This window comes from Equus przewalskii, chromosome 22 (genome assembly GCF_037783145.1).
Source record: "Equus przewalskii isolate Varuska chromosome 22, EquPr2, whole genome shotgun sequence".
Lineage (NCBI taxonomy): Eukaryota > Metazoa > Chordata > Mammalia > Perissodactyla > Equidae > Equus > Equus przewalskii.
The window spans coordinates 8979038-9089901 of NC_091852.1; the positions used below are offsets into that span (position 1 = coordinate 8979038).

The following is a 110864-nucleotide window of genomic DNA, read 5'->3' on the forward strand; positions in this document are numbered from 1 at the left end:
AATGCTTTCATTTTGACCTTACTACTGCTGAAAGTCAACCAAACTCATTCATCACTGTCCCTCCCCCCAATCTCCATTAACATTATCCTGTTATCCAGGTTTTTAACATACACTCAAGAGATTGTCAACAAAAATGGACTAAACCTTTGCATGGAACTTCTCTACCCCCACATGGGACATTTTCAAGAATAGGAGCTTTCAGATGAATTAACAATGTAGATAAATTTGTTACCAACACTAGAATCTCATTCTAAAATATTTTCTACAGCTCAAAACATGGCATAAGGCAGATTCCTATTTAAGAGAAAGGGCCTTCTTTTAAGTTGTCTTGAAGATTCTGAGACTGTCCTTAAGAGCAGTGCTATGAGAGGATATGAGGCACAATCTCAGTCACCCCAAGAGTTAATTTAAATGGAGAAAGTGAGATGGTTTCCCAAAGCACTGGAATTGATTTTTCCCTGAGTCTCTCCATAGTTGTAGATTCTGATAATCACAGAATATAGAGAAGGAAGAAACTTGGTGTTCCTTCTAACTGCCTCATTTCACAAACCAAGAAATTGAGGATCAGAGACATGAGGTCATTAAAGTCATCCAGTTACTTAGTTGCTTACTTCGACTAGGGTGGTTTCAGAAAGGATGCAGAAAAGTACAAGTATTTGAGAGCTACTTAGGGACTGTATTAATCAACACCGATTGACTGGTTGGTTGTGGGATGAGAGATTGGGTACCGAGGGAGAGGGAAGATTCAAAGATGTTACTTGAGTTTTTAGCTTTAGCATCCATGCAGATGGGAGGCACTCATTTTGAAGGAGGACTAGGAGGAAAAGTACCTGCAGAGAAAGGTTACGTGTTCAGTTTGGGAGTGCTGAGTTTTGGTTGCCTTTGTAAAACCCAAGACAATGTATTAAAATTGAGTATACACAGGAGGAAAACCACGAGTCTACTGAGTTATGAAAGTTTAGTAAAGAGTTTCCAAGAGGAAGTTATGATCATCCATAGCTGCTGTGAGGCCAAGTGAGACAAAGATGGAAAAGTGTGCATTTAGGTCTAGCTGTAAGGAAGTCACTGGCGACCTTGACAAGCGATGTTTCAGTGGAGCAGTGGGGCGAGAAGCCAGACTGCAGTGGACTGAGAAGTGAGCGGGAGGTGAGGAAGTAGAAAAAGTGAATATAAATCGGTATGAAGAACAGTCAAGGGGAGGGAGGAGTAGGGCAGCACCTGCAGGGGAAGATGGGGAGGGAGGGATTTGTGTGGTGTGGGAGAGAGCTGGGCAAGTTTCAGTGCTGCCGGTAGGAGGGCTATTTTCCTACTGAAGAAATTTTTCTCTTCTCTGGCTCCTACCTTATGTCTAAAGGTCTGTGTGGTTCCTGCAAATCTCAGAGCAGATCTCTTAGGAGCATCAGAATTCTCTCTCGCTACTCCATTATCAACTACCTCTCAACAGCCAGCTTTTGCTATCAACTCACAAGCCCACATTCCCCTCTGATGACTTTCTGGATACTCACACTCACATTGGATCAAAATGTCTCTCAGATTTGATAATGGGGGTAAAGAGAGCAAAACTAATCTTCCCACATCTCAAAATGGCCTGTATATGAGCTCAAACTGAGAAATTAATGTTTTAGACCAATTTTTAAAGATTTGAAGAAATCAATATTCCTAATATAAATCATACATTTCATTTCTGTCTTTCTTTATATTTACTTCACTATTATTTATTGATTGCCTAATATATAGCAAGTGTTTGGCATGAAATACCTAAAGATGACCTGAAGGTCTTGATTTTTAAGTATTTTACATTTTGAAGAGAAATTTCTGGGGTGTATGATGATATTCTACATTTTTGACACAATGGTCCTTGTTATATCAAAAGTGTTCCTTAAGGCATAGCTGAAACTTTGTTTTGGATACATCCAAATCCCTCCCTACTTCTAAAATAGGCCCTGCTGTGTGAATCTTACTAGGAAAAAGGGCCCCACTTCTTACTCAGGAAGTTGAAGAGGCCAAATACCTTCTCCCGATGACCACTGAAAGCTGAGATGTGGACGACTGAGCTGGAATCAGCCAGTGGGTCCTCTCACCCAGGGTGTTCCATCCTGAGGGCGTGGTAGAAAATCCGAGGATAGTGAGAGTCACTCTTGGTGTTGGCAGCGGTGCTGAGTGTCCAGTGATGTCCACGGTTTTGACCTGACCAGACTGCTCCTGGGAGCTGGCCCTGGCGTGTCCTCAGCTGCCCGGCCTCTCTTGGTTCCCATCTCTGCTCTAAGCCGGCTCCCTGTGGAGTCGCTGAGCTCTCTGAGACCCTTCTATGAACCCTCTCTTCTGCTTAGGTTAGCCAGGCAGTTTCTGTTGTTTGCCATCAAGAACCCTGACTGATCCAGAGGGTCACATGGAGTATAATGCAGCAACAAAACCATTTAGAGTCAGCTAACATTTATGGACTGCAGACATTGTGCTAAATGCTTTAGATAAACGATGTCACCAAGTCCTCCAGACGACAGGGTGAGGCAGGCGTGTGAGTCTGTTCTTTCAAGTATCATCTTAAGGGCCTCCTCTTCTGTGAGGGCTTTTCTGACCTCTGCTGCCTCTTGCAAGTGGACTTAATTCCTCCTTTGTGCCCGTTCTATGTCCTATAAGGAGGAACGAATGTACATATATATATACATTCTCTCGTCTTTATATATATATATATATATACATAAAATATTACACATATAAAGTATATAATATCATGTAATATAATGTATTCTATATAATAGGTAATATATATATTTATTTCCCTACCACTTACTATGTTCTTACTATGTGTTGTCAAATACTGGGCTTCGCAGTTCACTCACATTATCTCAGGCCATTCCCACCAGCACTTTATGAGTTGGATTTATCTTCTATTTTACAGGAGAGAAAATGAGAACAGGGAAGGTTAGGTAACTTTTCAAGGTGTTACCTGTGAGTCGCGCTGTAGAGATGTGCACTTGGTCCATTTGATCTGTTCTGAATCCTGACCTTCTGCTCTTATGGATGGCCCACACAGCCTCAAGTGCATCCTAGGGGTGGTGCTCCCTCCTGCTCTGGACTGAGGCACAGTCTGCATGTCACTCATCTTTTTTTCTCACTGGTCTGGGAGGAAAGGCAGATCTCTGTTCCTTATGGCATGTCACCCATTCCTCTGTCGGTGACAGACACCATGAGCCCAGGACTGTACTCCGTCCCAGTGAGCCATCTCAAGAATCTGTCTACCCTTTCTACAAGAAGTCACTCCCAGGTGGTTAGAGATGGATCCTATTTGCCAGTCCTGGCTTAGATCAATGCCAGATGTGCTTAGCAAATTGTTGTTAGCATGTTGTTGTTTTCTTTATTTTACAGATGAAGAAATAATAATTAGAGAATTAATAAGCCATTCACCTGGGGATATTCGTTCCCACCTCATTGGGTTTTTGTGAGGATTAATTGAATTAATGCACACAAAACTCTTCAAACTATGTCTTGACACAAGATGAGTTAGTAATTAGCGCTACTCCTCAAAGGCACCCAGGTTGTATCCAGAATAGGTCAATCTATAGAGAGAGAGAAACTGTTGGTGGTTGCAGGGGCTGGGGGGAGGGAAGAAGGGAGTGTGACTACTTAATGGGTATGAGGTTTCCTTTCTGGGGTGATAGAAATGTTTGGAACTAGATGGAGGTGGTGGTTGCATGGCATTGTGACTATACTAAGTGCCACTGAATTGTACACATCAAAATGGTTAATTTTATGGTTTATGAATGTGCCTTCAATTAAAAAAAAAAAGAAGTCACAGGGGCTGGCCCCGTGGCTGAGTGGTTAAGTTCGCGCGCGCCGCTGCAGGCGGCCCAGTGTTTCGTTAGTTCGAATCCTGGGCGCGGACATGGCACTGCTCATCAGACCACGCTGAGGCAGCGTCCCACAGGCCACAACTAGAAGAACCCACAACGAAGAATACACAACTATGTACCAGGGGGCTTTGGGGAGAAAAAGGAAAAAATAAAATCTTTAAAAAAAAAAAAAAAAGAAGAAGTCACAGGTTGTAATGGATGGGGCAGGACCAGGGAGACCCTGGGCGTGAGTGCTGCCCTACATTGTGCCCCCTTGGCCCCTAACTCACCTCGCCTAGTCCCAGCCCTGGTGATGTAGCCAGAATTTGGGCCCAAGCCTTTAGTTCTCCAAACAAAGTGCTCTTTCCACTTCAATACATAGCGTTAGACATCAGGGGAAGTCCATCCTCACTGGTGGATTGCTATGATGTCTGTGCTGATAACTGCAGCTGGAGGAGGAGAGTCCCCACCTCAGGCAGGAAAACAAATGAATTTCTAGGCCCTTTATAGTTTATGAAGCAGCTTCAGAGAACAATGGGTTGCAAATAATAGGAACCTCCTGCCTCTGAGTAACCCACCGAATATGCACAGTAAACGGGACTCAAGGATACGGATAGGCCGGAGGAACTCCTGCAAGTTCATAGTCAGTAACTTCTCTTCCTGCACTTGGGTCTGTCTGACTGACTGCAAAGGAAACTCAAGGACTTCAGAACTGTGTCCATTAAAAGCAAAGTGACATCATTCTCCTCCCTGGTCTGTAAGCAGCTCCACTGAGCCTGCTGCGGCTTTAATGGGGCTGGTGACGGCCGCTGAGTCTAGGCTAACTAGACCTTGGGGTACAGTCATGACTTTGCCATTAAGTGTGAAGCGACCGGGAGAGTCCTCGTGAAAACAAATAAAATCTCAAATCTTCCATTGCTAATCTCCTTGCAGTTTGCTTTATTTATAACTGTGTAAATGTGTTGTGGCAACAACTCACTTCGTAAACACAGCCACCTCACTGCTCATTAATAACCAGGAAGATGTTAATAAACAGCCACCTCTCATTTTAAGGCAACTTGACCTATAGAACTTGGCTAAGAATTAAGTGGCAGAAAAACAGAACAAAATCATTCCATTTGCAATAACATGGATGGACCTTGAGAGAATTATGTTAAGCGAAATAAGCCAGCGAGAGAAGGATAATCTATGTATGACTCCACTCATATGAGGAATTTAAAATTATGGACTAAGAACAGTTTAGTGGATACCAGGGGAAAGGTGGGGTGGGGGGTGGGCACAAAGGGTGAAGTGGTGCACCTACAACATGACTGACAAACATTAATGTACAACTGAAATTTCACAAGATTGTAACCTATCAATAACTCAATAAAAAAAAAAAGTTGGACAACCCAACCAAAAAAAAAAAAAAAGAATTAAGTGGCAGAAGGATGTTTTCATTTATTACATGTTGTTCTTGTATTTGTTTTAAAGGGATTCTGAGGTGACTTTGACCTTATTTCTGGGTCAAGTGAGAAGTCACTGTCCAAGTGGGCAGCCCAGATGTCTGCCATCTATCTCCTTGTGGCCTGGCCCCGATGTACCAGTGGAGCAGAGGGGAGGGCGTGGGGGTTACTTCTATTGCTTTTAAAACCTTTAAGACATCTTGAAAACCTCTTCAGATATTTTTTTTCTTTCTTTCTGCATAATTTATGAATCTTCTCCATCTGCCACTGGAGATACAGAGATAAATGGCACCATTTCCGCCTCCAAGATCTAACAATCTAATGAGAAGATGTTCACTGGAAAAGCTAACTGTAACATAGGGGATGAGGACCATTCTAAAGGTTGGGGACTGAGTACCAGGTGAGTAGAGGAGCGGGGATATTTAATTATACTGGCCAGACTAGGGGTAGCAGATGTAGTATGGGCAAGAATAGTGAGGGGCTGAGAGAAGAGATGACATTTACACTGACCTTGAAGGATTTCCTTGGACAATGAAGGGTGTGGGAGTGTGTGCATGTGTGTGTGGGAGGGGGGTGTGGTGGGGAAAGGGAAGAAAGTTTTCCAGAGCAATGGGGGAAACACAGAACTCTGTGCTGAGTTGAATTTAGAAAGAGACCGAGACTTAGATGATTGGAATGTGGGAACCAACTAGGGGGCAGGTTGGGGACAGAGCTGAACAAATCTCACTTCCCTATCTCATCAGTGAGAAAGAGCAAAGACGTGGGAAGTTTAAGTGGCCCATTTTAAGTTCACAAAATACAAATACAGAGAGTAATGGGAAAATGATGCAAAGAGGAAAAAGGATCCTTTTAGATGCTAAGAAGGACCAAGCTTTCTGTTTTCCCAGGAGTACACATGATTGTGTCATGATTTTAGAAAGTGTGAGAAAATGCACCATTGAGGGCCCATCTTGGCAAAGATGTGAAAAGAGCTGGTACTTTAATGGTCTGTGCACACGTGTCCATGTGGGTGAGGTGGGCTGAGGCTGTGGCCTCCATTCGTGAGCTCACATGGGATCACTGTGTCTTCAGCTTTCATTTTCAGCATTTTTATTTCCAGATTTGTTTTGGTGATTAAGTTTTACCATATGATTCTCTATCTTCATTTTAGGTGAATAATATTTGTGTGTAAATACATTTTTTATCCTCTTAAGGCTGATTTCATTGGCCTGAGGTTAATTTTTTCTCCTTGAGGAATATAATTACATTTTTGCCAGGAGACTCAATGGGGAAATTCTACTTTATCATCAGTCTTATGTAATTTGAGTCATCTATATATCAATTACAATTACATTTGTCAGAATTTAGAAATTGAAATATATTATATGTGCTGAACATCTGCCAGTTGCCAACCCCAGTGAGCTTTTCACCCGTCTCCATCCTGCTCTGTGCCCAGCACCTTCCTTGCCGCTGATGTCCGAGGTGCCAGCAGATCAGAGGGAAGCTCAGCCCCATCCCTCTCTGGCTCGGGCAGCCACTCCCTCCCCTGTCTCTCTGCAGGCCTAGGGGTGCTAAGGGCTCCCAGTTGTTGCTAGCTCAACTGGTTCCCTACCCCTTAGCCCCGCCCACATCTGTGTAAACTCCTCAGTCACTCTCTTTGAACATTCCCTGTTTCCTGCAGAACAGGACCGATGCGTTATTTATGTATGTTCACAGAAAGTATATTGAAGACATACATGATGCTTTGCATTCGTATAGTAAGTTTGTTAAATGAACTGAATTCAATGGGGGTACAATTAGGAAACAGCTTTTTTCTTTACATTAAAATTTAATGTAAAACTTTAAAAAATGTTCCCACAACTAACAGTGTTCTTTGGGACTCTGTCTTCCTCACCTCGGCTCAGGCAGAGTCATGTTCGGCTATTGTTGAAAAGTTATATTTTCAGGTATTAGAAAACCTAGTTCAACCTAAAAAAAAAAGTCCAAACTTTCCATTGTGTATATAATTTAAAAGTCTCCCCCAGCTCTCCACCCGCTCCTCAGCTCAGTTCTGACTCAAGGCTTGGGGTTTGGCAGAGGGAAGGATGGGCAATATCTGTTCTCTCACTCTTTCTTTTCCTCCTCTGTGCCCACAAACTCCAATATTGGGGATTTTCATAAATCTCCAGCTTGGGAGTGACAGCAGCCTCCCCTCTGACAGGCACAGCCCTCTCTGAGTGATCCACCTGAAAGGCTTCCTCAGCTGGCTCCAGGCCAGTGAGAATGTCCCTCTCTCATCTCTACACATAAATTCACCTTCGAAGAACTTTCTTTCTAACGGACCTCTAGTTTCCTCTTTCATAGGCTGCTGCTTAAAAGTTGGGCCCCTTTGAATAATTCCTGGGAGGCTGTGTCTAGTGCCTCCCTAGGAGGACGCTGTCACCTGTTTCAAAGGCTTTGAGTCTTTAGCTAAAATTGTGAGATGTCAGGAAATGTCTAATCTCATATCCTGTTGTGTTTGCATATATTAAAAGGCATATTAAGAAAGGAAAAAGAGGACTATAGATGGAAGGAAAGAAGTGAGAAAAAGGGAAAGTTAGCAAGAAAATAGAGGGAGAGAAAAATAAGGGAAAGTGGCGAGAAAGAGAAAGAAGAAACAAGACCGATGACCTGAGTGTCCTGAAATTCTTGCTAGTGTCTTGTCCTGTGTTAGATGACTCGCAGCCAATCATTGCCCTTGGATGCTAAAGTATGTTGCATTTGGAAAGAGTTCAATGTAGTGAAATAAGTGATAATTTCAAAAAGAAAAATAGGCATTTAGGAACACTGTACTAAATTTAAATTGCTAAAAAATATTGTTTACTTGTAGCAGATGCTGAAATTGTTCTGTAACTTCCATTTCAGCTTCCTTGAGTGACAACCATGAAGTTTAGGAAGGATGAAACTTATCTTCAGATCCAGAGGAGGGCCCTGCTTGCCACTCAGAATAATCCCATTTTCTTGTCATAGTGATTGACACGGTATAAGCCAATCAGAGCATAGCATGCCCCTAGCTACAGAGATTGTATCCGGGTGGTCCAATCAGAGTGAAGCTTGGGACTTTTGTATGATGGTCCTAAAAGCTGGCCTTGGCCTTTGCTCTGCCCTTGGATGTGAATGCAGAGCGACCATGAATGCTGCTGGCAGTCATTTTATGAGGCCAGCCCAAGAACAAAGCCAACATCTGAAGGCAGACAGAATTGAGAGAACTGCAGAAAAATTGAGCCAGAGCCTGGACCAAACCATGCCTGGACCAAGCCATGAAAATGCTCAGTTACTGGAGGTACAGGAGTTACAGGAGTAAATTCCCTTAATTGTTTAAGCCAGTCAAATAGCTTTTCTGTTATTTGCCACAGAAATAATCTCAACTGATGACACTTTTGTTGAGTTTGAGTAATTTAAACTGAATTAAAGCAAACAGTCTTCATCAAAAGATAATACTTTTACAGCTTCTGAATATGAATACATTTATAGTTTCTGTTATATACACATTGTAAAGGATCAAAACTAAAATGCCCACAGCTGAACCTCATTGCCTCATTCACAGAATAAGGGCTATGGAAATTCAAGGAAAACAAACATTTACTATTAAAGTTGCTTGAAGATAAAGGAAAAACTTTAGGTGAGCAGAGCTGAAATAGTCTCAAAGAACAGTGGCTATTCTGACATAAACTTCTGCCAAGCTGGCAGAATAGAGATGAAGGAAAACTGACACCAGTTTAAGGTCTATTATGTATTTGCCAGTTACTCTCACACACATTATCACACTGAATTCTTATAATAATCCTTTGAGATTGTTATTATCCCTTCCCCACCACCCCTCATTTTACATTTGTGGAATCAGGCTCAGAAAGGAGAAGTACTTTGTTCAAGATCATACAGTTATCTAGTATCAGAGGCAGGATTTGAGTCCAGATTACACTCTTCTACAGCCTCACTGTTTCTTTATAGGATATAGCTGGAAACAACAGGGTCTGTGATGCCAGCCAAAGTTGGAGCAACTTAGCTGAAACCATCATACGCTGGTGTCAGAATGCAGTTAGCAGTTGCTTCATAGGCTGGTGGTCTGTTATATTGCAGGCCCTAAGCTTTACCTTTTCGTTTTTGGGGGGGTTTTTTGAGGCACATTAGCCCTGAGCTAACATCTGCCACCAATCCTCCTCTTTTTGCTGAGGAAGATTGGCCCTGGGCTAACATCCTGAGCTAACACACCCATCTTCCTCCATTTTATATGTGGGACACCTGCCAAAGTATGGCTTGCTAAGCAGTGCATAGGTCCACACCTGGGATCCCAACCAGAGAACCCCGGGATGCCAAAGCGGACGTGCCAACTTACGTGCTGCGCCACCGGGCCAACCCTGGTATTACTTAATTTACAAACAAGCCTGGCCCTCTGCCTTGGGAACAGCAAACACAGGGGAAGCATTGGACTCAGTAGTGTTTGCTTCCACAGAACCTAACCAAACATAGGACGCCTTACTCTGACACACTGCTCCCTTCTCGTTTTCCTAAAAAGATTCACGAACCCTCTGCCAAAATGATAAGTGTTGGAGGAAATGAGTATCTGAATTGTCATTCTAGGAATTGCCTTTTGCAGCTGAAACTTCACCACTTAGTCACGCCCTCCCCTGCCATCTGCTCGGCTCCGAAACTGCTGCCGAGGCTGAGAGGAGCTGCTTTAATTATGGAGAACTGAATTGGTGATGGAAATGCCACGCCGCGAAATCTCCTCTCATTTTCCCAGCTGTCAAGCACTGGCTCCAGAGGACCACGCCTTTGGGCTCTCCAGGTACTATCGCAAGGTACCAGGTCTTCAAAGGCAGCCGTTCCATCACAGATCACTGTTCACAAAAGTTCATCTGAACCAACCTCATAATCCATGCTTGCTACTCATCCCCTCCCCAGCGCTGGGCCAATCGAGTCTGAGAGAATTTAGGGAAACCTCTATCAGTTTTGATGGCTTAATATCATCTTAGTTTGTTGGTGTATGTGACAGTGACTTGCTGGCACACAGTAGGCATTGTTCTTCAGGTCTAACTGTTAGACTCTTCCCCAGTTTTTGTGAGCAAACCCACTCTCTGGTGCTGCTGTTCCAGAATGACATCCCTATCCTTTCTCTCTGTGCTTAAACCTCTAGTGTATCAAGGACTGAAGTTCTTTTGTTATCAGTTCAGCCCTTTAAAGGCCTGAGTAAGTCTTTGATACTTGCTTCCACGTCCTCTAACATTTACTCCTTCATTTGTTCATTCATTCATTCAATATGTTTGGATATTAGAGAATTTTTGCCAGGTATTACTGCTAGCCATGGGGATTCACAGTCTTAGGTCATGCTCCCTAGAAGCAGACACTGAGGTGGGAATTCTCATGCAAGTGGTCTACTGAGGAACGCCCTAAAGGCGGTGGGGGGAACAGAACAGAGCAGGGGAAGAAGCTGGGCAATGGAGTGATTTCAGGGGCCACCTGGAAAGTGAACTGTATGTGCAGGTTATTCCCGCATCACAGAGGGGCTGGGCTCTCAGACCCCTGGAGCAGTCACTGATGGCTATGGACCCCCCTGGGGGTGGGATGGGTGGAGGCTAATTTAAATCCCCAAGCACCCTAGATGCTCCTGTCAGGCAAGGACAGGTCCTCTGGAGACTTGAGGTATGTGCCAGTAGCAGCCAACCCCCTGATAGCTGGGGGATGAGTGCACTCCCCTGACAATGGATCTGAGTGGGGCATCACGAGCATCTGCTGCACAAAGATCCCTGCTATTTAGTCTCCGAGTGACTCCATAGAAATAGGTGGTAATAGAGCTCTGCACGTGAGGAGCAGATAAACCAAGCTGAGTGTGAGTACCTGGGGGGAGGGAGTGGTGGGGACAGGAGGGCGGTTATCAAGGAATGCTTCCCCAAGGCAGTGACTCGTACATTGAGTCCTGAAAGGTGAGACAGATGACGGGAGGGGAGGAAGTTTCAAGCAGAGAGTGTGAGTGTGAACATCAGTGCACAGGGCTGTGTCATGACTTCTGTGAGCCCTGGGCACTTTGGCCTCTCCTGGGCCCCCTCCTCCAAAAAACATATGTTAAAAATTGTATTTTATGACTGACTTGATATAAGTATGAATATAATCCAGGTTGGATTTTCTTTAGATTTTAATGGTGATGGAAACATTTTCCTGGGTCCCTGAAAGTACCTTGGTCCTGTACCTCTTGTGCCTGATGGATACGTGGGCCCCGTTAGTGGAGGCAGGAATGTGTGGGAAGGCAACCCTGAGTGGTTCCGTGCTGCTGGAGGCTAAGTGTGCCTCTTTCTGTCTCCCTGCCTTTCCTCCCTTCTCCTGCTTGCACCTCAGCTAACCCTCATCACCTTCTCCTCCTAAGACAAGCTCTACTGAGACTGGACTGGGTTGGATAGTGTCTCCTCCACATTCATATCCACTCGGAACCTCGGAATGTCGTTATTTAGGAACAGGGTCTTTGCAGATGTAATTAGTCAAATTTAGGTGAAAGTCCTGGAGTAGAATGAGCCCTTAATCCCAGGATTGGTGTCCTTATAAGAAATGACACAGAGAGAAGAAGGCCATGTGATGTTGGAGGCAGAGATTGGAGTGATGCAACCTCAAGCCAAGGAGTGACAAGAATTGCTGGCATCCACCAGAAGCTGGAGAGAGGCAAGGAACAGATTCTTCCCGAGAGCCTTTAGGGGGAGCTCGGCCTGCCAACACCTTGCTGTTGAATTTCCAGCCTCCAGAACTGCAAAAGAACCAATGTCTGTTGTTTCAGCCACCCAGTGTGTGGAACTCCGTTATGGCAGCCCTAGGAACCCAGTCCAGACTGTCTCTGCAAAGCGTCTCCTCTGCATCTCAGGTGTTCCTGGTTAGGACTCTCTGGGCACTGCTGGGCCCAGACTCATAAACTCTGCACCTTACTTTCTGAAACGGCTATCCGCTTCCCAGCACTGATAGCTAGCCCCTCAGTGCTGAAGAGCAATCAGAGGAGGGTACAGACCGGGGAGGCGGTGAGGTAGCTTTTATCTCACCAGAGTGGCTTCCTTCCTTCCTGCATTGCATCCCACTTATTATCAGCAGTGCTCGATGCTAGAAGGAACTGGAGCAATGACTTCAAAGATCCAAAGAAAATGTTTGCTTTTGGGGTCAGGAGGAGGAGAGGAAGCTATGTGCATTTATTGCTTAATATCTTTCTTTTATCCCTGATTCGGGAAGAATAGCCCTAAATACCCTGTCCATAAAACCAGGCTTTTCCAGTTTTCTAGCCATCTAACAAAACAAATGGTCAATGTGTAAATAATGTGTGAAACAATTGGCTGCGTGTGTTCTACATGCAAATGTGAAGATGATACAATGCAATGTCTCATAAACTATGTGCTACTGGAGGGGAAGAACCATATCTTTTTCTCCTTAATGTTCAGGATCTGGTACAGTGCTTGGAACATTATAATCTTCCAGGAAATGTTTGCTGAGTGACTTAATCTGCCATTGCATTGATCACCAAGGTGATTTAGTTCATCAGGGTCACTGGGCAGATGTCCCCCAACCCCCAGATCACATGCCCAAGTTATGAAGGCGCATCTTTTGGATGAGACCACGATTTCATTGGTGGGAGTGTACAAATGAATGGCTATGTTCTCCAAGTAGTACCTCCAAACAAATTCTCAAGATCAAATACTCTCCACTTACATGTCAATATGCTTGACAAAGGCACTGTCCTTTATATACAGTAACAGCAGTAAAAAATTATAATTTTACAATTAAAAATTTTTGTGATTGAAAATACATCATTTCTAGTAGGTTTACTGGATATGGAGAGTAGTTTTAACATTTGCTGAGTGATTACTATGAACCAGGACTATACTGAGCACTATATATGCTTTATCCTATTCGATCATCACAACCCACCTGTGAGGTTATTATTATCACCACCTCGCTGATGAGTAAACTGACATTAGACAGATTGATTAACTTGCCCATAAGTGGCAGAGCTGGGATTCACATAGTTGTTTTCCTAAATGCAAAACATTCTGCTGGTTAATCTCCAACTTTAGTGTACTAAAAGCGATCTATAGGAGTTTGATAAAAATACAGATTCTTAGGTCATTCTCCTAGAGAATCAGCAAGTCTAAGGCAGGCTCAGGAACCTGTATCTGTAAGTATCGCCCAGGTGACTTGGATGCAAGTGGTCCAGGGACTGCACTTTGAGAAGCGCTGCTCCAGACTGTGAGACGTCAGATACGCAGTGTGAACACTTCTGATTTAACATCTTTGATTCAACATATTTTCTTCGTTGTGGATATCCAGTTGTTTCAGCACTATTTATTGTAATGACCATTCTTTCCCCACTTCTTGTGGTAACATTTTTGTCATAAATCAAGTGTCCACATATACGTGGGTTCTGAACATGACCCTCCCATTTTATTTTTTCTATATAATACCTATCATCATCCATTGTAAACACTCTTTGAGAAATTCTACTGTGGACCAAAGGGAAAGAAACCTTGGAAAATCCCAGGGATCATTTTGTGATGGGACATAATATCCGCTAAATTTAGAGATGACCATCGACAAAGCAATGCCCAGCATTTCCTGGGATCCTCATTTAAATACATCTATTTGACCTACCAAGTGTAATTTCTGATATTTTTTAAAAATCTGTCTACAGCTCAGTAACACACAGGAATTACTCTACTTCCCTCTCCATTTTCATAGCTCTCCTTTCCCAGAACCTCTTTTATCAAATCAGCAGTACAACATTTTGGAAAACAAGTCATATTTTTTTAAGAACATCTTATCTTACACTCAAAATTCGTTAGGAAAGAGAGAGAAGATACAGACATAGTAGTATTTACCTCTTAGGTGTTCTGCTTTTGAACAAACGTTTTCCCTCCAAGCAGTTTGCTATTGCCTCCAATAGGGTGCCTATGGTAAATTTAGCCTCATTCAATCCCATGTAAAAAATGAGAAAAACAATAGATTATACATATTTGCCCACTGGAACAAAAAACTTCCGTTTAAATATAGTTTGATGCCAACATGTAATTTGAGTATCCTGTCAAGCAAGCTCTTAAAAACATCTTTTACTTTTGTAGTATTATATGATACAGCTTAAAAAGGTAGCATGCATGATGAATCACAGGTGAGGAAACTGAGGCACAGAGATATGAAGGAAACCATGAAGGAAACTGTACATGAACAACCCAAGTTTCCACTGCACTGCTTTCCAATGAGTTCTGAGGGTGGAGGCAGTTACCCAGCTGGATTCCCAAGAAAGGCAAAACTTTCCCTTAGCAATGGTTCAGGCTCCTGACACCAAGATTCCATTTATATCTGCATCGTGAATAGTCGAGCGGTGACCCCTCTGGTTACAGGAAGTATGTGGGCTTTAGGGTTGCTATCCGAATGATTACAGAATGGCCAACTCAAAGTCTGAACACTAATTTCTCAATAGCACAGAAAGTGTTTCTCCAGTACACGGGGTGAGACAAACTCAGACTGGCTGTGTGATGTGTATACATCCTTTCTGCATTCTCTGTCAGTGAAAAGCCCGACCACTAAGTGCTGAAGGAATTTCACTTGTTCTGTAGTCGGCCACACAGCTCTTGGGACCTCAACTGGTGATTTAATTGATAGCTAGTCACCTGGGGAGAAGCAAATAGATTTGGAGGCCAAGGAAATCACCCATAGCCTCTGCATGCATGGAAGAAGTTCACAGGCATTCTTCCCTCTGCAGAGTCCAGTTTCTTTATCTTTCGAGCATAATTGGCTGAAATTTTCCTCCAGTAACATGTGCAATCCTCCCAAAGATATGCTGTCTACCCCTTATTTTCCCTGTGGTAGCACAGTTGTATTTGGTCATTATATTAGGGGAAAAGGTCATTATGTTAGTTGTTAATGGAAGTTGATGTTTTCTTGGCCAGCCGCATCCCTGACAGGCCAACAGACAGAGCTGGGAAAGGATGCTGAGCTCACCTGAGGGAGGAATGGGAGTTCCCTTCGAAAATGTTTCTCCAGCTTCCCTGATACTAAGAGTTACCTGGGGTGTTGGTTAAACACTGGATTTCCAGGCTGCTTCTTTGGGGATGCTGATTCGGGGGGTTGGGATATGTCCCTGGAATATGCATTTTAACAGCCATGTGACTGTTGTCCTTAGGGAAGTGTGGGAAACACTGTCCTGTGAAGTATGATTTTGAAAAGGTGACCAGAGACGGGAGTCCCTGATTCCCACGCATCCCCCACCATTCCCGTGAAGGCATTTCTCTCTTTCTGATCACCTTCCCCAACCTTTACCTGTATGTCCCACTAACTGCCTTTCAGTCCCACTTGGGTGTGTTGTTCTAACCTCAGATTTGTCGTGTCCTCGTCTCTTCACCTCAGCCCACAGTTTCCATCCCATCTCAAGTCATTCCCTTCCCACAGACTCTCGGGCACAGTGGTGCCTCACTGTCTGCTCTTCCAGGATATACCAAGCTCTTCAAAACTGTTGACTTTTTCACATTCCATCTTCTGCATGGAACAGCTTCTCTCACTAGCTTGCCTATTGCACTTCCATTTCTTCTTCAAGAGCTCAAAGGCCACCTCCTTAGGAGTCTGTCTTCTGCTGCTTCCTGAGGCAGAGTTAATTCTTGCCTCTGTGCTCTCATGGTGCTCTGGATTTCTCTCACCTACAATGTGTGTCGTGTTGTAATTATTTGTTTACTCATCTGTCTCTCTCAGGGGGCAGCAAGGAAAGGGACAGTGTCTTCATCTCTACATTACAGCGCCAGCAGAGTGCTGGGTACATGGTAGGGACTTTATAAAAATTTGCTGAGTGAACTTTAGACTTTTAATAACTATATATTAAATGATTATTATCAAATAAAAAAGATATGGATTAACTTATTTCTATAAGTCCACATATTCATTCATTCACCTGGTTATTCAGACAAATATCTATTGAGGCCCTATTATATGCTAAGCATTAGTGATTTGGTGACAAGCAAACAATAGACATGATCCTTGCCTCATGGAGCTTTGAGTAGAGAGAAATATAGTAATTAAATAGTTATGTAATGAGTAAAGGATTTGCTACAGTGAAAAATACCAGGAAGGATAGACATATGAGGGCAATGAAAGCATATAATGGGGGTGGGAGGTGACAACTGATCTGAGTTTTGATTATGAAAAGGAATTCTCTAGAGAGAAAGGGGAATGAAGAGCCTTCTAGGCTCAGGAAAAGGCCTGTTCAAAGGCCCCGGGGTGGGAGGGCATGTGGAAAAAAAAGGGACTGAATGATGGACAGTGTGTCTGGAGCAGAGAAAGCAAGTGAATTTACAGCATGGAACAGGCTGTCATGTAGGGCATACAGGTCTTTATAGCCCTGTGAAGAAGTTTTGTCTTTATTCTAAACGGAGTGAAAAACTAGAAGAACAGAGTGATTCTGGTGAGTGTGCTACTGAAATTTTGTGGGGATTTATTCTGGCCACATGATGATTTGCTTTACTATTTGATTTTTGTTTTGACCATGCAAACTCCTTCAGGACAGGAACCGTGTCTTATTGTCTTATATTTCTTAGTGTTCCCAGCATCTAGCACCATACAATGAATAAAGTGGACAACCAAGAGATGTGTGTGTCTCCTTTCATTTCATATTCTCGAAAGTGAGGTTTTATGTAAACTCACTTAGAAGAAACTTGTTAACCAAATCCACTAGATAAGCATATAATGACATAACAATTTGTGTTAAAATGGTGAGAAACATGTTCAATTTGGTGAATACACAGCCAGTAAGCCACTACTACCTCAGTCCACAAAGACTGTTTCTTAAGTGCGTGGGAAGCTAATAGTCAGCGTTAGTTTCAGAAGAACCTGCTTCTCTTGTCCAATAAAGTTATTTTATCATTCACGATGCTTGAAGTTTTACTATTACAGAATCATTACAGGGCCTTAAAGACCTTTTGGTTGAAGAGTCCTCTTCGAAATTGTAAATACCTAACTGAGGGTAAGAGATATACTAATATTTATCAACTGATGTCTTTGGGATATTTTTATGGGGATTCAAATATAAAGGCAATGTATGTATCGGGGACAGAGCAGGGGCATTGGTGATGTGGAAGTGAAGTTTGCCAGGTGGTCAGTTCCTCAGTTTTGCTTCTGTTGTCGCCTCTGGAAATTAAAGTCATTTTGAGAATGCTGGCAATGGTTGTGCTACTGACTGTAACTGAATCTGTCTGGACTTTGGTTTCACAACGAAACAGAGAGTACTTTTCTCCCTAACCTCTAGGACACTGAAGTTTAATGTCATCATGAGCGACAGTGCAGTGACCTCTGGGAGATAAGTTGCTCTGTCGTACAAGCTGAGCTGATGGCACTATGAACCCAAAGCCTTTGTGTTTTAATGGACTTCTCAAATCAACTTTTCAGAAACAAGTTCTTTTTGTAAGGCCAGAATTTCATTAGAACATCATTGTAATATTAGCTAATATTAAATAGATTATTACCCAATTTAAATTAAATATTACCTAATATTAAAATAGAGCTTTCTGGTCTTCCATCCAATTTTCCAGACTTCTTCATTTGCCCCACTGCTCAATAAATTTTAAGTTGCTAGAGGGGACATGAACAAGAATGAGAGCCTTTGTTGAGGTTTTGGGGAGAGGGTGGTTTTCCAGAATATTCCATGATGATTTTAAAATTAAGAACTCTGGGCATGACAGGGGCACATTTGCACTCCACACGTTCTATGGGACTTTTCTTATTTCCCTCTAGGGCTTTCTCCACTCTGCCCTGTGGATTTCTACAACATGGTTTTCATATTTGGCAATTGTTCCTCATTGAATGAATTATGACTATGCCAAATCTTGTACTAAAATTATTTTTAAATGAATAAAGCCATTTTGTTATTAAATGTAACTGCTTTATTTCTTCACATACTCACAAGAGATGCTATAGATCTTATTTGAAGTTCTGATAAATTTAAAAAATCTCCACCAAGGAATAAGCTTCTGATTATCCAAGTGACCACACTAACCAAAGACTGATCCACCCATTCTTTTCCCTCTTCCTCTGAGAGATGCTCATCTCAGGTCTTCATTTGTCTAATAGGATCTAAAACAGGGATCAGGAAACTCTAGGCCAAATCTGGCCAGCAGCCTTTCTCTGTAAATAATCCCTATTGGACACAGCCCTGCCATCCGTGTCAGCACCGTCCCTGCTGCGTTTGTGCTACAACAGTGCAGTGGAGCAGTCGCCACAGAGAACAAACGGCCTGCAGAGTGGAAGACTTTTACTCTCTGGCCTTTCATGGAAAAAGTTTGCCAACCCTGCGCTGCGATATGTTTCCAAATATTCTTTGACTATCAGTTAAGCTCTGAGCTCCTTGAAAGCACAGACCAAATAGGATTTCTCCTTGTATCTTCGTTGCCCATCATACTGTCTTATTGGAAAGAAATGCCCAAGTTCAGAAAGAATGAAAGTAACCAAATCTGTCTGTATAAATAATCATACTCCCCTCACCCGCGACCTTAGAGACTATGGGAAAGAACCACTGAAAACCAGGGATAGGGTGATTTCCTATCAGGACAATTTGGGGTTGATTTTCAGGAAAATCTGTATCAAGAGGGCAAACTGACGTTGGTGGCGGCAACTGGTTGCTTCTGTTCTCGTTCCAGCAATCCAGGGTTGGGAAGGCAGGGATGTGAGGGAAGGACCCATGCAGCCTTTCTGCCCCAAGAGCATCTTCATACCTGTGATTTCCCACAAGTCTTTGTAAGGACATCGCCGTGTCAGGTGCTGGGCAGCTTGGTGGAGGACTGGCTCAGTGGCATGCTGGGGATGTCTGTGTTCCCCACTCACTCATCCCAGCAGGCAGAGTCTGTTTGACATTTGGTAATACATGAAGAGGGGGTTCTGGGGAAGCACATGGAGCCTGTTCTCTCTTCTCCTTCTGCCTTGGTTTGGATGCTCTTGGTTGACTTTCTCTACATATGTAAATCTGGGAAATGACTGGAATGTAAATTCATTTTTATAAAGGTTCATGGATCTAATACTTGGTTTGAGTAGGCATTGGAAAGGCCTCAGGCAAATACTCTTGGCTTGTTTCCTTAATAAGCAAGCCAGGTGTGGCAAATCTGTATGAAGTTCATTACTACTCCAACCTCTTATTGCCCTTCTGCTGTCAGACATCACTAATAGATCACTGTGCTCTGTCAGACAAAGCCTCAGAATCCTTCTTAACATGTTCCAAGTAGCCATCACCAGTTGGTCAGAATTGACACATGAGATGAAACCTGACTTTCCAAAGCTGGTTTTACATATTTCTAAATATGAGAATCTTTTTGTGTGTGTGAGGAAGATTGGCTCTGAGCTAACATCTGTTGCCAATCTTCCTCTATTTTATGTGGGATGCCGCCACAGCATGGCTTGACAAGCCACGTGTATGTCTGTGTCCAGGATCCGAACCTGCGAACCCTGGGCCACCAGCGTGGAGCCCATGAACTTAACCATTATGCCACCAGCCTGGCCCCAAAATGTGACAATCTTATTCCATCCTTTATTTTTTCCTTAGCTTTTCATGTGGTAATTGATCCATGCCTGAAGGCAGGAACTGGGGAGGCCTGGCAAACCAAGGCATTCTCATCAGAGTGCAGAGCACAGACAAGGTGTGAGGTGACCAGATGTAGTGAAGCAGAGTGTGCACTGGAAAGTCACATGCAGGCGACCTGGAATAGGAGGGAGGAGCCAGGTTAATGTGGGCATTGGATCCAGGCCAAGACATTTGAATGTGATTTGGAAAGTCAGTGTTCCTAAAGGCTGGTAAGCGTGTCAGGGTTCTCCAGAGAAACAGAACCAATAGGAGAGGATGTGTATACACACACACACACACACGTAGAAAGTGAGACAGAGATAGACAGTGGAGTGGTGGTGATTTATTTTAAGGAATTGGCTCATGTGATTGTGGAAGCTGGCAAGTTCAAAATCTGCCATCAGGCCAGCAGGCTAGAAATTCTGGCAGGAGTCGAGGCTGCAGTCTTCGATCTGAAGGCCGTCTGGAGGCAGAGCTTCTTCCTCTTCAGGGGACCTCAGTCTTTTCTCGCGAGTCCTTCAACTGATTGGATGAGGCCCACACACATTGTGGAGGGCCATCTGCTTTACTCACAGCCTACTGATATAAATGTTGACCCCATCTAGAAAACACCACTAAAGAAGATGTGGTATATATACACAATGGAATACTACTCAGTCATAAAAAAAGACAAAATTGGCCCATTCACAACAACGTGGATGGACCTCGAGGGTATTATGTTAAGCGAAATAAGCCAGTCAGAGAAAACACCAGAACTGCAACATTGACTGGTGTTTGACCAAACAACGCAGCACCGTAGCCCAGCCACGTTGACACATTAAAATTAACCATCACAGTCAGTATAGGTGATTTTCAGCAGCAGATTCATGGTTTTAAATTTGCATTATATATTTTAATTTCATTAACATGAAACTTCTGATTTCACAGAAATTATTGGTTAGAACATAGGCAAATTTATTTAAGTAAAACAGAGTTGATTTAAAAAAAATAATTAAATGAATACTAGGCAAAGATGGTATCTGGAATTTGGTGTGTATATGAAGGTCATAGTGTAAGGAATGAGATTAGAGAATGGTAAGCAACAGAGAATTGCTATACTCCTGTAACAAGGAAATGTCATAAGGAAATGGGGTTTTAGGAAGATTAATTCTGCTGCCCTGAACAAAGGCCACAGACAGAAAAAAATTCATCAACAAATAATAAATGTGAAAATGTTTTCTCATTATGGTGATAAAAATAATGTATTTTCTAAAGATACTAACTTTTTGCCCTATTTTCTGAATGTAATTTTCCCAGTCTGTTGTTGCTTTTTAAAAAATTGCTTATAGTACTTTTTAACAAACAGAAGTTTTAAATTTTATGTAATCTGAGTAGTTAGTCTTTTGCTTTATGATTTCTTAAAAGGATTTTAAGCTTAGGAAGTCATCCTTGGTTTTAAATTCAGATATCTAATACCTTGTTTGAGTGGGCATTTGGAAAAGGAATTTTTTTTTTCCTGAGGAAGATTAGCCCTGAGCTAACATCTTTTGCCAAACTTCCTCATCTTTTTGCTTGAGGAAGATTGCCCCTGAGCTACCATCTGTACCCATCTTCCTCTGTTTTGTATGTGGGACACCACCACAGCATAGCCAATGAGTGGTGTAGGTCTGCACCCAGGACCCGAACCTGCAAACTTGGGCCACTGAAGCAAAGCACAGCAAACTTAACCAATAGGCTACGGCACCAGCCCCTTGGAAAAGTATTTTTAAAAAATATTTAACTTTCAGGTGGTAGTTAACATATAGACAAAGAGAACTGATCAGTGGTTACCAGGGGAAAGTGGGGGTTGGGGAAGGGCACTAGGGGTGAAGTGGCGTACCTACAACATGACTAATAATGATGTACAACTGTAATTTCACAAGGTTGTTAACTATCATAATCTTAATAAAAAAATATTTAACTTTCAAAATTTAAATGGGATTGATTTTGTTATACACTATGAGGGATGAGTCTAAATTAATTTTATTTCCCTTAAATTCCTACCCAGTTATTCCTGCACAAGTTAATGAGTACTTCTTCCTTTCTGGTGATGTCACTTTAGTTTCTAGCAAATTCTTATATGGACCAAAATCAATTTCTGGACTATCTGTTCTGTGTTCTATACCTATGTATTTTTTCTTCTTTCAGTAGTAACTTATTTAAATTATCATAGCCTTACAAAATATTTGAATATCTAGTGTGGCTAGTCCCATCTCACATTCTTAATTCAAAATTTTCTTTGATAAACTTACTCACGTTTTCTTCCTGAGAACGTCAAAATCTAGACTGCATAGTGAAACATTTTGCCTTTTCCTTCCCAATATTATACTCTTTTCTTATTCTTACCTAAAAGCTTCAGCTAGGACCTGCATTATAATTTTGAGTGGGAGTAGGGATAACAGGCCTTCTTGTCTCGCTCCTGCTTTCCACGGTATGCTTCATTTTATCATAACATTTTGTACTTGCTGTAGATTTCTGGTAGATACCCTCTACCAAGCAATGAGGTTTCCTTCCCTGACTAGCCTACAAGTCATTTTGTTTTGCTTGCTTTAATCACAAATAGGTGTTGACTTACATGTTTTTTTTAGCACTATTGGGATGAACCAATGGTTTTTCTTCTAACTTATTAATGTAATAAACTACATTAATAGATTTCCTAGTGTTCAACCATTATTGCATTCCTGGGATTAACGCTACTTGGTAACAATGAATTCAATCTGCTACTATTTCACTTGGAGTTCTACATTTATGTTCATAATGCAGATTGGTCTATAGTGGCCAATTTGTGTGTGTGCAGTCAGCGTCAGTTTGGGTACCTCAAATATACAGAATGATAGCTGAGTTGGGATGATTTCCTCCTATTTATCTACAGTAGGGATTAACTAGTTCTTAAGCCTTTGAAGATTTAACGTCCACAAAATAGTCCAGGCCTTGTATATTTTGGGGCGTAGATTTTTTATTACCTTGTCCATTTCTTCTATGATTATAATTCTCTTTCGGTTTTCTACCACCCCTTGAAATGATATTGGTGATTTTTATTTACCTAGAAAAAAATGTCCCTTTTCAAATAGATTTTCAATTTGTCATTTCAAGGTCAAAGACATTATGCTTTTGTAAATTTTTTCAATTTCCTCTGAACATGAAGCTAAGTCCTCTCCCTTATTTCTAAAGTGTATTTGCATCTTTTCTCTTTTTTCTTGACCAGACTTACCAAAGGTTTTGTCTACTTTATACACCACTTCAAAGTAGCAGCCTTGGATTTCAAAGACAAAGCCCATTGCTTTGTTTTTGCTTTTTGTATGTCATTAATTTATTATCTCCATTCTTGTCTATTTTACTGCTTCTTTTCTCCATTACTGAGTTTATTAATCCTTCTTATTTTCTAATAAGTGAATTGAGGCTATAATATTTCTTCTAAATGTGGCTTTAGCCATAATCAACAAATGTTGATTGTTAGAATTTTCATTTTTATTTCTTTTTAAATGGTTAATAGTTTTTGTCCTTATTTCCTCTTTAAACCAAGAGTTATTTAGAAGAGTTTATCTTTTATTTGAAATGGGTATCAGGCTAGAGGATTCTTTTGTCGTTACTATTTAATTTTAGTATATTTTGTTCAGAGAATATGGACTATGATTTCTGCTCTTTAGAATTTATGGAGGTTTTCCTAGTGGACTAAACAGGATCAAACTTTGTAAATGTTCCATAGATATTTGAAAATAGTGTAAATTCCCTATTGATGAATATAAAGTTTATAAATATTTTAAATGCTTATATTACAAATATTATATCAGGACTATTAAACGTGTTTTATAATTCTGTCTCCTGGATTTATTCATATTTGAGAAAGTTGCATTAAATTCTCACACTATGACTGTGGACTTATCCATTTCTCTTTGTAGTTCCATCATTTTTTTCTTTATATTTTATACCTTTGTTCCTCCATACAGTTTCACGTCTAATTGAATGTTCTTGTCAAACTTTTTGTATTTGTTTGCTTTGGGGACATCACATGTTTTAACAGCGTAAAGTTGGATTCTTTTTCTTTATCTAGTCAGACAATCTGTTTCTTAAAGGGAGAATTTAAGCCATTTATGTTTAGTGGGACTACCATGTGTTTGAGTTACTTCTGACCACCTGTTTTAACGTTTTTCCATTTATCATTCTTTTGCCTTCAGTCTCTTTGTGTTCTCTGCCTTTTACTGGATTAATCTAGTTGTTCCATTTTTTTCCTCTTTTTTAAATGTTTAAAAATATATGTGTCCTTTTCCTATTCTTCTGAGGGATTGCCTTGACATTTTAATATTCAAATTTAAATGTATATATCTTATCAATGTCTAGAAATAATCAAGGCAAGAATTTTAAGACATCTTTAATTCTGGCCCCACCTTTGTTTTCTATTCTCTAATCTCTATATTCCCACATTTCCTATTACAGGTTGGGATTTTAGTTCCACATTATTAACAATTGTTTCTATATTATGTGGCATAGTTCTTTAGACTCAGCTATAACTTTAATGTTTTCTGGCCTACATCTTTCTCACTGATGTATTCATTTTGTATTTCTTATTGTTTTATAGCAATATGTTTAAGGATTACTTTCAAAGAGGGTCTGTGACTATGTCCAAAAATGTCTTTATTTTGTCCTCTCACTGGAACACAAATTTGGCTGGGTATAGAATGTGAGGGACAAAATTGTTTGCTTTCAGAAATGGATAATCTTTAGTATTTTGGCCTTATGTACTAGTCACTGGTTTTTAAAAAAAATGAAAGGAAAAATGTATGTTCTTCTGCTTGGAAAAAAGTTACTGAAGTTGATGTTTAACACATTTAGGATTTGTCTTTTTTCTTCTTCTAATTTTGCATGCGTTGAAGAAGCGAAGAAACTGAAACTGAAAATGGTATTCATTCTTATAAACTCTTATGTAAAATGAGTTCTAGTACCATTGCTAAAGTGAAGAGATTAACAACAGAAAGGAGACTTCAAGAACTTTGTATGCTAGTCTGATCACTTTCTAAAAGCCTTGGAACTATATTCACTTTAGAATGGGTCTGATTCAAGGTATGGTAAAAATTGTTTTCTAGGGGCTGGCCCGGTGGCACAGCAGTTAAGTGTGCATGTTCTACTTTGGCGGCCCGGGGTTTGCCGGTTGGGATCCTTGGTGTGGACATGGCACCACTTGGCAAAAGTCATGCTGTGGTAGGCGTCCCACATATAAAGTAGAGGAAGATGGGCATGGATGTTAGCTCAGGGCCAGTCTTCCTCAGCAAAAAGAGGAGGATTGGCAGCAGATGTTAGCTCAGGGCTAACCTTCCTACACACACAAAAAAAATTGTTTTCTACAATAGTACTGTTGCTCAAATAATTTGCTCTTGATAATAGGTAATGCCAGTAACAAGGAACCTAGAACATACTGATGCATTTGGATTTCTTTAAATTTTGCTCTAAAGTACTCTATTGTTAATACCATAATTTTCCACTAGAGATCATCACATTTTCGGATTTTAAAGAGAGCATTCTTTTAGAGAAACATCTATTTATGTAGAATTTTACTACAATCTATGTTTTTAGTTACTCTAGTCAATGGAAAGCTTAGTCACTGGAGTCACAAAACTTAACCTAAAAAATATCATTCACCACAGAAGCTTCACGGGCTATTGTAAAGAAGGAAATAAAATCTCCGAATGACTAGTTTTACAAACTGAAATCTGTAATATGACAGAGAACATTTTTTTCCTCCTCCCTCTACTCTTCTCGCCACCATCTCCTTCTTCAAATTTCCCTCAGATTTCCTTAAATTTCCTTCTCATTGGAAAGGGAAAGAACTAACTTTACAGAATCTTATTCAAACCATCGAGAACAAGTCATTATTCATATTTCAAATCTTCTGCTGAAAACTTGTGCCTTTTAGAGCACCCACACCATTCCTCACCAGCACAGCCTCCTGAACGACTAACAGTGTCCAAAAGAGAATGTACAAATCACAGCTGCTTTAAGGTCACAAAGAAGCAACTTTGGATGACAAAATTTTATTAGACAAATCAATCAAGGAATGTTAATGTGAGTAGTTATCTTTGGCTATAAAAGGGGGTGAGTGGGAGGGGTAGTGAAGTTAAGGGAACTCTACAGCCATTTTCTCTGTATTTATGTACTATTTAAAACTTTTACAGTGAGAATATAATCATACATAATTTTGTAATATTACAAAAATAAGGCAAATATCACAAACAGAACAGAATATTAAGAATGAAAGGACCATTAGAAATGACCTAGTCCAAAATCCCTCAGTTGGGATGAAACGGAGACAAGAGAACATAACTAGTATACCCCATGTCACAGAGTAACCCAGTTTCTATCTCCTAAACTCCATTTAAAGGAGGGAGGTGGGGAACAGCACAGAGCTGCTCTGACAATAGGCATCCTCCCTTCAGAAAACAAGAGATGCCAGGGCTTGAGTTAATCTAGAAGCCATAAAAGAAAGCTTTTGTTCAAATACTGGAGGAAGTAAGAAACTATGCCAAAACCAGGGGATTGAGGTTGGGGAAAGGTAAGGATTCAAGTCATAGAGTCAATGGAAAGATGTGGAATCTAGGCTATAGGAACCAGTCAAGACGTCAGCATCAAATGGGACCAACTGGTTGCATCCACCAGCTCCAGAGATTTATTTTTTCCTTTGTGAGTTTATTTAGTGGTTCAGTTAGGGTGGCAGCTGATGGCAGAGAGCTGGCTAGAATACAAGAACTACATGTTGAATTCTAGTTTAAAGGTCTTTGTACTACTCCATCATATGTTAAATACCAGTGGTAAGAATTTCTCATGCCTAGCTGCGAGTGATGCAAAAGCAGATATAAAAAATTACAGACCCATGGGTAAAAAGAGCTAAAATCCTTCAACAGGAGCTAAAAGCAATCACTAAAGGCTATATTTTCCTACAGTCCTGTAACCTAGCAATATTATTTTCATGTGCCTGACTGTCAGGCAATCTTTTGGTCCACTATTTGGCAGAGTCCAAAAAAACGGTGTCTTTCAGGGAGACTCAAAGGAGATGAAAAAATTTAAGGACTTGGGCACAAATGATTCTGGTAACCATTATGACTTCTATTCATGTAACCATACTCCTCTCAGATAGCAAAACAAAACACTGTCTTATAGGAGAATAAAATAATACCAGAAAATTATAAATACCAAAGTAAATTGAAATTCAAGTTTCACATTTACTGAAAGTCTAAACAAAGTTCTTGATAATTAATCTCCAAAATGTATAAATCTGCTGCAGACATGTGCACATAAATTATAATAAAGAACGTTGGTATGCAATTTGATTCAAAGTGCTTTTTAGTAAGTACATAATGATGCATGCTGAGGAGATGCAAGTATATTTAATTGGATATAATTAAAATAATGATGTGTGTTTAAAATAATGATATATTAAAAAAAACTTTAATGGAAGTGGCTGAAGAACCTGTAATAAAAAGTCAAAGCAGTAACTACTTTTTGATTACTTGATTATTCACAGAGTTAATACCTTTCATTTAACAAGTAATGCAGTAATGCTGTAATAATGTCACTCCGGAGGGATTCAGGGAGCCCTGCTGACAATGTGGGCCTTTGCTTCCTCCTCTTTAAAGTGTGTCCCACCTTCCAGGTCTCTTTTCATGCCAACTCCCTTCATCAAAAAGAATTTTCTCCAAGATAGGTAAAACGTTGACAGTTGGTGAAGCTGGGCAATGGGTGCGTGAAGTCCAGTGTATTTTTTCTGTCTACTTCTATATAAGTTTGAAACGTTCTTTTACTAACGAAGAAAACAGAAGTCTCTCTCTACAGTTAAATATAGGTTCGACAATGTTTGATAATTTTGCTTCTTCCCAATGCAAAGGACATCACTTATTAATGTTCTACTACATGAGGCCTAGAAATTCCTTTCAAGGAAGTAGACAAATAGCAGATAAGCATACATTTCTAACTCAGCGCTGGTTAGGTAATGTCCCCTGTAAAGATTGCTTTTTATCTCCGCTGTCTCCCACCATCTTGAATTGTTCTTTGGTCTCCTTCCTTGTTGTTCACCATTCTTCCTGCTTCAAGTTGAATCAGTGAGTCATGTCTGTCTCATCCATGCACCAGGATTTCTCAAATGGGCAGCCAATGAGCTACCCTACTGCCCAGACATCTCATTACCTTCCGTCCTCTGCTGCCCTGCTGTGACCTCAAACCGAGCTCAGCGCAGCTCCCTGCAGGGTTGTATGGGCAATCAGTGTCCTTGAACTCCAAACTCTATAATTCACTATCTTGAGAGAGGCAAATGGCTTGGATTATTTCTTTTATACCTGCTTATATGATTCAGCTTCTGCGCTCAAAAGAGGAAACTGGGCTTACTGTACAGTTATAACATTTCTTAAGGATAAAAACCATATTATACATGCTATGTTTCCTCTCTTACTGTTTAACAACTGATAAATTATAACCATGTTTTCACTAGTTTGAAACAGATATTCTGGACTTTTGAAAGATCACTCTCAAAATATGTCAATTCCTTACAGCTTCATCTAAAAAGTGATCGCGAAGCAGGGGTATCTTCTTTGCAGAGACACACATAGAACACCCAGAAAACAATGGACGTTGGAAATAAAGGTTAATAAATTGGGGGGATTATTTTGTCTCATAACAATTCAATTTCGACTAACACAGACTATGACACCAAGCTTTTGATTATTCAGTGGTGACGATCCAGTTTATTGATTGCACTCATCTTCTATTCCTGTTTTCGTTCTGTCCATCTTTTCATGACTTTATTACTCAATAGCAATGTCAACTGTAGCAAAGAAGAGGCAAAGAAATAGAGGCAGAAAAAATTCAAGCTAATCTATTGTACCCATTTTAGCATCTCACCAATAAGACTGCTGGGAGGGAAACCTGAAACCATTGACCAAAATAAAATCTCTGGAGTTCCAAGACCCCTGCATTTACTCTTCTCCCAGTGCTAAAAGCAATGAAGGAGTTGTTTTGATACCCCAACTTTAGCAAGATAACCACAAAATCCAATTCTCAAATACCGTGACTGAATTTTTATAAGCTTTTCCAGCTAACATGGTTTATAGAGACAAGTACACTGCGACTATCCAGGACTTAGCTGGATGTCTGAAAAACCATAGCCTACATTCTACAAGTGTCTGTATTTGAATTCTTACACGTTATATGTCTCAAAAGAAAGTTGGAAATATAATTAAAGATTTAGAAATAAATTTAAACAATAAAAAGAAGTTTTAAAAAGATAGTTGTCTTGTCTCAGCAAGTTTCAACATTGCCAAGTTAGTTTTCTTCACATTTTCCCCTGTTCCTTCTCGTCTCCTTCTCCCTCAGCCACTATCACTGACCCAGACCTCCACCACCAGACTGCCCATGGCGGAGAACGGGGAAATGCATGGAGAACAAGGAAGGGTCAGGAGGGATGAAAAGAGCCAAGGGAAACTTTGACTGGACCCAGCGTTTGGAGATTATGCCGCAAGCTAAACCCAAAGCAGCCAAATTATTTATTTTGCAGATAGTGGAATTTTCTTCTTCAATGTCAAGAGGCAGGAGCCAAACTTTAGAAAGTCACAGTTTTCCCAAGACTTAAAAGAAAGATAGCCTTGATCATGCACATATTCTTGGAACGCTTGTAGGTTAGAACTGATACTCTTCCACTGGATGGATTTATAGGCCAAAATGCAAGCAAGCTTAGGAGCTCCTGGCTCCAGCTACAACCGCAAATGAGGTAAATACAAATTTCCAAATTATGTCTTCAACCTGCCAATACCTTCTCTGCGGCCCACCTCCCCCACTGCCCCAACAATGAGGATGCAAATGACTACTCCATATTCTTTGAGGTGTTATAATCTAAGACTTCCTAAATCTCTGAAGGACAAGGAAAGGTATGTAGGGGTCAAAATATGTAAGGTGTTACATGTCATGCCCAAAAATAGGACTTTCCCTTTAGGGAAAGCTACGACAGATTTTTAAGAAGAATAAACATAAGACTAGATTTATTTTAGAAAGATAATTCTGAAGATGCCAATTTCTTCCAAATTAATATATAAATTTAATACAATCAACATAAAAATCTTAATTTTTTTTGAAACATGATAGAATGATGCTAAGTTTTTTGTTTGTTTTTGTCCTAATTACCTATTTAAAAATTATTTTGTTGAGGTCATATTGGCTTATAACTATGTAATTTCAGGTGTACAGTATTATATATTAATTTCCGTATAGACTGCATTGTGCTCACCACCAATAGTCTAGGTTTTATCTGTCACCATACATACTTGCCCCTTTACCCCTTTTGCCCTCCCACCAACTTCCACTCTGGTGACCACCATCAGTTCTCTTTATTCATATGTTTGTTTATCTTCCACATAGGAGTGAAATCACACTCATGTTTTTGTGTTTATCTTCCTCTGTCTGGCTTATTTCACTTATCATAATACCTTCACGAGCCATCCATGCTGTCACAAAATGGCAAGATTTTGTCTTTTTTTATGGCTAAGTATTCCATTGTGTGTGTGTGTGCGTGTGTGTGTATACATCTTCTTTATCCATTCATCAGTTATTGGGCACTTGGGTTGCTTCCACATCTTGGCTATTGTGAATTCTTCTGTGATGAACATAGGGATGCATAAATCCTCTTTGAATTGCTGATTTCATGTTCTTTGGATAAATATCCATTACTAGGATAGCTGGATCATATGATATTTCTATTTTTAATTTTTTGAGAAATCTCCATACTGTTTTCCATAGCGGCTGCACCAGTTTGCACTCCCACCAGTGGTATATGAGGGTTCCCTCTTAGTCACAACCTCTGCAACATTTGTTCTTTTTTGTCTTGTTAATTATAGCCATTCTGATGGATGTAAAGTGGTATCTCATTGTAGTTTTGATTTGTATTTCCCTAATAATTAGTGATATTGAACACATTTTCATGTACCTGTTGGCCATCTGTATATCTTCTGTGGGAAAATGTCTGTTTATATCCTCTGCCCATTTTTAACCCCTCGTCAGAAATATGATTTGCAAAGATTTTCTCCCTGTTGGTGAGTTGTCTTTTCATTTTGTTCATGGTTTCCTTTGCCTTACAGAAGCTTTTTAGTCTGCTATAATCTTATTTGTTTATTTTTTCTTTTGTTTCCCTTGCCTGAGTAGACATGGTATTCAAAAAGATTCTGCCAAGACCAATGTCAAAGAGTGTACTGCCTATGTTTTCTTCTAGGAGTTTTATGGTTTCAGGTCTTACATTCAAGTCTTTAATCCATTTTGAGTTAATTTTTGTGCATAGTGTAAGATAATGGTCTACTTTCATCTTTTGCATGTGGCTGTTCAGTTTTCCCAACACCATTTATTGAAGAGACTTTCCTTCCTCCATTGTATGTTCTTGGCTCCTTTTCTGAAGATTAGCTGTCCATAGATGTGTGGTTTTATTTCTGGGCTTTCAGTTCTGTTCCATTGATCTATGTGTCTGCTTTTGTGCCAGTACCATGATGTTTTGATTGCTACAGCTTTGTAGTATATTTTGAAGTCAGAGATTATGATACCTCCAGCTTTGTTCTTTTTTCTTAGGATTGCTTTTGTTATTCGGGGTCTTTTCTTGTTCCATATAAATTTTAGGATTCTTTGTTCTATTTCTGTGAAGAATATCATTGGGATTCTGATTGGAATTGCACTGAATCTCTGGATTGCTTTAGGTAATATGGACATTTTAATTATGTTTATTCTTCTAATCCATGAGCATAGAATATCTTTCCATTTCTTCAAGTCTTCTTTAATTTCTTTCAATAATGTCTTATAGTTTTCAACGTATAGGTCTTTAATCTTGTTGGTTAAATTTATTCCTAGATATTTTATTCTTTTTGTTGGGATTGTAAATGGGATTGTATTCTTGACTTCTCTTTCTGCTAGTTTGTTATTAGTGTATAGAAATGCAAGTGATTATTCTATGTTGATTTTGTACCCTGAAACTTTGCTGTAGTTCTTGATTATTTCTAATACTTTTCTGGTGGATTCTTTAGGATTTTCTATATATAGAATCATGTCATCCACAAACAGTGAGTTTCACTTCTTCCTTTCCAATTTGGATAGGTTTTATTTCTTTTACCTTCCTAATTGCTCTGGCCAAAACCTCCAGTACTATGTTGAATAAGAGTGATGAGAGTGGGCACCCTTGTCGTGTTCCTATTCTCAGAGGGATGACTTTCAGTTCTTCACCATTAAGCATGATGTTGGCTGAGGATTTGTCATATATGGCCTTTATTATGTTGGGGTACTTTCCTTCTATACCCATTTTATTGAGGGTTTTTTTTTTTATCACAAACTGATTTTGGATCTTGTCAAATGCTTTCTCTGCATCTATTGAGATGATCCTGTGACTTTTATTCCTCATTTTGTTAATGTGGTGTATCACATCGATTTGCAGATGTTGAACCATTCCTGCAACCCTGGAATAAATCCTACCTAATCATAATGTACAATTCTCTTAATATATTGCTGTATTCGACTTCCTAAGATTTTGTTGAGGATTTTTGCATCTACGTTCATCAGAGATGTTGGCCTGTAATTTTTTTTTTTTTTGTCTTTGATTTTGGTATCAGGGTAATGTTGGCCTCATAGAATAAGTTAGGAAGTATTCTGTCTTCTTCCATTTTTTGCAACAGTTATTAAGTCTTCTTTGAATGTTTGGTAGAATTCTCCAGAGAAACCATCTGGTGCTGGACTTTTGGTTTTGGGGAGGTTTTTGATTACTGTTCGAATCTCTTTACTTGTGATTGGTCTATTCAGACTCACTATTTCTTCTTGATTCAGCTTTGGGAGATTGTATGAGTCTAAGAATTTATCTATTTCCTCTAGGTTATCTAATTTGTTGGTGTATAGCTTTTCATAGTATTCTCTTATAGTCTTTTGTAATTCTGTGGTATCCATTGTAATTTCTCCTCTTTCATTTCTAATTTTATTTATTTGAGTCCTCTCTCTTTTTTTCTTAGTGAGTCTGGCTAAGGATTTGTCAATTTTGTTTATCTCCCCAAAGAACCAGCTCTTAGTTTCATTGATCCTTTATACTTTTTTTTTTTAAGTCTCTATTTCATTTATTTCTGCTCTAATGTTTATTATTTCCTTCCTTATACTGACTTTGGGCTTTGTTTGTTCTTCTTTTTCTAGTTCTGTTAGATGTTAGATTTAATATTACTAATTTGAGATTTTTCTTGGTTGTTCAGGTGGGCCTGATTGATATAAATTTTCATCTTAGTACCACTTTTGATGCATTCCATAAGAGTTGGTATATGTCCTCATTTTCATTTTTCTCCAGGTATTTTTTGATTATGCCTTCGTTTCTTCATTGATCCAATGGTTGTTCAGTAGCATGCTGTTTAGTCTCCACATATTTGTGACATTCACACCTTTTTTCTTCCAGTTGATTTCTAGTTTCATAGCATTGTGGTCAGAAAAGATGACTGATATGATATCAGTCTTCTTAAATTTATTGAGGCTTGCCTTTTTCCCAATATACGGTCTATCTTTGAAAATCTTCCATGTGCACTTGAGAAGAACATGTAATCTGTTGCCTTTGGATGGAATGTTCTGTATATATCTATTAAGTCCATCTGGCCTAGTGTTTCATTTAAGTCCACTGTTTCCTTGCTGACTTTCTGCCTGGATGATCTGTCCATTGTTGTAAGTGGGGTGTTTAGGTCCCCAACTGTTGTGTTGCTGTCAATTTCTCCATTTAGGTCTGTTAATAGATGCTTTATATACTTTGGTGCTCCTGTGTTAGGTACCTATATATTAATAAGTGTCATGTCCTCTAGGTGGAATGTCCCTCTTATGATTACATATCACCCCTCTTTGTCTCTCATTGTCTTTTTTATCTTGAAGTATGCTTTGTCATATAAGTATGGCTACACCTGCTTTCTTTTGATTGCTATTTTCTTGGAATATGATCTTCCATCCCTTCACTCTGAGCATATGTTTGTCTTTAGAGCTGAGATGTGTTTTGTGGAGGCAGCATATTTTTGGGTCTTGTTTTTTAATCCATCCAGCCATTTTGTGTCTCTTGATTGGTAAATTAAATCCATCTAATTTAGAGTGATTATTGATATATGAAGGCTTGATATTGCCATTTATCTCTTGTTTTCTCCAGTTGTTCTATATTTCTATTGTTTCTTTTTCCTTGTATTTTGGACAGCCATTTCAGTTTTGTGGTTTTCTGTGATGGTTTTCTCAGTTTTCTCTTTATTTATGATTTGTGACTCTGCTCTGATTTTTTGTTTAGTGGTTACCATGAGGTTTGTATAAGAGATCTCATAGATGAGATAGTTCATTTCCTGATAGCCTCTTATCTCCATTAGCCTAAGCATGTTCCATCTCTCTCCTCTTCCCTTTCTGTGATATTGTTGTCCTAAGTTATCCTTTTTTGTGCTGTGAGTTTGTGAGTAAATTAAAGTGTTTATAGTTGGTTTTGGTGCTGTTTTTCCCGTTTCTCTTGTGTGCTATAATTGTTTGCTAGTCTATTCTGATATGGGGCTGTAATTTTCTCATTTTTTCTGCCTATTTCTCTCCTTACTCAAAGCTTTGTAAATCTTTGCCCTTTTGCTTCAGGTAGGAGGTCTCCCTTTATCATTTCTTGTAAGGCAGGTCTAGTGGTGGTGAACTCCCTCAGCTTGTGTTTATCTGGGAAAGCTTTTATTTCTCCATCATATCTGAAGATAATTTCACTGAATAGAGTATTCTTGGCTTACAGGTTTTGTCTTTCAGTATTTTGATCATTCCATTCTCTCTTAGCCTGTAAGCCAGCTGAGAAATCTGCTGAAAGCCTGATAGGGGTTCCTTTGCAGGTTATTTTTTTCTGCCGTTCTGCCCTTAATAGTTTTTTCTTTGTCATTGACTTTTGACAGTTTTAATATTATATGCCTTGGGGAAAGTCTTTTTACATTGATGTAATTAGGAGTTCTATTGGCTTCATGTACTTGTATGCCTAGTTCTTTCTCCAGGTTTGGGAAGTTCTCAGCTATTATTTCTTTGAAGATCTCTGCTCCTTTCCCCCTTTTCTTCTCCCTCTGGGATATCTATAATCCTTATGTTACTTTTCCCAGTTAAGTCAGATATTTCTCTCAGAATTTCTTCATTTCTAAAAAATCTTAGTTCTCTTTCCTCCTCCACTGGAAGCATTTCTAGATTTGTATCCTCTAGGTCGCTTATTATCTGCTCCATAAGGTCTGCTCTATTTTTTATGGTTTCTACATTATTTTTTATCTAATTGTGTCCTTCATATCCAGAATTTTTGTATAGTCTTTTTTAAGAGCTTCAATCTTTTTGATGAAGTATTCTTTCTGTTCATTAAATTTATTCCTGAGCTCATTGAACTGTCCTTCTGTGTTTGCTTGTAACTTGTTCAGTTTCTTAATGACAACTCTTTTGAATTCTGTCATTTAGATTGTAGTCTTCTGTGACTTCAGGTTTGGTTTCTGGAGACTTGTCATTCTCCTTCTGATCTGCAGTGTTACTGTAGTTCTTCATGGTGTTTGATGAACTGATCCTCTGCCGGTGCATTTGTGGTAGTATCTGGTATCTGGTCACAGATTCCACCCACCACCGCTGAATGGGGGAGGCAGGGACTATGTTTTCTATTTCTGCCACATCCGCTCCTAGTTGTGACATTTGGGCTGCTCTGCATTCATGTGGGCTGGCTGCCACAGCTTGGCAGATCACGTTCACGCAGGTGGGGCTGCTGTGCTCAGCTGGCCGATCACATTCACCAGGTGGGGCATCTTCACGAGGGCTGGCTATTGTGTTTGGTGGGCAGGGGGGTTGTTCTCTTGGGCAGGGCCGCTGTGCTCAGCAGGCGAGCAGGTTGTGCTCGCTCATGTGGGTGGGGCCACAGCCTTGGCAGGTTATGCTCGCAAGGGTGGGAGCCTTCATGTAGGTTAGGTGCTGCACTTGGCAAGCAGGGCACCTTTATGGGGCCTGAGCCACCACCACTCAGTAGGGAGTGTTCACACAGGCAGGGCCGCCATAGCATGAGGGGTGTTCTTGTGGGCCCAGCTACCACTCTGAAAGTGTTCACATGTGGGTCAGGCTGTCCCCACCTCCACTCACAGTCATGCCTGCCACTGTGTGAGGATCAGCGTCCTGGATCATGGCTGCTGAGGAGGGGACAGGAGTCCTCTCCCTTAGTTCTACTGTTTCCTAGGGGTCCAGTATACCCACCTTCAGATATATAGCTGTATGGATCTCTCAGGCATCCTGTTGTGCTGTGCAAGAAATCCCTTTTTGGTTAATGGATATCCATTTAGATGTAACTTAGAGGGGAGAGACAAAGGCAACAACTCATTGTGCCATGATGCTGATGTCACTCCCTCAAAATGATGCTAAATTTTATTTGAAAAATAGAATGTCGGGGAAAAAGTAAATCTCTGCCACATACAAAAAATAATTAAATAAATAAACAAGGAGCAAAGAGGAAGACTTGGCCTATCAAATATTAAAACCTATTAGAAAGGTACTAGATTCAAAACAACAGGGTATTTTTGCTAGAATTTGTAGCCAAAAGCCCAAAAATAGACCCAAAGTTATATAAGAATTTGGCATATGACAGAGGGTTGGCATTTCAAATCATTGGAGAAAGGCTGGATTAAACTATAAATAATATTGAGAAAGCTGGCCAACCATTTTAGGAAAAATGAAGTTTATTTTTCACCATTGTCTTATGCCCCCCAATTTCCAATTAAAAACAATTATAAATAGTGAAACCACAAAAATATTGAAAGAAATTATATGTGATCAAGAGTTCCATTTCAGGGGCTGGCCCCGTGGCTGAGTGGTTAAGTTCACATGCTCCACTTCAGTGGCCCATGGTTTCAGCAGTTCGGAGCCTGGGCACAGACATAGCACCACTCATCAAGCCATGCTGAGGCAGCATCCCACATAGCACAACCAGAGGCACTCAAAACTAGAATATACAACTATGTAGTGGGGGGCTTTGGGGAGAAGAAAAAGAAAAGAAAAAAAAAAGACTGGCAACAGATGTCATCTCAGGTGCCATCTTTAAAAAAAAAAACAAAAGAGGGGCCACCCTGGGGGTGCAGTGGTTAAATGCACACATTCTGCTTCAGCAGCCCGGGATTCACCAGTTCAGATCCCAGGTGCAGACATGGCACGGCTTGGCAAGCCATGCTGTGGGAGGCGTTCCACATGTAAAGTGGAGGAAGATAGGCACAGATGTGAGCTCAGGGCCAGTCTTCCTCAGGAAAAAGAGCAGGATTGGCAGCAGATGTTAGCTCAGGGCTAATCTTCCTCAAAAAAAAGAGTTCCATTTCAAGTAAATTTTTCCTAAGAAAGTGAGACAGAAAAAGATATAAGTAGATAAATATAGAAAGATGTTCAATATAATATTCATAAAAGCAAAACAACCTGAATGGCTTTCAAAAGGAAATTATTTAAGGAAATTATAATACATCTATATAACGAAATAATATAAAGCCAAGAAAAATGATGTAGATGTGCGTTTATTCATTTAGAAAAATATTCACAATCTGTTACACGAAAAGGCAGATCACCAAACAGAATTATAGTCTAATTTGTGTATATGTGTGTATAAGAGAATACATATATATGTGTGTGTGTGTATAAGAGAATATGTGTGTATCAGAGAAGAAAGTCTAGAACGATACACACTGGGTTTTCATTCAGTGGTAGGATTTTTCTATTTAACAATAAGAAAGTATTACTTTTGTAGTGGACATAAAATGTAAAAGAGTTTGCATTTTGAAAAAAAATAAGATTAGGTCTGGTACTAGTTTGAAATGGGGCTGGAGTAAAGAAGACTAATAATAAGTTAGGAGGTTGCTGCAAAAGTCCTGGTGATAGCAGATGAGAACATGATGAGTGATATGGACAATGAAGCTGAATCTGAGAAATATTTGGGTGGTAGAAGCAGCAGGATTCGGTGATGAGCTGGGCTTTTGTTACTGGGTTGTCATTTAGTATGCCTATAACTTCAGTGAATAAACGACCATTAATAAAGAAGGGGATACCACTGCATGGTAGGGCAGATGTGCAAGCCAATAGATCTACCTGTAGACATAAATTGCAGGATATTATGGAAGTGCTGTCCATCAGACAAGTGGAAAAAAAGAGGCTGGAAATTGAGACATGGAATTTATTAGTATGAAGGGATTGGTGGAAATCATAATCATGGTTTATAAAAGCATCTGTAATTCTCCAGGCAAAACAACCACTGGGTTCACACTGTTTCTCTTATCCTCTTAGATTACGTTTTCCAAATTACATGGGATTTTATTTCCTGAAATCCTAATCATTGAAATCTCCTGTATCATTAGGCCTGCTCTATCAAAATCTGGACTAAGTGCCTGTCCCTGCTTTAAATCTTCCATTCCTATTTTATTTAGAACAAAATCCAAACTCTTGGCCAGGACCTACCAGCCCTACTTGATCTAGATGATGCTATCTCTGACAGCACTTACTGTCACTTTCCCCATTGTTCACTGTGATCCTGCCATTCTGGCCTTCTTTCTGATCCTTGAACATTTTCCCATTTCAGGGCTTTGCACATGCTCTTCCCTTTGCCAGAAAGGTTCTTCTTGGGCTTGTCTCATGACCGGCTCCTTATTATCTTTCAGATCTCAGGTCAAATGTCACCCTCTTCAAAGGGCATTCCATAACACCCATTTCTAAAGAATGACTCTCCCCTATATATGCCACTCTGTCACATCACACATCATATTTCCTTCACAGAATTCACCTCTACTCAACATTATTTTGTTAACTGTTTATTGTCAATCTTTCTGTCTAGAATGTAACCTCCATAAGAGAGACCATGTCAGTCCAGCACCTATAATAAAGCCCAACATACAGCAGGCTTTCAAATATTTGTGGAACGATATACTATGGAATGAATTAAGGATTGAGATATTGAGGTATACGATAGCAAGTGGCACTAGATTTGCAATCAGAAGTCCTAAATGCAATAAACCTTGGCTAAGTCAACCTAAATTTCCATATCTCTAATATGTGGCCAAAAACGTTTACCTTGTCTATTTATTAGGGTTTTCATGAGATTTCAGTTCCTTATTCATTCATTCACCAATGAGTATTTCCCAAGTACTTTCTCCGCACTAGGCACTGAGTTAGTTGCTGTGTTCACAGCTATGAATGAGTTTAGTCTAGTGGCTGAGACAGCCAAGTTTAGAGGCAGTTACAAATGGTACAGCTGTTATCAAAAAGATCAAGCACAGGGTGCCATAATAGCACGTAGGACAGGTACCAAATCCATCCTCAGGGAATCAGGGAAAAGTGACTAGCAGTAGAAATCAACCTGGCAAGGAGAAGGCTGGGGAGGTGGGTAGGCAGAGAAAGGGAACATAGTCCAGACAGAGGGCACAACATGTGCAAAGGCCCAAAGGCAAACAAGGACAAGGCATATTAATGGCTGTATGTCATTCAGCATAGCTGAGACTAGAAAGAGGGAATGGTGGCAAAATTCAAAGCTAGAACTCAAAAGAGAATCCTGGTCTCGATGGGCCTATGCACCAGCATGGACAGTTTAGAGAACTTTTGCAAGACCAAAGCAAAGGAGGCAGTGGTGAAGCGGGTGATTAGGGCAGGCCAGAGATGAGTCTAGAAACAGGGAGAAGCCCAGTCAGAGGGGGCTTTTGATGTCATGTTAAGGGGTTAGACTCTATGCTTGGGGTGATAGAGAGCTCTACTAAAAACCTTTAAGCTTGGTCAGTGGCCACTCCAGCATAGAGAAAAACTGAAGGGAGACAAAATAAGGGACTCAGTGTTGCTCATTAAACCAAGAGAGAAGAAATGGGTGGTCCGAATTAAAAGCGATGAGGGTGATGGATGAGAGAGACAAGTTCAAGAGATACTTAGGAGAGAGGCTGGATGTGACTGTCAAACCACATTTCTGGGGGGCGTCAGCATGTTGAGGGATTCCACCGAGAAACCTTTAATAATAGCAGTCTTTTCCTAACTCAGTGAAAAGATAATAATTAATGGATAGGATTTCCTTAAGCTCTTCTATAAATTTTTCTTAAAGTTAAGATTCTGTTTCTGCTTATTTATAACTACCTGGCTCAAGAGAGATTTCTGTGCTTAGAGTGACTGTTTGATATCAGGGTCTCCAGGAGGCAGACTCTCAGGAATTTAGTGTGCAGGATGTTCGGTAAGGACTTTCCTCGGATCAACACTCATGGAAAGGAAGTGGAAGCAGAAGCAGGTGAGACAGAAATCAAGTGCAATAAGGGCCCAATGACAGCCTTGGACAACCCCACAAGCAGCTCCAGAGCTTAAACGCCTGCCAGAGTTGTCCCATGCTGGACTGAAATGGCCAGGCAGGCCTTTCCACCCATGTCAATTAGTGGTTGGATGTGAGCCAGCCTGAGAAGGGTGTAACCTGGGGCAAGGCAGTTTTCTGCAGGAGAGGTAACAACTAAAGGTTGTCTGCAGACTGCATTCCCAGCAGCTGGGTCACTAACTTCTTCACTGAAGGAGGATCTGAGCAGTGCACCTCCATGTCACCAAGTGATTAGAAGTCTGTTACTTCAATATATCAAGACCCTTGGAGGACACCCCGGCAGCCAGGAAACATGCCGCCTGAGCAAGTGTGAGAACTTCTTCCCTTCCCCTTCTAACAAACATTTCCTGAGCACATTTGTTGTGTCAGGCACAGTCTTGGGCATTGGGTCAACAGTGAACAATACAGAAATGGCCTTCAGGGAAATTATAATGTAATGAGAAAAATAGCTTTTAAAAAAAAGGGAAATATTGTACAATTAAACAATGTACTTTCCAGTAGAGATAAGTGCTCTAAAGAAAATGAACAGGGTGAGTAACTGAAAAGAGTCTCATTACACAGAGTGCCCAGGGGAAGCCCTTCTAGAGACCACCTACATTCCTTGGCTTGTGGCTCCTGCATCTTCAAAGTCTGCATCGTGGCATCTTCTCTCTTCTCTGACCGCTGCTTTCATCCTATGTCTTCTCCGTCTGATTCCATCCTCCTGCCTCCTTCCTATAAAGGCCACACAGATAATCCAGGATCATCTCCCCATTGCAAAATCCTTAACCTAATCACATCTGAAAGTTCCTCTTGTTATGTAATGTAACATATTCACAGGTTCTGGGGGTTAGAGTGTGGACAATCTTGGGGGCCATTATTCAACCTTCCACCCCCAATTTCCTCATATGGTTCTGGAGAAAATTAAATTCATATCAAGCACCAAGAGTGCTGCCTGGCACAAAGAAAACCCTCAATAAATGTTAGCACCTATTTTTCCTACTTAGACTTCCTTTCCTACGCCCTCCTCTTCATTCCTAGTGTTTCTGCCTTAGTTCAGTCACTAATCCTTTCAACTCTTTCCATAATCATCTGTTGTCTTCAGTTTTGCCTTCTTATACACATATCCCCACACCTCTACCGTTCCCACCCTCCATTCCAGCACAAGAGTGGAAGCACAATGGTCACATTTCATTAATTCATTTACTCAATAAAGATGTACGGGGTGTGTACTATAAGCCATGCACCTGTGATGATTGTCTCCATGGCCAATTCCTGCGCCAGTTGGACATCTTGAGCCATGTGTTGAGTCTTGTGTATCTCTTTACCCCAGCATTTTACAGTCCCTGGACTACAGAAGATGCTCAATAATGCTTACTAGATGAGTTAAGGAGTGGATGAATCTAGTTATAACATTCTATAGTTCTACGATTCTATAAAGGTAACAGTCCTATTAAATTCTCATCAGAGGAACATATTTGGATTATTTTTACAGCAGTTGAGGTGTTGTAAAAATTTATGATGGTAGCTCAGTGCATCTCCAGAAGCATTTTTGTGCCTCCACACCCACAGACGCCTCCTTAGCAGGAACTGCACAGAGACACTGATGTGGAGAGGGCATCTGGGTAAACTATCAAAGATGGAGACTTTAGAGCAGACACTTCTTTGTAACTTTTAAAACAGAGAATCAAGTGACCCTGTGATGTGGCTGCCATTTTGGTTAAGATATATTTTCTCTCTTTCAATGTAATCTCATTTCCTCTCCACCACCAAAAAAAAGGAAAAAAAAGCAAGATACTGAGAAGGGCCCTTCTCTATGCTCCCCATTCAAGAGTGCCTGCCAAACCAATTAATACCTCCTGAATGTTATCTCTCTGCTATGTTAATGTTATGTTAATAAATGCAATTAAGATAACATTCAGGAGGTGTTAATTGGTTTGGCAGATGTACAGGAATAAGCAGCACAGATATTTTGCTTCCCCTATTTATGGAGGCAGGAAGTGACACAAAGTTGGACAAAAGGAAACTTAATTTGCCTCCAGTCTCTTTTGATACCACTTAGGCCTTTTCTGTTAAGGAATATACGGGATTCTTAAAAATGCTAATTTAGATGGAATTACAAAGATGAAGTGATTGTCAAATGTTGCAAAAACACTGAAATTGTCTTTTGCCACAGGAATTAACTACATGGTGTTTACTCCCTTTAAAATGCTATATATGCCATATATGCTATATACATACATATGTACACACACTCTCTTTCAAATGTGTCTATAATATATATGCAAATAAGCTCTCATGCTAATCTATGAAGCAGATTGTTCCAGAGGACTAATTTCCAGACTATTCTTGATATAATTAGTTATTTAACATATTCCATCGAATTAAGAATTAATGTTCTTTTATTCTAACTTACAACAAGATGGTAGCTTTTACTTTTTGTGTTTAGAAATTATATATATATATAATAATGTACACTGGTATATATATATCTTACTTTGCAAAACAGAGGTTTTCTTTGAAATTTATATTTATACAAATTTAAATTTTTATATAAATATAAATTTGTATAGACTTAAAGCAAAGAGATGTTACATTGTATTGCCATCAAAGTCACTGTGTTCATTTCTGGAACTTGGCATTTGCCAGCTCATCACATAGCCTTTGGCAGGCTTAGCCTTCTCGGGACCTTCCTAGGACACACTTCTGATAAGAGCCCCACTAAGAGCTGAGATCTGAGACGACGTCAGAGCAAGACCCACTGAGGTTCCTTCTAGTCCTGGAGGTCAAATTATCAGTGTCTGTGAACCAAATGTGGAGAATGAAACCGAAACATTAGTCTTCAACCTGGACTTCAAAAAAATTGGAAGTTCATTACCACCATTCTCAGACACCATTTTCTGTAAAATGCATCAGTTCTTTAATAAGGTTTTCCCACGGGGTAAGAAGGAGAAGAGGAAAAATAGGATGAAAAGAAGGAGGAGAAAGACTCCATTAAATTTAATATTTAATTGCAAGATTGAAGTCCAAATCCAGAACGCTAAAATATGCACCTCAAATTAAAGAATATGCATTACTTAGAGAAAAAAAGGTAACAGAGCACACAGAGAGAACATAGCTACCGCTTTGTTTCAAGTGGATTGTTTCAAGCCTATATCTGTTGCATAATTCCAGAGAATTCACCAATCCTTGGAAATATACGCATGTTTCTTTGCCAAAGGCCCTTCACTGTCCATTCATCACTTGTCTCAATGTAATTTCCTTGAATCTTACATATAGAACAATGGGACTGCTGCTAGCTCTCAATCCGTGAGTGTGGGTCATTTCTTAAGCGATAAAGAGTCATTGTTGCTCTCCAGCGACAATAGCTGTTAAGTGGAGATTGTTATGAAATACTCTTCCGATCTGCGTGCGTGTGTGGGCAAATATGTCTGCAACATTTTCCAGTGAGACAGAATGACTGCGGCTCAGATTCTTTCGGTTTTATTCTTGGCCCCCTCTAGGCTAAGGAGGAGGAAGAACACTTGCAAATGCAGTGACACTGAGTCAGTGCTTGTGGGCAGTCCCCACCGTGGCTCTCGGCTTTGGTTGACTCTGGAGTGGCACTGAAGCCTAGACACAGATGCCATGGAGAAACCATTTCCGGACCATCCTGCTGTACCCCTGAGGGGAGTGTTGCTCACAGTGGGCACCTCCCACCACACTGTGCCAGTTGTTCAGGCCACCTGAAGATAGGATCATGCAATAAAATCTCCTTCTCAAAGCAGTGGACTCTGGGCCAGGGGTTGGCAAACATTTTCAGTTAAAAAGAAAAAAATGTAGGTTATACTCACTTTAAATTATTCCTGGGTAAAATTACTGCACTCATACTCCGTGGCAGAGAGAGCAAATAGATTATAACTGAGTGTAATAGGTAGAAGGGTATCCCTCCAAAATTCGTATGTTGAAGCCCTAAACCCCAGTGCCTCAGAATGTGACTGTATTTGGAGACAGGGTCTTCAAAGTCGTGATTAAGCATTTTTAAAATGAGGCCATTAGGGTGGACTGACTACAGTGCTTATAAGAAGACGAAATTTGGGGGACAGCCTGGTGGCACAGTGGTTAAGCTCACATGTTCTACTTCAGTGGCCCCAGGTACACTGGTTCAGATCCCGGGTGTGGACCTATGCACCCCACTTGTCAGGCCATGCTGTGGCAGGCATCCCACATAAAACAGAGGAAGATGGGCATGGATGTTAGCTCAGGGCCAGTCTTCTCCAGCAAAAAGAAGAGGATTGGTGGTGGATGGTAGCTCAGGGCTAATCTTCCTCAAAAAAAAAAAAAAACACAGGAAATTTGAACACACAAGAGACACTCAGGAGGTGTATGCACAGATAAAAGACCACCTGAGGACACAGCAACAAGGTGGCCATATGCAAGCTAAAGAGAGAGGTCTCAGAAGAAACCAAACCTGCAGACACCTTGATCTTGGACTTTCACTCTCCAGAACTGTGAGAAATAAATTTCTGTTGCTTAAGCCACGCAGTCAGTGGTATTTTTGTTATGGCAGCACTAGCAAACTAATACACTGTATGACTGCTATTGGCTGCCTAAAGCACTGTTAAAAAGGATTCCAGTGCGGCAAACACAGGCATGGGAAGGGGAGCGGTGGAACACAGGCCAGATGGCAGTCATTTACTCCATGGGGTGGAGTTGAGAAGATCTGACTACCAATATATTCACCCCATACACGAACAAACCCTAAAGTACTTGAGTTGGAAAATCTGGGTCTTACTCAAAGGTATTTGTACGTTCCACCTACAGTTAGAAATAGCTGGAATGCATGTCTTGGCTAGTTTCCTCAGCTTTCACAAAAGAATGTCCTTCTTACCCCAACGTTGCTAATAGAAACCATTACACTGCTCTGGATTGAATCAACAACCCAGAACAGAAGTTTTTCCTGTCAGAGAGAAAAGCCTGAAATTAATTGATCTTCTCAGTTTTCTCAACTTTCACAAAAGAATGTCCATTTTTACCCCCAGCCTTGCTAATTAGTGACCATGACACCTGCCTTGAATTGAATCAACAATGCAGCATAGCAGCTTTTCCTGCCAGAAGGAAAAGCCTGAAACTTCACCGATGTTCAATATTAGGAGGAAATCAGTAAATATTTCCTTATGAATGAGTGAATCTCATTTGATGTTTTCCTTATTTTTTTGAGAACATCCATTTTTAGCTTCATTTCTCCCTCCAAAAGATTTTGGATAACTAGCATGCCTTCCCTGAAGAATTTGTGACCAAAAGCCATAAGTCACGCATTTATGAAATTAAGCCCTCTGCAAGATTTCAGAGAGTTGCTTGATTTTCATTGCATTGATCTTCTAATACTCGTCTTCTTTATGTTGGGCATCTTTTTAAAATTTAACATATACTTTTGGTTCTAACCTTCACCTCAAAATTGGATAATTGTGTTTTGGAGTTTTTTGTTTCTTTGTTTGCTATAGGTTAATGTGTTCATAACAAATACGTGCATTAATTTGGAAATGTTCCAATGGGGTGCATTGCCGTCAGAGTGGTGGAAAGTCTTACGGAGACCTTTGTGTGGAAAGACCAAACACTAACTGCTTGATGGACCCAGCCTGCCTTACTCAGGAACATGGGATGTGGTTATGCAATGTTAAGACTTCAGAAAAACTTTTATTCCACTGAGTATAGACCTGATCAAGGGAACTAGCCACTTATCACCAACACAAGCAAACCCAATTTGGATAATTTGGGACAGTCCATTGCTATGCACTAAATGTTTGTGACCCCTCCCCCTCAAATTCATGTGGTGAAACCCTAATCCCCAATGTGATGGTATTTGGAAATGGGGCTTTTGGGAGATAATTAGGTCATGAGGGTAGAGCCCTTGTATTGGGATTAGTTCCCTTTTAAGAAGAGACACGAGAGAGCTTTCTTCCTTACTCTCTTTCCGCCATGTGAGGATACTGACCGAGAGCTCTCATCAAACACCAAATCTGCCAGCACCCTGATCTTGGACTTTCCAGCTTCCACAACTGTGAGAAATACATTTCTGTTGTTTAAGCCACTCAGTCTCTGATACCTGACTGTAGCAGCCAGAGAGGGACTAAGACGTCCATTAAGCAAGCCACTTTACCCTTTCACACATGCGAATTCTCCCTAACTAACCCACTCTAATTATTCAATGCTTTCTGTAACCTAGACCCCTTAATGATCCGCTAATAGCTAACCCTTCCATCATCACACAGCTGGGTTACCCATCCACATACTCTTCTAAAATAACTGAAGTCCCCATTGGGGGAGGGGCACAGACGTTAGATCTCCTCCCCTTAACTTTCTGCATTTGTGTGATTTCTAACCTGAAGCCATGTTGTTACTTTCTAAATTTTTATTTTTTAATCTACATATAATAAAATTCACTCTTTTGATGCGCAGGTAAAAGAGTTTCGACAAACACAGAGAGTCATATAACCACCACCATGATCAAGACACAGAACAGTCCATCTTACTCACAAATTCCTTCAGGCTGCCTAGTTTTAGTCAAACATTCCACCACTAACCAGGGAAAACCATTGATTTTTTTTCCTCCACCCCTATAGCTTCACCTTATCCAGAAGGACATATAAATGGAATAACACAGTATGTAACTTTTTGAATTTGGCATCTTTCTCTTAGCAGAATGTCTTTGAGACTCACCCAAGCTGTTGCATGTATCAGATAGTTCATTCTTTTGATTGCTGAGTAGTATTCCATTGCATGCATGCACCACAGTTTGATTATCCATTCACTCATTAAAGGACATTTGGGTTGTTTCAGATTTGGGCAATTTTGTATAAAGCTGTTATAAGCATTTCTGTACAGGTTTTTGTGTGAACACACTCTTCAGTTCTCTAGGGTAAATACCCAGGAGTGGGATAGCTGGATCATATGGTAAGTATATGTTTAACTTTGTAAGAAACTGAGAAACTTTTTCAGAGTGGCTGTACCACCTTGCATTCTCACAGCAATGTATGAGGGTTCCAGTTGTCCTTCAACTTCATCAGGACCTGGTATTCTCAGTTGTTTGTTTGTTTTTAAGTTTACTAATTCTAACAGGTGGGCAGTTTATCTTGCGATTTTGTCTTTCTCTAATGACTAATGACTAATGCCTAATGATGTTGAAAATCGTTTCATGCTCTTACTTTCCATGTCTCCTTTGACAAAAGTGTCTTGAAATTTTTTGCTTTTTCAAAAATTGTGTTGTTTACTTATTGTTGACTTTGCAGAAAGTTCTTTATATATTCTAAGTACATGGCCTTTGTCAAATTTATGATTTGCAAATATTTTCTCCCAACCTGTGACTTGTCTTTTCATTGTCTTAACAGAAACTGTGACAATACAAAAGTCTTTGTGATAAAGTCTAATTTATCAATTTTTCTCATAGAAATCTTGCTTTTAGGGTCATACTTAAGAATTCTCTAAGTCAAGTCCATGAAGACTTTTTCCTAGGCAAACTTCAAAAGTTTTATGTTTTGCATTTAGTTCTATTATCAATTTTGAGTTAATTTTGTATAAAATATTAAGTATAGGTAAAGATTCTTTTTTTTTTTTGGCACATGAATGTCCACTTGTTCAAGCACCATTTTTTGAAGAGACTATACTTTCTCCATGGAATTGCCTTTGTATCTTTTTCAAAAATCGACTCACCATAATTTTGTGAGTCCATTTTTTTTTTTTTTCTGAGGAAGATTAGCCCTGAGCTAACATCCACCACCAATCCTCCTCTTTTTTCTGAGGAAGACTGGCGCTGAGCTAACATCTGTGCCCATCTTCCTCTATTTTATATGTGGGATGCCTGCCACAGCATGGCCTGATAAGCAATACATAGGTCCATGCCTGGGATCCAAACCAGCGAACCCCAGGATGCCAAAGCGGAGTGCACAAACTTAACTGCTGTGCCACCAGGCCAGCCCCTGTGAGTCCATTTTTAAAGTCTCTATTACATTCACTATTCCATTCCATTGATCTGTGTGTCAATATTTTCATCAATACCTCATTGTCTTGATGACTGTAGCTTTATAGTAAGTCTTGATGTCAGGTAGTATGAGTCTTCCAACTTTGTTCATTTTCCAGATGCTACTGGATATTCTACTTTGCCTTTCCATATAAATTTTAAAATGAATTTGCCAATAAATACAAACATACCTGCTGGGATTTTTAATTGGAATTGCATCAAATTGGGGAGAATTGACATCTGAATTATATTGAATCTTCCAATCCATGAACATGGTCTTATTTCTATTTATTTCATCAGTGTTTTGTAGTTTTAAGCAAAGAGATCCTGTTAAATTTATACCTAAGTATGCATTATTTATTTATTTATTGAGCTATTGTAAATGGTAGTCATTTTCAATTTTGTTTCCCAATTGTGTACTGTTATTATATAACAATATGATTGTTTTTTGTATTTTGATCTCATATCTTGAGATCTTACCAAACTCACTTTTAAGTTCTAGGAGTATTTTTGTGGATTCTTTGAGACCTTTTACTTAGGCAATAATGTCATCAAGAAAGTTTTATTTTCCAAGATGAATGTCTTTTCTTTCTTTTTCTTGCCTTATTGCACTGGCTGGGACTTCCATTATGAATGTGGAGTAGGCGTGGTAGAGCAGACATCCTTGCCTTGTTCCTAGTTTTAGGTGAAAACATTCAGTCTTTCCTCATTATGTATGATGTTAGCTACAGGTGTTTACAGATGTCCTTAATCATGTAAAAGAAGTTCCCTTTATTACTAGAGTGTTGAGAATTTTATGGTGAATAAATGTTGAATTTTAGCAAAAAACTTTTCTACAACTATTAAAATGATCAAATGGTTTTTCTTCTTTTGTCTGTTAATGTAGTAAATTACATTGATACACTGAACGTTAAAACAACCTTGCATTCCCAGGATAAACCCTATTTGGTTGTGATGTATTACATTTTTATATATTACTGGATTCAGTTTGCTAATATTTTGTTGAGGGTTTTTGGCATCTTTGTTCATGAGAGTCTACAGTTTTCTTCTACTGTCTTTGTTTTGGTATCAGGTAATGCTGGCTTCATAAAATGAGTTGGGAAGTGTTCTGTCATCTTTTGTTGTCTGGAAGAGATTGTGTAGAAGTGGTATAATTTCTTCCATAAATGTTTGGAAGAATTTACCAGTTAAATGCTTTGGGCCTGGAGTTTTCTTTGTGAAAAGGTTTGTAGCTACAAATTAAATTTCTTCCATAAAAGTAGAACTATTCAGGTAATTTATTTCTTCCTCAGTTTGCAGTTTGCCTTTTTCAAGGAATTGGTACATTTCATCAAAGTCGTCATATTTTTGGACACAGAGGTGTTCATAGCATTCCCTTACTGTACCATCAGAGTCTACAGGGTTTGTAGTGGGATCATCTCCTTCATTCCTGATATTGGTAATTTGTGTCATCTCTCTCTCCTTTTCTTGGTCAGTCTGGCCAGATGTTTATCAATTTTTAAAATTTTTTTTCAAAGACCTAGAATTTTAGTTTATTTTTCTCTAACATTTGTCTATTTTCAGTTTCACTGACTTCTGCTCTTATCTTCACAATTTCCTTTTTCCTGGTAACTTTGGGTTTACTTTGTCCTTTTTTAGTTTCTTAAAGTGAAAATTTAGATTATCTGAGACCGTTCTTCTTTTCAAATGTAAGCATTTTAGTGCTATAAATTTTCCTCTAAGCACTGTTTTAGCTGCATTCCACAGATTTTAATATATTGTATTTTTGTTTTCATTCAGCTCAAAATATTTTATAATTTCCTAGGGAGGTTCCTTTGACCCATGAATTATTTAGAAGTATATTTTTAATTTCCAAGTATTTGGGAACTTTCCAGATAGCTTTCCAGATAGTCTCCTAACTAATCTCTCTTTCCACTCAGTCCCTGTTTATACTATTTCTCATCCAGCAGCCAAAGTGGTGTTTGTTTTTTTTTAATAAAGATTTTGGTATAAATGGGATCCATGCTTATTTTTAAAACTTTGAAATGTTTTGGATCCCCATGTAGACCCATCTTCTATTTTATTGCTCTCCCTTGACCCCAGAGTTAAGCCTTATCTTAAATCTGATGTTTATTGTCCCCATGCACATCTTCCCACTTTTACTATGTGTATATATTAGTCTGCTCAGTCTGCCATGACAAAATATCACAGACTGGGTGGATTAAACAACGAAAGTTTATTTTCTCCAAGTTCTGGAGGCTGGAAGTCTAAGATCAAGGTGCCAGCAGAGCTGGGATTTGTTGATTTTTCTCTTCCTGGCTTGCAGACAGCCGCCGTCTTGCTGCTGTCCTCACACAGCCTTTCTTCTGTGTTTGCACAGATCGTGAGACAGAGAGAGAAAGAGAGAGAGAGCACTCCAGTGTCTCTTCCTCTTCTTATAAGGACACTAGTCTTTTCAAATTAGGAGTCTACCTCTGAGACCTCATTTAACCTAATCACCTCCTGAAGAGTCCTATCTCCAAATACAGTCACATTTGGGATTAGGGCTTCAACATATGAATTGGGGGGGGGGGTGGGGAATTCAATCCATTACAGTATGTATCTCTAAAAGAAAGACAGGTATTTAGATAGATAGAGAGAGAGATAGTAGATAGATAGATAGATAGACATATACTGTGGTAAAAGATGATTTTAGTGTATATATTTAACTCAACTAATGAAACCTAAGGAAGCTGTTATTGGTAATTTTCCATTTAATAGTTGTGACTACCTCAACAAAAACCCCTAATTTTATCAATCATATTTTCAAAAACTAATGTTTCCAAACTTTAAGAAAAATCTGTATGAGTCTAAATTACAAAGTGGAAAAGTCACCTCTGAGACTTCATAATATGATTTACACAATGTGATGGAAATAATGTTTTTTATAGTCCTCATCTTTATATCCATATACCTTAAATCTCTCCTATCTGAAGCAATATTCTGTAATTGTAAAAACTAAACTGTAAAATGTTATTTTTTGAGATGAAGACCAGAATTTTATCTTGCAACTTTTTAATAAAAAGCACATTTCTCTTTAAAAAACAAAATCCTTTATTTAAAATCATGTAGAGAAGAAAAATGTTATTTCTAAGGCTTTTTGAATAGTCAAGTTTAGTGCAATTAAAAAAGTTCTAATCCATGTTTGGCACTGGAGCCATCATATTTCCATTTTATAGTCAATCGGATAAATTTTCTTTCGTTTCGCCTCAGAAGTTTTTCCTCTTGAGACAGGCAAACAACTCAGCTTCAGCAATATTATCTCTCGTTTAACAATCTATTCCAGTCTTATTCTTGGCACTTCACAATGACCTCGTGCCACTGACACATTTTCAGAATGTGTGTGGCGGTGTATGAAATGTTGCTATTTTCCTACACTGCTCTCCCCTTTGATCATCAACCTTGTCTTGTCTCCTATTCTCTGTTGCAGCTCTAATTGTTTTTACTCCTTTGAAACCATCCGAGAAAAGAAGGTCTAAAAGAATAGTCTACCTTTCCAGTCCTTGCTGCCAGCTTAGAAATTTTCCAGTTTCTTTCTCCCTGAATATTTCTGGTTTTAAGACATTTTTTTCTTCCCATCTAGCCTGATTAGTCAAGACCTACGTCCATCCAATCATCTTCCAGCAGGAACATCCCAAGGCCCTCGGGTGCCATGGAGGAAGAGCGTGAGTCTTTAAATCAGAATACTTGACATAGGTCATAATCCAACCACTTCCTGTCTAGAGACTTTGGGCAAATCATTGCACCATCTGGAACTCAGGTTCCTTATCTGTAAAAGTGGGCGTGATCAGTACATCTGCTTTTAGGGTTGTTTTAAAGGCTAAAATAAATAAATATATATGAATGTTCTTGAGAAGTGTTATGCCATGATACTGACTTTTGTGCAGTTCAATAAACATTTGTTAGTAACTATCAGAGGTGGCAAACTCCAAGGACCACAGTTAATGTAAACACATGCAGTAGGCAGGGTTCCACGCATCAGGGAGCAGCGAGGGAGCATGTCCAGAGAACTAGAGATCACAAGCCTGTCTGAGGAGGACAACTGCTGCTCAGCTCCAGCCCACAGTTTGCATCTGCCACACAGTATGGCAGACCTAGGAATGCAAAGAAAAATATCTGGTCTGTGGTGGACACTGCAATGCACTGCCCCATCCCCCTTCAGGAAAGGATGAGCAGTCCCAGCTGCAGGGAGTGCTGTCAGCGGATGGCCTTCAGCTGTCAGCCTTTTCAGGGATTGCTTCAGCTGCAGAGCTGCCGCACCCAACATCATGCCCCTTCCTAGGGCAGTCCACACGACTGACAAGGTAAGGGATGCCTGACCATCCCCGTCCAATTTGGAATAATTCTGAAAGGCCATTCTAGCTCCAGAACTCTTTACGGTGTTGGATGGGGCAGCTGGGTTTGCATCAGGGCTTGATTTCTCCCTCATCTCACTCCTGCTTCTTTCTACTTTCCACAAGTGGTGATCCCAAGGGTGCTCCTGAGTAAACATCTTGTACACTGAACTCCATCTCTGAATCTGCTCCCTGGAGAATCCAACCTGCAACACAGTTCTTGAACTCATGGAACAATCTACATAAGTTAGGTAGACAAGTGATAACTGTGATAAGTGCTAGGATAGATATATAAACAAAAGCTATGGGAAGGAAGGAGGAGGCATCTAGCTCAACCAAGGGGACTCAAGTTAAGTCCTCCCAGAGGCAATGACCTTGAGAAGACTTGTGAAAGCTAATTAGGCCATAACTAGATAAAGAATGGGCAACAGGTATTCCAGGTAGAGCAAGAAAACACTTAAAACAAATAGCAAACACATAACCAAGAAATGAAGACCCAGGTATGCGTGGAGAACCATCAACAGCTTGTACTACTGGAACTTAAAAGAACTACTAGAACTTAAGGGAACTTAAAATGTAAATTGGGGGTTGACATGAGATAAAGTGGGAGAGAAAAGTCACAATTTAAGAGTTTGACCTTGATCCAGTAGATAATAGAGATTGAAGATTTTTTCCTCTTAACTCTTTTAACACTTGTTCTTTTGTCCAATAAACTTTACATGTTGGTCCTTCATGGAGCCTATTTTCATTCAATAGGCATGCCTTAAGATACCTCATCTGCTATCATAATTCAAAGTCTAGATACAAACATCCAACTCAACATCTCCAACTGAATGGCCCACAAGAACCACAAACTCAGTGTGTCCAAAATCGAGTTCACTACCTGACTTTCCTGCAACCTCATCTTTCTGAATTCCTTTACCCTGGTCAATATTAATTAGTACTGTCCACCCAGTTGCCCAAGCCAGAGTCCTAGTCATTGTCTTGATTCCTTTCTCTCCTTCACCTTCCAAGTTCAATCCTTCAATGTATCCTATAAATAATCCCAGCTCAATAAATTTTGGATCATTCCATATCTACTGCTACTTCCTGAGTTCAGTGAAAGCTCTTAACAACTGGCTAATCTGCCTCCAGTCTTACCCCTTTCAGATCCATTTGCCAAACAACTACAAAAGTAATCCTTACAAAACATGAATCTGATCATGCCAAGCCTCAGCTTAAAGTCCTCCAAGAGTCCCCATAATCTGTGAGATAAACTCAAAAGTCCTTAACAAAATACTTCATCATCCGACCACTGATTGCACACTTTCTGCTTCACCCACACTATATTACTTTAAATTCTTTCAGCTCTTTATGTCCTCTCTTGCTTTCAGAACATGCACCAGGTTACATTCATAGCCTGCAATATCTTTCCCTGCCTGTCTCTCCTCTTCCCTTTCCTTTTATCTGGTTAACCCTTATTAGTCCTTCAGGTCTAAATTTAGGTGTTAATTTCTGCAGGGAGTTTCCTCTGCCACCCTTACCCCTATGATAAGTTAAGTGCCTTGTTTATAATTCTATCAAGCTATACTTACTTTTCTCTACCATGAGATTACAAGTGAGGGCAGAGAACATGTTTTATTCATTTCTGAATTTCCAACACTTAGCAGAATATTTGGCACATAATAGTTTTTAATAAGTATTCTCTAAATAAATGAATGAAACAGAATTTGATTTCTAAATACATAGTCTGATGGCAATGTGGGTCATAGTTTCAAGAGGGAACTTACTGGTGGCCAGAACACAGGTTACAAGAGGTAGTAATGACCCAAACCAGAAAAATGCCAGCAGAAACGGAGGAAAAAGAAGCTAGATGGAGAAATACCTTGGAGCTAAAATCAGCAGAATTGGTGATTAGATCTTGGGTGCAAGGAAGGATTGTGGTATAAAATTATTCCTGGATTTCTGAGGTGGGCACCACGTAGTGATACCTTAACTACAACAGAATACAAGAGGAGCAGGTTGGATAAAGGATATAAAGATGATGAGTGTGATGCGTTCATTCAGGGTATGTTGAGGGTGGCGTGCCTATGGGAGATTCAGGTGGAGTTATTTGGACATCAGCATATAGGATGAAGGGACGGGTAGAAACCATAAATGGATGGCCCACAAGAATAGTTAAAGCAAGAAGGAGGTCAAGCACAGTGACCTGGGAATACCAACTTTGCTACATATTGTCTTAGATTTCTTCCTTTTGCCCATCTAGATCCACTCTCCACCCTGCCCCAGGAGAATGACCCATGTGGGCGACACCAATGGACTTCCTTGCCCTCTGGTTTTCTTTGGGTTTAGTTAATGTGGGAGACCATCAGTGGACAGAAGGATAGAGGAGAGTGAAGTCAGGATGTTTATTCTTCAGCTTGCTCCCTGCTTCATCCCTCTACCAAATGTCACAGCAACTTTCAGGCAGCCGCTTCATACAATTACCTCTCCAAGTTGCACTAAGTGCCCGTTTACCCATCAGGCTTAGGTGCGGTAATGAAGCCCCAGTGTTACTAGCCTGGACTGTTCCTAAGCCATACACACACTTTGTAAATAGCCACTTCATTAAACTCTCCTCAATTACCCAGCTTGAATATGCAATCTGTTTCCTAAAGAGACCCTGAGTGATACATAGAGGATCCCAGGAAAGAAAAGATAGGCAAACTAATCTGATAAACCAACTCTATTGAAATGATTTAGTGGATTACCTTTCCTAAATAATCTTCTCTGAAAAACGAAAGGAATAACTCTAATAATGGAAATTTCAGGCACCTAGGACAAACAAGTAAGAGCTTGTAAGCTAGCATGACTGTAATTTGAAAATTAACTTGGGGATCCCCAAAATTAAACGTCCATGAGGCACTTTCCAGAGGGCTAAATAACTGTACAGATAAGTGACTTACAGGTATCTATAGTGACACGGTCTCCTATAATGAACTTTGGAAGACTTAATAATGGCAGGAGTTACAAACAACTGGGTATAAAATACTGGTGGGTTGGGGGAGTGGATTTAAAAGCATTGCACTCTTGCCAACTCAGTGACATCCACTCCATTTGGGTCCAATAACTTGCATCCCAAAATAGAACAAAGAAATGCAGGAATATTAGAGGAACTTGAGCTGTCTATTCCACTGAAACTACAAATTAGTAATATTTATATATTTTGTTGTATTAAAGATAGGATTTTGACATAGATGTATGGCTTCAATATTATTTTTGAACACATTAAAGCTGGACAATGGCCTTTCTTTAGGCTCTTCAAATATATAGGTCACTGCCAACTCTGCCTGAGTCTATGACACCTCCTTCCATGTCTGTATCCTCTTGGCCATCTTTACTGCTCCACAATTTATGACTCACTTTCTAAATAAATCCTCTAAACCAATTCCACTTGATTCAAGGTGGCTACCGTCATAGCTACAACCACTCAGGACCCTTATATTACCAGCATGTTTACAGAAAATGGCTAGATTGCAAATACAATTTGTTTTTCTACGATTTATCCAATCAATTCTGCCAAAATGCAGGGAAAAAAAAAATAATGGAGGCCACTCAAGAACAATTAAAATGTCAATTTATTTAGAAAGAGACCTATTAGTAATGCAAAAATGAAATACTTTTGATGTTGATATTCAGATCATTAGAACTTAGTGTTAATCAGGCCTAGAACTTTGCATTGATTTACCAGTTAGGCAAAGAAAGGCAGCAGACCCAGGACTGTGGGTTATTTGCCCTGCTTATCTCAAGTCAACAATCTAAATAGAATCAAAGAAAAATCCCAAAGTTGGAAATAACCCTAGAGTTCATCTCTAGTAACTTGATTCTCAACTCACTAATTTATTCCATGATGTCCCTCACAAAGTCATTTGTTCATGCATTCAACAGACACAAATGGAGCACCTGTCCCAAGCAGGCATTATTTAACCCCAAAGATGAAAGCACTTTGGTTGCTACTTGCAAGGAATTCACACCAAGCCTGTCCTTGAATGCTGACCTCATGACATAGATCATTATCGTCAAGTTCTCTTGAACCAAAATCTGCATCCACACAACTTCCAGAAGAGAAAACTCCGTTCCATCTTTGAATATTTTTAGGGAGTGATTATACTTTTGTGCCATCCATCCCAACCAAAGTCTATTTCAGGCAGAATATATCAAGTTCATTCCATCACTTCTGATATGATTTGGTGTCCAGGCCATTCATGATGATGGTCACACCTTTCTATGCACACTCAAGAGTGCCAAAGCCCCTCAGTGTGAAGAGCCCAAAATGGAAGATGCACCCCAGATATGTTCTATAATGACCTGGACACTATTTTTACTAATACAGCTACAATTCCTTGGCTTTTTAAAAACAATCCTGTCATTCTGTTATCTCAGTATGGGCTTTAGCATCAGACACAAATTTGTACTGATAGATAATTCTGTAATCTTGGGCAAGTTACTTTACATCTCTAAACCCTAAATTCATCTGTGAAAGAGATACAATCATTATGTCCTTATGAATTTTTTGAAGGTGAAAATATATGACATATGTAAAGCCCCTAGCACAGTAGCTAATACATAGTAGATGCTCAAAAATCCTTAATTGATGCTATTAATATCACTTCTTTCACAGACACATCCACTGTTTTCTTTTTTTTTGTTTTTTCATGTAAACTGGCACCAAATCTAGTACCATCCATCCTGTATTTAACTGATTTTCTTCGTGAAATCTAAGACTTCACATTTACTATTGTAATAGTTCGTGTACTTTCATCTTATCTTCCCATTTTATTAAGATTTTCTCTAATTTTTAATCCTATTGTGTCACCTGCAGATTTGATAAACCTGACCTTTAAGTCCTCATCCAAGTCACTGATAAGGCTGTGACTAAGAAAGGACCAAGGACAAAAAGCCCTGTGACACACGGGGAGGCCTTCATCCCGGTTTACATCTATTTCCACTTTTCGACAGTTGTTTAACGAGTTGTGAATAGAGCTTACTGCATTGACATCTTACACACATCCCTTCATCTTTCCACATGAACATCCTAAGAGAAAAACCAGCCTGACAAATTTGTCCCTGGCATTCCCCACATCTATTTGCCCAGTAACTCTGTTAAATAAGAAAATGATGTTTGCTATGACTTAGTGAATTTACACTGGCTCTTGATGCTCATTTTCTTTCCTAATTATCTATAAATCATCTCTCCAATAATCCACAGCATTTATTTTCCTCTTCCTTCTTTGTGGTAAGCAAAACAGTGCCCCCTCCCCCTGAAACCCAAATAGGTCCATATCCTAATACTGGGAGCTGTGAATTTGTTACTTTACATGGCAAAGGAATCTACAGATGTGATTAAGGTTAAGGATCTTGAGATGAGGAGACAATCCTCCATTACTCAGGTGGGCCCAATCTAATCACATGAGTCCTTGAGAGCAGACAACCCTTCCTTGCTGTGGCCAGAGGGAGATCCAGTCTCTGGAGACTGGAGAAAAGGGTCAGACAGGTGCAATATTGCTGGCCTCAAAGAGGGAGGAAGGAGGCCAGAAGCCAAGGAATGCCAAAGAATGTGGGAGGCCTCCAGAAGCTGGAAAAGGCAGGAGACAGACACTCCTCTTGAGCCTTCAGAAAGGAACCTAGCTCTGCCAACACTTTGACTTTACCCAGGTGACACCTGTGTTGGACTTCCGACCTTGAGAACTGCACGATAATACACTTGTGTTGTTTTAAGCCACTCAGTGTGTGGTAATTTGTTACAGTTGCCATAGGAAACTAATACCTTCTTGACATCCTCATCCTCCTCTATTGTAAATGTATACTTTCAGTTGACAGAGATTTTTCTCCAAATTCACTTTTGGCCACTTGGGGCTTAATTTGGCCAAGGCATAGGAGACAAGTGTAAGATAAGTCTGGTGAATTGCAAGAAATCATCAATCTCCTAATAACAAATTATCCTTATCTCTTCATTAATGCAGGTTGCAATGAAGGAAACGTCTCCATAGCAAAACTTTGTTAGAATTGTTAAAATCACCATAGCTACATAACTAGACTTATTTTTTTAAAAATCTGAAGTTTTCTTGGTTTTTACTCCCTTGCACCTCTTACGTAATTCAATAAAATTAGTTTTCCTGAACACATTCTATCCTTATAATATGTACAATAATGTTATTGTGGAAGCTACACTTGTGGGCCAGAGCCCAACTCTCACTTATGAGCTTTGCGATTTTCAAGAGTCACTTCCATCTCTCTGCACCTCAGTTTTCATACCTAGAAAAATGACATTAGACAAGATAATCCCTAAGGTCTCTTTCTTCCTCTAAATTGCTGTGTCCCATCAGAGTACAGAACGAAGGGGGAAAAAAAGTCCCCGTTTCCGTGCTGAAGGATAAACTGAATGAAGTGCAGTACTTCAATCCTTTGTTCATGCCAGTCCCCCTACATGAAATGTACTCTTCTTTATTTTCTCCTACCACTTGTATCTCCAGCTAGTCAAATCCTACTCTGCTTTCAAGTTCCAAATCAATGGCACTTCTCGTGAAAAGTTCCTTGATCACAGCGTCAGGAGTTAATCTTGCTCTCTTCTGAAATGCTACAGCACTCACTGCCTATAGGCTTATCACAGACTGAGTTATTATTCTTTTTTGTTGCAATATCTTGCCACTCCAACAGGACTACGGCTTCTCGAGGATGGGGACTGTGTTCCCTGTTGTTTGCCAGTAGCAGTTGATGAGTAAATATCCTGCCTTCCCTCTCATCCTAATGGAAGTGGTGCCCTACTCTATCTAAAGCCCGTCTCTTCTTGTCTTCTGATTCCACCCCTCTTGACTCTCACAGACGTGGTGACATCCATTGTCCCCCATCTCTCCTTTTCCTTCAACTTCAACTTCTCTTCCAGCCTCAGCCTGTCACTTCAACTATCTCCCATTAAAAAAAAAAATTCCTCCCCCGGTCCCATGTCCAACTCTAGCTACATCTTTGGATCTCACACTGCCAAATGTCACGAAGGAGGTGAGTTGTTCACATTTACTGCCTCAACCTCTTCATCTCTTGTGCTTCTGTCCACTCCAGTCTGGTTTCCACCCCATCACTCCAATGAAACATACTCCCTCAAGGTTACCAATGTCCTCCGAGTCACCACAGCCAATGGACACTTACTATTCCTATCTTCTGAGTTGCAGTTTATACCACTGACTCGGACCTGTTCTTTGAAACACTGTCTTCCATGACATTAACTCCTTTTTCTGCCTAGTTTTCCTCAGGCTCCACTGCCAATTCACCCTCTATCATTCACCTCTTGAATACTTCACTTCCTTGGAGTCACATCCTAGACCCTGTTCTGTACTCGGTCTACAAGGTCTCCCTAGATTCTTTCCATCCCCAAGGCTCCAAGTGTCATGCAAAAGAGCAAATTAGACACGTAAGACTCCATTGCTCTCTAGATATTTATATCCTAACGTAAAAAAACAGATAATAGACAAGCAAACAAATAAGTCATAAGTTCACATAGTAAAAAACTAGACATGAAGAATGTTTGCATATAGATATTATACAATAAAATTTAAACATTACAGATCAACAAATGTAGGACTCGAAATTTAAATTAGCAGTTTTGATTTAATGAGACACGTGCAGATGGCCACTCCAGCCCAGGACCTGAATGTGCTGCTCCCAGCCAACGTGCGGGCTCTTCTGAGTCCAGTGTGCCGACCACAGGCTGTGCATGCAGTGAGTCAACGCTTCCACCTCTTGTCTCTCTTTAAATCACACAGAACCTTCCTTCTACATCCTGTGATGAAGTTAGTTAGCCTTCACTTAGTGAGAACACAGCCTTCACATCTTAACCGCCTGTGTGTTCCTTTTTATAATTTCCAAATCATTTGTCTCTGACAATTAAAGTGGCACTCTCCAGAACCAACAAATCCTTAAACACAGATAACAATGCAGGCCCTGAAAGCACGTAGCAGCTCTCTGTTATGCTGATCACCCCCAGGAACCAAAATATGTTGATAGTCAATTATTATTATTACCAAAATGAAAACACAAAATTATATTCTCACAGAGAACTCAAGGCCCCTTGAGAATCTAGCTGCAGACTTTCAAGGATCTTCAGGCCCTAATTTGAGAAATACGAATGAAGCAAGAAAGGTCCTTGACTTAAAATCCACAATTGTGGGTACACATCACAGCCCTGACATCTATAACGAGCAGGCCTAGGACATCTACCTTATAGATTTTTTGGAAAGATTAAATAAAACCAGAGTAATGAAATTATTTGTGAAGTCGTCTCTACAGCATGTTAGACAATGCACTGGCCAGGTTTCCTAGACAGAGAGGATGCGAGTAGGCAATGTGCTAACACTTAATGGAGAGTGCTGTCCCAGGAAGCAGGAGGAAGGAAGAGCAGCAAGGTCTGTTGTTGAGTAACCATTCTGGAGAGAAATACTGCAACCTTCCTTTGCCGCTGTCAGGGTTTCAGGTTATTTAGTACAATTAGAAAAATACTACCCTACAATTTTCCAATGAAATCATATACTCAGTTATACTGTTTTGAAAATAAAGCCAAACCCTTCTCCCTCTCCCTGAATTCTTCCCATACATAGAACACGAAACCTTTCATTTCTAAAGACCATTTTGGAGCTTTGTTTTAATATAGTCTTATGCCCCGATTATAGTCACGTGTACATGGAAGTAGATTCGCTGAAACTAGTTGCCTGATTTGAAATGCAAAACTTTAGAAATGCAAACTTGACGGCAAACACGTAAAGCAAAGCCTCTTATATGAATGGCCCCAATCAAGGCCAAGTCCTGTTAAATTAAATAAATAAAACAGATTTTTGGAATAGGCTAAGAAGTAAAACATCTGAAGTGTCTAATTGCCCTTGGTTCACCAAGAATATTAATCCTATTTAACCTGTAAAATAACAACAGGGAAAATATCAAAGGCCTGCTCTATGCCCATCATTTTTTCCAGCTAGCCATTTTGCAATTTTCACTCCTCACTTCCAGGCTCGGTGCCTATTTTTAGACATTCAATAACACCTAGTCTGAGCTGCTGCATGTTAGGCACGAATTAATGAACAATAATATCTAGGTTGCTGGCAACATACCATGGCAGGGAATCAGGTGAGATGGGTGGTGGAGGGGAGCCTTTCGTGTTCTTACATAAGATAACAGCATGGAGTTGAGTAAAGGAACAATCTCTCTATGTGCTCTTCAGACACCAGTCAGGAGAAGGTTCATCCCACCGAGGGGGGCTTCGAACATTCCACCCACCACCGAGACCTGGAGAGGCAGCCACCCCAGAAGACTGACACTGGACCCCCTTGAGAGAGTGTGGATGGAACTCCTCCTTCTCAGGGGGCCACAGTGAACAGGGCTGTTCCAGTGGATTGACAGGGGCAACACTCAGAAATAAGAGCCCCAAGGTAAAAAGTGGACATCTCAGCTCAGATCAAACCAAAGAAAACAAAAACAATGAAGGGCAGGCAGCAGAGAAGCCAGTCCAAATAAGCATAGCAAACTCCCTTAGCCACATGAATTCGCAGTGGTCACTGCTTCTTTCAGGAGGAGGAACTAGGGATGAATATAAGAACTCACTAAAGGTCCTTACACGATCGTATGTGTAAATATGAGTGTAAAAGCCTATGTATTTGATTTTCTTTAGAGTGGGTCTAGTCATTCTCAATATATTTTGTCTTCTTTAGAGTTCAAAGTTAAAATGAATGAATGAATGAATCCTATAGTATAGCTGTATATACATATCTGAATTAGGCTTTTGATTTCTCACTTTTATCAAGACTCTGGTTGCTGAGATGGCCAAAATCAGACAAGAAACATTTCTTAGACCTATGTGCAAAAATTTTATATATTTTTATAGTGGTAGATGCTATTTGGTTTGACTAGAACCCCTCCTTCCTTCCAAGAAGGAAACTCCCTTCTTGGAACTGCTCCTTTCTATACTTGGGGAGGTTCAAGGAGGTTGGGCTCTACGTTCTCAGATGACACCAGAGCCCTGAGACAATTGACTGGACTAGGCTGGGGCCCCTGCCTAAAGCCAGAACAGTCAGGGCCTTCCCCAAGATTTTTCCATCTGGAATGAAGAAATAAGTCAGTCCCTCTTTGGTGCTCTAACCCACCACATGTGAAACACAAGATCAAGAGAGAATGCCTTGGACAACTAGGAGGAGCTGAGACGAAGACAGAGGGAGAGAATCCTGGTAGCACTTTGGCTCTCAGGTCCAGTTTTATTTTACTTTGTATGAAACTTCTGGCTGTTTCCTTGTCTTTCTAATAGGTTGACTTTTAACCCCACCTTTGGTTCCTTAAAATATCCCAATATCCTCCCAAGAAATTCTTTTCTTTTTCCTAAACAAATTCAATTTGGATTTCTATTGCCAGCAACCAAGGGGATCCTGAATAATAAAACAGTATATTCTTATCGTCTTACTCCTCAAAGGATAAACCTGGAAACGTGCAATAGCAAAAGGACTAGGTGGTGATTTCCATTACAACTCGTTTTAGCTAACCTTGATAGGTGGTCCACCTTAAGTTTAACCTCAAGGCTTGGGCTGATAGCAAAGTGAAAAAAAAAACCCTCCACAGTGTTGCACCACACTAACGAAAGGGCACTCGCTGAGGGAGACAGCAGGAAACAGTAAGGATTTTCGAAGGGTTTTCTTGCTTTCTTTTTTTATTACTGTATTTTTAAAAATCCTTTACTTTGGAACAGTTTACACCAAAGGAAGTGTGGCTGGGAAGCCATGGGTGGTTTCCCCATCATTCCACAGGACAGCCCTAGATGACTTGTCTCCTGGTCAGTGCCCCTAACTAAGCAGGGTACAAGGCTGGGAGAACTCAAATGAGTTATTTTTACAAGACAGGCTTATTCTGCACGCTGTTCAGGGACATTGTAGGACTGTCTGGCTGGAAGCTGGGATGTCTGGGACACCTGTAGTAGGAAGGGAATGGTGCAGAAGATCCTTCTGCTTTGGTCTTTCCTGCCTCCCACCACCAAACCCCACTCAAATGAGAACAGAAACATCAGTGCCCGGTTGGTTCAGAACAGCCTCTGAATCTTTCCTCGGGGGACCAATTTGGGAAGCAGAAAGGTTTTGTTTGATTGGTTGGTTGGTTTGGTTCGTTCTTTTTTAAAGGAAACCTTAAGACAACACAGCAACACCATCACCAAGTCAAGGATCAAGAGGTAAAGAGGACAGAGCATCACCCAACGTGAGTGAAGACAAATTACCATTTGATCAATCTAGCAAGGCACTGCCAAGGCCCCCACCCTGGCTCTTAACAACACAGAGACAAGCCCACAGTGAATGGGTCTGTGGGACTAGACTCCCAGCAGGACAGGCACTCTCTACCACTGGCTGTTGTCCACGCAGCAAACTACTATTTTAAAAAAGAAAACCTGGGAGGCCAGCCCAGTGGCACAGCAGTTAAGTTCGCACGTTCCGCTTTGGTGGCCAGGGATTCGCCAGTTTGGATCCTGGGTGTGGACCTACACACTGCTTGTCAAGCCATGCTGTGGCAGGCATCCCACATATAAAGCAGAGGAAGATGGACACAGCTGTTAGCTCAGGCCCAGTTTTCCTCAGCAAAAATAAGAGGATTGGCAGCAGATGTTAGCTCAGGGCTAATCTTCCTCAAAAAAAAAAAGAAAGAAAAAATCTGAAATCTTCACCACCTTCCCTGTCCAACTGCCCAGCCCCTCCCACAATCTCCTACACAACAGTCCTTCCCTCACTGTTTCATGGAGAGGAAGTGTAAAAGCACTGCAATTACGGAACTGTTCCCTCTTCTCTCTCCTTTCACATGGGCATTAGCGTCAGTCAGAAGAACTGGCCTGCTGTTAGGCAAATGAAATCTAGAGGGTTAGATTTTCAGCTATTATGTGCATGTGTGGTCCTTAACAAATACACATTAAGAATCACGGAAAGACAAACACAGGCTCAGAGTGAAGGGATGCAAGACGATACTCCAAGCTAATGGCAAACAAAAGAAAGCAGGTGTCACAATACTTACATCAGACAAAGTAGACTTCAAGATACGACAGGTAAAGAGAGACAAAGAGGGACAGTATATAATAATCAAAGGGACACTCCATCAGGAAGACCTAACACTTATAAATATCTATGCATCCAACACAGCAGCACTAAAGCTCATAAAGCAACTATTAACAAACCTAAAAGAAGATATTAATAATAACACAATAATAGTAGGAGATCTCAACACTCCACTCGCATCAATAGATAGATCATCCAGACAAAAAATCAACAAGGAACCAGTGGAATTAAATGAAAAGCTAAACCAGTTGGACTTAATAGACATATATAGAACACTCCATCGAAAAACAGCAGAATACACATTCTGCTCAAGTGCACATGGAACATTCTCAAGGAAAGACCATATGTTGGGAAAAAAGGCAAGCCTCAATAAATTTAAGAAAATTGAAATAGTAACAAGCATCTTTTCCAATTATAAAGCTAGAAATTAACTATAAGAAAAAAGCTGAGAAAGGGACAAAGATGTGGAGACTAAACAACATGCTACTGAAGCAATGGATAGTTGAAGAAATTAAAGGAGAAATAAAAAGATATCTGGAGACAAATGAAAATGAAAACATACCATACCAACTCATATGAGATGTAGCTAAAGCTGTATTATGAGGAAATTCATCATAACACAGGCACATCTTAACAAACAAGAAAAATCCCAAATCAGCAATCTCAAACTACACCTAATTGAATTAGAAAAAGAAGAACAAACAAAGCCAAAGTCAGGAGAAGGAGAGAAGTAATAAAAATCAGAACAGAAATAAATGCTATTAAAACAAAAAAGGCAGTAGAAAGGATCAATGAAACAAAGAGCTGGTTCTTTAGGAAGATAAATAAAACTGACAAACCCCAGCCAGAGTGACAAAGAACAAAAGAGAGAAAGCTCAGATAAACAAAATTAGAAATGAAAGAGGAGAAATAACAACAGACTCTGCAGAAATACAACGGATTATAAGAGAATACCACGAAAAACTATATGTCAACAAAATGGACAATCTAGAGGAAATGGATAAATTCTTAGACTCTTACAATCTCCCAAAGCTGAATCAAGAAGAAACAGATGATCTGAATGGACCAATCACAAGGAAAGAGATTGAAACAGCAATCAAAAGCATCCCAAAGAATAAAACCCCAGGAACAGACGGCTTTCCTGGGGAATTCTACCAAACTTTCAGAGAGGATTTAATACCTATCCTTCTCAAGCTATTCTCAAAAATTAGGGAAGATGCAACACTTCCTAACACATTCTACAAGGCCAACATCACTCTGATACCAAAGCCTGACAAGGACAACACAAAAAAGGAAAACTACTGGCCAATATTGCTGATGAACATAGATGCAAAATCCTCAACAAAATTTTGGCAACCCACATTCACCAATACTTCAAAAGGATCGCACATCATGATCAAGTGGGATTTATACCAGGGACACAGGGATGGTTCAACATCTACAAATTAATCAATGTGATAAACCACATTAACAAAATGAGGAATAAAAACCACATGATCATCTCATTCAACAAGATCCAACAGCCATTTATGATAAAAACTCTTGAAAAAATGGGGATAGAAGAAAATTATCTCAACATAATAAAGGCCATAAATGACAAACCCACAGCCAACATCATACTCAATGGGGAAAAACTGAGCACCATCCCCCTGAGAGCAGGAACAAGACAAGGATGCTCACTATCACCACTCTTATTTAACGTAGTACTGGAGGTTTTGGCCAGAGCAATGAGGCAAAAGAAAGGAATAAGAGGGACCCAAGTAGGGAGAGAAGAAGTGAAACTCTCACTGTTTGCAGACAACATGATCTTATATATAGAAAACCCCAAAGAATCCATTGGAAAACGAACAGAAATAATTAACAACTACAGTAAAGTTGTAGAGTACAAAATCAACTTACAAAAATCAGTTGCATTTCTATACTCTAATTACGAACTTATAGAAAGAGAACTGAAGAATACAATTCCATTTACAATCGCAACTAAAAGAATAAAGTACCTAGGAATAAACTTAACCAAGGAAGTGATGGACTTATACAATAAAAACTATAAGATATTACTGAAAGAAATTGATAATGACATAAAGAGATGGAAAGAGATTCCATGCACATGGATTGGAAGAATAAACATGGTTAAAATGTCCACACTACTCAAAGCAATCTATAGATTCAATGCAATCCCAATCAGAATCCCAATGACATTCTTCACGGAAATAGAGCAAAGAATCCTAAAATTCATATGGGGCAACCAAAGGCTCCGAATTACTAAAGCAATACTGAGAAAAAAGAACAAAGCTGGAGGCATCACAATCCCTGACTTCAAAATGTACTACAACGCCCTAGTGATCAAAATGGCATGGTACTGGTACAAAAAGAGGCAAACAGATCAATGGAACAGAACTGAAAGCCCTGAAATAAAACCGCACATCTACGGACAGCTCATCTTTGACAAAGCTGCCAAGAACGTACAATGGAGAAAAAATAGTCTCTTCAATAAATGGTGTTGGGAAAGCTACACAGTCACATGCAAAAGAATGAAGTAGACCATTATCTCATGCCATACACAAAAATAAACTCAAAATGGATCAAAGACTTGAAGGTAAGTCCTGAAACCATAAAACTCCTGGAAGACAATATAGGCAGTACATTCTTTGACTCGAACTAAAAAGGGTCTTTTCAAATATCATGTCTTCTCATACAAGGGAAACAAAAGAAAAAATAAACAAGTGAGACTTCATCACACTAAAGAGCTTCTGCCAGGCAAAAGAAACTAGGATCAAAACCAAAAGACAAGCCACCAAATGAGAGAAAATATTCGTAAATCATATATCTGACAAGGGGTTAATCTCCATAATACATAAGGAACTCACACAACTGAACAATAGAAAAACAAACAGCCCAATCAAAAAATGGGCAGAGGATATGAACAGACATTTTTCCAAAGAAGATATACAGGTGGCCAATAAATACATGAAAAGATGTTCAACATCACTAATTATCAGGGAAATGCAAATCAAAACTACACCAAGATACCACCTTACGCCTGCTAAAATGGCTATAATCACTAAGACTAAAAATAACAAATGTTGGAGGGGGTGTGGAGAAAAGGGAACCCTTATACACTGCTGGTGGGAATGCAAACTGGTGCAGCCACTGGAAAACAGTATGGAGATTCCTCAAAAAATATTGGAAGTCCTAGCCAGATCAATCAGGCAAGAAAAAGAAATAAAAGGGATCCAAACCGGAAAAGAAGAAGTGAAACTGTCACTCTTTGCAGATGATATGATTTTATATAGAGAAAACCCTAAAGAATCCACTAAAAAACTTTTAGAAATAATAAATGAAAACAGTCAAGTCACAGGATACAAAATCAACATCCAAAAATCAGTTGCATTTCTATACACTAACAATGAAGTAGCAGAAAGAAAAATTAAGAATATAATTGCATTTACAATTGCAACAAAAAGAATAAAATACCTAGGAATAAACTTAACCAAAGAGGTGCAAGATCTGTACATTGAAAACTATAAAAATTGTTGGAAGAAATTGAAGACACAAAGAAATGGAAAGATATTCTGTGCTCTTGGATTGGAAGAATTAACACAGTTAAAATGTCCATACTTCCCGAAGCAATCTATAGATTCAATGCAATCCCTATCAAAGTTCCAATGAGATTTTTCAAAGAAATAGAACAAAGAATAGAGCCCTTCTAGTGACGAGACTGCCACCACCACTGAACACTGGGCCTCAGGGGGGTAACTACCACCTCGGCTCTGTACATCAGATGCTGCCTCGCTCACAGCTGCAGCCGCTCCAGCTCCCAGATGGCCTCTCCATTGTGCATGCTTCTTTGCATAAATACCCTCAGCCTCGAAGTGTGGAGAGGGTCAATTTGACTGGTCTATCCCAGGTCACATGCTGAAGCCTAGCTTTGAGGGAGCTTAGAAAGTACCTGGCATTTTCAGCTTCTACAACAGGTGGGCAAAAAACAAGTATCCACTGTAGGTGTGTGGTAACTAATTATCCAGAATAACTAACTATCCATGAGAACTAATTGTCCATGCGGCATTGCTTTGAGGAGGATATCCATTCTAATGCAGTAAGTTTTGGCACACTGGAATTTTTAAAATTTGGAACACTTTTCTGGAACGCCTTAAGCGAAGTTACACCTTGGGCCTCAGAAATTTCACTTAGCCTGTATAATGAGGATATAATGTGAAACGGACTAAGATTTCTTCAAAAATAGGATTGCAGCACTATTATTAACTATAGAAACAACCAGAAAAAACCTATATGTTCAACAGAAGATGATTGTTTGCAAAATCAGGGTACATTCACTTAATGGTACATTATGCAGCTATTAAAAATCACAATTACATTAATTTTAAAGAGTAAAAAGACACAAAGCAGGGTATAAAATTGCCTACATTACAGGAAAAATTACATACAGAATGGCCTCAACCATGTAAAAATATTAACAAATTGGTAGATAGATAGATAGGAATAGATAAATATACCAGGAAGGTGGCCATGCTCACAACTAGTGGAAGATATAAGAGCATTTATTTTCTTATTTCTACTTTTTGTGTCTTTCAGATTATTATTACAAACAAGAGGTAGTGACTGTATTTCCCATAACATTGGCTTCATTTCCTTGTGGTCACTCTTGATAAAACAGTGTATCAATTAAGTTAGTTTATTCTAGATGTAAAAAGACTAAGAGCTGTACAGTCAAAGGCAGTGACCCACACAGTTATTAACATCCCCTGACGGACAATGGTGGGTCTTTGAGTATGTGCTTGATGTTAGATGATATTGGAGGATTATTGGGGGGGATAGATGCTAAAGTACTAGTTTAAACAGTCACAATGTCTATAGTTTAATTTTAAAAGGTCAGCAAAAATATATATAAAGGAAATATGGCAAAATATTGAGAGAGACACATGAAATACTAAAAAGATTGACAGTAATCAGATAGAAAAAGGCAAAGGATGATAAAAGGGTGGAAATATTAGCCAGAAGAAACGTGGTGTGGCTATATTAATATCAAAGTAGTCTTTAAAGCAGAAAGCATCACTAGAGATAAACGGGGATACTTCATTGGGAGAAAAAGGTTACATTCACCAGAAGACAGAACAATTCTAAACCTGCATTCACCTCATAACTTTGTCTCAAAATATATATACCAAAAACTGAAGAAAGAAATGAATTCATACTTCTGGTGAGAGATTTTAACACACCTCTCTCAGGAAATAATAGGGTAAGCAAATAGTCAAAAAAAAAAAAAAAAAAAATAGGCAAGGGGCTGGCCCTATGGCCAAGTGGTCAAAGTTCCGCACGCTCTGCTTCCGTGGCCTGGGGTTTGCAGGTTTGGATCCCAGGTGCAGCCCTACTTCACTCATCAGCCATGCTGCGGAGGCATCCGACGTACAAAGTAGAGGAAGACTGGCACAGATGTTAGCTCAGGGCTAATCTTCCTCAAGCAAAGAAAGAGGAGGACTGGCAACAGACGTTAGCTCAGGGTGAATCTTCCTCACCAAGAAAAAAGAAAAAGGGACAAATCAGTAAAAACATAGACAATTTGAACAAGATTAACACATAACATAATTGATATACAAGGAATATTTCCACCAACTACAGAAAGCATTTTTTCCTTCAAGTGCACACAGAGCATTTACACAATTGACATATGCCGAACAGCAAAGTGAGTCTTAGCAACTTTCACATGACTAAAATCACACAGAATCTGTTCCCTGGACATCGCAGAATTATGCTAATAGAAATGCCAATATTATTGGCAAAAAGATAACTAGAAAGTTCACAAATATTTGGAAATTAAGAAATATATTTCCAAATATCTTGTGGTACAAAGAAGAAATCAAAAAAGAAATCAGAAGATATTTTGAGCTGAGCAGTAAAGAATAAGTCATCTCCTTTAAGATGTTCTATGCTACACTAGTTTGTGAAACCAAAGATAGTCAGGTTTTGTTTAAAATAGCAATGCTTTTCTTATCCAAAAAAGAACTATACATTACCAGGTAAAATATCAAGGTCATCATTTAGAAATACCAATTCTAACTCCTTCAAATAACAAAGGCCAATCTTTGGGTGAATCTTGAATTTGCCCAATGCTACAGAATTTAAACAAGGAAATTAGTACAGCTAAGAAGTTCAAATGCCTTTTTAATATGCATGACGGTGTTAATTCAGGTTCATTAACTAGTACTTCTCTCTGTTAGAGCAGAGAGCAAGAAATAACTAAAGCCTTATGGCTGACTGACAACACACGACAGTACAGGAACTGTCACCTAGTGCAGATAAAATATGACAGATGAGGAGCTGCAAGTCTGAAATAGACTCCAAGAGCTTTAACGAAGCATTTCAGTAACCTACACCATAAGGAAAGAGTCCCTTGGTCAGGAATGTAGAAAGCAGACATTTGGTTTCTGTTCCAGGCTGTACATTTTTAGCAAAAGAAATCTGTTCTACAATCAGAATTCCTAATGTGAGCTCCATCACTGATTATTTTGTGTCCTCGGCCTAAGCATTAAGCACATCTGATCTCCAAGAAAGAGGGCGTAATGAACGTGGATGTGCTCTGTAAACCGTAAGGGCTGCAGACAGTTAATAATCACTGTGTCATAGGCCTGGGCCAGCTGAACACTGATTGAGGCCACAGCACCAGCACAAACACTCCTGGAAGGTTTCTGAAGTAACTACTTAGAAATGGAATATTCTTCTCTCTTCTACCATACCACTTCCCTATCCCTTTCCAAGCTCTCTTTTGTTTTGTTTTGCAAATACTGCTGTAATCAGAATAACAGTGGTGGTATGTTGAGCATATACTACGTGGCAGACTCTGCGCTGTTCACTTTACATATATTACTATTAATCTCCAATTCTTACAACAATGTTTCAAGGAAGAAATTTTTCAAATTTGTCGAATAAGGACACTGGGTACAGAGAATTGGTGGCATTTAAGCCTGAGGTGGGGGTGAGAACGATGAAGGGTGCTACAAAAGAGCCCTCCTTTTAAAAAAATACCAGAGTGGAGTGGAGGAATGAACTGCCCTGGGGTGATTCTGTCTTCTCTGGTCTTTTGTGGAGAGCTAAACTACTAGGTTAGTTAATCTGGTCAAGCTGCTAGAGGGTACGGAACCTGCATTCAAGTCCAGGCCTCTGCTGGCAAAACTCTTGCTTTTCCCATTATATTTCAATGACGTATTATGGAATATAAATATATTTCTTATTAAAGATTGGCACCTGAGCTAACAACTGTTGCCAATCTTTCTTTTTTTTTTTTCTGCTTTATCTCCTCAAAGCCCCCCGTACATAGTTGTATATCTTAGTTGCAGGTCCTTCTAGTTGTGGGATGTGGGATGCCACCTCAATGTGGCCTGACGAGTGGTGCCATGTCCACGCCCAGGATCCAAATCCTGGGCCGCCGCAGCGGAGCGCATGAACTTAACCACTCGGCCACGGAGCCAGGCCCTGGAATATAAATATATTTCTATTTCATAGCCATTAAATACTAATGATCTTTGTAGAAAACTTAAACTAGATAGCACAACTTCATCTATAAAATACTTTTGCCAAGAACTTTTAACATAAATCTAATCAAACCTCTACACCTTACTTCTAGATTACAGTAAATACAGGGAATACAGAAGTTCAAGGACACCACAAGGAAACAGCCAGACAAATCCAGAATTTTGTATGTTCTACAAGACAATTAGCCTGGACTCTTCAAAAACTCAGTTGTTAAAAAGAAAAAAGGTTGAGGGGCTGGCCTGGTGGCATAGTGTTAAGTTCACATGCTCCACTTCGGTGGCTTTGGGGTCTGCCAGTTCGGATCCTAGGCACAGACCCAAGCACTGCTCATCAAGCCATGCTGAGGCAGCGTCGCACATAGAAGAACTAAAGGAACCTACAACTAGGATACACAACTATGTACTGGGGTTTGGGGGAGGAAAAAAAAAGAGGAAAGAGGAAGATTGGCAACAGATGTTAGCTCAGGGCCAATCTTCCTCACCAAAAAGTATACCATACTGAAAAAAGAAAAGAAAAAAGGTGGGGTACAGTTCTATATTAAAAGAGACTATAAGAGGCATAAAAACCAAATGTGGTATGACCTTGATTGGTAAACCAGGATTGAGGTGGGGAGGGCAATGAAAGACATTCTTGGGATAATTAAGGAAATCAGAATATGGAATAGACATGGAATTCTATAGGATTGGTGCTCATTTGGGAGGTTACCGAATTTAGGTGTGATAATGGTATTATGGTTACTTATGAGAGTGTATTGATTCTTGGACATGTCTCTTAAATAACTTAGGGGTGAAGCATGGTGTCTGCAACTTTCAAATGATTCAGAAAAACATATGTGTATATATACACACACACATATGTATATATACAGAAAAGAGAGAACGAAAAATGTGAAGAGTTGGTGAATCTAGGGAATACACATATTCATGGTACTACTCTTTCAGCTTCTCCAAATGTTTGACATTTTTTAGGGGGAAAAAAGATACAGATAAAAAGACTGTAGGCTCTATGAATGCTAGAGCAAGACATTCTTGTTCACTCTTGTATCCCAGGGCCTGGGTACAGTGCCTGGCTCATGGGAGGTGCCATAAATAATTGCTGAAAGAAGAACTGAGACAAGGAAGGAAGGAGGGAAGGAGGGAGGAAGGGAGGAAGAAAGAAGGAAGGAAACACGGTCATCGCTCATCCCGTCACCTAGGAATACCCAGCATGAGTGAGCACCTTGCTGTACGTGCTCCAGGACATTTTTCAACACACAGATAAATCCATTTTTAAAAGTGTTACATTTTTAGAGTCATCAGGTTTTAGAAGAAAAAGCGCCCCGGAGATCACCCACATCCTGACACAGTTGAAACTGAAGCTCCAAAGCAAGGTGACTAAGGTCACCTTGTGGGTTAGTGACTGAGTCGCAATCCCGTGTCTCAGGACAAACGAGCCTTCCTTCACACCACACTGTCTTGCTTCCTCCTTTGGCAAAACTATTAATCCTACTGTAATTTAAATGTAACCCCTAAAAGAGCCATGCCTAGTTTCTCATAGGTTTCATTTTATTGAAAGTAGAATTTTGCCCAGCACAGCAGTTTTGATCACCTGTCAGACAGCTTGTCAAAGCAGAATTCCTTAAAGGACAAAAAAAGTAAAAGGAGGGTTAAGTTCGCACGTTCTGCTTTGGTGGCACAAGTGGTTAAGTTTGCATGTTCTGCTTCAGTGGCCCAAGGTTTGCTGGTTCAGATCCCAGGTGTGGACCTGCACACTGATTGTCAAGCCATGCTGTGGCAGGCGTCCCACACATAAAGTAGAGGAAGATGGGCACGGATGTTAGCTCAGGGCCAATCTTCCTCAACAAAAAGAGGAGGATTGGTGGCAGATATTGGCTCAGGGTTAACCTTCCTCAAAAAAAAAAAAAAAGTAAAAGTAAATATAGGATGTTGTGAACCATGCTAGGAGCTTCCATATCCATTATTTTATTTAGTTCTAGCAATAGCCGTATTTTACAAAGTCTATTCCCTACAACCTGCCTCTGAGGGTTAAAAGGTAAAGAATTTCAAGATAGAAAAGGGAAGGGAAGAGAAAGGAAAGAAAGAATAACAAGTAAGTGGAATACATCCATGAGCTCAGTGAGCATTTAATAACTGTTTCTAGATGAAATAGCATAATTATGCATATAGTCCTGTGACGATGAAAATTAACAAAAACAGTGGAAAATTCACATGTCCAATAATAAACTGGTTTAGTAAAGCAACAAATCCAGTGATAAATTATGTGATAAGGAAAAAAATCCAAAATTCACTTTTGTTTGAAAGACAAAACAGATGTAGAATTTTAAACTGATTTTGCAAGAGTATTCAGATAATTATTCCAGTTTTAAGCGTTGTATAGAAAAAGGCTAAAAGTTTAAAAACTGAATTACTTAGGCAAGAGTTTGCCAGCTGTTGTTGTATAATAAAACTAGAGGTTGTGGTAGAATACGACATTGACTAAAACAGTTGTCTTTAAAATGATTTATAATGTCTATATAATGATTTATAATAGATCTTACCATTTTTCTTTAAAATAGATAAATTTTAACTGGAGAAATTAAAAGCTTTGTAACAGTAAAAGGATGATTTCACAAGAATGGAAAAGGAACTATTCTTTGACATTCTATCAATTAACAGAAAATCTTGCAGCAGTTTTAAGAGTTATACTTGAAAAATTTACTGATATATTCATTAGAAATAATATCTCCTATGGATGAAAGTATTGTTTTAACATGCCAATCAGTGACTAAATTGTCCGATCACCTGATTTTTATACCTAACTATTCATTCACACATTCAATTTATAGAGCTCTAAAATCAGGATGAATATTTATCTTCAGAGCATGGAAGGCTGTGTACTTCCTGTCAAGCAGGGACATCTTTACTCAGAGATGTTCTATTGTGTATGTGGTCTGACAGTAGGACGGCCTCTCCACTGGCACCTAATTTTCCACCATTAGATCAGTAACTTTGCGTAGGGGGTTTGGACCAGGCGTTGGAAGAGCAGGGTTTTAGGCTTAACTCTGCCAGGAACAATGGTGGTAATACTGGTTATTCCAGGATGGCCTCAGTCAGCTTCGGTGCAAGATGAGGGGGCTAGGCTAAATCAACGGTTTTCAAACTTGTTTTAAAATCCACAGATCCCTTCGTCCAAACAGAATCTCACACAGTGCCTATCACATCAAACAGATAACAAGGAAGTGGCTCTGGCTGCAGAGGAGAGGGAGGTCAAGAGTGGAGTTGTCTACAGCGTCCCAGCCCTCAGGAAAGTTCCATAAAGCATCTTGGTGGCTCCTCCAAGCACAGTGCTAAAACCACTAGTTTAGTTTTACTCTAACACAAAAGTCATTAAGAGGAGGCCCTCTGGTAAATAAGGACTATAAATAAGTTTTGCTTGGTCTGCCCAGTGTTTACTTATTTATTCTAATTTAAACGTTATTAGGTGGGCTTGCACCTTCCAGTTCAGCCAAGTCTGTACCACTCTCTGTTGCTGACACCAATGGCCTTTTCTCACACACATTCATGCTAACTGCCAAGGTCCTGAAGGTGGCCAAGTTTGTGACCCTGGGATCTAAAGTCTCCTTCAGCAGTAACATTCTATGATCAATATTTTTTATAGAGCACTGCTTTCTAACTAGTTTCCTCTTTTGTTTTTTTTTTTTAAAGATTGGCCCTGAGCTAACATCTGTTGCCAATCTTCTTTTTTTTTTTCCCTTTTCTTCTCCCCAAAGCTCCCCAGCACATAGTTGTATATTCTAGTTGTAGGTGCTTCTGGTTGTGCTATGTGGGATGCTGCTTCAGCATGGCTTGAAGAGTGGTGCCCTGTCCATGCCCAGGATCCGAACCGGTGAAACGTTGGGCTGCCGAAGCAGAGCATGCAAACTTAACCACTGGGCGGCAGGCCAGCCCCCTGGTTTCCTCTTTTAAAATGCAGACAACTCTGAGAAAGGTAATGCAGTCATTCTGAAACAGCTGTAAGGTAAACGAATTTATCCGAATTTCCTCTCTAAATAGAGATACTGAAAAATCATGGTCACAGCAGGGACTAATGGGACAGGTTACTGAAAGCTGAAGAGGATAGGGAAGGGAGACATAAAAGATTAAATTCAATTTTCTCACCAAAGTTTACCCGGGGGCTCAGTGGAGAAACGGTAAATTCCAGGGATAGGCCAGAGAAAATACAAGATGAGGCAGCTGATACAGAAAGTAAGGTGGTGCTTCGAAGCATCATGGAAACACGTCACAGACAGACAAGCCAGTTTGAGGGGCCACCCACTGGCCAAATTTGGGAAAATTTGAGCATCAAAATAAAAACATTGAGAGTAATAGATTATAACCCACCAAAGAATGTAAGAATCCATGAGTCCACACTTATATAAGTAAATAAGCAAATGGGGAGAAGGAAACACTCTTACAGCAAAATGCCAACTAATAAATCTAGAAGGAACGATGGAGTTAGAATGTCATCAATGGATGCTAAAGTAGTCAGAAAAAATTTTAGATACAGGATATTGAGAACATATCCTATGTGTCAGGATACTGACAAATTCACTTGTAATTTACCAAGAGAAAAACTGTAACTTTATGGTGGAGAAAGCACCTTACCCGAGTGATCAAAGCTAACATCACCAATATTGGGACAAATGTACGGCAGGTGCCCCTGATATGGCATTGACAAGGACATGACATTATCTCAGTGGTATCTCTGCCAAAAAGTAGATAACCCAAATCTAAACATGAGGAAACCCTAAAACCAGAATGAAGGGCTTTTGACAAAAAAAAAAAAAAAAAAAAAGAGTATTGATCTGTTGTCTTTCAAAAGTGTCAAGAAGGCAAAGGCTGAGAAAAATTTCCAGATTAAGGGAAACAAAGGAGACATGACAACTCAAAACAATGCATGATCCTGGACTGGATCCTGGTCTGGGGGAAAAAGGAGCTTATAATTAATTATTAGGATATCACTGGGACAATTGAGAAAATCTGAATTTAAATTTGGACTGTGGCATACAATATATCCATGTTAAAAACAACCATGGTTATTAAAGAGAATGTTCTTCTTAGGAAAATACCAAAATACTTGGGGTTAAAGGGACAATGTCTCCAACTTACTCTCAAATGGTTCAGGAAAGAAAGACTGTGCGCAATATGGACTCTTAGAAAGAGAGCGAGTGAATGGTGCAAGATACAAATAAATATGAATCTCAGCAAATGGTGTATGGGAGCTCCTTGCACAATTCTTAAAATTTTTCCATAAATTTCAAATTACATCAAAATTAAAAGTTACCAAAATGCTAAAAGGAAGTTTTCTGGAAATGACTAGGTAATCCAGAATGCCCTAAACCACACTGTAAAGTAGAAAGTATAGAATGTAAAAATGCATTACCTGCCAAGCAAAATGGTGTTTGCCAGAGGAAGTGAAGCAGATGCTGACAAAAGAAATGTGACCCAGGAAAGACTTAAGGTTAAAAGTGCTTTTAAGGTGCAAGTTCCATACTAATTTTTTAGATCCGACTTTCCTTGACATGAAAGGAAGTAACTGTCCCTGAACCATCACACTGGAGTGAGTAGGAACACACCCAGCCGTGTTTCCTTTTGGGCTTCTAATCTAAAGTCAATATTTTAATAATCTCTTTGACTCTCCAGTTGGTTGCTCTCCAGCTACAAATGCACCACTACCATTATATAATTAAAGGAGAATAACAAATAATTAGAATATAGATTACACAGGTGCTGATTTACAAATGCAAACCTCGTAGCAGAAGATTAAGCTCCCAGGAGGCTGGAGGTGTGTGTGTCTGCTTATTGCCATCATAATTCATTAATGGTCAAAGCAACGCTGAGATCAATATTCCTGCAGTCACGGGAGTGAGAAAAAATGATCAGCACCAAAATAAGATACTAAGACAGTCTCAAAATGTTTCTCCCTAAATAACTGAGAAACTAGTCATTGTCATGAATTTGAAAACTTAAGATTTTCTTAGCTGTTCTACGTTCAAGATGTGGCACACCTTAAAGGATCTTGAAAAGAATTCTTGGGGCTGGCCCCGTGGCCGAGTGGTTATGTTCGCACGCTCGGCTCCAGGCGGCCCCGTGTTTCCTCGGTTCAAATCCTAGGCGCGGACATGGCACTGCTCATCAAACCACGCTGAGGCAGCGTCCCACATGCCACAACTAGAAGGACCCATAATGAAGAATATACAACTATGTACTGGGAGGCTTTGGGGAGAAAACGGAAAAAAATAAAATCTTAAAATCTTAAAAAAAAAAGAATTCTTACTCCTCTAGATAAGACCAGTTTTTTTTTTTTCATCTTGGTAAACAAATGGAAGGGGGGGCTGGCCGGGTGGCACAGTGGTTAAGTTTGCATGTTCTGCTTCAGCGGCCCGGGGTTCGCTGGTTCAGATCCCAGGCGCGGACATGGTACCCTTGGAAAGCCATGCTGTGGCAGGTGTCCCACACATAAAGTAGAGGAAGATGGGTACGGATGGTAGCTCAGGGCCAGTCTTCCTCAGCAAAAAGAGGAGGATTGGCAGCCGATGTTAGCTCAGGGCTAATCTTCCTCAAAAAAAAAAAGATGAAAGGAAGGATGCTGGGATATGGTAACCACCACGGAAGGCAAGACAGCACGTGATGGTCTCACAAGCAGCTCAACCCTGAAACATACTCGAAGAGGATGTACAACTGAGCCTGTAATAAGATTTGTGCCTAAACCAATGGTTCCAGTGCAGATTCCTGGGTCCCAGTAGAGAGCATCAAATTTAGTGGGACTATGTTTGGAACCAGGGAGTCTGCATTTTTAAAAAGTATGGTATGGACTGCTCTTTGAGAAATATTAAGAGAGGTAAGTGTTATTGTTTCTATGGATTTAATTACTATTATACAATACTTAGTGTGTTATAATAGTAAATGAACCTCATAGTAAATTAAAGTCTGGGTGAAATGGCACAAAGCAGCTTGTGATGATTCCTCAGCAGCCCCAGGCCCATCTCCTGTGAACACTATCACAAACATTTCTGCTTTTAGTTCTTCTGGTTGTAAACAACGCCGCCCCATATCCCCGAATTTTTAAAAATAAATACTATGCTTTTACAATATGATCATATTTTAGATAAGTTAGAACAATGAATATTTGAAATAGTGTAATTGGCCTCTTAGGTATCAATTTTGTGCAAAACTTGAAATAGTTTAACTCCTGCCAAGAGTAATCAAGAATTGCATAAGTTAAGACTAGGAGGCAGTGTGTATGGCAACTGTGTTTATCTGTGTGGCTACGTGGCAGGCCACTTTAGCCAGTAATCAGAAGTACAATGGAACTTGTAATTACACACTCCTAGATAATGGGAATTTGGACAGGATGAGTTTGGTGACTGGCTCCTGTCCTCTTGCAGTCAGCTCACCTTGGTCATTTCATTAACTTTGCACTAAATTGGCTCCAAATGTCATGTGATTGGAGTTTTTAGACCTCGCCTACGAGGTTACGGCAGTTTTACTTGCACCTGCCATAATTTAACAGTAGCTTGTGAACCATGCTGTTATTTCAGGGCATGGGAACATCTAGAAATGATTCAAGTGGCTTTTATGTTATTTTAATTTTCAGAGTTATAATTTTAAAATAGTTTTTATCCTGTAACAAGGTCATCTAAGCTTTCATTCAGTGGGAGCAAAAACAATTCTGAGCATATATTCTTTTGGACCAGAAGTTAGATGTAATAAACAGTATAAAGAGGCCACATGGCCATGTACTATGCTATGAAGTATTCTGTGAAATATTAGAGATAATTCTGAGAACATTTAAAAGAGCATATTTTTAAATTTAAGTTGGAAGTTAAAGTCCTTCCCCAACTTTAAGTTTGCAAATATAATCTTGTAACTGGGCATCAATAATAGAATGGAAAAAAATGCCATGGCTGCAAGATCAATGGCACCATAATGTGGCCTTAAGCTAGAGTTTGTTGATAGCTGCGCTCTAAGGTTGAACTCCCATGACCTTACACGTATGCCTATGGAAAATCACTCATGAATTATGAATACTTTGAATATATGAAGTGTCTGGAAAATTATTCCTCTTTTCAATTTCTTGGTTATTTCCAGTTACAAAAGATGAGAATTTAGCCAATTTATGTTATCTTCATTTACCTCCCAACTCCTCCCAGTGTTGGGTGGTTAAATCGCTATTTTTAAGTTTTGTTGTGGTTACCCTTGTAACTTTAAATAGTACATAATGCCTCAATTTCTCATTCTAAAACCTTGAGTCAGTATCTTAACTTCCCATTATAGAAGCTGCAGGTATATACTATCCTTCCCTTCATATTTTCTTCACTTTCCACTTCCCACCATCTGTTGGCTACACTTTTATATAATGAAGATTAATGTCTGCTTTTCTATTCTGCAAAATAACCAGGACCTCCTTTCTTTGTCCTTAGGTTGACTGTAAGAGTTTAAACCCAATCAGAGTACTTACATTATTAAGACTACAACAATATTGTGCACTGCTGAGCTAAACAGCATGTTAGGATCGCCATTTCCTTTTCTACAACAGCAGTGTCATAACCCCTCACCTACTCAAAGAAGAAGGTTTTGGCACCATGTACTAGTCTTTCTCTCATACTTCATATGTTACCGAAAATCATAAAACGCTTATTCTTCAAAAGTGGACTATAACATTCTCAATTAGCTTTTTGTTTTTTCTGGAATTCTTAATTGCCTATCTTTTTATTGACTAAATACATACTTTATCTTATACCCAAGTATTTCTGTTTTTGTTTTCTTCTCTCAATCACACTCTGAACTCCATGGAGTTCTCTTTTGCCCTAGAGTCCTTCCCTTTGGAGCTCTTCATTTTCCTGCTCCAAAAGGAATGATTTTGTCTCATACTCTACTTTTCCTTCCTGTGTGAGGTCCCTTGCCACCTTTCTTAGATAACTTCCTCATTCTGCTGGAATACATAGTCAAGTAATTTTTTAAGAAAGGGTCTTAAGAAGTAAATTTTCTGAGTGATGGTTTATATGAAATGCCTATATTCTCCTCTTGCAGTTGATTGATAGGTTGGCCAAATATGAAAATTATTTTCAAATTCAATATCCCCCAGAACTGAAAGGATTACTCTATTACCCCCCAGCAGCTAGAGATGTTAATGAGAATTTGGGTGCTTAATTTTCATTCGTCTGTAGGTGGCCTAATTTTTCTCTCTGGAAGCTTTTAGAAAGTTTTATTTATTCTTAGAGTTACAAAATTTTACAAAGTTGTGTCCAACTGGGTTATTTTCCCCATTTATTGTAGTTGGCCCTTAGGGGTTCTCTTTTAATGTAAAGACATATGTCCTTTTCCCGGAAATTTTCTTATGTAATTTCTCTTTTACTATTTTCTCTGTTCTCCCTTTCTGGATCTCACATTACTTAGCTTTTGGACTTCTTAGATTTGTTTTTACAACTCCTCTTTTCTCGTATTTCCCATCAGGGGTGGAGAACGCTATTTGCAGCTCAACACCTTCTTCTCTACTGTCATCTTGTCCACATCAATTGATTAAAATAAAAATAATAATAATAATCTTATTAATAACCTTGTCAGCCTGGAGCAGAATCTTTGTTTTCACCACTTTGAGTGCCTCTTCCAGAGTCATGCCCACTCAACTGTTGTTCCAGGTAGCATCCTCTCTGAGAGTTGATGCTAAAAATGTCAGGGGGTGGAATTGAAAAACAAAAAAAACACCTTAGTGAAGTCCAATTGTAGGTATTGCTTTCCCCTCTTCTGCCAGGCTCACCACTCTCTCATAGATAAAATTAAATTGGTCTGGCCTAATTTGTACTTCACAAAATCATGTTGATTACTACCCAGTACCTTGTGCTGTTCTAGGTGGTTGCAAATTGATTGTTTGATGATTTGTTCTTGTATCTTCCCAGGTATCCAAGATAAGCTGACTAGTCTATAATTACTATGGTCATGCCTTTCCCTGTTTTAAAAAAACAAGTACTCCATCTGCTGATTCCACTTGTCAGGACCTCCTCCTGTCCAACCTTCCTTTTCTAATAAAAGCTGGTGGTCTTGCAATTACATTTGCCAATTCCTTAAGTGCCCTGGGACGTGAGTAATCAGGCCTGCTGATTTGCATGTACCAAGCTTTCTGAAGTGCTCTTCAATCACTTCTTTCCCCTTGTTTGCCTTTGTACCTCCAAAGAGATAGCACTTAATCTGGTTTAGTTTCCTTATCATTACTGATTAAAAAGAAAACAGGATAAAAACACAGTGAAAGCCTCTTTTAGTGACCTGTTAATAGTTTTGTTTTCTTGATGATTTAGTGGTCATATTTTACATCCTGTAAATCCCATCTGCTATTCTTCCTCCCCTCCCTCCCAGCTTGCTTGAATCTATCTTTCACTCCTTCGTTGCTTCCTTTCTTCCTCCCCACTCCACTCTCTCTTTTTCTTAAATTTCTTATAGAGGGGAAAGGGAAGGGAGGACAAACAAAAGAGACAAAGAGCTCCACATGACTTTATGGCAGAGACATTTGGTAATCACCAAATATCCATGTGCTCTCCTAAATGTCCCAGCCCGCTTACAGTTGGGGCAAGGGGCATGTGAGTACTTCTGGCCAATAAGTATGTAAGAGCTACGAGTTCCTCTTGTCCTCTTTCCTCCTGCCCCAGTGAGCTGGAAGGCACACTGCAGCTGGTGTAACAACATAATTCAGGTGGCCTGGACCCCTGAGTCACCACCAGAAGGTGGCAGTCCTGGAGAGCCATCAGACCCCCAGAGGACCATGTGTTAAGCCGCTAAGATTTTGAGGCATGTTTTTACAGCACAGCCTACCTTATCTTCACTAATACAGTACCAATTTCTGGATTAGTCAGATTATGCTAGGTTTTGCCAAGGGAACAAATTAACCCTGACATCTAAGTGGCTTAACAAAACAAACTTTTATTTCTTGTGGTATGGGAGCTAATCTTCAAAGAGGGCTCCAAGGACTCTTACCTCCTGGTAGTCACATCCTTGTATGGTCACCTCCCACTCTGTCTCTGCACTGATCCCATGACTCACTTTAACCAAGAAATGTGGCAAAAGTGACACTGTGACAGTGTCCAGCCTAAACCTTAGGAAATCCTGACAGCCTCTGCATTTGAAGTCACTCGTGATATAGGACATCCTACTGCAAAGAGAGGCCACATAGAGATGTCTAGAGACTGAGACTCCATGTGGAGGAGCACTGAGGTACCAGACCTGAGCAAAGAAGCCATCTTCAGTTCAACTCTAGTCAAGCTTCCCAAGGACTCCAGCCTCAGGCACCTTCGAGTACAACCACATGCAACCCTAAGTGAGCCCAGCCAACCCACAGAACTGTGAGATTAACAACAAATTATCATTTTAAGCCATTCTGTATGCAATGGCTTGTTAGGCAGCAACCACTAACTAAAGCATGGTACACGTCCAGTGCTGGTGAATGGGAGTTGGGCTCCACACAGACATTTATGGAACCATGTTGATACAGATCCCATCATCTTAGATCTACACCACTGGAAACACGTGACGTCCTTTTTGCACTGTCAAGCGCAGAACGGATGGGGGAGTTGCATACCAAATTTACATGTTTCCATCTCTTCTTCTTCCAGTCCATTGGCCAACAAGAAATGTAGGGGAGTGAAAGGAGATTCAATGAGCACTGAATGTCTCTGCCACAGGACTTGCCACCCAAAATTTGTCTTGTTTTCCTCTAGTACTATATCAAGGTTTATCCAGGAATCATACAATGGGCTTTCCAAAAATTGTAAACAGTAAAGTGTAGGACTGGCTCACATAGCTCACAAGAGCCAACTGAGCATATCTCCTCACAATTCTACATTCTGTGATGCCATATTGGAAATGGGAAATCAGTTATAGTGGAAATATTTCACCACAGAAATTGGCAAATACTTAAAGTCAGGGTTTTTCCCCCACTGGAGAGCTAGTTGTTAAACATTTGCCTGACCACTAGTTGTATAGGATCCAAAATATACCTATAATCCAGGTTGTCCCTAAACCCATGCATTTTCCTTCATCATTATAGGCAGGACTTTAAAAACTCACCATCAATGGTCTTATCTTTCTATTCCATATTTCAAATAACAGGCTGAACTTATGAATTGAGGATGTTTATATGAACCTGAGTGACCTTTTATTAATAATAAAAAGATGACAATTTGAAATTTTCTGTATGTAATCAGAATGTGCATATTTTAATAGTTCACTTCAGTACAGTATTGGAAGCATTGCCATAGAGTAAGTATAGAATGTACTATTTTCAGGCAGCACTGACAAGGATTTCATCCTTCCAGCAATTATTACATCTAATAACACTACCTTAGCTACTGATTTATTCTGAAAGCTCCAGTATCTTTTGGGCTTTAGAGTTTATAAGACTAAAATCCTCTCTTCTAAGCCTTGCTGAAAGAGTTAATTCAGCTTCCTGTTCCAGTTCACCAACTCTTCCTCTCCTGGCCTTCACAGTCCCCCAGCCCCTGCCATCAAGAGAAAGGCCATCAATAAGGTTCAAGCTTCTATTATGGGATATGAAGCAATAACATTTTAAATAGCACCTTGGAGGCCTGAAGGAGTTAATACATCTTTCGGCAGTGCCTACTTTACAGCTCAGGAGTATTTTAGACCCTGGAAACCTGCATCATTATTTATTAAAAGCATGAGAAGGGTCCAGTTGGAAGGAAAATCTCATTCACCAAGCAAGAAAGGATATGCTTACAAATGACATTTAAAATTAAGATGACCAGAGAGGCCAGCCCCATGGCCAAGTGGTTAAGTTTGGCGTGCTCTGCTTTGGCAGCCTGGGTTCCATTTCTGAGTGCGGACCGACACCACTCACTGGCAGCCATGCTGTGGCAGTGACCCACATACGAAATAGAGGAAGACTGACAACAGACATTAGCTCAGGGTGAATCTTCGTCAGGAAAGAAAAATAAAAAAAATAAAATAAAATGACCAGAAACTTTTTGCTATACACAACAAGGGAACTGAACTTGATCTGTGCCTAATTATATGATAAAATAAAATATAAGATAGCAATCAAGGAGACAAGTCGTGTTTAAAATGCTGCTTACTGAGCAGAACCCAGTGAGAACACCTATGAATAAATTTAATGTTCACTAATTCAGAGTAGGGAAAAAAAGAAAGAATTCTCATTGTACCCACCAACCAACCCATTTTCCATCACAATGTTGATAATTTTCTGGGAACTCTAATACCTTTTTGAGTTTTAGGGGTTATTCCATGTGTTAACAAAGGCCCTTTTGCTTACAAGTGTGACTGATTCTATTTTCTAAAGATGTCCACACTAGTAAACATTCTGGCCACATGTTCTTCAGACAATGTGATGGTGACATTCCTTCATTGATATGTAGGGTCCCGTTGAACCTGGCCCCCACAAATAGGATGAGGTGGAAATAACACTGCATGATTTCTGAGGCTAGGTCATAAAAGATGATATGGCTTCCACCTGGCCCTTTCTCCTTGGGACCTGTGCCTATGGAGCCTTGAGCCTCCCAGTGAAAACCCTTCTGCCTTGAAGCCACCATGATGAAGACACCACAGAGAAACAGAGAGACTTCCATGCCGCCCAACTCTTCCAGGCCCCTCTCCTTGAGTCTTTCCAGCCCAAGTACTCGGCATACATAAGAATTCAGTTTTAGCCCCTGCTCTTCAAATTGCCACCCATGAAACCAAGTTGGAGCAGAAACAAGCTGACAGCAAGTCCTGCTCAGACTGCAGATTTGTAAACAAAATAAGTGTTGTTTTTAAACCACTAAATTTTGGGGTGATTTGTTACATAGCCATTGTAGCTGCAGCAGGACATAACAGAAGCCCTTCAGGTTAGCATTATCAAAATAGTGGAGAAGGTTACAGTATAAAGATTGGAGAGTATCTAACGGAGCGCCAGAAGAAGAGGCACAGCTAGGTCTCACGATGGGTTGAACAGGAACTAAATCAGAAAACCCGCAGCAGCCAATCGCTACTTTGCTCCAGTGTCATCCCTCTCATCTTCTGTCTTCTTCTTCAGTCTCTGTCTTCATGGCCCTCATTTCTGTCTTTCAGCACCTCTTCCTTCTCTCTGCAGTCACAGAGTTCGTGTGCTCCTGGTTTAAGAGATCAGACCACACTAACTAGCACCCTTTCATTCCAGTGATGAGTTCCTGGGAGAGAGGATCTAATCGGCTGGCCCTGAGTCAGATGTCTGCTTCTGGTCCAATCAGTTAACACAGGGAAGGGCCACACTGCACCAACATGGCTGCTACCCCCACACCCCAACTTCCTCAAGAATTCTTACAAGCCAGACTCAGCAGCTTCCAAACACGACAATACAGCTAGTATAATTCTTCAATGTTAGAAAGTATACTGGATGTTTTTATCTGTACATAAAACCCTACCGTAGATTCCCCTTTACAACAGTCCCCCCTTATCCATGGGGATTTGTTCCAAGACCCCTAGTGGGTGCCTAAAACCACGTATAGTACTGACCCTACATAAAATATGCTTTCTGCTATATATCCATACCTGTGATAAAGCTCAATTTATAAATTCGGTACAGTAAGAGATTAACAATAACTAATAATAAAATAGGACAATTATCATAACAGACTGTAACAAAAGTTACTGGAGATTTTGGCAACCTCATCATACAATTTTTTTTTCCCATTTAATATTTGCAGATCATGGTTGATCATGCATATCTGAAACCCTGGAAGGCAAAATCTTGGATAAGGGAGGACTGCAGTAATTTGCTGGTCATTTGGTTTACAAATCTGCTTAGATAGGTGCATACCAACCTCCTCCCCTTTCCCATTTCACTCTCACGATTATCTGAAGGGGTGCTTCTGGATCTCCACAACAACAAAGGAAGTGGATCTGGAGTGATGTGAGCTCAAGGAGACTGAACTCAATGATTAATCTTTTTTATTTCTTTTTTTTTTTTTGAGGAAGAGTAGCCCTAAGCTAACATCAGCTGTCAGTCCTCCTCTTTTTGCTGCGGAAGACTGGCCCTGAGCTAACATCCGTGCCCATCTTCCTCTACTTTTATATGTGGGATGCCTACCACAGCATGGCTTGCCAAGCGATGCCATGTCTGCACCTGGAATCTGAACCGGTGAACCCCAGTCTGCCAAAGCGGAATGTGCGCACTTAACCACTGTGCCACGGGGCCGGCCCTAAAGTCTATCTTCTAATGTGGAATTGACCTCTTATTTTACTACTTCTTAACTGCTTTTTAGGGCCTCTGAGCAACTGGGCCAACTAGAGATCACAGAGGCCCTCAAGGAAACTGAGGATTCTTGATGAACTTTCATAATTTTTCCCCTATTAAAAATTTCCCTTTGCTAACTAATCTGTGGTGTTAGAAGTCAGGATAAGGGGTTAATATCCTAAATATATAAAGAATGCATACATCTCAACAACAACAAAAACAAACAACCCAATTACAAAATGAGCAGAGGATCTGAACAGACTCTTTTCCAAAGAAGATGTACAGATGGCCAACAGGCATATGAAAAGACGCTCAACATCATTAGCTATCAGGAAAATGCAAATCAAAACTACAATGAGATATCACCTCACTCCCATCAGAATGACTATAATTAACAAGACAGGAAACAACAAGTGTTGGAGAGGATGTGGAGAGAAGGGAACCTTCATACACTGCTGGTGGGAGTGCAAACTGGGGCAGCCACTATCGAAAACAGTATGGAGATTCCTCAAAAAATTAAGAACAGACCTGCCCTACAATCTACCTATTCCACTGCTGGGTATTTATCCAAAGACCATGAGAACACAAACGCATAAAGATACATGCACCCCTATGTTCATTGCGGCATTATTCACAACAGCCAAGACTTGGAAGTCAGGACAGAGGTCACCCCTGGGGAAGGGAGAGACTGGACAGGGTCTCTTGGGCGCTGGTAATGTTTTGTTTCTTGTTCTGAGAGGGTGGATACATTAGTTTCCAGTTTATGAAAGTTCATGAAGCTGTACACATAGGAAATGTACATTTTTCTGCATGCACGTTACCTTCAAAATGTTTAAAAATACTTCACTAATTATAAGACATTGGTCAAACTAGCCTTACTATATCGCTGATCAATCTGTAGAAATGCATATAATTACATATATGATTTAATGATGCAAATAATATTCTTTGTAATAAAATATATAAAATATAATATATAAATATATAAAACATATTATATATATGTTTGTTAGGGTACAAACTCCATTGTAATTTTTCCTCAGGATGCTACATAGATAAACCTCTCACAGAAAATTAGGGTCCTCGATCTGAGAGGCAGGGAGTGTCAATGGCTTGAGAGACTGTGTAGGTTCCAATCTGCCCCATGCTAGCTTTATGACCTTGGGGAAGTCATTCAGCCTCAGTGTCCTTATCTATAAAACGGAAATATTAAAAATAACCTATCTTCGGGTACAAATAGGTGGTGAACAGAGGATTCTTAGGGTTGTGAAAATACTCTGTATGTTACCATAATGATAGACATATGTCTTGAGACATTTGTCCAAATCCATAGATTGAACACCACCAAGAGTGAACCCTAAGGTGAACTATGGACTTTGGGTGGTAATGAGGTATCCATGAGGTGCATCAATTGTAGCAAATGTACCACTCTATTGGGGGATGTTGCTAATGGGGGAGGCTATGAGTGTGTAGGGGTTTGAGGGCATATGGGAAATCTGTGTACCTTCCTCTCAATTTTGCTGTCAACCTAAAACTGCTCTAAAAAGAATCAAGTCCTTGGGGCTGGCCCTGTGGCTGAGTGGTTAAGTTCACGTGCTTTGCTTCGATGGCTGAGGGTTTTGCCGGTTCAAATCCTGGGTGTGGACATGATACCACTCATCAAGCCATGCTGAGGCAGCGTCCCACATGCCACAACTAGAAGAACCTACAACCGAAAATACACAACTATGTACCGGGGGACTTTGAGAGAAAAAGGAAAAATTAAAAAAATCTTAAAAAAAAAAAAAAGAATCAAGTCCTTTTAACAAAAAAAACCTAGCTCATAGGAATGTTTTGAGAATTAAAAGAAATAATGCATAGAAAGTGCTTAGGACAGTGCCTGGCCCATAGTAAACACTTAATTAGCGTTAGACTATCTCAAAATAAAAGGAAAAAGCACCTCTATTTGTACCTTTTCCTATTCCCCCCGCTCTAACTCAACAGAGCCCACTGCAATTCAGCAAACATTGGTTGCACACTCTCTATGCCAGGTCCAGGCAGAGCAGACACTTAAAGCATATTTCTGGCTGTTCAGAGGCCCCCACTGCAGAGACCTAATGTCCTGGGAGGACGTCTATGCTGGCAGCACTCCCTGAAAGGTTCTGTGGTTCTTTTCTTCCCTGGTTCACGGCGGGTGCTGTTCGAAGTTGTGCACATTTCCACCCGAGCCAGTGCGAACACAGGCAAGCGCTCTGGCGGGGTTCCCTAAGGGACCCGCGAAGGAGGAAGGTGAAGCGGATGGCTTTGCTGCCGTGTTTATTTTTTGCTGCGGTGGTTGTGTTTTGTTTCACCACAGCACCAGTTGACTTTACCGAAATAGAATCACCTCCTGTAGTCTTTTCTAACACCAGTATTATTTTAAGGAAACCTAAGGAGGTGGGACAAAAGAAAATGGCTATTAATCAGGACTTCAGTCCCGAGCAGCGTTCTCCATGAGGCGCCTTTAGAACCGTCCAAGTTGAACAGAGGTTTGGAGGTCATGTGTAGCCAAGGTGATGTGCAGTGGACAGGATCAGAATGATCAGTTACCTCCTTCAGAATCCACGGTCTCCGTGTCTCCAGGAACTCCTGCGCCATCAGATGAGCTGAGAATCCATGGAAATGGAATTGGGGGAAAATGGAAGGGAAATATTACTGCTAATGAGGCAAGCCTAACACTCTAACAAAAAGCAAAAATAAAAACATAACAAAACACTTAAATCCCTAAAGCTGTTTTGTTTCAATTTTTCCCCCCTTCTCTTTCCCAATAAGCAGCTTCCTGAGGCCACCCTGATATATATTCCTCTTTCCTTTCAGATACAGAATTGGGTACTTTGCAGGAGTTTGGTTTCTCTCCTGCCCTCAGCCAGGCAGCACAGAGCCAGTGAAGGGAGGAAGAAGGCCAGGGGGAAAGGAGAGCCGTAACTCAGCAGCGAGCAGAGGAGTCACCGGCGGCCTTCCAGCGCAGGCAGACCCGCCAGGCAGTCTCAGTGTGCAGGGGTGAGGAATCTTACCCACTTGGTTATTTCCAGGCAGGCTCGTTCAGTGGTTAGGGCATGGGCTCCTGGTCAAAATGCTTGGGTTTAAATCCTGGTTCACTCACTTACCTTGTAGTTTCACCCCTCTGGGCCCTCAATTCTCCCATCTGTAAAATGGGGAAAATAATACAGCCACCTCCTGGAGTTGCAGTGAGATTAAATCAGTTCATAGCTGTAAAACACTTAAAACAGGGCCTCGCACATATTAACCACCCAATAATGTTAGCTTTTATTATTATTATTATCACCTTGGCATATCACCAAATCATAATTACAATGCAACATCATTATATTATATTGTCCTCCAGCTCCATACCACGAAACCACCGTACAGGCAAAAATTAGCCAGTCATTTTGCTATTTTAGTTACTAAACACTTATCAGATCCAAGATGAAACACACTCGGCTTACTAAAGTCAGTAAAGACTAAAGTGAGCTTCCAGGAATCTATTTTGCCAGTAATCCTACTTCTAGGAATACTTTCTATGGGAATTTTCAGATATGCAAGAACAAGGTGCAAAGAAGCTCACGGCAGCATCATTTAGATGGTGAAAAACTGCACACAGCTGCGGAACAACCTAAGAATGATTGAGCTGGTTAGGGCACTGCAATACTACAAGTATTATGCAGCCACTAAGACGGGTGCTTATGAAGCCTTTTTATTGACTAGGAAACACTCATGAAAGAAACCTAAGTAGAAAAGCAGGCTTCAAACTGTGTGTTCCACAGGATCACGTTTGTAACTACATACACACATTTGTAGAGAAAACAAAACTCCAGGAAAATGCACCAAGACATTAACAGTGGAGTTCTTGAGGATAGAAGGATGTTATGCATGGTTTTTGTTTACATTTCTTCATATTTTTCGGTGTTGCAAATTATTTTTATATTTGGGGAAAACATTAAGTCATAAAACCAAAACATTTAATGAAGAATCTTTCAGAAGACACATAGAGGACTAACATAACAGGAACTAAATCTATGTTTCCTAAACTAGATTTTTTTAGCCCGAATCAATGCCACATAACAGAAACAGGTGCTGCCACTCTTCAATTTATCTTCACTTTGGAAAGAAAAACTATGAGAAATCCCTCCGTTAGAAAAAAAGAGGGAGCAATACGGTGGGGGCAGTTGGGGAGGACAGCAAGGGCCTCTGAGGTATTAGCCTGCAATTTGGCATTGACTAATCACAGGCATTTGTTTTCACAACATTGGGGAGAAACATCCTTGGCCCACAGCAAAATGGAAGAGAGCCATCTATCAGCCCTTTTGGAAAAAGTTAAAAAAAAAGAATTCTGTGGTTAAAAAAAAAAGATGAAAAAGAGTACAAATGCAAACAGGACATCAGACAAGCGCAAGTAGTCAAGCAATGGAATTCCCGAATTCCCATGCCTCCGCACGCAGAACCATGCTAATAAACCTCCCGCTCTGAGTCCTACGCCCAAGGAAAGATTACTAATAAGAGTCTAAATCTGAAAGGCTTTGGGAAACCTCAGGGAATGCCAGTTTAAACTGCAGGCCACCTAATACCATCAGGCCCCAGCTGAGGGACTGCCCTCCACCTGGGGACCTTCCCCTCTCGGCGAGGCGCTCCGGAGAGGGAGCCTTGCGGGAGCTCCGCCTTGGCCTGAAAGGTAAGATTAATAAAATTAGGATTATTTATGACGCTGGAGTGATTTAATAATATTTTTCAAGAACCTGAATGATTTATGCAGAGGAACTGCTGTTTCAGTAACTAAACCCTTTTGGATGGACTCCAAGATAAACCAGACTTGTCTGGCTTCCGCCCTGGGCCCCTCCACCTCTTCCAGTTTCTCTTGGCACAGAATCTCTTCTACTTTCCTGGAGGGCAATGGTCAAGGAGATGACCTTCCTGGCTGCTTTATCTACCCTTGTCCCCACCTCAGAATCTCTCTCAGCTTCACTCTTTGCTCCTTCAAATCTCAAAGGAAGAATCGAGACGGGACGGAAGTAACATTTATTGACCGTCTTCCACACGCCAGGAGCTGGCAGATGCATTACCTCACTTAATTTCCACAAACACCTTGTGAGGTGGCACAGTTATCCCTATTTTGCTTGTCAGGGGATAGAGGAAATTTATTCTTTTAGCAGCTGGTAGGCGAATTCCTCTTGGGGACAGAACCACTGGTGGGAAAACGTGTGGCTCAGCCTCTCTGGGCTGTAAAGAGGGATATGGGGAAGTGTGTGGAGAAAGCGAGGGAGTCCTGGGCCCCTCACGCGGGAAGAAGAGAGGCAGAGGCAACAGGAGAGAGGAGGTTTGGAGGGCACAGTATGCCCCCACTCTCAAAACTGTAACTCTTCAATTCTCCAATAAACTGAGTAAACTCGTGAAATGCTTGCTGAAAGAGAATTTTCTGAATGGGTTTGTCGGCGTAGAGTAAAACAGAAGCCCCATATGTTTCACGTGAGATGGCGACAGGTGGTACCATAAGGAAACGTTTCCTAAATCAAAGAGTAGGAAGTCCCCAGTTGACATATAAGTTACATAAGGGAAGGGAGGGTGACACTGAGGCTCAGAGAAGTTAATCAACTTTACTAAGATCACACAGCAGTGATGCATACAGGCATCACTAGCAGAGACAGAACTGAACCCCAGTCTGTCTGTCTCCAGGGTCTATTGTTTGTTTATTCGATTCCACATGCTACACTTAGTGAAATGGCTTTCTCCTCTCTACAGCCAACTCTTCTGCTGGTGTATTCCATCCAATCGTAGTCATAGTGGTGAATATTTATTGAGTGCCTACTCTCAGCCAGGCATTGTTGCATGCATTAGCTGATTCAGTCCTTACAACACCACGATTTATCTCAGAGTATAGGTATTCAGATTTTAAAATACGGGAACGGTGGCTGAGAGAAGTGAAGAGGCTAGCTCGAGGTCCCACTGCTCTAAGCGGTGAGACCACCATTTGAACCAGACTGTGAGGTTCTCTTACCTCATCACTTTCCACCTCCTTGAGAAATGATTCCTTTAATTAACCCTGTCTCTCTCGGCGCACCTTGGGCTGTGCCCTGAGATGCGACCTGGTGGGGTTTGTAGAGGTCCTGCGACACTGATCACAGAAGATGCTCTGATGGGCTCAGGGCAAAGGCACGGCCACAGCTCAGGCTCGTAGTGTAACTCGGGGGTTGGCAAACTTCCTCTAACGGGCTAGACAGCAAGTATTTTCACCTTTATGGGCCGCACTGTCTCTGATGCTAACTACTTAATTGCTGCTGTCTATTTCTGAACACAAATTCCAATTTCATATAATGTTTACATGTCACAAATTATTCCTCTTATGATTTTCTTTTTTTGAGGAAGATTGGCCCTGAGCTAACACCCGTGCCCATCTTCCTCGACTTTGTATGTGGGACACCTGCCACAGCATGGCTTGACAAGCAGTGCGTAGGTCCGCGCCAGGATCCAAACCGGCCAGCCAGGGGTGGCCGAAACGGAGTGTGCGAACTCAACCGCTATGCCATGGGGCCGGAGCCCCTCTTTTGATTTCCCCCCCAACCATTTAAAAAGGTGAAAGCCATTCTTAATGTGAGAGGCACAGAAAAATGGGAGGCAGGCTGGATTTGGCCCAGCGGTCACAGTTGGCTGACCCCTGGTTTTACTCAAGTCTCCCTCCTCCAGGCTGCCCAGCCTTGGGCTGGGCTTTGATCCCTCCTTCCTCTCCCTTTTAAAGCCACACAGGTTGAGTTCCCTGAGCCTCTGCTCACAGCTCTCTCATGAGGAGCTCTCCTCCAATCCTACAGCTTCTCCTGCGGAACCACAAGAAAGAAGTTACCTGCTGTCCCCAGAGGAGGTGGCCACAAAATAAGATGGAACTGCCGTCATTTCGATGACCCTGGTGAAGCTAAGCCCCAGGGACAGGTTAAAGGAGTGTCACCCTAAGGCTACAACAAGGGGCGAGAATAATACGCTTCAAATGGACTGAACATCCTAGAAGGAAATCTCTACGAGGGGTCAAGAAGTCATTGCAAGAATCTGAGTCCAAGGAAGGAATCTTGGAGCCCAAAATGCAAATAAATGCCTTTCTCAGGAGGTCAAGGCCAGAGGACAAGGGATGGCAGGACAGGAACGCGACTCAGCCCAGGGCCAGGGAACGGCTTAGGTCTAGACCCAGAGAGAAGACCAAAATGCATTAAGGAACAACTGAAATAATAAAAACTGCTAATACTTATTAATCATCTGCTATGTTCCTGGCTTTATATTGCTGAGTTCTTCATGTATATTATCTTATTTAACCCTTTTAACAGTCTGGTAAAATACATATTTAAATAATCTCCTTGTATTTATTGAGAAAAAACAAAAACAAATATTCATTGTGTATCTTCTCCGTAGCAGACGCTGTGCCAGATGCTGAAGAGAGGCGAGCAAGCTTGACCAGACCCTGTCCCCACTCTCATGGAGACCGTAGTCTGGGACAGGAGTTGGCAAGGCTTTTCCGTAAAGGGACAGACAGGGAATATTTTAGGTTTTGTGAGCCATAAAGTCTCTGCTGCAACTACTCAACTCTGCCACTGTAGTACCAAAGTGGACACTGATAGTGTGGAAATAAGTGGGCATGGCTGTGTTCCCATAAAACTTTATTTACAAAAACAGACTGCAGGCCAAAGTTGGCTATAGTTTGCTGACCCCTGACCCAGTAGAAGAGACAAACATTAAGCAAATAATTACACAAATAACAACTATGAAGTGCTTTCAACTAAAAGTTCCTGATACTAAAAAAGCCTATAAAAGGAGGGATTTTACCCATTCAGAGATCAGAGATTTCCTAGAGGGAGTGGGCCTTAGATCTAAATGTAGTAATTACTGAAGAAGAGGACTTCCAGATGGAGGAATCAGCACATACAAAGGCCCTGTGGTAGAAAGGAGCATGATAGACACAAGATTGAAAGGTTTACATAATTGGAGCAGGAAGAGTGAGGATCAGTGGATATAAGATGAGGTTGAAAGGCAGGTAGGGATGACAACATGTAAGATCTTGTGGATCTTGTCAGGAATTAGGTCTCTATTTAAATATAGAAACTATGGTACAAGAAGTTAAATAACATACTCAAGTCTGTATAGATAGCAAAAGATGGAGCTAGAAGCCTAGTCTGTTTACTTCTAGACCCAACTTATTCTCTTTGTTCCCTTTGGTTTTGTGTTTGCCCAGTGTCTTTACAAATTTCCCTTTATGAAATTCCAAAATCTCTCAACTAAATTAAAAGGAAAGAGAATTTTGTCTACACCTAGGCTAGAAGGTCTGGAAGGCCCTGACATCAGCTGGAAACCAGAGGAAATCGGGTAGAGAAGTCCCAGTTACAGAGAAGGAAGTACAAGGATTGGAGATAGCTGTGTTCTCTGTTCTCTTTTCATCTCTGATGTGCCATTATATGGAGCCTTAGTAAATCATTCTTTCTACTCTATGTCAATAATAGTCTTCAGAATATTCTCAAACTCCTTAAACCTGCTCTGGCGTTCCTTCTTGATCAAGCCCCTGCCTACCCCTGCAGCTCTGTCATCGCCACCTCACTTGCCACTCTTCCCTTTGGGAAAGTTGGATGACTTGCTCTTCCAGGACATCTCCACAGCCCCTCTTTAATTCCACACAGGTCCCTCTGCTGGAAGAGGCCAAGCCTGGCCCTGCCCCTTTGTCTGGATACCTTCCCTTCTTTAGGAGTCAACTCTGCCGGAAGCCTTCCTGGCCTCTTCGCCACCAAGCCTGAACACTGTGTTCCTCTTCTGTGCTCACAGTTCCCTGTGTTAACGGCTAACATCCTAAACTACTGTTTGCAGTCTGCCTCCCACAGGACTTTGAGCTTGTCAGCTCGGTGACAGCAAAGACCTTATCTGATAGGCTCTGCGCATTTTCGATGGAGAGGCTAACTCCTCTAACTCCCCTTTTAATAGGGAGGTTAACTTGTTTAACTTGTGAATCCACTTGTTTCTGCCTCTTAATTCTCCTATTTCTCCTTTAGAGCTCCTAGCCCTGGGCCTCATATCAGCAGTTCTCAAAGTGTGGTCCCCGATCCAGCAGGATCAGCATCACCTGAGAACTTGCTGGAAATGCAAATTCCCAAGCCTTCCTCCACCTCTGTAATCAGAAACTCGGGGGGACGGGGGGGAGGCGGGGGGAGGGGGGGTGGTCCAGCAATCTGAGTTTTCAATAAGCCCGCAGGTGATGCTGATACGCACTGAAGTCAGAGAACCACTGCCTCGGAGGAAGTTATTGCTCGTTAAATTGTTGACTCCATGAAGAGGGTACCCAGTTAGTTTCAATGGAAAAGAAAAAGAGTAATTGAAGAAATGACAACACTTTTATAGGCTGGATTTTTAGAAAAGGCACTTTCTCAAGTGGTATTTCAAATATGCGACTGGTTGAGAGAAGGTTCTCCTTCGTATGCCTTTAAAACAAGACTGATTCTCCTCTGGCTGGCTCAGTCTGGCTTGGGTGTGGTCGAGGGGGTTTGGAGGCGATAACCTCAACAGGTGCCTTCAGTGCTCAGGTCTCTGCTTCTCGGATATTCTATATACTATGAAAGAAATGTAAGCTAGGGAGTGGGGCATTATTGCCAGGGGACTTTGGGCTCTCAACCCACAAGGAAGTATAGGCTTTTTTTCCCCAGTAAGGTGAGTCTTTGCCAGTCTATACTCATAAAAAGAGACCAGGACCTCTCTAGAAAGGTTACTGTTTGTTTTTAGGTCATAAAATGAATCCTTGCTTTGTTTTCAAAAGAACATGCTCTTCATGCAATCTATACAAACTGAATGACAAGCAGGTGAGGTCCAAGATTGGAAAGATAAAACTTCATTTGTTGATTTTTGGCCTAGAGCTGAAACAATGGGACAAAGGAGTGGCTTGTTGGGATAAGCTCTATAAAACACAATAATATTAGTCATGTAAACAGAAGAAAATAGGAGAGGCTTAATGAGATAAATTACACCCAGTCACCATAGTAGGGATTAAAATATTCTGATAAAGCAAACACTAAAAGCTCCTAAAGAAAGGATAAAGGGAAGAGTGATAACTTCAGATTTCGAGAACAATGGGTCCTTCTCTCCAGGGCGCTGTCTGACAAGAGGAGCTTTCAGAGGCTGCCTGAGCCGGCTGTGAGCGCCCATTAAGATCCCACTTTTCATCCAAAAAAGAAAAAAAAAATCACCCTCCACGCAAACCACAGGCAGACAAAGCCAACACATTCTTTTCTTCTTTTCTTCCCTATTCTTGTATCCCCTTCAGAATTGCAAAGCAATCCATTCGGCGATAGAGGTCTGCAGGGGAAGAAAGGCTTTCACAGATCTCCAACGCGCTATTTGCATTCTCTAGATTTGTTGGCCTGACTTCCAAAGCGTGAATGGCCGCTGTTCTCAAGCTCAGGGGAAAACAGCCAACTTATCCACGTTTAAGATACCTGCGTGAACAGCAACTTCTTCATAACCGTAAAAATAAGGACGTTTGAACAAGTAAAGTACGGCACGCGGATTTGGGCTATTTAAACTAACAGCACTGCCAGCTCTTGAGTCGACATTATATATTTAAATAATTGTCTTGATTAAGTATGCATCTATAACTATGAAGAAATGGAACTTTTTAAAAACTCAGATGGGTAAACTGTCACTGGCTCACACTTCCATAAACTCCGTGCCAATGGTGATGAGCACAAGGTTGCCAAAAGCCAGTGAGCATTTAAAAAACAATACAGTAATAATTTAAAAATAATAAAAATAACCAGGCTACCAGACTCAGTCAGCTCCAGGTTAAAAGCTGGCAATGCTACTGGCTAGAGAGGACACCATCTGTGCTTTTCAGGAACATTCTTTCTAGGTGTCAAAACTGAGCCTAGGTGTTTTCAAAATAACTTTTGTGGTTTGTTTGGTTGTTTTTAAAAGTACTATGTATGTATTTTCCATTTGTTATGGAAAATATTAAAAATGCAGAGACTATTACCAAAAAAAATTAAAAGAGCCTGTGATCATAAGACCTACATAAAGCCACATTTTGGTTTATTTCCTTCCAGACTTTTTTCTGTGCATATATTAAGATGTGCAGACACACAAGAATACACAAGTATGATGCAACTCAACATCATAATATGATATACTAATATAATATACAATTGCATAAGCTACTTTTTTTCACTTGACAACTATAAACATTTTCTTGCTAATAAAAACTTTAAAGCAAAGGTGGTAAATTGGTAACCAAGAAATAGTTAGATTGGTTCACACAGTGTTCAACCACTTGGAGCTGAGGAACAGCTGTTCCTGTGAAATGGGGTCTGTGCTCTCCACTTCACTGCAGTCCCCACCACTCCCTACTGTCCTCCATCTGAGATTGTCAGTTGCTATTTATAATTTTACTTGCACTCTTTTCTGTTATTTTTTTAATACTAGAATTAACAGGAAAGTGAAATAATTCTTCTCTTCTCCACGTCTCCACTTTATATCCAGACTACTTCACTTGTTTTTATTACTGCTTGGTATCCAGGTTTAGGATCCTTTTACTAAAGCATGCTTTGTCAAGACTTCAGAAAATATAGCATTCTCTGACTTCCATATTGAATCAAATCACCACTGTTGGATATTTAAGTTGTTTCTAGTTTGCTGATATTACCAATAATACTGGAAGGAACATCTTTTTACACAAATGTGAAAGATAACGTTCCTAGAAGCAGAATTGCTTTCGAAGGGTAGGAATAGTTTTAAATTTTTGATGCATTCTTCCAAATGCCTTTCAGAAAAGTTGCACCAAATACATTTCCACTGACAGCGGATGACTTTGCTTAATTCACTGACTCTCTATGCCAGACAAAGCATTACTATACTTTTTCGTAAAAGTATTTGCCAATTTGAGGAGTTAAAAACGGCATAAATACTGTATGATCTCACTTATATGTGGAATCTAAACAAAAGGCCTTTCATTTTTGTTTTACTATGTATTTCATGTTCATTTTTCACATATAGTGACGTTTGCATTTCCTTTGGGAAGTGCCTATTCAGGTGTTTGCTCATTTTTCTACTAGAATAGTCATAGTTTTCTGAATGGATTATAAAAGTTTCATATACTAATGATATTACTGTACTTGATCACATACACTACAGGATTTCCCCACTTCTCACTTTACTTTTTTGGTGATGGTTTTGACACACTAAAGTATTAACGTTCGTGCAGTCAAACCCGGCAATACTCTGTTCTCTCTCTTTGCTTTTATGCTTACTAAGGTCTCTATCTTGTGATCAGATAAAGTTTTACCTGTTTTCTTCTGTTCTCTTATGGCCTCCCCTTTTACACACACGCTGCTGGCTCTCTCCCAACCCCTCCGCGGCCCTGCCCAGGGCACCTTAAACCCTGTCTCTCGCCTGTGTGGCACAGCATTCTCCGGAGTCGCCACTTACTCCTCTAGCTCTTCTCAGTTTCCCATAGTGGCCTCTTGCCTTTTCACTGTCCTTTACATAAACACTGCTTGGACTGATATGTGCTTAAAAAATGATTTTGGGAATATCTTAAAAATGCAGCTGTTTTGTTCCCTCGGGTGGGACCCAGAAATCAGCATTTTCACCAAGCATCTGAGAGAATTTTTCTGCAAAGTGATTCAAGGAAGGATTTGGCCCTGTAACCCATCTGTACCACGTCTCTATATGTATACAGATCTACACTCACGTCTGGGTAGTACCCGCTGAACATCTCCGGCTGAGGATCTCCCAGGTACCTCAAACTCAATCCAAAGCCGAATTCACTAGCTCTCCATTCAAAACTCTTCATCCTCTAAGCACCATTTTACTTCCTGACAACAAGCGGTCTCCCTGCCCGAGACGTGAATCAGCCATTTCTCCAAGACTCTCTGGCACCTTTTTGTGGATAATGGTATTTAGACACTAAGATCTGGACCCAGGTATACTTACAATTATCTTGTCTTACTGTGAACTGTTTCCTTGGGACACAGTTCCAGCAGTGGGATTACTGGATTAAAGGAGATGAAATATTTTATGGCTCTTGATTCAATATTGACAAAGGTACAACCAGTCCATTCGGGGGATCTGTTGGGGATACATACCTTTGCCTCTCCTCCCTGTCTAGTGTCAGACGCTAATATTAAAGCAGTAGCATTACCTAACATTGCCCTCCTCATATTAGTTCAGGGAGGGGCCAGCCCCGTGGCCAAGTGGTTAAGTTCGTGGCTCCACTTCGGCGGCCCAGGATTTTGCTCGTTCGGATCCTGAGCGTGAACATAGCACTGCTCATCAGGTCATGCTGAGGAGGCATCCCACATGCCACAACTAGAAGGACCCACAACTAAAATATACAACTATGTACTGGGGGGATTTGGGGAGAAAAAGCAGGAAAAAAAAAGAAGATTGGCAACAGTTGTTAGCTCAGGAGCCAATCTTTAAAAAAAAAAAGAAGTTTAGAGAAGAGTTCTGACGTACAGCTCCCGTCACTCCTCTCTCTAGTCCTCCAGGGATTTTTGCTGTTGGAGAAAACAGACACACTCTGAACAAGAGCCAAATGGGGAAGGAAGAACTACCTGGGAAAGTCCACAACCAGCTCCCACTCCCATCCCCTCCCCAAATCAGTGCATCGCTGGGTCATTTGTAGAGGAAGATGGGGTCAAGGCCAGAACTCCTAAGCAAGGCTTCCCACTTCCATTTACCTCCTTAGTCTAAGCATCCTCAGAATGCACCAGGAAGCCTAGCCTAGCCCTTCAGGACGGCAGGAAGTGAAAAAGAGCAAGGTGGGATATGGTTTCTGAACTTTAACGAACAGGGACGACACCCATCAAAAACGTGGCCCAGATTGGCATATCGGGGGGACTGGAGGATGGACAAGGAGGTAGCCAAGAAGAGGGCAGGAAGGGGGCAGAAGTGTGAAGGCAAAAAGGACTCTCCTAGAGCTAATCTGTCACGAGAGGGAGTTGAAATTCCCTGTCCCAGAAGTGCTACCAGGCACTTTCTCCCACCATGTCTATGCTCACTTCCCTGGGGAAAAGCCCACCACTGCCCGCCTGAACTAATCCACAAGAGCCTGAGAGGCCCTAGGAAAGAACGAGTCTTGCTACAAGCTGTTTCAATTTCCTTAGGGACTAGAAGGGAAGAAAAAGATGCCAGGGAAGAACCAGAACAGAGAGTATTCGTCCTGACAAACCTGTACCCGTCCAAAAACACGCCACCCCTGTGTTGCTGCTGTTGTCTGTAAGCTCGAGAGAGCTCTTCTTGAGGGCTCTTCTGATGCTTCTGGGTGACACGATCCAGCCATCTCCAAACTGGACTTCTCTTAGTCCAGCTCCTTCGTTTAACCCAGAGGTTAGGTAGGCCTTAGCTCAGAGGGGTAAGCAGTAATCCACCTGCGAGGCAGCAGGCCTCCTGGAAAAGAACGCTGACTGGCAGAGCCACTCACTAGCTGTGAGATTTGGGACAAGTCATTAACTCTTTGTGCCTCAGTTTTGCCATGTGTGAAATGGAGGTGTATTAGTTGGGGCTCCCCAGAGAAACAGAGCCAATAAGATATATATATATATGAGCAGACTTATTATAGCAATGATACACAGCTCACACGATTATGGAGGCCGAGACGTCCCATGATCTGCCGGCTGTATGCTGGAGAGCCAGGAAAGCCAGGAATTCAGTCTGAGTCCAAAGGCCTCAGAACCAGGGAAGCTGATGGTGTAACTTCTGAGGCCAAAGACTCGAGAACCAAGAGGGGGGAGGCCATGGTGAGAATCTCAGTCCCAGTGCAAAGGCCCCAGATCCAGGAGTGCTGTCAGAGAGCAGGAGAAGATGGATGTCCCAGCTCAAGCCAAAAGAGCCACCTGACCCTTCCTCTACCTTTCTGTTCTATTCAAGCCCTCGGCGGATTAGATGGTGTAGATGGTGCCCACCTGCCTTGGGGAGGGCAGTCTTCTCTAGTCAGTCTACTGATTCAACGCTAATTCCTTCCTGACCAATCCCCTCCCAACACACACACACACACACACACAAGACACACCTAGAAATAACATTTGACCAGCTATCTGGGCATCTCTTAGCCAGGTCAAGTTGACACATAACATGAACCATCAATGACAGTGATACTAGTACTGACTTCAAAGTCATTATGAGGAATAAATGAATCCATACACAAAGTACTTAGAACAGTGAACTCAAGAACAATGGTTAGAAAATAGTGATGATGATGATGATGACGACAACAACTACAAAGGTGTCAAAAGGCATCTTCCTTCAACCCGCCACGGTACCTGAAATTCCCCCTCTGACTGCTCCATAGTCTGAAAATGGTCCCAAAACTGCTTCAGGGGATATGTTTCAGGAGCTGGGCCAAAGTAATTTATTGCTAAAATTGAATAATGACAGCTTTCCCTGCCCCCATTCTCCAACAAGTGCAGATCAAATTCAGTTAATGGATACATTTCCTAAACTTAAATTTTCATCCCATAAGTTTTTATACCTTCAGTGCTAGTGAGTATTTGGAAGGAATTAATGGGTAGAAAACAAAGATTACTGGAAAAGCCCAGAAACAGTCGCCCAGGCCTAACTCAATATTCATGAAGCTGTATTCATGATACTTTGGACTGCATAGATATAAGAGCCATTTTCTGCTATTAGTCTTTACTTATATGAGAGAATGAAATATGTCAGTATTTGGTTCTGCCCTACCAAGAGCATAGCATTGAGGCTCACTGCTACCTGAATGAATCTGAGTCCCTCAGTGAAGTGCGGAGGCCTTCATGATGCCATCTCCAGGCACACGGCTCCACTAATTCTTACAGGGTTCGTTGAACATAACATGCGTTTGACAACAGCATGTACTATATTAGAGTTTTTTACTATTACTCATCATTTAAAGTATAAATTTTGATTTCCCAGTTATACCGTATGCTCTCTGAAAGTGGGAATAACTTTTATACAGTTCCTGATGTCCTCAATGCCTAGAAGAGAACTAGATTTTTGGTATGTCCAAATAATCAGATTAGTTAATAACTTGTTACCTGGAATAGATTATACTTCAAAACTTTTAACTTCTGCTAACCACCCCCAGAATGAGACATGGGGGCAGCTAAGTATTAATGAGTAAGGGATGAGAAAATGTCCACCTACTAAGGACCAACAACTCAGGCAAATGAACGCATTCTAGACAGAGAGTGACAGGTCTACAGCTGAAGCTTCATGAGGCAGGCATTAGCCCTAAGAGAGTTGTTGTTGAAAAAACCCGCTTCACCAAAGACAATCCACTCACTTTAAAAGGCTTGCTGGAGGGGCCGGCCCTGTGGCCCAGTGGTTAAATTCACACGCTCTGCTTAGGGAGCCCAGGGTTTCGCCGATTTGTGATCCTGGGCAGGGATCTAGCACTGCTCATCAGGCCATGCTGTGGCGGTGTCCCACATAGCAGAACTAGAAGGACCCACAACTAGAATATACAACTATGCACTGGGGGGCTTTCGGGAGAAGGAAAAAAACAACAAAAAATAAAGTAAAAGGCTTGCTGGAGGCCATCACTAGCAAATTGTGAACAATTTGTCCTTTTCTGGGTCCTATAGTCAATATTTGAAGAGGCTGTTTCCTGACTGATTCCCTTTTACATGTGGAAGAACTGTTGCTTTTGCTTTCTGTATAGACCAATGAGCTAAACTCAGTGAAACGAAATCCAGTTTGAGAGTCCTACTGGGTATCTTGTTGAGACTGTGGAATTATGCAGTATTCTATCAGAACATTTTTCAAGAAATGTCAATGATAGGGGTTCACAGAAGGAACATTGGCCCTGGAAATAAAAATTCCCAACATTAACGTCTTCCAAACACAACCAACACCTCCCACCCAACCTTTCCCCGAAATCATTCTGGCTTCTAGATGCAGCCCGCAAGGATGATGGAAATGAGAATACTTCATTCCTAGAAAAGAATCTCCTAATTCTAGCCCGGTGCATTGGGGATCTTCCAGTCCATGCTGGTTCTAATGGCTACTGTTGTATTATTATGCAAACATGCTTATTGGAGAGGAGTGGTATGTTTCCAAGGATTTGTTTGGATGATAGTTGACAGACTGCAAATTCTAGATATGCTTCCCTATTTGACCCTGAAGGAATTCTTATTGAGTGACATTTAAGAAGTAAGTACCACCTTCTCCTCCTTGTTCATTATTCCCTCCTCTTCTCCCCTACTCCAACCCTGGGAGCTCGGCACTGGTCACAGCATAAAGACAGGCTTTGTTCTATCTTCCCAAATAGAACTTTACTTAAATGGCTGCAGTCAGGGAGGGGAGTAACCTCAATGTAAAAGCTGGCAGAATTGGTTGACGTATACAGCAACACCAAGCATGTTTTACAAATCATGACTGGTTTTCTTTTCAAAGCCTGATCTGAGTAGCCAAGAGTGCTTACCTGGTGGTCTAATTTTTTCTTACTGGAAAAAGCCAGATCTAGAGAGAAAAATACCTTCTCTTTTGCTCTCCCTCAAAAATGAAGGTTTTGTATTTCAATTTTTTCTGTCCTTTTAAAGTAGGCCTGATTTCAAACACAAGATTTCAAATGAAGAAAGACACATAGAAGAGGTCCTAAAGAGTCTCTTGGTAGACAGAGAATTGTTGAATTTAAAGATAAGTGAGTTTGACTTTTAGCACATAACAGCAACCCACAGTCATTAGGATTCTTAGTTAGCCAGGGTTCATCAATTCTCACTAAATCTTATTCACAGATTTGAGAGACCTCGGCCATCGCTAATAAAATAGATGACGTGAAAGGAAAGTCATCCGGAGGAAAGTGGAAGTTTCCCGTTCAAAACTAATCCTAGACCAGATCACATTCCTAAAAAGACTTCAGTTAATATCTAATTGACTTCCTAATTTCTATATGTGTTTCTCAAGGTCTTTCCAATGTGCAACTTCCTATTCATTGGGTGAGATGGCACGACATTCAAGAAGAGCATATTTGAGACCTAATTCCATTAACCTCTCACTGGTTAGCTACCTTTTTTCTTATTATATTATCTAAATGGGCAACTCAGGGCATTTAGCCACCAAAAATAACTGTTGTATGTTGTTATTTGTTTTCACAGCCCTCCCACCCCGAATTGCATTTTTACTTCCAAAAAGATGTGTGTGCCAATGTTGGCTTTTTCTTGAGTATGAAATAGAGTGGGGGGGGGGGAGCATTCAAGGTCAGTGGCTCCTGCCTTTCCCTGAGATCCATTTATCCTGCTCCCGAGAAACCCAATGATGGACTTCTTGAGCCTCAGAGGACTGGGCGGTCACTGGACTAGAGGTCCACAGAAAACACTTTTGGAACCCGTGCTCCCATCTGATTTTCCATATGCACAGAAGCAGAGGTGGTCCTTCCCCAGCTCCTGGCAACCTAGGGTAGGGCCTTCATCAAGCCTCAGGCAACAAAGAGAAAGGGAATAAGGTTGTCAGAGTGAGCCACTGTGTTAAGTACTACACCATGTTATCTCGGCTCACCTCTTTCAGTCCAGCAACCACCTTGAGAGATCTGTGCTATTATCCTGATTTTATAGGTGAGGAAACTGAGGCCCCAGAAAGGGGGAGTGGGTTGCCCAAGGTGACAGGGTAAGAGGCAGATAGAAATTCCATCTCAGGACCCTTTGTCTCTGAGCCTGGTACTGTTTTTGCTATTCTACTCTAGGTTTGGGGGGGGTGGGGTGGGAGGGAGGCTGATGAGGGATGCCATGCCATGTGGGGGACGGGATGGGAATCCTGGGAGAGGAGGTGGAAACTTGAGGCAGAAAAGGGTCAGCAGAGAAGGGAGTGACAAAAGAATTATGCAGAAAATTCTCTGAAGAGCTTTGAATCCTACTGATTTGGAATTTAGACTGTAACTTCCTTTAAGGTGGGGGTTATGATTTACCATTGTAAAAAATGTAAAGGAAAGGACAATCTGTCTTAACGTTATCAAGTAGCGCTGTGTTACCATTTTTCATGAATATGGTTTTGGGGTTAATAATTTTCAATAAGCCAGAGGTATTAATAATCGAATTGAAAAATCCTATAACTATGTGGTTCCTTTTACTGTCAACTTGACTGGGCTAAGGAATGCTCAGATAGCTGGTAAAATATTATTTCTGGGTGTGTCTGCGGTTGTGTTTCCAGAGATTAGCATTTGAATCAGTAGACCGTAAAGATCTCCCTCACCAATGGGGGCAGGCACGGTCCAATCCACTGAGGCCCCCAAACAGAGCAAAAAGGAGGAGGAAGGGTTTATTCTCCTCTCTTCTTGAGCTAGGACGTCAAGCTCCTTGGTTCTCAGGCCTTTGGACTCAGCCTGAATTATACAACGGGCTTTCCTGCTTCTCCAGCTCACACGGGGACTCCGTGGCCTCCAGGACCTGGGGAGCCACTTCCTATAGGAAGTCTCTCTCTCTGTATCTCCTATGGGTTCAGTTTCTCTGGAGAACCCCGACCAATAAGAGCATAACTGAAAGCAGTGTTTTTCAGTCGTGCTACAACCTGTATATGTGACCTGTGTGTGAAAGAGAAAGAGAGAGAACTGGACTGAGATTTAAAAAATGTATTTCTTAGTATGGTTCACAGTCAAAGATATTTGAAAGCCATTGATTTTAAGAGGGCTTTGGAGGAAAAACAAATCCATTTACATTCAACAGGTCACGTGTTTCCAAACACGTTATCAGGACCCAGACTGCACGTCTACTGTCACCAGGACATCCAAACCATCAGAAATCACAACTGATTTTTTTAAATTTTTATCCTTTTAAACTTCCTCATTTGTGAAGTTGTAAAGAAGGACAGTTGCTTTGCTGTCCTAGTTGAAATTAAGACTCGCAGTCTCCCTCAGTCCTCTGCTTCAGCTGGCTGCTGCGCCCATCTTTATTTGCTGAACTGCACTTCTGGGTATGGACTGGGGGCCGCCAGAAAGCACATCATCGAAGGTGGCTGCATTTCTCTGTTGGCAGACACAATTCCAGAGCCCTGGGGCAGCTGTTAGCTGTTTGCAGGAATATAATTTCTTAAAGTATCAACATCACCTCAAAAGTACCAAGAGAAATCCTGCCAAGCTCGTGGGCAAAATACACATCAACGTTTTCCTATCAGTAGATCAATGAGGGCTGTGATGTCCTGAGAGCAGAGGGAGAAATGGCACTCTGAAGGGTAACTGAGTACTCAGCAGGGGCTAGTAGCGATGGGTGAGCTCTCTGGAGTGCCAGGGTTTACAACCCAGCTCTCCCACATGTGCCTTTGGGAAAGTACTGGGCCTCAGGTTTCTTGTCAGTAGAAGAGGGAAGATAGTAGTACTTGCCTAACAGAAATGATGCAAGAGTCAAATGAGGTAATACAAACAAGTAAAGCACTTAGAACAGTGTCTGATGCAGAGTAAGTGCTCAATAAACAATGATGCCCATAAATTCAGGAAGTGAAGAGAATCCACTGTAAAACCCACCGAGGGAAGTCCCTAAGACATTTTCCATGTCTAATGCTTTGTTTTTAAGGTGTACTTGCTTATAGGAACCAAGGCAGAACACTGCCAGATGGCCAAACCACAGAATCAGTCCAAACCAGAAAGGTCCAAGATGGCAATGGGGTGCCCTGCACAAAAAGGAAACATGTACAAAAGGTACGTGTGGAACAGGAAATGCATGCAAACGGTGTCGTGTGTAAGAAGGGAAGATGTGATGGGGGCCGGCCCCGTGGCTGAGTGGTTAAGTTTTCGTGCTCCACTTCGGCGGCCCAGGGTTTCGCTGGTTCAGATCCTGGGCGCAGACATGGCACTGCTCATCAGGCCACGCTGGGGTGGCATCCCACATGCCACAGCTAGAAGGACCCACAACGAAGAATATACAACTGTGTACTGGGGGGATTCGGGGAGAAAAAGCACGAAAACAAAAGAAGAAGATTGGCAACAGTTGTTAGCTCAGGTGCCAATCTTTAAAAAAAAAAAAGAATCAAAGGGTATAGTTATTAAAAAAAAAAAAAGAAGGGAAGATGTGGGGCTGGCCCAGTGGCGCAGAGGTTAAGTTCGCATGTTCTGCTTCAGCAGCCCAGGGTTCGCCAGTTCGGATCCCAGGTGCAGACATGGCAACCCTTGGCAAGCCATGCTGTGGCAGGCATCCCACATATAAAGTAGAGGAAGATGGGCACGGATGTTAACTCAGGGCCAGTCTGCCTCAGCAAAAAGAGGAGGATTGGCAGCAGATGTTAGGTCAGGGCTAATCTTCCTCAAAAAAAAAAAAAAAAACAAAAAGGGAAGATCTGAGCATGCCCCAAATGCCCCAGAATGATGACTCGAGACCCCTCCCCCTTCAGACCTTATAACCACTCTCTCACTTTCCCTTCTGGAGAAGGTGTTTTAGAACAAGCTCTGGCTCCTCCATTTGTTAATCAACAGCAAAATTTCTGCTCTGCTATTCTATTGGCTGGAGCAGCTCCGGGCAAAATGACACACCTGTGGGTCACCTGTCCCTTAGGGCTCAGGAAAAAAACCTGGTGCAAGACAAAAAAATGGAATCCTATTGACTAAAAACAAAACCCTCCCCTGGTAACATATACATAACATAAAATCTATTATCTTAACCATTTTTAAGTGCGCACGCAGTTCAGTGTCATTAAGTACAATCACATTGTTGTGGTGCCTTCACCACCATCCATCCACAGAACTCTTTCCATCAGGCAAAATGCAGCCTCTGTACCTATTAAGCAATAACCCCCCACCCCACCTCTCCCCAACCCCTGGTAACCTCAAGTCTTCTTTCAGTATGAATCTGCTTACTTCAGCGTCTTCACAGAGGGGAATCATACAGTACTTGTCTTTTTGTGTCTCGATTATTTCACTTAGCATCATGTCCTCCAGCTTAGTCCATGTTGTAGTATATGTCAGGATTTCCTCCCTTTTTAAGGCCATTGACTGTTTAACTTATCAATCTTTTTAAAAAATTTTCAGAAATTAAAGATGTAGATAGGGCCGGCCTGGTGGCGCAGCGGTTAAGTGCGCACGTTCTGCTTCAGTGGCCTGGGGTTCACTGGTTTGGATCCCGGGTGCGGACACGGCACCACTTGGCAAGCCATGTTGTGGGAGGCGTCCCACATATAAAGTAGAGGAAGATGGACACGGATGTTAGCTCAGGGCCAGTCTTCCTCAGCAAAAAGAGGAGGATTGACAGCAGATGTTAGGTCAGGGCTAATCTTCCTCAAAAAAAAAAAAAAAAAAAGATGTAGATAGATAACACCCCTCCTCTCCAGCAAAGGCAAATAACTTCTTGAAACACTCCGTGGAGTTACCTGAAGATACCCATCTCCACAGAAATGCTAATTGGAAAACGAATTTTCTTAAGAAAGGTATTATTCCTTGAGGCAGGCTGTTTACATTAATCAACATTTCTCTAATACTCGTTAGTGTTTTGTAACACTTTTTCAAGTGCCAAGTGTAGCTCGCCAATTCTTCTGAAGTGTGGAGGCTGCGAATGGGGGAAACCAGACCGGTGACTGTCCCCTTGGGGCTTTTTCTGTCCTGGTGAAGCAGTTATTTTTTAAATCATTTTCATTTTGCACAATCACTGCTTATGTGGATGGTGGCTACAAATACTGGAGGGACTGATAGTCACTGTGTGTGAAAAGTCCTAGTTTCCTGCTATTTTCATATTTGCCTCCCTTTAAGGCACTCTAGATTTTCACTGGAAGTTGTGGATTTAATCTGTTCACACACAAACTAGAATCTGCTTACCAGTGTCATGGAAATTTCTCCTTTCAATAAACATAATAGTGATAGGAAAAACAAAATCATGCTAAACGTCTACGATTTAAGAAAAAACCGATGGATGGGGCATTCCAATTGTCAACCTTCAGCTTATGCCTTGTCACTTTTCACGACTTTTCTGGAAAACTATTTACTTATTCGCACATCATAAATATGTGCCTGTGATTCTAGATGAACGGCAAAGATTTAGTGCTACTTTCAAGATTAATATTTAAAGCTTAGTACACAGACCAATAATCCGTTTCAGCTTTATATTTCAAAATATCAAGGAAATTTCAAAATCAAACTAACAATTTATAAATTTCACTGCTAGGCACAAGTGATGAAAAGGCCAGCAGAACAACTATTTATAATGGGAATTAAGAAATTAAAATTGATTTGCTACTACCTTAATCTATAAAGTTTTCTTCATTATTACTAGATATGTATAGCAGATTTTCTGGTGATTCTGAGTTTGATGGCCCACAAAAACGACACATTAAAGGATTGTGAATGTAATGTCCTAAATTATTTAAAGATTTCCATTTTATACTAATTGATAATTAAGGGACATTTGAGACTGAGAATAAACAAACAAAAATAAAATAGCATAAATAATAAAAGAACTAAAAGACCCAGAGCAAAACCTCTGGGTAATATTTGGGTTATTAGTACAACAGCTTTTCCACGGTCAGGAAAAAAAATAAGATCACCGCTTTTTCGCGGTTTTAAAACTACAAACATCATAAGCCAATCTGTGA

At 40.6% G+C, this 110864-nt stretch overlaps 1 long non-coding RNA gene across 1 annotated transcript; it reads right to left on the reverse strand.

The window, feature by feature from the left end:
• Positions 1–36527: 36527 nt before the first annotated feature.
• Positions 36528–96520, reverse strand: LOC139078791 (uncharacterized). The gene is made up of 3 exons (XR_011531904.1): positions 89934–96520; positions 40776–40893; positions 36528–37190 (listed from the first exon to the last, which is right to left on the reverse strand). It is a non-coding gene; the product is annotated as an uncharacterized lncRNA (long non-coding RNA).
• Between the last annotated feature and the right edge of the window lie 14344 nt (positions 96521–110864).